At 44.4% G+C, this 121,896-nt stretch overlaps 2 protein-coding genes across 5 annotated transcripts; one reads left to right on the top strand and one right to left on the bottom strand.

The window, feature by feature from the left end:
- Positions 1 to 280: 280 nt before the first annotated feature.
- Positions 281 to 18,329, top strand: Prkar1a (protein kinase cAMP-dependent type I regulatory subunit alpha). 2 transcript variants are annotated; one of them, XM_041635798.1, is made up of 11 exons: positions 281 to 420; positions 3,511 to 3,693; positions 8,368 to 8,538; positions 9,253 to 9,344; positions 9,524 to 9,585; positions 10,512 to 10,558; positions 11,352 to 11,510; positions 13,265 to 13,325; positions 14,397 to 14,518; positions 15,287 to 15,368; positions 16,101 to 18,329. In XM_041635798.1, the coding sequence occupies exons 2-11, from the start codon at positions 3,517 to 3,519 to the stop codon at positions 16,271 to 16,273; spliced, it is 1,146 nt and encodes a 381-aa protein (XP_041491732.1). In that variant the 5' UTR covers positions 281 to 420; positions 3,511 to 3,516; the 3' UTR covers positions 16,274 to 18,329. The 2 variants fall into 2 exon arrangements, with proteins under 2 accessions (XP_041491732.1, XP_041491731.1); XM_041635797.1 differs by lacking the exon at positions 281 to 420 and adding an exon at positions 671 to 829.
- A 3,386-nt stretch (positions 18,330 to 21,715) lies between these two features.
- Positions 21,716 to 73,754, bottom strand: Fam20a (FAM20A golgi associated secretory pathway pseudokinase). Of its 3 annotated transcripts, none has more exons than XM_041635972.1 (11): positions 72,858 to 73,754; positions 32,349 to 32,533; positions 31,631 to 31,681; positions 30,086 to 30,164; positions 27,513 to 27,605; positions 26,580 to 26,695; positions 25,957 to 26,137; positions 24,846 to 24,955; positions 24,101 to 24,182; positions 23,639 to 23,698; positions 21,716 to 22,355 (listed from the first exon to the last, which is right to left on the bottom strand). In XM_041635972.1, the coding sequence occupies exons 1-11, from the start codon at positions 73,259 to 73,261 to the stop codon at positions 22,091 to 22,093; spliced, it is 1,626 nt and encodes a 541-aa protein (XP_041491906.1). In that variant the 5' UTR covers positions 73,262 to 73,754; the 3' UTR covers positions 21,716 to 22,090. The 3 variants fall into 3 exon arrangements, with proteins under 3 accessions (XP_041491906.1, XP_041491907.1, XP_041491908.1); XM_041635974.1 differs by lacking the exon at positions 21,716 to 22,355 and adding an exon at positions 23,271 to 23,324; XM_041635973.1 differs by lacking the exon at positions 23,639 to 23,698.
- Between the last annotated feature and the right edge of the window lie 48,142 nt (positions 73,755 to 121,896).

Raw genomic sequence — 121,896 nt, 5'->3', positions numbered from 1 at the left:
GACGCTTGACAAGGGCTCAGATTTCTTGGACCGGATGACAGGCCGAGTCCGGAGCCCCGGCTATCTTCGGGGCCTACTCAGGATGCGCAGTCTGTCCACCACGAGCATCCCAGCATCCGCTTGCGCTCAGCTGTGGCAGATCCGCCAGGGCCTCCGCCTTCTCTAGGGCCTGGAAAACAGCAGGAATCTCCCCCCCTGCCCGGCGTCCAGAACACCCCCTCCCCCTCCCCGCAGGACCCAGGGCGGAGTCGCCCACCTGTCACCAGAACGTCCCACGTGGGTCAGCTGGAGGAGGGGTTGAAGGGAGGGAGAAAAGGCAGAGGCGTGGAGGGAGGCAAACGTGAGAGGAACGGAGGAGAGAGGCTGAGAGCTCCGAACAGCAGAAGAATCTAGAGGACCCCCTAAGACACCTAGAGACAGGTAAGGATGGGGCAGGTGAAAGAAAGGAGACAGAAACTAGGCTTGCGGGAAGAGGAGGAAAAGATGGGAGCGAGGAAGGGGTTGTGCACACGCGACGAGATAAGATGGATAGATGCGTTGCAAGTGAACGATTCTAGCCAGAAGACAACGGGCTAAGGGTGGGGGAAGGAGGAACCCAGGCGTCTGCCCCTTTAAGGTTGCCAAGGCAACCGCTCTGGCCAGAGCGAGGCGCATTGACGTCAGTAGCCGAGCTCTGATTGGCCGCGGTCGGCTCGTTTCCGGTGGAGCCGTCGCCGAGCCGCTATCGCAGAGTGGAGTGAGGCTGCGAGCTGAACCCTGAGGACGCCCGGTACCCCGGCAGCCTCGCCCCGTGCAAGTCTCGCCCTCGCCGCCGCCCGCCCGTCCGCAGGTGAGTGCGGGCCCGCGGGCTGCCCCGGGAGCCAGCGGCCGCGATGCCCCGCCGCGCGTTCCTGGAGGCGCGGGAGCGAGCCAAGATGGCGCCCCGGGGAGCGCGCTGCGGGGGGACGGCCGCACCCCCTGCGCCTCCGAGGCGGCCGCAGGCCTCGCATTCCCGGGTCGCATCTGCACCCCCTCCTCCTCACGGGGCCCTAGGCCACCCGTGTCCCCCACTGTCCCGCCCCCGGCCTTCGCGTCTCCGTCTCCCCAGCCCTGCGCGGCCTTCGGGCCTCCCTCGGCTCCCCGGCCGCCTCCGCCCCCGCGCGCCAGCGGCCTCCGCGCTCGTCCTCCCTCCCCCACTTCCTGAAGGACAACAGCTCGATTTTTAACCGGAATCCGCCACGGTTCTTCGTTCTGGTCTTGCTACTCGGCTGTAGTCTTCATCTCCGCCCGGTCATTTCTGCGCCTGGTTCCCCTCCCCTTCGCGGGCTCGTCCCCCCTCCACTCCTCCACTCGGTGATTTCAGGCTCGCTCCCTTTCCCTTTGTCCCCCCCCCCCCTCTTCACTTCTCCTTTCCCGAGTTCCACCCCCGCTCCCCCCACCGCCTACCCCAGCTTTCCCAGGCCTCCTGCTTGGCGTCCGAGGCCTCCGGCCTGATGAGGGATGAGGGGTCGCCCTTCTGCGTTCAGTGCCCATGACCGTGGCCTAAGTGAAGTGAAGGGCACTCTCCTGCCCTCCCTCTCGAAAATACGCGGCGTCTGTTAACCCCTGCAGCTCAGTCCGGGTGCGGGGACAGCCGGTGACTCGAGGGAGCCACAGTGGTTAGGCTTCTTGAGCAGAGAAAAGAAAGCTGGAACCAGATGGTGACCCCCAAGGCCGTGTTAGTGTTCCTTGGCTTCTTTCAGGGGCCAAGCAACAGGCTCTCAAAGCGTTTTAAATATGTCTTCCAATGTAGCCCTTCTGAGAGCGAGAGTTTCGTTAGAACCGAATTTTCTCCAGTCTGCCCACACAGTAGACAGTGTGGTGATGGCTTTGAAGTGTTTGTTTTGGAGGGTAGCTAAGTTGTTGGGCTTTGAAAAAATAAACACAAGTGTGGAATTAGGACATACCCGATTAAAAATATTCAGGCCATGAAATTAGATTACTTGGGGTTGGACATGGTGACTGCAGTAATTTGGGGGGAGTGTTTGTATGTCTTTACCAGCGCCACCTTTTTGGTCTTGGTAATGCATAAACCATTTTCCACTCATTAGGCTCACTTGAGCCATCTTTACCGACCAGAGTTCAGATCGGAGAACGATTCCTCTGAACAGTTAAATATACATGTACTGGCCTTCTCGAAATAAGACTAGTTGCTTTGAACCATAAAAGGTCAGTGTTCTGCACGTTCCTGGTGGCCTTCGGCGTTTGAAATGGAGAAAATTCCACTGGAGTAGATTCTACCTTGCATATGGTTGTCGGACCTGGAAGCAGGGCGAGAACAAATGCTATCTTACAGTGAAAGTCTTCCCTTTAGAGTTATTCTGAAATACCAGTGGGCCTGCCTCTGTGGTTTCTAATTTGTGAGCCTGTCCTGGAGCCACAAACTTTCCCCTGGTCTGTTACTTGCTTGTTACTGACTTTATCTTGAAAGTTGTCAAAACAAAATGATAACAAAATAGCACTTTGAAGTAGTTCTTTATCCTGCAGTTTCTTTTAATTTCATAGGTTTACTTTGCTGGTCTGTGAGCATTTAATCTGAAAAGCCATTTGCAGAGTGGAGAGGGAGTCAATCATCTTTTAATCTCAGGTGCTTAGTAATTAAGAGGAAAACTGAATGACAGCAAAGTACCAAGCTTTTAATTCTGTGACAGTTTGGCTGCCCATTATTGTGTTTCTGTTTCACATTAATGTAGTTTGGAATGCAGGCAGTTTTATCTATTGGGCCATCCTGCAAGCTTCAATGTATTTTAGCATATTCCTGTCCAGATGAAGGAAATCTTAGTTTGCTTGATAGAGTTTATTTTCTTGTAGTACAACCTTTTCAACTCTTTCCACTGGTAATTGTATTACCATCTAGGGCTGGAATTCAGTGAAAGATAATGGAGTGAAAGATTGCTGAGAAAAGGCACCCGAAGCTTCTTTTGTGTTTCAGAAAATTTGATTCCGCTAATATTCGGCTAATCTGCTCTTTTGCCCTGGTGGTTTGCTGTGTGACATTAGCTGTGCTCAAGGGATGGGAGGTGTGCACAGGGGAGTGTCAGATGTTCCTCACTGTGCTCTGTGCTTTCACTTAGAGCCGACCTGTGCGCCCTTGTAATTCTCCGTCCTGTTTACCGTTTACACATTTCCCACGTCATCATCATGATGTCTTTTGCAAGACTATTACTGAATGAAATTCCCTTAAGGCCTGAGTGCTCAGCACTGCCTTGCTTGCTCAGCAGGGCATACTGGCTCATGCTTCCTCCCAGGAGCTAAGGGTCTTCTCTGACTGTGCTTACTGACCTCAGATTAGGAACTAAATGAAATGCTTATTTTGAAGAATTCAAATTCTGTACATACTTTATATCCCAGTCCCCACCTCCTTTTAAAAACTCTATTGAGTAGGGAAAAGACTGATGTGAATCTGTTGTCTTAGTGAATTTAATAAGTCACAGGCCAAATTCGCGCCTGTACTTTATAGCTTACCCAGCACACCCGTGCTTTTTCTCCTAGAGAACCATGGCGTCTGGCAGTTCTACCACCAGTGAGGAAGAGCGGAGTCTCCGGGAATGTGAGATCTATGTCCAGAAGCACAATATCCAGGCCCTGCTAAAGGATTCGATTGTGCAGTTGTGCACGGCTCGACCCGAGAGACCCATGGCATTCCTTCGGGAATACTTTGAGAGGCTGGAGAAGGTAAAAATAAATGAGGGGAGATACGTGATGACCATGGCAGTTGTTGTTAGGGTTAATGCTTCTGGGTGTTGCTGATTGTGCCTTTTGGGAGAAGAGGAATTCTGACCAACAGTCTAACAGAAATTCTAATTAGCATACAGTGAAGGATCTCTTAGTAATTTTAATCAGAATCTATCACAAATTGAATCAATATTGTTTGGCTACTAAAGGGTTTCCAAACAGTTGGTTTTTGACTATTTTAAATAATACTTAAAATTGACTTTACCAGATAGAGTCAATCAAATGTGGTATGACAGGTATATGAATTGAGAAATAGTTAAAAGCAGTTAGTGCTCTTCAAGAAAGTGGCCAGCTTTTAGTTTCTCCCATCCTTAAAACTACAGTCACACATCTACATCTAGCTTGGGGTGGTGTTATCAAAATAATTTCTGAACTCCTGTTTATTGTTAGATAAGACGAATCAGCTGTATGCTGGGAAGGTAGAGATTGGTAACTGTCAGTTTTACCATAGTTATAATTTTGGTTAGGACTTGTCTCCCAGAAAGTATGCAATTTGATTTTTTTATTCTGTGTTGTTGCATCTGTCATTGTGACCCACAGACACACAGGTTGTACATTTTTTTCTTTTAAAAAAATATTTACTTACTTTTATGTGTATGACTATTTTGCCTAAAGGAATGAATGTGTGTGCTTTACGTGCTTGCTGTTGCCCACCACGGTCAGAAGAGGGAGTCAGATCCCCTGCAGCTAGAACTGTGGATGGCTCTGAGCCCGAGTCCTCTGCAGAGAGCGGCAAGTGCTCCTAACTACCGAGCCTTCTCTTCAGCTTCCAGGAAGTGCATTCCTAAGCAGAATTGCAGTTTTGCACCTTGGATCTTCTACGCCCTTTCCTCAAGAGATGATGTGTATAAAAGTTTGGTTCACCCAGTGTGATCAGTAGTTGGTTTGATTTGCTTCTGTAAATCGTTGGAGGTGAATGTGCCACTTTGCTATGCATATTCAAGTTTTGAAGAGGTTCAGTATACTGGGACTCATTTCTGTGATAGCATATTTAATATCTGACTGTATAGTAGAAATATCTGCAATATTCACATTGGTTTGGGCAGTTTCTTACTGTTGAAGTTTCTATGTAAAAGAATATGCATCTGAAGAAGTATTTGAGTAGCCAGTAAGCAGGTATTTTACACTATTTCCTTGGAAACCTTTAAAATGCTATTGTTCAGAATGATTAGACTGAGGGGAAGAAAGGAAAACTGCTAAGAAGTTCCTCTGAATACAGTCTTGCCACCTTGGGTTTGTAGTAGAAATACTGGCTTTCTCTTACTTAAGCAATCACTAAATAATAGACGTACTTGCCAGGAGTGTGCTCTATTTTGAAATCAAGCGTGTTCCTGGAGATCTGGTTCTGAAATGGGTCACGGTAAGGCGATCCCTCTTCTTTGGACATCAGTAGAATCAAATGAGAGGATTAAGTCGGTGAGACATTAAGTGCCTATCTTTTTATAGGAAGTGTTGAGTGTGTGACACTAATTTCAAAGCCTGAATTAACCACAGGAGTGTTTAAGGACCAACCAAGGTGGAAAGCCACAATGGTTATTGTAGTTTTTCCTTGGATGGGATTTTAGAATTAATGTGCATGGACCTTCCTCCCTCAGTAACTTAGATTATAAAACACCTTTCTTCTATGTTGAGGTTCTCTGTCGACTTGCCAGGGTTGAATATGTATATAATATTCCACTTTGTTTCTTAATTAACTAGATTTTTGACCTTTTAACAAAGTTGTTATTTCATATATCATGTGTTAATTTTTATTTCTTGAAAATGAACTCACATTCTTATCTCCTTCCCTATTAACTAGGGGTTATGTTTCCGGAACCTGCGATGGCTTCAGGAGAAATACACAAAAAGAATAGAGTTAGTCAATGGAGACAGCTGCGTTTTAGTTCAGACCGTTGTGCCTGGAACCTGAGTCCTCTTATGTCTGTATTTACTAGGACTTTGCCTTTCTGCTGGATAAGAGACGTTGTATCTACTACTGTTGAATGTCTCTTGTTTACTAAATACCGTGTGAAGTTCCACAAACAGACACACACATACACATATGAGAGACACAGAGAGAGTCTGTCTCTTTCCCATTAGTTTAGATGTGTAAGCTGGTATTGATACCATTTTGCTGAGGCAGCAATTGAATCTAAGAAGAGTTAAATCATAGCTGTGATCCTAGGAGTTAAGTATTACAGCCACAACATGTAACCCTGGAATTTCAGTATATTTCTTGGTCATGTGCCTATCTTGTCTTTACTTTGTGTATCTCGTTCTCTGTCTGAGTAGAAAGAACAGCCATTATCTAGGGCTTGTTGATCTCCAGGCAGAGAAAGAATAGAAATCCAAGGCCTCTAGAGGCAAACCACAATAGCGTACGTGGTGTGACATGTCCACTTCCAGACTAGCAAATCATGTGCCCAAGTCTCAAGTCTTAGGGTGGGAAGCTTGTCCACAAAGAAAGAAGAGAAGGGCAAGGAAAAACAGATACTTAGGAAAACGTATTTAAAGAGTTGTGGAAACAAATTTGAACCTAAGAGTTTGGAGTTTTAAGCTCAGTTTAGTGCAGAGCATATGCAGAAGAGTTAGGAAAATTACTAACCAGTAAATAGATTCAGAGCTATGAGAGAGACTCACAGCTGACTGACAGTAGCGGAGTGAGGCTGTAAAATGTGTCGTTGTACATACTAGGAATTGATGATCTCAGGAATGTCTGAGTCATCAAGATTAGGTTATATTCAGATTGCTGTTTTATAGACTCACTGGAATCCACAAGACTTAAAGTCAGAATGTGTTTTTTATTTTAGAATTATCTTTAAAATTTGGTTAACTAGAATACAGTCCCAAATGATAGCTCATTTGTGAGGCATGTATGTGTAGTATATAACGTTTGTGCATGTAGTGTATGTTAGTGGGTGCACGTGTGTGTATGCATGCATGTAGAGGCCAGAGATTGATGTCAAGTACTCTCTATCTTTCGAAGCAGGATTCCTCACTGAATTTGGAGTTCACTGATTGGCTAGCTGGCTAGACTGGCTGATTCAAATGCTAAAGGGATCTGCTTGTCTGCTAAGATGTGTGTACACACACTTAAGTCTTGGGGATCTGAACACAGGTCCTCATGCCCTCATGTCAGGCCTTTTACCACCTCAGCCATCTCCCTAGCCCCTCATTTGTGAATTTTTAAATGAAGATTTTCTGCAATGACAATGGCTAGTTTGAGGGGTAGATCTTTTTTCATTGCTTTTATACTTGGAACTTAGGTGAGTGTTTTAGTTCTATGCTAATGTGGGATAGGAAGGTCTTGTTAGTTACTAGGATGACCTGAATGAAATGAGAGTCAAATGAGTCACAGACCGGAATCGTGCCAGTATAGAAGGGTTCACAATGACAGGTCTTCCCCGCCCGTTATTGCCTCTGTGTGTAGCCAGTGTTCTGGAGGTAATCTCTGGGCGTTTAAAGAGGCATTCATTTCTAAGAGTGGTTAACTTTCTCTTTGTGTATGTGTGTTTGTATGTGTCATATAGGTAAGTGTGTGGAGGACGGAAGACAGCCTTTGGGTCCATTCCTTAGTAGCCATCTGTCTTGTATTTTTGAGACAGGTCTCACCTTGGCCTGGATCTTCAGTGAGCTGGCACTGTCTCCTCCCCAGTGATGGGGTTACACATTTGTGCCACGTCTCTTTTTCAAGGAGGTTTGGAGGATGTAACTCAGGACCTCATGCATGCTCAAGCACCTGACTGCCTGAGCTAACTCACCAGCTAACACAAGGGCGACACCCAGTTGTATGAGTACAGTGGAACCATTGCCACTGATCTTCATTTTGTTTTTTTTTCCAATGTTTTATTTTGAAAAACAAAAACAAAAAAAACCAATCAGAAGAATTGTTTCTGTATAGATGTCATTTCACACATAAGCTTGTTTAAGACTTCCAGAAACAGAATTACTAGAATACTAAGTTAAGAAGTAAATGTACTTACAGTAAAATACACTCATGGATGTATTTTTGTTTTTCATTGTGTTTTTTTCTGGTTTGATAATTCTTCACTAGAGCCCAGGCTCTGCTAGTACCTCGGTAGTCACAGTTCTTGCCTTTTGAGATGTATGGAGTCCCTGAATTGATCTGTTTGCCAGAGGCAGGGTAGGAATATAGGAGACAAGAAATGACTATCTTAAGGTGTGGTGGTCTTCTTCTTTTTTGTGTATGTCACTTTTATTCTAAATTATTTGCTTACTGCTAAGTTGATTTGAATTTGAAAGATGTTTTGAAGAGTCAAAGAATGGGTGAAATGAGTAAAGAAATAGAAGATAACACTCTTATTTTATTCCCTTAAGGCCCAAGAACTTTTTTAGTAAGAGGCTGAGTAGATAAGAAGTCCTTGTCACTTTTCATGTGACTTGGCTCAAGAAGCACCAATGGCGTTGCCACTAATAAAGTGTGTTGTGGCACTGAGTAACCGCGCTGGAGTGATTTTTCTCGGATTTTACTTTGTTGTGTGCTTCACCCCACCCCCATTTGGAACTGACTTGTTTGTTCTTTTGTTGGTATTGGAGTAGGTTTGAAGTGAGCTGGGCTGTCACTGGGATTTGAGAGTACCAGCTTTCAGATTCTGAAAAACAACTTTCTTTCAGGAGGAGGCAAAACAGATTCAGTGTCTGCAGAAGAGTGGCACACGCACCGACTCCAGGGAGGATGAAATCTCTCCTCCTCCTCCCAACCCAGTGGTGAAGGGCCGGCGGCGCCGTGGTGCCATCAGTGCTGAGGTTTACACAGAGGAAGATGCTGCATCCTATGTTAGAAAGGTAGTTTGATATCTACATGCTGGAAGCTGTTTCTGAGGCCCACCTTGTTGTCAGCTCTGTTCCTTTGATGAGTACATATTCTATTTCAAAGAAAGACAAAGACATAGTTGTTAGCGCTCGGGAACAGACGTAATAGCTCCTCAAGAGAGAGTGGTGATTATAAACCAGTGAGTAATTGCATCTAGGCATTGCTGATTCCCATTCTTGCAGCAGAAGTGGGCAATACTCCTTTTTCTCTTAGTTCATGCTGTCAGCCTGGTTAGGGAAAGGGTATGACACCGTGTGATTCATGTTTTGGCTTTTAACCTTTATCCTACAGGTTACATTCATCCTGCTCCGCTCTTCCTCATAGTTTGCCAACATTGAGTTAGGTTTTGTGAAGCCAGCAATACTGTATGATCACAGTTCACAAAATGATTGTTGTAAAATAGTTTTGCCTCAGAATAATGATCTTGGTCTAGGTATTTTTGGTTTAACTTGGAATTTTGTTAACTTGGAATCAAGTACTGACCTTTAAATATAAGCCTGGCTCTAGGCAAGGGGATTAATCAGTATTTATTGAGTACTTTGTGAATCATACAGGTGAAAATATTTAACTCAAAATAGCCTGGTTTAGATACGATTATGTGGCATGGTGTTTAATTGAAATGCAAGATGCACACATGAAATGTCTTTGGTTTCTAGGTTGTCATTTGGCCTTTAATATTTTTCTAGGTTATACCAAAAGACTATAAGACAATGGCTGCTTTAGCCAAGGCCATTGAAAAGAACGTGCTGTTTTCACACCTTGATGATAATGAGAGAAGGTAGGTGCGGGTACTGGTTACACTTTTCACAGTGGTGTGGTGGTACCAAACTTTTGTCATTGTTGCAAGTTCTAGGCCCAACTGACAAAACTGAGACTCTGAGATCTTTAATGCTAAAGTTGTTTGAAATCTGTAGATGAGACCTGCGAAGTCTAACCCAGGCCTCTTCTGTCCTGCAGTGACATTTTTGATGCCATGTTTCCAGTCTCCTTTATTGCTGGAGAGACGGTTATTCAGCAAGGTAAGGGCTGCTGTGCATTGTGATTATAGAAAAGGAGGTGAGATGAGGCATGCTCTTTTTGTTTTATTGGAGTCTGTTTACCTCATTGGCCTTTGCATTTTCTTCTTTATTAAACAATTCTCTAAGTTAAAAGTAATGCTTTCTCTGTGGGATCAGCATTTCTGATAACTTCACTATTAAAGGGAATGCCTATCTTGTCATTGTATTTTGTACAGAATTTCAGAACAGTAAGTCACATGTTCTTTTTATTGGTTTTAAGATTAAATAAATAAGCAAAACCACTCACAGTCTGCATCATATAGCCCATCTGTTATATGGTTCTGTGCCTCCTACAGAATCTTAACCATTTTTGCTCATGTAGACTAACATGAATCTTATTTGTTGAATATTTTCTTGTTTTCTTATTCTTAACATTTTCATGAATCTTCATAAGCCAAATCTTTCCCCATTTTGTGGCAGCCTAGCCTTTTATTACTGTTGAGTTGTTTGTTGTATTTGTACATTGTATAGCAGTTAACTTTTATGTGTAAGTGGCTTATTGTTTTTAAAATGACGTTTTATTGATTTATGTTGTCTATATGTATGTGCACATGTGCATGTGTGTGCTACAGCATTGGGTTGTGGAGCTCAGAAGACACCTTGAAGGAATTGGTTTCTCCTTCCTGCATGTGGGTCCCAGACATCAAACTCTGCTTGTTATGTGTGGCAGTAGGTGCCTTTAAACACAGAGCTGTCTCATGGCTCCCATAAGTGACTTTATTAAAAGTACAGTTTTAAAAGATATTGGGAGATGACCAGAAGGAGTGATTAATTTCATGTCGGTCTTTTGAAAAAACCTTGCTTGTTTTTCCCTTAAGTTCAGTCACTTAGCTTTCACCCACACGTTGACTGTTTTGTTAATGATCTGACTTTTTACTCTCTTCCAGGTGATGAAGGGGATAACTTCTATGTGATTGATCAAGGAGAAATGGATGTAAGATTTAATAATAGCAAAAATATGTTGCTACTTTGGATTTTTAACTTTTAATTGTTAAGCAATAAGCATAATGTTTGCAAGGGTAGATTATTATGGCCTTGATAAGTCAATACCCTCAACACTTGTCAAGTATTTTTATGACACAAGCTTTTTATAGATGGCTTGTCTGTCCATACATATTGTTCACTACTTTCACTGGGGTAGCAGTTGAAAATGCATGTATGCTGTGGTGTAAGGAGAGCGTAGGGCTCCACTATGGGATAGTACAGCTTTTAACATTTCTGTTTTTTTTTTTTTTTTTTGTCAGTGAAATGAGGATAAAAATCACCTCATTCTCGTAGATTATTAGGAAATTCAGTGACCTAATACACATAAAGCCCCAGCACAGCTTTCTGTAAATGTATGTCATTTGATACTGATGGTGTCTGAAGATTCTCTTGGCATCGGCTAGGGTGCCTGTATCAGATCATTTGACTTGGGAACTGGTAGTGGTTTTGCTCTGCTCTGCCCTGCAGATGTATATATAGTATGTATATATATAGATATATAGATATAGATACATATATATATAGATATATAGTATATATAGTATATATAGATGTATGTATAGTATGTATATATAGTATATATATATATAGATATATAGATATATAGATATATAGTATATATAGATGTATGTATAGTATGTATGCTCTTGTTTAAAACAGGGTCAGAATTCTTCCTTCTGGAAAGTCTGAGAACATTTGTATATGTAGATAGAAACACTTTTTTGCTGTCATTTTTATTTTAGGTCTATGTCAATAATGAATGGGCAACCAGTGTTGGGGAAGGAGGGAGCTTTGGAGAACTGGCTTTGATTTATGGAACACCTAGAGCAGCCACTGTCAAAGCAAAGACAAATGTGAAACTGTGGGGCATTGACCGAGACAGCTATCGCAGAATCCTCATGGTAAGAGGCTGAGTTTTTAGAATGTGATTTAGAATTCTGATGCTTTTTATCACCAAGTTAAAATAATGCTTTCCCTACCTTTAATGGTTGAATAGTTTTGTGTTTAGGTTAATATATCACTTGAGACAAGGTTAGTAAAACAAAAGTTAGGTCAGGAGTAACCAGAGAAACTTCTGTGTGTGTGTGTAACGATCATTTCCTCTTAGCAATCTGCTAGTGGGTGAATCTTACTTAAAATCACCCCCCTTAGATTGCCCACTGGATTGGTTTTAAGTGCATGTGGTCATTTAAAGGCATTCAGAAAGTCATCTTTTCTCAACTGAGACGAGGTTATCAGTAATAAACGCGTGCTGCCTTCTTAGAGGAACTCTCAAAGCAGTAAGGCCATGGAGGCATTCTGCTCACAGTGAGACTTCTTGAGAAATTTGTGATAATCTTACAGAAGAACTCTAGATGTTTTAATTCCCAGTGAACGATCCTGATGTTTTTTTAAGTTCCTGATGCTCATATGGCTGTTTGAAGATACAGTCTGGGGGTTTCATATACCAGGCAGCTCACACACACCTATAACTCCAGCTCCAGGGGATCTGATACCCTCTTCTCGACTGCATGGGCATTGCACTCGTGTGTACAAACCCATACTCAGACATACACATAATTTAAAAAAATATGCCATCTTTTGTGTTTTGAAATCTTTGTGTATTTCTTTTTGTTTAAAATGTTTTTCCTTATTCGTTGACAGTTTTATAGTCCTGTACCTGAGAGAGAGGGAGTCTTGTCCCTCTCCCACCTCTGCATATATTTTCCACCAAGTTTCGTTAGTGCTGCTGGAATTCACAGTGGTGCATGGGCAGCTTTGCAGCAGCCACACCCCTGCAGAAAGCTGACTCTTCTTCCCCTGGCTCCTGTCCGTTTTCATTAGCTCCTTAGCTGCAGGCCCCCCCTCCCCCCCCCCAGTTTTCTATTCTATGTGCATTAAAACCCATGAACGAATGTTCAAGTCCCTTATCTAAAATGACAACATTATTTGCACATAATCCGTGTACATAGTCTGTATATGCTAAACCATCCAAGCTTAGCTGAGATGTTTAAAGCACAGTAAACATTGTTTAATATATTATCAATACACTCTGTAGGAAACAGGAAGAAAGTCTGCCTGTTGAGCAAGTGTGTCACCCCTCCCCCCATAAAACTTTCTGTCTGCAGTTGACTGCAGATGTGGAACCTGTGGCTATGGCGGGCAGGTGGTGTGTGTCATATGCACATGTGTACCTTACACAGGTATATGTAGTAGTACTGGGGTCATTTATCTTGTGTGCAAAGTTTGTCTTGAGCACATACAGTATTCTTGTTTTCTTCCAAGTATACCCAGTAAACTTTGTCTTAGATGAGATCTTAAGTTAGGACTGTCTTCCTCACTGCAGGTGGCAGTAGTGTCCTTCCTGCCTGCAGCCTGTGGGGAAGGAGATAGTCAGCTACACTGTTGCCATGCATTGGCTGCTTAGTTGGCTTTTTGGAGAGCTGCTTGGCACTTCACCTTGATAGAACTGTTCCCTCCCTTGGGCTGCACACCTGCTGCTGCTTTAGATCCTAACAGCTTTGTGCAGAGCTGCACAGGAGCTCACTCTTCAGAACAGAAGTAGCAAGCTTTGGGTTTACTTTTTCTTATTTGTGCAAAATGAAAATTAGATTATTTTGCAGTGTTATGTGATAATTGCATCTCTTTTGGACATGCCTTTTTTTTTTTTAAACAGGGAAGCACTCTGAGAAAGAGGAAGATGTATGAAGAATTCCTTAGTAAAGTGTCTATTTTAGGTGAGTTTGGAAAATTATATGAAGAATTGATAAATTGGAGAATTTGTGATACTTGGCACAGCTTTTTACATAAGTCTTCAAGCTCATTCATGTGTTTTCATACATGTTTTTGTTTGCTTTTGCTAAACATGAACATGTAATTTTGTCAGTGCTGAAAGTTTGTCTAAGCTAACAGTAATTTTAACGTGTATTCATTTAATTTGCTAATAGATGCCAAACCCTGTAATTAGACCTGGGAAAAGCTTTCTGGTGGTATAGATGCTGTTTGTTCCTTTTACAGGAGCAGGAAGCTCTCAGTGTCCTTTGTGCTCTGGACATTTACAGTTATTCCTGCTTCAGCTTCTGTCCTGCTCCCAGGAATGGGTTTTGTCTGAAAAAAGTTAGATATCTTTGTTGGTCTCTTTTGATAAGATTCAGACCTGTTGAAATTTGAAAATGAGCAGATTAATTGGATATACCTCTTGAGATTTCCTTACATAGACTGGGAGATGTTAAAACCTGTCCTGTGTAGGGTGTGGGTGATCATTTTTCCCAGATGACAATCTGATGTTGTTTTGTTACAGTGATTTATTTGACTTTCTTGCCTTATTTGTCCTTTATTTTAGTGTTTTGAACATTAGTTGGGTCTTTGGGAACAAAAGTTACTTTCTCGCTCCTTATTGCTCACAAGGTAAACTGAGTTGAGGGGTTAAATGGATAAGTTACTTCTTTGAACCTTTGGAGTGGTGTGTGGGGAAGGTATTACTTTGGTTACTTACTTGTAGATTTGCTGTACTTGATGCTAATGTTCAGAATTGCATTTTCTTAGCCATTTGCCATGGGATGCCATTGATATAAGCTAACTAGAGTTAAAGGAAGACTCTGAGGCTATCTGTAGTTAGAGGAAAGTAGTCCTGCTGAGACAGCAGTGACTGAAGACACGTGCTGTTGCCAAGCACCTAGAACAGTCCTATTGGGATGTTGAGTGGGGATGTTATTTGGTTGTATCTCTGTAGAGTTTGCTTTTGCTTAAATTTTATTATTTTTAAGAATTCCAAATACATGGAGAAAATCTGGATTCTTGTCTTTCAGAGTCTCTGGACAAGTGGGAGCGTCTCACAGTGGCTGATGCATTGGAGCCTGTTCAGTTTGAAGATGGACAGAAGATTGTGGTGCAGGGAGAACCAGGGGATGAGTTCTTCATTATTTTAGAGGTACAGAGCTTGCATTTGACTCCTGATAGTATTGTTCACCTAGAGGGAGTACAGCTGATCTGATTCATAGTTTAGTTTTAGGGCTACCTGACAGTTTTATTTCATAATTATCTTTTACTTCAGAATATAACTTTGTGTTTAGGCTGCTACAGTTTTAAAAGAATAGAGCCAGAATTCTGGAAGGGCTTTAGACACAATAGGTGATATTATTCTTTACCATGCTAAAAACCCCCTCAACCGTAGTATGATTCTGAACCATTGTTTAAAACACAAGTGTGTAGGCTATTGGGTAATGATTTACAATTCTAAAGTTAGTGTTATCTGAAATAGATCTACCTATAATCCTGCTTGCTAAGCAGGTCCAAATAGCATCTTCAGAGAGAGAACTCTTGTCACACTGCAAATGCAGCCATAGAAGCATGAACCTTGAGTGTGATAGTCTTACATTTTATTTTTTAAAGACACAAGCAAGCTTGGGCTTGGACCTTTACATAAAATTTACTAACCCAACTCCTTTTTAAGTGCTTGAGCTTGATAAGAACCTTGATAGCGGGGTCCTGGTTAAACGGAAATCACAGGGTTGGAAGTGTGGGAGAGGGGAGGGTGACGTGATGACCCCTCTTTGATCTTTGACCATTAGTCCACAGACAAGTTGAAATAACTGCTGAGTCCTCCCTGCCCTTTGCAGAGTAGCTGAGATTGCACAGGTTCTTTCCATTTCCCTCGGTTAGGAAGCATCTATTTAGCTTCCTGCTGATGTTATTACAGGGCACAGCGGCTGTGCTGCAGCGTCGGTCAGAAAACGAAGAGTTTGTTGAAGTGGGACGACTGGGGCCTTCTGATTATTTCGGTATGTTAAACTTCTTGACAACAAATACATGGATTAAGTATCTCTTAGTTTTCCATAATTGGTTTTTGAATTTCTTTTTTACTTATTTACTTATTTTTGAAGCAGAATCTTTCCTGGAACTCACCCTGTGAGTTGTCTCCAGGTTGCCCCCCAAACTCACAGAGATCCACCTGTCTCTATTTCTAGAGTGATGGGATTACATGTATACACCTCCATGCCCTGCCTTTGTTTTTGAGATAGGGCCTCAGATAACAGTGCAGGCTGCCCCTCTTTAGATCTACTGCCTTAGCCTCCTAAGTGTTGGGATGATAGTCATGGTGCCTGCTGGATTTCTTAACCTATACTCTTTTTTGTTCTCAGAGAAATACTGTAAGATTTAACTTTACTCAGTTAATAAATGGACATGGGGACACATAAACTCACACCTGTGTCTTATGTAGCCTAGATGCCTGGGATTCACTGTACAGTGAGGCTGGCTTCCAACTACTAGTCGTCTTCCCGTCTGTCTCTACCCTTTGAGTGTTGGGGCATGAACTGTTGGCATGACTGACTGACTGTAAGGACTTTATTACCTACCTGGTAGTTGGCAGTATTTTTAACAAGCAGTTCTTGTGGGCCTCTTAAGTTAGTAGAAAAGTAAATTTTTGTTCTCATTCTCAGAAGTGGACCCTTTAAGGAAATGGCTTCCATAGCTGCTGGTTTGGTCTTAGCCATGGCTCTTCTCTTTTCCAGGTGAAATTGCCCTGCTGATGAATCGTCCCCGGGCTGCCACAGTGGTTGCGCGTGGCCCTTTGAAGTGTGTTAAGCTGGACCGGCCTCGGTTTGAGCGTGTCCTTGGCCCATGCTCAGATATCCTCAAGCGAAACATCCAGCAGTACAACAGCTTTGTGTCTCTGTCCGTCTGAGATCCGCCTCTGTGCCTCTCTCCCCGTCCATGCTTCACTCCTGCAGACTGCTTTCTCTCTCTCCGCAGCGCCAAGTGGCCACTGGCTTCACAGCTTCTGTCTCTTTATACTACAAGTTGCTTTATTGCACCATTTTTTCATTTGGAGCATTAACTGAGTGCTCATTCACAAATAAATAGAGAGTTCTGTGGACTTGGCTCTTACCGCTTCTCTCTGTGCAGTGCTAGTGTTCCACCTGGGCAGCGAGTGCCATGCTTTTTGGTGAGGGCGGTCCTGCACCAGTGAGTTACCATAATGTAATAACAGTGCAGGTTTTAAGTGACACAAATTTCCATTTCCATATGACACAAGTGACATACGTAGACTGTGGCCATGTTTGCTGTATTTCTTTATAGAATAAATGATTTTTAACCTTTAAAGAATGGTTTTAAAAAAAAAAATCCTAGTACAGTAGAAAGATATCTGCCTGTAATTCAACTAGTTGAAGTGTGGGAAATGCCCATGTTTTGCTAATTGCCAGACAGAAACTAGTGCAGCCCCATCAGCCTGGTTTTGTTTGTATATTGCTAGTGTTTTCTTCTCCAACCCTGAAATATTTGCTGTGACTGACTGTACCTGCCTTTTACGTTTGAAATCAAGTTGTAGATGGCAACTGCTGGGTTGTGACTTAACTCAAAGATTCTGATGATAGCTACTCATCCAGCTGGTGCCAAATACTGATGATGATGTGCAGAGTTGTGAGTGAGAATTTGAGGGCTGCACCTGTTAACTGTGCTAACTGGTGTGAGCGTTCGCAGTTACTGATCCTAGGAGATTGGGTTTAGGGAGACTAGACAGAGACAGGACAAGCCCCAGATAAAGAAATGGAGGCAGTGTTGCTGAAGGTGGGTGGGGTCAGGTGTCCAGAGACAGGAAACTTTGTTCTTGAGGTAGTCTCTCTCCCCGGTTTATGTTAATGAGGGTGGGTAGGATGGCTCAGACCATCCTGTTGAGGGTCCTGCCTTTTCCTGTCTAACCTTGAATTTCTCTGGTGAACTTTATTGATTTTTGTTTGTATGTGTCTTTGTGCATTTTTTTAAAAAGTAAACTTGTGTTTGAGTCTTCACTGTATTTCAGTATTTTCCAGCCTTATGTGTTATATTATTCCAATGATAACCCAACAGTTTATTTTTATTACTGTTATTTTTTAAACAAAATTTCACAGTTCATTACTAGGCACGTTGTGATTTATGTGCAATGTCGGGTTCTGTATGGGAGTGACTACAAGCATTTTCCGTGTGCGTGCAAGTGCTTCTGTTCAGTAAGCCCCTCCTACCCGTTCCCAGTTAACTTAATTGGTTCATTTCTTTTTTTCTTGATAGCGTGAAAGGCTTTTAGGTTGTCACTGACTTGGGAAAAAAGTTTGATTTAGGTTTTAGTGTGGGGTAAAAAGCTACCTTGTTGCTGTTTCTAAAATTTCCATAACCTATATTAAATGAGGGTTTTCTGTACTTTTGTGTTTGGCTATCTTTTTTATATTTAAAAATAAAAATTACTATGTTATTAGATTAAAGCTTAATTTGATATTTGTTTAAATGCCAAAATGTACTTAAATGAATGATGTAGAATGCCATAAAATGCATTTTCATGTGTATATATCCCCTTTGTTCTTGTATACAGAGATACACACCTGCTTTCTAGAGAGTTCTACTCAAATGCTAGCTTGCCGGTTACTCCCTTTGTAGTTTTCACTCTTAGACTTTTCAAGATAAGTCTAAATTTAAAAATTACCACATTTAAAGCTTTATCTTTGTGCAATTTAAATATCAGTCAGCAGTCACGGTTGGCAGACTGTGTCTTTGTGGACTGTAGGCACCATTATCTCTGGATGGTTGAGTGACTTTGGATCTGCTGAGAAAGCGGAGATAGCCAAAGGGACAGTGGCTCTTTTTTTTTTTTTTTTTGGATACTAGTCTGATATACTGTGTGCTAATCTAATATACGCTGTTCTTTTGTTACAGACTGTCTCAATGGTAGGTAACGGAATAAAAAAGATTAAATAATTTAAATTCTTAAATGAATCAGTTTTTCTTTTTTCCCTTATTTTCTCTCTGCTCCTCTTGAGAAGCTCAGTGGGCAAGAATGAACATGAATTTTGGGATTAGTGGTTTGGTAAAAGTATTTATTTTTTAAAATACATTCCAATTCAGTTTGTCAAAGGGTGGATCTCAAAACCTTGCTGGGTTCATGGGTACATGACAGATTCACCAGCAAGCTGTGAAAGGAAGATTCTGTCCAAAGTCACAGTTTCCTTTTTCCAGGACAGACCTGTGTGCCTTGTGAATTACAGACTTGCTGAGAAACTTGGTTTCTACAGCAGCAGACCTTTGGTTAGTGAGATCTGCCCTTTAGCTACTTAGAGATATGTTTGTCTTGTACATAGCAAGCCTGGTTTCTAATGTTTACTCCTCAGGTTTGAGGAGTGAGCTAATGAGTTAGTTACTCAGGGTATTGGTACCTGGGATCTGCACGTGCCGGGAAGCCAGCGTCAGTGCCCGAGTTCTGCTTTGTAAGGTGTACCTTGTACTTCAGAATTCCCTTCCACCAGCCGAATGGTCCTCAGCATCATCTAATCCTTCTGTATAGCCATTGCCTGGACATTTTAAAACTGAAGTAGCACAGCGTCAGTGGGATTCTGTTCTGTTGACTTGTATCACTTTATCTCCAGCCACAAGTGGTTGGACCCTAAGCCCTGGTAGTGTTAGGAACACTGGCTGACTGTTTTATAATTGGCCCTCCAGCATGTATGTCGTGGTGAACCCCAAGTATCTTCATTTTGGGGTATTTTCATAGGAATCACCATTTTTGTATACATACACAGCTAAAATTGGTTTTTTGGCATAACCAGAGCTGTGACTTCATTGTGACTCCCTGTAACTAAAACCATCCGTGGGTTCATTTTCTTTGTGTAAGAACTAGATCGACTAGCTTTGTGATTTTAAAAAGTCGCCACTAGATGGAGAGCTTTTTCTTTATTCTTCGTTAATCCCAATGAGTTGCAACCGGTTCTTGGTCTGCGGCTTCCGTGTTTGCAGGTTTGCCTGCTTGGTACAGTTTAATGTGAGCCTGAGATCACTACACCAGCAGCAGCATTCTTGGAGGACTTGAGATTTAAGTGTGACCTGGGCACTATACCGCCTGCAGCGTGAGCTGAGCAGTGAAAACAGGCTTCTCGAGTGCACGCTTTCCTACCCAGCCCTAAAGGATCTGCAACCTCATTTTAGCAGTCCATCGTGAATGTGTCACTTTTGGTGTGTTTTCACGCTTACCACTATCCCTAAGGATAGTGCTCATGCGTTGGCTCATGTTCCCGAGTGTGAGAAACTGTAGCTTCCTGTGAAAGTGTAGAGTAGGCAGATGCAGTGTTAAAAGGACCGACAGTGTAAACCGATGCATCTTGACCACACAAGGTGAGATTCTGTAGTTCTGAGCTGGCGAATTTGACTAGAGAGTCCTCTGAGCGGAACTTGGCTTTTCTCCTAGGGACAGTAATAATCTGCCAGTTCAGCGGCCGGGGGTTTCATAGGACTGAACTGCTGCATACGAGAGTTGGCTTGAGGTCTAAATTATCTGGTTTTTGAGAATGCTGTGGCATATCCCTCCAAACTGGTTTCTCCCAGTTCATACAACATATGGCCTTCGTCTGTTTCATTTGCTTGTCAGTGGTAGCATGGAAAGTTTTCACACAGACTCAGAATACTTTTTCGTGGGAAGTTGAGCAATGATTGGGCATGAGCAAGCCTTAAGAACTTGATACCTCTGAGAATGGAATGCTTTTGTTTTCTGGCGTTTTTGAAAAATGCTAGTCTTAAGGGTTTTTTTGTTGTTAGAAAGATTGAATTTTAAAAGTAAAAGTCTATGTAGTTATTCAGCATTATTTAACAGATTATGATCAAATTCAGTTACTTGGGTTTTGAAAAGTAGAGCAGAAATTTTCTAGAATGTTCAGAAACTAGTCTGTGTCAAGGGATGGTGTGTTGGAGACGGACTGCAGCTCACCTGAGACTGGTGGAAAGTCTCAGCCCTTTCTTCTTTGAACATAAGGACTCCACACACACACACACCCATTCTTCAGTGACTCCCTAGTGCTTCCCCCGTGGGGAGAGCAGAAACGCTGATGATAGGAAGCCGTGCCTCTCATGAAAGGGCCTCCCTGGATGGGAGAGTCTTCAGCACCATGCTTCCTCTGTTAAAGAGCTGAGTTTTGCCTTTTTTTCTTTCCGTAGCCCAGACCAGCTTTCTCAACTTTACACTTTTGTCTCAGTCCCTCAAGGGCTAGGATTTGCTCGCATGAGTCACAATGCCCAGCGTAATTTTTCTTTACAGCTAACAAATTTAACTTCACAAACTTTCCAAAACCATAAAATGATATGATTTTAATCTTTTGGGAGCCTTAGTTCTCTTCCTTGCACATTGGAGGCAGGGAGTTGTGCACATTCAGGAGGGTTGCGAACCTGTGTGTCAATTTTCAGGCTGGTAAAGTGTCTGGGGCATGGCAGGACTTCAAGGCGAACAGAAGCAAGGTTATTGAGCAAACTGGATTTAGGGATTGTGCACCCGTAATGTGGGGTGCTAGGATGAGTCAGAACCATCCACTGCAAGACAATCACGATGACTCATGCCTGTCACCCAGGCACTTGGGAGGTAGAGGGGAAGATCACAAGCCCTCAAGTCAGAAGACCAAAACAGTGCCACCCTTGTCTGTCTTTGGGCATATGTAGAGGTCTGACCATTTCTAGTTCTTGACTTTGCTGCTCTTTGGGCTGCCTCTTCCTTCTTCCCTCATTCTTTTTGATCCTCTGGCCTTTATCAGAAGATAAAGTGACCCGCTGAAGCCATTTATTTTTACTCGGCTCTTCACCCGTGCTATCAGAACTTGCTGCCAGTTTCCCCTGGGTGTCGACCGTCAGTTTTGACTTAACCATGTTATTTTCTCACTCAGCCTAGGCTAGCCTTGAACTCACTGTGTAGCTGAGGATGTCTGAATTTCTGGTCCTCCTGAGTGCTGGCCTTGTGAGCATTGCCAGCCTGCTTGGTTTTATGAGGTGCTGGGGGAATGGGAGGGTCCAACCAAGGGCTCTGCATCTGCTAAGCAAGCACTCGGCCGGTTGTGAGCCACACAGCTCCTGTTGCTGGTACTCTTCAGACTGAAGTGCCCCTTTTCTGAGCAAACTTACCTTTGGTTAGTATTGCCAAGAAGTTACTGGAGAGTGACTTGGTGGGGATTATTGTATTTAAATAGTGTTAGGGACTGGAATGTCAGTGGAAAGGGTGATTTTTTATTTTTGCGGCAACTTGAGATTTATAGGTTTTAGGTCTGTTTGGGAGATGAGTTTTTTAAAATGTGGAACAGGGAGTATACTGTACCTGCATATACAGTAAGGACTTGGAGGAAGCCACTTGTCCACTTGATGTCCCTTTATTTGACATGGTAGAGTAAAAACTTCCCGGGAACAGGGCCTCCACACCTTCCAAGCCTGGCCCAGCTCCGGGTTTCACAGTGTGCTCAGAAGACAGTCCACAGCCTTGACGGAGCCAGAGCTTGCTAGGAAGACAGAGCCCCAGCCAGTGCACTGTAAAAGCAGTGACCTCCATCCAAGGGTAAAGATAAGGCTTGGTGGATCCCATTTGCTCTTTCAAAGCATCCCTGCCTCCTCCCTGAGCTCATGACTTGGCCTGCAGCACCCCAGGGTGGAATGGGGCAGCAGGGGCCCACACACCATCACCCGTCGCTGGCTCCAATTGTGTGTCCTGAGGTTTTACCCTTATAGCTAGCCGTTAGCTTGTCAGATTAGCCTGGCCAGAGTCTGGGGCTGACTGCTGTGTTCGGCCATCAGCTACGACCCTCTGTTCCCCGTGGGCCTCTATGCAGTCCTCTACTGTCTTCAGGATGATTTGGAGTCTGCGGTCCAGGGCCAGGAGGTGGGGTTCTGTGAGGACAGGGGCAAGCTGGTCTTGTAGGAGTGACTCCCGCATCACGTCACTGAGTCTGTAGTCAGCCTGAGCCAGTAGCTGAAGGTGCAGAAGGGTTTTCTTTTTTATCCTGGTGAGACAAAGCCAGTGGGACCAGGTCAGCAAATTAGGGAGAGGAGCTTGGTCTGCACTTGCCCAGTCCCCACCAACAGCTCTTGCAGCTTGTATTCTTGGAGATATTATTTCTAGGCAAACACAGTTCAGTGAAAGCCACGTAGAAAAAGAACTAGCAGTAGGGCAGCAGCCGCCGTCCAACCGTCTTTAGTCAGGAGTTGCCAAGCTGTTAGCACTCTGTCACATCTTTGTGTGTGTACGCGCACGCATGTGTGCGCGTGCGTGTAAGTCAGAGGGCAACTTCGACTTGGTTCTTTCTACCATGTGGGTCCTGCAGATCAACTCTGGTCCCTTTACCCACTGAACCGAGGACTCTAGTAATTGTAATGCCATCCATGGTGATGCTAAGCCATATGCAATTAGTCTGATGGTGATAACAGAGTCAAATGAAGTGGCACTTGAGTTTGTTTATTTTTATTTTTACTTTTTTTAAGATTTAAAGCTGATGGAAGAAGCTTCCAGTAGGTGAAATTGTTGTCTAAAAATCTAACCTCCACTTGGCAACTTCAGAATGTGTCTCCTGCGTCAGATTCTAATACCGTAGGAATGACAAGCCACTAGGTCCATTTTGACTTTAGAGTTTTGATTTCCTTTAGACTCAGGCAAGCAGCATAACTGGCTGATTTTGGATACAAACAACCGCTCATCTTTTCCAGGGGGAGAGATGCTTAGATTAACCCAAGGTGTTGATTTGGATCACGCATGTGCCAAGGGGAACCAATGGGATGGTTTTGTTAGGTCGGAGTCACACCTTTATAATTAGCTCTAGCCAAGAGGGACCTATTGTCACCACCCTTGCTAAAATGCCACAGATACAGAAGTAGGTGTCCTTTGGAGAAGGGGATGGAGTTGCAGTCTGACCCAGCTTACCAGACTTCGGTCAGGGTTTTGCTTAGATGGTGATGAAATAGCAATATTTCAGAGCCTACATGAGGACCAGGAAAAGTGAAGGGCTGATTATTAATATCAAAGAGCAAAAGTGGATCCTTATCAGAGTGGGCCAAAGATTAAAGTTGGCGACTTTAAAAGATCAGACCTAAACTCGGTTTCTGCTAAAGCAGATTTTGCTGGGGAAAGTCGCTCTGAAGGAGGTCGCACTGGGGAAGCTGACAAGCTGACATCATTCTGCCCATAATGTCCTTGACCAGGGAAAACCGATGGCTTCCACGCTAGGCTCCCAGCAGGACGAAATGTCTGAATTGCCGCCTGCCCTTGGTATGTCATAGAATAGACACTTACATGCAACACTGAGAGAGAGGGGCGAGGATGGAGACTTCGTCCTGGGAATGTCGTCCAAACCTAGGAGAAGAAACGGGCTTCAGCAAGCCTGGAGTCTTTCACTCTCTGGATGCTCTCTTCCCTCACACTTTATTGAATTAATTGGGGTAAGGTGCCAGATATCATGGCAGCTGTCTCAACAGCTCCCTCCTCAGGTCACAAAAGCCTCTGAAGTTACAAACAAGCTCCTCCTGTCTCTGCAGGCCAGCGGCTGAAGCTGTCTGCTTATAGGAAAGTAAAGGCTAGTGAAAAGATACGGGGACGCTCAGCCTGGTTCCCTGGTGGGCTCCAGAGTGCTCTTACACTGGAGGCTCAGTGGTACTTAGCAAAGCGCAGGCTCTCCTCAGGGCCTCCAGTGTCCAAGCGGCCGCAGGAAGCATGGCTGGAGACGGGGAGTGCTGGGACGTGGGCACGGGCGCTTACCCTCTGGCATTATCAAGATGAATAAGGTACCCGTCATCCCCAAACTTGGTGAACATCTCATAATGGTGGCGGTCCATGTTTCCTGCAACGGAGGGGAGAGATCAGAGCAAGGGTTTGAAGGCCAGAGGATCCTGACCTGCCTTCTGGGAGTGGAACACAGGAGCCTGAGTATTGAGCACAATCAGCGGTTCCGGGCTTTTTACTTTACCCCTCCTCCAGCCTCAGCCTGGCAGCCTAGTGAGCAGCATTGTGCCACTGTGCCTCTTGTACATATCAATGTTGGGTTTTCTCAGCCCAGACATCCTCAAACATGCATCATCTTTGCCTGGCCATAGCGGGACTAGATGGTAGAATTACTGGTTTGTGGAGCCGAGGCTTCACTTTGGCCCTCCCAATGCTATATACTTATTTCTCACCTTCATGCTGGCTTCCTCTCCCGAGTGAAGAGAACATCTAGCCTCTGGTCTGATGCCCATTCGGGTCTTATGGCAGGATGGTGCATCTGTCTCACCAGTGGCAACCCCCTCAATAAATACCTGTGCCACCCCAACCCTCTTCCAAGAAACCAGGGCATGTTAACTTTGTTTACCTTGGACTTCACGCCCCCCCCCCCCCCCGAGTATATGGGAGATGCAGGGCTCTTCGCCCCTCCTCATCCAGGCTGTGACTTTGCTCAGGTCTCCCAGAATCCTCGGCAAAGCACAGACAGTGCAGTTCTGCCAGGTGCCCTGCGTGGGGTACCTACCAATCAGGAAGTCAAAGATGGCCATGTCGATGATGCCGAGGAGCCTGTTGCTGCTATTGTACGGGTAGATCTGCTTTACTGTGTCGCAGTAGAGGGGGTTGAGCTCCCACCTGAAGGGGAGAAGAAGTCCTGGGGCTGGAAAAGCCAAGATGCCAGGGTGTTGGGGGCCCTCTCCACACGGTCCCCACGTTCCCGAATCCCTGCTCCCCCAAGCTTGCCCTGGGCTAGTGACCTCAGGATGCTAGGCGGTAGCTGGCTCTCTTCGGGAGAACTCTGGGGGAAGGGAGGTTGCAGATTCCAGGTGATGGGAAGGCAGGCATCACACTGGGTTGCTCTTTGTCTTGGTTCTCTAGAACTCCTACACCACCCACGAACCCCCACAGACTGGCCTCTGCTACATGCCCTGCCTTCACACAGCCTCACAAAGTCCTGTCTGTCAGAAATTCTGTCATCTTTTCTTCCCATCAGAGCTGCGGTGATTTGCCAATGGACCTGTTTGTTGAGCCTGCTCCTTTGGTGTGTCTGCTGTGCAGATATGTTAGGCCCTGGGCATACAGCCAGTGGGTTTTGCTCGGGGTTTCACTCGCTCAGCTCTGTGTGCTTCTTTATTGAGGTGCATGTGGTATGCATGTGTATATGTACACATGTTCACGTGTGTATGTGCACATGTGTGTGGGGCCTGAAGTTGATGTCCAGTGTCTTCCTCCATCCCTCCCTACTTTATTTATTGAAGTGATGTCGTTGCTGAACCCAGAACTTGCCACTTCTCTCTATCTAGCCACTTTGTGGTGGGGAGCCAGCGTCTCTGTCTCTCGTATGCTCAGATGACAGGTAGCTGCCATCCCTGCCTGGCTTTAAGTGGGAATCTGAACTCTGGTCTCCATGCTTGCACGACAAGCACTACCCACTGAACATCTCCCCAGCCCCCTATGCGGTTCTTTGCTATAGAAAAAGCACTTTACAGCCCAATACATGAACTGCAGGAAGTGACCATCTAATCTGTAGGCCCTAGGATCAATAAGTGGATCGGGGCAGCTGTTAGTGGTAGTTGGGGCCACTCTGAAGAGCAGGACTGCAGGGCCCTGGTGCTGTGGTCAAGAAGCCAACTCACTCCTCTTTTCCCGACAGTGAGTAGGAGCGTATCCAGGGGTTGGGCACAGACAGCCTGGGGGCCAGGTTGAGGGACGGCAGGAAGGCAGAGAGGGAGCCCTCCAGCAAGTGTGGGTTGCCGCAGACCGCGTACTCAGTCTTGCACATGTACGGACACTTGGCGAAGAAGCACACGTTGTTAGCTGGAAGCGGAGGGAGGAGAGAGAAGTAAAGTGGGGGCTTAGAGCTATGTCATCTTCTGCCCTAAGAAACCCCTTAGGAGTAGGATGGGGTTTTTGAACTCCCAGCTCGGGAAAAGGCTGTTGGGCCTAGAAGATGCTACTAAACAGAACATTTTGGGTACCAAGTTTCAAATGTCTCACAGCATTCTGTAATGAGGTGAACATTCTTTGGTAGGCTGGACGGATAATCTCTGGCTCCCGGGAGGCCAGCATTGTGGGGATGGGTCAGCATCTCACACACCTTTTTACTGTCCACAGTTTATCTGGTGCTATGTTTAGGCAGGCCTGGGTGGAAGTGTTGGGCGGCAGCACCCTCCCACCCCAACAATGCTTGTGTTACTAGCAGAGCTCAAACCACCACTGAACCTAACGGCGGACGTGAAGCCTCTGGCTGATACTGCACCTGGAGAGACAAAGAAAACACTCTGCAGGATTTCATTCTTGGTGACCTCTAGGATTTCCTTGGTGACATTCACTAGCCTCCCCACTGTTGGCGGCACCCGTCGGAAGTCTAGAATCCTGGAAGAGAAGGAGCCTTGTTCAGATTTGAGGGCCAGTCAGGGGCTGGGGAAGAGCCCCGTACCTGTGCCAAAGCTTGTTAGGATCTGGCTTGTGTGTCTCAAAATAGCAGCGGTGTAGCAGCTCAGGATGTTTCTGCTGCATGGACCCGATCAAGTCCAGGGCAGATCCCACCCCGAATGTTATGCAGGAAGGGTCCTTCTTCCATTGAGCTCCCAGGTGAACGCTCCCAGCATCCACTTTGTGTCCTGGTCAGTATTTCTCAGACTTGAATGTGCATGGTAGTCACTTGAGGATCTGGACCAAATATGTGTTCTGATTTTATGGTAAATAGGATTGCATTTCTCATCTCCAGATCAGGAAGTAGGACAGAAGGCAATCTCATCGCTACCATGGCAATGTGACTGTCTTCTAAATTGTTTCATTTTTCCAGGCATAGCGGTGTATATCTGTAATCCCAACATTTGGGAAGCAGAGACTGGAGAATCAGGAGTTCATATCTAGTCTCAGCTATGGAGTGAAGTAGAGGCCAAGCTGGGCTACATAACAGTCCATCTCAGCAAAACAAACAAAAAGATTAATAAAAAATATAAAGATAAAATAAAAACATGCATAAACTGTTCATTATATTTAAAGGCCTTGTGTGTTTAACCTAATGGGGTTGGAAGGAGAAATTGAAGGCGCTACACTTGAGGCAGAAGAGATGAAAAGCCAGAAGGAACAAGTATTGTTGAGTTCTTCCCAGAGGTCTGGGTAGCACCCCTCCCCGGGGGGACTGGCCCTTGCAGTCTGTGTCATCTCCAGGGGCCACACCTACCTGTCCAGGTGGAAAGCTGCGACCTCAGCGTTGTGTCTCTGAAAGTCTATGAAATAGAAGAAGTTCTCGGGCGTCTCCTCATCTCGTTGCTGTCTGGAAGGAAGGAAGGAATCATGCCCTGGACTCAGCCTTCCGTAGGAAGCCCGAGGAGAGAGCCTGTCTGATGCTTTTCATGTGGGTGTAGATGGTGGACCCACAAATTAGGACGGGGCCTCTCCCTTCCTGAGTGGGGAGGAGACATGTAACGTAGGAAAAGGCAGGCTTTTTATAGGCATCAGCATTGCGAAGTTTCTTGCTTAAGAAGCTTTGGGAGATAGCGGCTGATTTTGCCCAAAAAAACGAGGGAAGAAAACCAAACATTCTCATGCAGGTGTTAGCGGGAGAACGCAGGTTATCAGAAGTGGTCGTGGGGGATCTAGATGCCCAAGTTTGAGAAAAGGTGAGGTGTGAGCCAGAAACTGGCAATAGAAAGTGCTAGAGAAGGAATTTAGTCTGATTGTGAACCGGGACTGGAAAGATATGGATCTGAGGGAGAAATACAGGTGACAGAACTCTTAGAAACTCAGGTGAGGCTTGAGAATGGGCCCAGCAAGAGGACTGAGGGATGCTGACGTAGATGAAATTGATCTGGTTCCGTTTCCAAGTCACTAGTGAATTCCTGAAGAGCGCCACCTTGAGGAGTGTGCCGGAAGGTGTGGTTAGGAGATGTTAGGAAGCGCTTCTGGCATCAGGGGCCAACCTGCGGCCTCCATGCTGACTTCACTTTCACACTAATAAATGATAAAGGGTGACCGTCTTCGAATAATTTTATAGTACAGAGTGTCAACCTGCTCCAAGGACTGGGAAAGCAAAGGTAAGCATAAACAGGTGTCGAGCCACAAACAACCATGCAAACAGCCAGCTTCCCCAAGCCAAATAAATAGTAAGGCACGCTGCCAGAAGAGAGCCCAAGTCAATGCTGAAACCCCGCAGTGAGGCTGCTGGAAGTGGATCCTAGAGATGCAGCCAGGTCTAGCATAGCCCTCACATCCAGGCTGAGGGCCTTGCAGGATGCTATGTTCTCCTGTAAGAATATAAAATTTCTCAGATTTTACATGTGGAATATGATGGATTTAAAATTGGAAGGTGGCTGGGTGGTGGGAGGTCACACCTTAGCCTGGTCTACAGAGTGAGTTCCAGGACAGCCAGGGGTACACAGAGAAATGCCCCCCTCTTTCTCTCTTGCACATTCTCTCTCTCTCTCTCTCTCTCTCTCTCTCTCTCTCTCTCTCTCACACACACACACACACACACACACACACCCCACGTTATTTTTACTTGACATCTAAGGCTCTTCTATTGTGAGCACTAAGGAATGTGCGTCTCATGTCCAATACGTTGCACATTTTACTTTTTAGAGGAGCACCTTGGAGTCAGTGAGATGACCCAGTTGGTAAGGGCGCTTGCCACCTAGCCTGATGACCTGAGTCCTCTCCTGGGTACCACATAGTGCAAGCCCACTGGACTCTGAGGGAGTGGGACTGAGACATTGCAGCGGTTCAAAGTTCCAAAGGGAATCCAACTCGCAGCTCACTGACTGCAACCCTGTACTTAAAGAGGTGCTTTTGTCCCCTAAGTCAGAAGGCTGAGACACATTCAGAGCGCAGGTCTCTCTGCTCCACCACCACAGTCCGTGACTGGGCTGTTCAGTAGGCTTCTCCCCGGTCAGTGGATTGCAAAATGCAGATCTAAGTTAACATGAATAAACAGCACGAGAAGGCAGAAGACTCTGGAGGAACACACTACTCGAGCAACGGAACCCTTTATGGGGACATTCTTTCCTATTTAAGTCATCCACAAGAGAACATTCTACCGAACCAAGGCATTACACTCTACTCCAGGAAACCCAGGCCTCTGGCCCGCAGACCCCCTGGGGGCTGGTAGTGTACACATGCACACAGACCCAAACAGACAGACAGACACCCACCTACCCACACATGCTCACACACACCCACACACATGAATGCATGCACATACCAAAGTCTGCCATCATTTCACTCATGGACATGTACTATAAAGTCTGAAGACATGGAAAGTGTTATGCATAAAATACGGATTAGCGTATACATGGACAGGACTTCATAGCAACCTTCCTCATTGTTTTCAGTCAAAGCAAGTATTGTGTGAAGTAAACTTTGCCATGTCAAAGAGAGGGTGATTGCTGGTCCTGGGCAAGGCCGAGGATACATTATTGGAGCGAGTCAGCTCAGCAGCCTAGCTGCTTGGCTGTAATTCTTGGGCCTGCGATGTGCAGTGTGGAGTCTGGGAGAAGCTGGCTTCTCACGGGCTTGGTATGTTCACCTTGGGGTGGACATTATAGTAACACTTGGGTCACGAGGTTCATGAGACTGTTGATGTTCAAACCCACAATTCATGTGGACTGTGAAGTGTCGATGCTACCGAGGACCCAACTCAACAATAAGAGTGGCTATTATAGTTCTACATGTGGGGCAGACATAGATGAGGATACTGGGTTACCTTTACTATCTCCAGAGTTGCCACCAGGGGCATTATGGTGAGGAAGGTTCACTTACCTCATGGGTTTGAACATGGCTTTCCCGAAGTCCGAGAACCTCAGAACCAGCTTCAGGTGGACCCCACTGGGTTTCACAACTATGAAGGGTAAATAAAGGGTGATGTTTAAGTTCATGACTGAGGCACCACTCATAAACCCAGTCCTTTTTTGTTACTGAAGAAGACCCCAAAGGCAACATGCTTTGTGAAGCTTGAGGGGCAAACCCCACCCTGTCTGGCCGTGTTCAGAAGACTCAGTACAGTTATTCTGTCAGTTTGGGAAGAGGACAGATATTTGGGGAACAGGATTGCCCAAGTATATGCACTGAAACTCCCCATAGGTTGTTTTCCAAAAAGGACCAGGCTTCTCTTTCCATTCCAGTTGTGATCTTAAGATTCTCTGCTATGATGTCTTTGAATTAGATGTCCGTGTCCATAATGGCTTCCATTTAAGATTCTTTAAGACTGTAAAATTCTTGTTTTTATCAAATTTGGTTTGCAATGCTTGGATCAAACCCAGGAGCTTTTGCTTCCTGTTTTAAGAGTATTTTTGAGAATGTCATGTATGGACCTGAGAATTCATGACTTTGAAGATTTATCATGACACTCATGTCTCTCGTTAACCTGTCATTCTTCCCTTTCCTTTCCTTTCCTTGCCTCTCCTCCCTTCTCCTTCCTACTCTTCTTGCCTTTTCATCTCTCTTCTGTGCCCTCCTTTCTTCAATTCCTTCCTTTCCTTTCCCTCTCCCCTCTTGTCCCCTCCTCGCCCTCCCTTCTCCACCTCTCCTCTCTTTTCTTCTCCCTCCTTCACCTTGAGATAGGGTCAGCTGTGTATAGCATAGGCTGGCCTTGAACTTTTTATGTAGCACAGTTTGACCCTGGTCTCAAGATTCTCCCACTTAAGCTTGTCAAGTTCCAGGTTTGTGTCATCTCAAGGCGTGTGTCATCTCATGCATATGTGGAGATGTGTGTTCAGCACACATAATGGAGCCCCCTCAGGGCTGGGGGCAGCTTGCAGGCTTCACTGTTCAGATCTACCTGAGATGGGTTTGCAGCACCCTCAGGGCAGCCCCGATACCTTTTTCTTTTGGCTTTACCATTCTGTCTGACATTTTCCCCAGTAAGTTTCAACCTTGGATGCATGAGAATCAGCTGGGATATTTTAAAAAATGTTGCCATGGGCCTCCCTCTCTGCAGCTGAGCCCAGACGTCTGGAGGCAGAGCCAGATGATAGCTCGTTCTAAAGCCCTCAGGGGTAAGAGGCAGCACCAGGAACCACTGTCCTGTATAAGTGCCTCTTGGATCTGAAATCCTATTCCAATCCCCAGCTATTCTGTCAACAATCAGATTCTGATGGAGAGAGTTGGAGCAGAGATTCTGTGTTTCTGACAAGCTCCCTAATGATGCTGTTGGTACTCTGGCCTGCATCACATTTGACCATTTTGATGCTCCCCAGAGTTTCTAAGATGCCTTTTACTATGGGCAGCTGGTGGGAGTGTTGAGTTCTCAGAGACTGGGCAGGACGAACCCTCGTTGGAAGCTGAAGGTTGGGTCAGGTCACTTACTCTGTGAGCAGTCACAGGCCCCCAGCAAGGCCTTTTCATCCTGGCTGTAATCTGTGAAGGAGAAGAAGGGCAATGAGCGATTCCTGCAGTGTTCCCAACAAAGAAAGGCTCTTAGCTTGGACCCCACCCCACAGGAGGAGGGACTGATGTAAGCTTGGGGATCTTAGGCATGAGGACCCAGAAGGCTACAGTGTCTTCCTGCTCCTGCCCAGACTCCATTCTTTCTAGCCCTTCCCTGTATACTCCAGCCATTCTTTGTCTCTTTTAGTCTCTGCTAATAACTTCCCATGTCACTTGTCCTGTCATAAGTGCTTGAAAGCCCAAACTTGGGGTCAGTAGGCCTCTGTTTGAATCCTAGCTCCGGCACTGGCTTTGCCCAGCTTGCCTAACCCCATTTATAAATGGTAGTGATGTTTATGCCAGATGGGTATAAGAAAGAACGCATCACCTGGTACAAAGGATGCACTCAGTAAACAATGACATCACTTTCCATGAAGAGAGCAGAGCATCTAAGTCTCTGTTGTGTCTTAGGTTTCTCTCTGTGATGAGATTAATGCTGTAAGATCTCCTTCAAATGGAATGCAATTTGCTTCTTATTATTCTTGTATAATCATATAGGGGTGCAACCCTTGACTAGTTCCCGGAGCCTGGGCTGAGATGGCTCAGTTCAGCCTCTGGGAGAAAGAGAGTTCCTCCTGGCTAACCCCGTGAACCTCACCAGCGCTGATGGTAGGGAAGTATCTCATGTCATGGAGGAGCTTGCTGACGACAGGGCTGGACCTAGAGTATAGGCCATGGCTGTTGATCCCCAAGTGGAACTGCACCCAGCTGGCCTCTGGCCGGAACTGCAGCGGGGGATCCAAGGAGGTGAGGTTGAATTGCTCTTTGTATATCTTGTGCCGCCTGGAAGAGCCAGAAGAGTGATTGGGTGGTTAAATTGGTGGAATAAGAATGCAAAGAACCAGGGAACACTTTGTCTGGACACTCCGTTTATGCTTTCACGTATTCAACAAGCAGTTGAGCATCTACTCCTGGCTAGGGCTTAGGCTGATTTTAGGATATCACAGGGATCAAACCATCCCTGTTTCCTCCTTGCGCTCAGAAAGCTTCCAGTCTTAACAAGAAGCAGCCAAGTTACACGGTTATGCATAGACACAAATACTGGATTATGAACCGTCACGAATCCTAGGAAAGAAAAGGCAGACGGCTAGGAGTAGAAGTAGGCCTGTCCTATACTTTGGGACTCTTTCTGCACTTTGCCAATAAAAGTCTATTTTTTCTATTTCACAATATTTTATATCCCAAAGCACAGGGAGGTGGTGGAGAGAAGGCAACTGGTGAGGAGAAAGGGGAGCAAAGGGTGTGGGTCCTGACATCGAGGAAAAGGACGAACAGCTGTTCACTGACTGACCTTACAATAGATTTTCCTGTAGGGATAAAAGCAGAAACTTACAAGGCATTGACAGTTTCAGAGAGTCCCACTTGGGAGGCAAGCAGTATGCTTAGGAAGTAATTAGGGAAATAGAGAAAAACTCACCTTCAAACTCCAGTACCTTAGGGGCTACTACTCCTACTTATGAACGAATTCTGAGTGTGCAAATAGTCAACACATGGCAATGTGCACTCTTCCTCTCCACCTCTGGCCATCTATGGTGAACACCAGCTCACAAGGGTGGATGGACTTAGCACTTCATGATTTCTGTTAGTTTAGAGAACATGGGCTGAGGACATTTCCTCTCCTTAGAAAGGTCATTTTATCTGCAGACAGTGAGCTACTTTTGATCAGGTAACAGAGCTTGAAATCATTTTTTTAAATTCAAACATTTTATTTATTTATTTTTTGCTTTATAAATAAATTTCTTTTTTTAGAATTTCATACATGAGTACAAAGTATTTTCATCATATCCACCTCTCCTTCCCCCATTCCAAGTCCTCCAGTATCCCCCAACACCACACTTGCAAATTCATGGCATTTTCCTCTATATTAGTCTCTCTCTCTCTCTCTCTCTCTCTCTCTCTCTCTCTCTCTCTCTCACACACACACACACACACACACACACACACCCTACTGAGTATATTTAGTCTGTGCCTATGTACTTTGCTGTGGGACTGACCATGTGGGCACGGTCAACCTGCAATCTGGAGGTTTGTTCCAAAATAAAACTTGTTACCCCTTCCTCAGAAGCCATCCACCGATGTGAGGGTGTGGTCTTGCAGTGTAGGAGGTTCTTCTGGTCATGTGTTGCTTTCATTGGTTAATGAATAAAGAAACTGGTTTGGGCCTGATAGGGCAGAACTTAGGTAGGTGGATAAAGACAGAACCGAATGTTGGGAAGAAGTCAGAAGAAGGGAAACCATGGATCCTCTGCTGGAGATGGATACCAGTTAGAATCTCCAGTAAGCCACTGCTACATGGCTATGCACAGATTAATGGAGATGGGTTAAACCAATATGTAAGAGTTAGCCAATAAGAAGTTAGAGCTAATGGCCAAGCAGTGTTTTAATTAATATGGTTTCTGTGTGGTTATTTTGGGTGTAATCTAGCTGGGTGGCTGGGACAAACAAGCGGCCGGCTCCCACCAACAGCCTTGAGAGCCCTTCCCTCATCCATGATGCCCATGTTAATTGGTATGATCTTGTGTGGGTCTTGTTTGGATCACTGTATTGTTGAGAGTTCATGGTTGCAGCATCCTTCTCATATACAGAAGACACTGTTTCACATTAGTATGTTTGGTCCTCTGGCTCTTATGATTTCTCTGCTCTTTCTTCCTCAGTGTTCTCAGGGACCTCGCCCTTTCTTGAAGTACATGTTAGAATACATCTTCGGCTAAGTGCGAAAACAAAGCTCAATGATGTGAGAAGAGTGGGTGAATTCCTGAGGAAATCTGTATTGTTGACGTGGGTATGGTCATGCCAACAACCCCAGTGCCTCAACCCCATGAGAGTGGCCAACCCTTCCTCAGGGGAGTCCCAAAGAAATGAGAAACCCTTCCTCTGGTCCAAGTTTGAAAGTTTATGAATGATTGATCAGTGTGTGCAAAAGCTCTCCCTCTCAGCTTTCTCCTTCATGAGGACCACAACCTGAACTTGAGACTGCTCCTGAACCTGAGACTGCTCTCCTACTGAGCTACCCGGCCTTGCTAACCAAATGTGCTGAATTTCCCGGTTGCATAGTAGAACCCTCCATCAGTGTGAGTGCAGCCTGCCAGATCCAGCTTTCTCTGTGTGTATTTCTTTACTATCAGTTGTTTCTTCATTCCCACGTTGCCCCTGCCTGGTTATTTTATTATTATTAATTATTATATTTTATGTTCATGAAAGTGATTTCCCTTCGTGTTGAAGAAGCCCCGAGGAGGCAATGACAAATTCAGTTTCTATCAGGCTTTTAAGATGTTATGACCCTGGGAATCTGGGACATGATCAGGCTGTTCATCCGGGCATGCTGTCACCTGGGAACCAGCCTTTCAGCATCTGACCTTGGTTCTTTCCAAAGCCAACGATGAGTGACATGGTTTCCAACTTGCTGTTGGATGAAGACTTCCTTAGTCTTTGGGGAAGTTCTTAACATTTGGCATTGAATAGCCACTCTGACCCCTTTGGGCCTCTGCCACCTTTTGTTCTTGACATTTGAATTCACTGTTTGTTTGGTCTTTTGAGAGCTGCTTTCCCATCTAGGGCTAAATCAGGCTGCCTGCTTAGCTAGGTTCTGAGTCTGGAAGTAATGCTATCTTATCAAGACCACGTTTGTAAATTTCACTGAGCTTCCTACCACAAGTCTGTTGGATCAATCTTGTTCCTTGTGTTTTGTTTTCGCTGGCATTTATGATCCTGTGCTGTCTCCAGACAAAGCCTGATAGACCTCTGTCTTGCCTATACTTTATCCTTCTTATCCTTGGTTTTAGCTCTCTTTTCCGGAGTCTCACCCCAATGGTCACCCCTCAAAGCTCTGCTGGCTGGATACTTGTGCCTGTGAATAATCTACCATTTTTTTCTTTCTATCTTCATTCCATATTTTCTGTTTTATCAAACTTGATTGTGAAAACAGGTAACTGGAGAAGAGGATGTGGTGAAGCTGATCTTAGACTGTAACATTTCCCATCAGGATGGAGAACAAGTAGAAAATACTGGAGGATTTGGACCAAAGAAACAGCTGAAAAAGAAGTAGTAATGTCATCGTCAAACAATGACCTCATGGTTGGAAAGAACTCAAGGGAATGCTGGAGATGTAGCTCTCAGTTCATGGAGTGTTTGCCTAGCATGCGTGAAGGCCTGGGTTTGGTCTTTAGCACAACATAAATTGGGTGTGAAACCTGGGCTCGAAATTCCAGAACTCAGCAGGAAGGGGCAGGAGGATCAGAAGTTCAAGGTCATACTCAGCTGCATAATAAGTTCAAAGTCAGCTTGAGTCACGCCATTTGTTTTTTCTTTCTTTCTTTTTTATTTATTTATTTTATTATTATTATTATTATTATTATTATTATTATTATTATTTTTGGTTTTTCGAGACAGGGTTTCTCTGTGGCTTTGGAGCCTGTCCCGGAACTAGCTCTGTAGACCAGGCTGATCTCGAACTCACAGAGATCCGCCTGCCTCTGCCTCCCAAGTGCTGGGATTAAAGGCGTGCGCCACCACCGCCGGGCTATTGTTTTTTCTTTTTTAAAGGAAGGATAAAATGTGTCTGTGTGGGTGCTTGGGAGATCTTTCAGTGGTTAAAACACTTGCTGAACAAGCAAGATGGCCAGAGTTTGGATCCCCAGAACCTGTATAAACACTGGGTGGGTATGGTGGCTGTTCCATAATTCAGACCTTGGAAGGAAGAGACAGGGGATCCCTGAGGAGCAAGCCAGCCAGATAGACTAACTATGTAAGTGAGCTCTGGGTTTAATTGAGAGCTTCTGTCTCGAGGAATAGGTAGAGAGTGATCAAGGAAGATGCCCGAAATCAACCATGGGCCCCTACCTGTGCATATAAAAACAAAGAAGAAGGAGAAAGAGTGGGGGTAAAGGTGAAGGGGAGGGGGAGAGGAGGATGAAGGGAACAGAAGAAGACACAGAAAAGAAGGAGAAGGAGGAGGAACCTAGAGGCCCACCTAACCCAACTCCCCTTCCTCTTGTCATTCTTATTAAATTGTTACCTCTTTAGTCTGGAGCAGTGCCAAGGAGAGCATCATGCCACAAGCAGAGGAACTCAAACAATCTGTTCACCTCCCTTAGTACGGAGCCAAAAATCTTCTTATTCCTTCCCTAATGAGTTTTATTTTAGGCTCCTGGAGTTAGGCAAAGAAGTGAAGTATCACTGCACATTCCTTTCTTACATTATAGCCTTTAAAATATTAAAAAATAGTTATTGTGCGATTTTGACATTATCCCATGTCCATGTTTAGTTTTCCTTTCTCCCCCATGACTCTTCCAAGCCAGAGGTTGCGTCCATCTGTGATCTTAATTATTATGGTGGACAAAATGTTTCTGCACCCCCCTCCAGTTCATACGCTGAAATCCTGGCCTCCTAAGTGATGCTATTAGAAGGAGGAACCTGTGTAAATGTTTGGACCCAGAAAGCAGAGACCTCCTAAATCAGATCATTGTCCCGTGAAGATCCACAGAGACACAGTCTTGCCTCTTTTGAGGTGCAAAATGATAACAAGAAGCTAACTGACTACGAACCAGGAATAGGGACATATTAGATGTTGCGTGGACTGGCATGCTGATTTTGGAAGTTACAGGCTTCAGAATGGTGGGAAGTACATTTCTCTTATTTATGAGCCACCCAGTGTGTGGTGTTTTGTTACAGTGGTTTAAATGGATCGAGACAGTTGTGTTTACACATTCTTTCTTATTCCTGACCTCCAGAATGAAATTTGAGACCTCAGCTCTAGGTTGCCCAAGGAAGGGGAGAACAAGGACCAGGCACTCCCCTCATTATAGGAATGCCCCTTAGATTACTGTACCTAAAGGCAGAACACATTTTGAAAAAGCACATCTCACAGTGCTAAGAAAATATGAGCATGTTTTCATAGATAGAATTCTGAAGTTGGCCTCACACATTCCATGATCTCATTCCCAGACCTGGTCTGAGATCCCTGCTCGTCATCATGGTCATGCTAGTGTTCTGTGATACAGCTGAATGGAACGAGATTATTAAGATCTGTCTGACCCCTCCTCGCCATCGTGACCACGCTAGTGTTCCACGGTACAGTTGGATGGAACAGGATCACTGAGCTCTCTCTGCTATGACCTTTAGAAGCAGAGGTCTTCTCTGACCGGTAGCAAACATGCTGGTAGCATAGAAAAGGCAGGTAGAACACAAAGCATTAGGAAGAGCCCAACCGTGCTGGTCGGCTCTGGAGGTGGAGTGGGCAAGTCTAAGGACCACCAGGTTGTCACTAAGGGCTGAGACTGCTTCCTGGCTGAGGGCCAGGTGGGGAACTCAGCCTATCAACATTTGGAAGGGGCTCCAAAGGGGGCCCCTTAGCTCCAGATAGACAGTCCACACCTTGGTTTTAATCTTATATGAGAACAAGTCGACGTGCGTGTCCTCGTAAGACTTCTGACCTTCAGAACAAACTGGGTACTGTTTTGGTCTCTAAGTTGAAGGGAGTTTATATAAAGGAGTAGAAGATGGTACATACTCTGTTCACAAAGCAGAAAGGCCACACACTAGTGATTTAAGCCTATGTTTTTATCTAGTTTTAAAATATATCCTATAATCCCAGCACCAGCAGGCAGCTTTCGGTGAGTTCAGGGCCAGCCTGGTCTACGCAGTGAGTTACAAGACAACTAGGACTACATATTGAGATCCTGTCTCAAAAACCAAAACCAAACCAAACCAAAAATATGCCCAAAATTCCTTTCTCTTTTCTCCCTTGCATCCTCCCACTCTTTCTCTCCCTCCCTTTCTCCCTATCATGTATATATGTATGTATCATTTATTGTGTATCTATGTATCTATCTATGTATATGTGTGTATGTATGTATCTACTATCTATTCGTCTATCTATCCATCCATCTACTATCTATTCGTCTATCTATCCATCCATCTACTATCTATTCGTCTATCTATCTATCTATCTACCATCTATTCATCTATCTATCTATCTCTCTATCTATCTATCTATCTATCTATCTATCTACCATCTATTCATCTATCTATCTATCTATCTATCTCTCTCTCTCTATCTATCTATCTACCATCTATTCATCCATTTACTATCTATTCATCTCTCTATCTCTCTATCTATCTACCATCTATTCATCCATCTATCTACCATGTCAAGGCTGGCCCTGCATTTGAAGTTCTGCTTCAGCCTCTGGAGCGCTGAGATTGTGAGATTATAGGTATGCACCACCATACCTGGTCTAATATTTTTCTTAAATTAGACAACTTAGTTCATGTTTCAGACTATTACTTTGTCCCTTGAGTGGTTAACCAGTTTTTGGATGGATTTTTTTTTCTTTGAGTTCTCTGGGGTCACTGGGCAGGAGACATATAAACTTTGTAACAGTCACAGAGAGAGGGCCGACTGATTCAAATGCCTGAAGCAACTGTCTACTCAGGAGCAAAGAGTTCTCAGGCTGGGCAGGCAGCTTAGCCGAGCAAAGAATGCAGGCTGAAGGCAGCAAGGAGGAGTTTGTCAAATGCGAGAGCAGACTTGCAGGTAAAGGAAACGGCCGCTTTCGCTTTTTGCTCACTGTTGTTTGAACTGACACCACTCATTCATCAAATGTCTGCTGAGAGCTAGATATTGATCTATATTTTAGAACTAGAGCTGTATACAAAAGAAAGTGGTTTTCGTTGTCTCACAAAGCATTTTCCGGGCGAATAATTTATTCTGAGTTTTCAAAAGGAAGCTGGAAATCCAGATTGTTATTCAAATTAAGCATCTCCTTTTATAAAGAATAAAAAAATGTCAGTTCAAATTAAACATTATCTCATGCGAGGCCAAACGAGTTCACGGTTGTTGTGAGTTTGCTGCCGTACTGGAGAAGCATTATCAATGTTAAAGCCCCACTCACTGCCCTCCTGATACGACACCCTGAGCAAAGTATACAAATGATTAGACAAGACAATGACATACTCTTATTATTTAAGACATTAGATCCAGGAACAGAAAAAAAACCAGTGGCTGAATCTTCTTTTCCACAAGAGTAAGCCCCTTTGGCCTTGATCTTGAGGTGGAGGGAGGGAACCCAGGATGGGGAGGGCTCTGAAGTTTGGAGTCAAGCCTTTGAGTCACTCCTCTTCCCCCTACCCAACAAAGGATCAACGCGTACTATTTTTATAATTACTGAAAACGACCAACATTACATTTTTCTAGACGTAGCATTTTATAAAAATCAAGGGAAAGGGCAAATGGTTGATCAGGTCTCTAGCCAACTTCTCCCTTATTAACATTTTATTTTTAGGGGAAAATAAAGAAAACAAAAACAAAGCCCCAAATCTGGCAGGCTCAAGTTCCCAGGGCTCTTTGGAGGCTACAGCTATGTGATTGCTAGACTCTCTTGGGAGTCTTCTGGAAGGAGTAGGAAGTCTCGGGCCAAGTCAGTCACCCTGAACCAGAACAACACAGAACACGGAGAAGGAGAAACAGTTTTTTTCTGGCCCAGCTGGGTTTGGGGATGAGGTGACATTTTCTCAAGCGATGTCAAATGGATTGCAGCTGCAGCCATGGCTGGGGAATGCAGCATCCAAACTGAAACACCCGTGAGTGGCAAACCGAGTAAACGTCAGTACTGTCCTTGGCACAGTTTCCTCTCAGGTGGGGGCACATGCATCTCTGATTGGTTCTGCTGGCCTTACCAGAGCCAGAGTCCCACTCTTCCTGGGACAGTGGTGTGGAGGAGGATGAAAGGGTGGCGTTGTGAAAGTCCCTCCTCTGTGTGTCTTTTTAGTGGTCGAAGAAAAACTGCAAAGACTGATTTATTTCTTGCGGTGACTTAACTGGAGCACTCCGAGTAGACAGCAGGGGGTGTGGTGGGATGGGAGGTGAGGTAGGGTGGGGTGGCGGAAGGTGGGATGCTGGGGTTGGAGCTAGCTATGAACGCAACCACAGCTGGAGCATTTACACCATGGCCATTGGCAAATGCTGCAGCTTAGAGCCTTTTTACCCTCAGAAAAGCTGGCTGCTCAGATCTAGCCCAGCTGATGGTGGCTGTGTGTTTACAAAATAAACATGTTTAAACACTCAGAGAGTCCTTTTGCTTCCCCCATCCTGCCTGTCAGGCTTGAGGGAGACATCAGGTTTCCAACAGAGAGTCTCAATGGATTGTAGCTGGGGGTGAGGTCGTCAAGGTCACCAGATAAGACAGAGGACAGGACTTGGGAAAAATGACAAAGCTGGCCTTGGCAGTTCTGATGGACACCCGTGAAACCTTCCCGAGGAATACACTCAAGGCAAGGCTATCCTTGAACTTATTCGTGTATCTAATTCATGTAGTTGCAACAGACTAAACTGTGGATAAGGATGGCTTCTAAAAAGAGCCTCCACCTAGTCTAAAAAGGGACCATCACAGAGCACCTTCAGACAAGGAGCTATCCATGAGGTAGCTGTGGACGATGCTGAGGTAGCTGTGGATATGGAGTGTCAAGTAACTGTGTCTCTTGATGGTCAGAATATCCCTGTATGACTCAACATCCTTGAAGCTGCAGTTAGCTTGATCCCGCTTTATCAGAAACTAAGGCACCAGGGCTTCCTCCTACACTTGCGTAGTAGTGAGGTCTGCATCCTCAGAGATATGATGACAATATAATGCCCTTGCTTTGTGGTTTTGCACAGGAAGAAATATCCTAAAAGGGAGATCTGGTCCATCATGATTTGGGGAAAAAACCATGTCATTTAAGCAGGCATGAGGTTAGACACACAGCAGAGAAGCAGCCACATGGTGAGAGGGGGTGCTTTGGAGGAAGGGTAAGGAAGCTGGAAGTATCAGAAGAAGCAGACGTAGGTTCCGATTAGCCTTTGAAAGAACATCACTATATTTTAAATGGATATATGAAAATCGGTTTATATAATGTGAAATTCTGTGTGACAGGGTGAACTATCACGACAGTACCCCAGTTTTAAAACTAACTTTAGTTCAAAGGAAAAGAAAAAGCACACAGCATGAAATTGAAGCACTAAGTATTAAACGCTCTATACATGGCTGTTGCTCCCATCAATAAAATACCTTATTTTCAAATCATGTGACCTTGAGTTGTAAAAGCCACTCTCCACTTCTTTCCCCAGGCAGAGAAGAAGTTCCTTCGGTAAATGTTCCCTAAAAACCATGGCATCTCTTTTGGGTAAAAAGCACCATAAAATGTTGAATGTTGGATTCTTTTTTTAACTTATTTAGTTTTGAATAGAAACCATGTTTAAATAACTCAAAACTTTAAATTTCTGGCATCTTCTTGTTCCCTGGAGGCAAAGGATGTTGCCAGTTATTTATTTTTTTCATTCTTTGTTTTCACCTTTAATTCTAAATATGTGGTGCAGTAAGATTTTCATGAAGCTTTGTTGCTTCTCATCAAAAAATATTGGGAAGTTTTCAATTCAGTATATAGAATTCTGTCTTGTTTTTTTTTTTTAGATAAGGTCTTGCTATAATAGTCAAGATGGGTCTGAAACTCCCAGTTTTCCTGCCCAGACCTCCTGAATGCTATAATTACAGGCATGTACCATGGTGCCCGACTTCTCTATTTAGAATGCATTTTTAAAGACCATGTTATAGTCTGGTGTGTGGAAATCATGTAATTAGCTATGGTATGATGGTTAGTGTTAAATGTCAACTCGCCACAGCCTAGCATTACCTGGGAAGAGAGTCCCTGTTGAGGAATGATCTAGGTCAGGTTGGCCCATGGCCATGTCTATGGTGGTTGCCTTGCTTGTTAATTGAGGTGGGAGGATCCGCCCTCACTGTGGGCATGACCATTTCATTGGGTTGGAGCCTGCATTGTCCAAGAGTAGAGAAAGCAGGCTAAGCGCTAAGCAAGCAAGCAAGCAAGCAAGCCAGCAAGCAGCTAAGCAAGTAGGCAACATGAATTCCTTCACTTCTCTCTGCTCTCGGCTGTGGACGTGGTGTGGCCAGCTATCTCAAGCTTCCACTGCTGTGGCTTCCTCTCCATCATGCACTGTAACCTGGAATTTTGATGAATCCTTTTCTCCCCTACGATGTTTCCGATCAGTGTTTTTTATAACAGCAACAGAAAGGAAACTGTCACATGCGATGTGGGTGTTCATGCCCCCTCTAAATGCATACGTTGAGTCCTGTTCTCCAAGGTGATAGTATCAGGAGTTGGGGATCTCACAAGGTGATCAGGCTTTTGTGGTGGAGCTCTCAGGACTGGGGTTAATACTCTTTTAAATACGATCCCAGAGAGCTGGCCTGGCCCCACCACCACGTGACTCACTTGACCCCGGGTTTCCCAAACATTCTGAATTGTGGGGAATAAATTTTGTTTATAAGCCACCTGTTCCATTGTGCTTTATCATAATAACCCCAATGCATAATACAACTCCCTAAAATTCTGAGTTGTTGACAAGCAGCATTCCTATATGTGACGGTGTGTCTGTGTGATAAATTCCTAGGAAGGTAACATAATGAATAAAGGTAAGTAGGTCCTTGTTAGAGCTCCTCAGATTGTCCATCCCTGTTATGGATGGTGCAGGAACATCTTCACCACGGTATTGTTATGCCTCTTTGGTCTTTGTCAACTTGGTAGGTGAACAGTGGTATCTTGGCGTGTTCTGAGTTTGCATGTCTATATTGTTATAAGTGAGGCTGTCTCTTTACATGTGCTCAAGAGGCATTGGTATTTCTTTTGATTCTTTTGTAGTGGGTTGTTAATCTTTTCCCCATTGTTTTGATGTGATTGAAGTGACTCTTGCTAAGATTTACAGATAATATAGGCTGGACTGTATGATATCCTATCATGGGAGGAAGGAGGAAGAGACTAAAAAATGAGAAGCTCTTGGCAGCCAGCAAACCCTCCCAATTGTTGTCATCACTGGGAGAAAGGTAAGCCGAGAACAAGATATCACCAGATGGCCCAGTGACATCTTTTGTGTATCTGCAGACAGCTGCTTGGACTTCATGCTTATCCCAATGAAACGCCTTCCCCCACAGGCTTGGGTGGGATTTCTTTCTGCTGCCCTTTCAAAGAGTCACGTCTTCCTGCTGTGCCACAGAACAAACAGAGACAATGTCAGCTTCTCTTCTACACAGTCCAGACCACAGAGGGAGAGAGCCAGCCATGTTCTCTACCTTATAGTGTCCAAGTAAGGGTCATCTGCCAAGTCCACAATTATAAAGGACTTCCCCTCACCCCCTGCTTCTTTCTACGTAGTTTTGTCAAGACACAGTCTTGCCATGTAACCCAGCCTAAGTGCTGGGATCACAGGTATAGCCACCATGCCTAACTTTGCCTTTTTTTCCCTGAAGGAAAACCACTTCCTTACTCTCCTCTCTGTGAAAATGAACATGGGAGGTGCCTTTCTCCTCTGTCACGACACCACTGGTGCGTAGTTAACCCTTTGTTACATCTCTAAATTAAATTATAGTCATTGCTGTCTTTCTCCCCGACAACCCCTTCCTTGGGAAAAACCTACATCCAGTTCATCTTAACATCAGTCTTTACCTAGATAGCTCCTTCAAGGACCATTCCAAAAACCCACATCAACCTATCTTTGACATTCTGGATAAAGAATAAACAGCACAAAGCAAAATACAAGGTCTATTTTTATCAGCAACGATGACAATGGCATGTTTGGAGCCCCGTTGGAATGATGAGAGCGTGATGTCAAAGATGCACAGCAAGCTGAATGAGACCTAATCAGGAGTGCTTTCACAGTAAAGGACACAGCCTGTGCCCCGGGGAGATGTCACAGTGGATGAGGGGCTTGTTTATATAAGTCGGAGGACTGAGGCCAAGTCCCCAGCACCCATGCACAATGTGGCTGCATCCATACCTGTTACGCAAGCACTGGAAACCCTAGCATCGAGGCAGAGACAGGAGGGTTGCTGGGGTTTGCTGGCTGCTGGCCTAGCACTAGGTTCAGCGAGAGACCCTGCCTCAAGGGAGTAAAGCAGAGACTGTAGAACCGGAGTCTCCATTCCTCCTCTGGCCTCTATTGGTGCTAGCGCACAAGCACACGCACATAGCGCCTCCCCACAACCTGTGACCTTGAGGGTGGAGCAAATGCTGAGTTTGTACAACAACTTCTCAGAGGAGCCTCCCACCCCTGGGCAAGATGCCCACTCTTACCCACAGTTTGCAGATAAAACAATTGAGAACAAGACGTGATCTTAGGATCAGGTTACTGTCTCTGAGCTTCAACTAACCTACTGTGGACAGTGGAGGTCCTGATTGCCACCTCCTTGTATACCACAAAGATTAAATGCATCAACAGGCAACCAAAAGATAAGTGTTCAAAGTGGACTGTTTTGTTTTATTCAAGCCCAAGGTTGGCCTTGAACTCATTTGTCTCTGAGAATGCCCTCAACTGTCCTGCTTCTACTTCCCCAGTTCTGGGATTGTAGGCAACAGTGTGCTTGGTTTGTGTGGTGCCAGGCATGCAACCCAAGCTTTGGCCATGTTAGGCAAGCCCTCTGCTATTTGAAGTACATTCCTAACCTTTGAGTGCTATTTCTAATTGTTATTATTATTATTATTATTATTATTATTACCAGTTATAAAGATGAGAAACCAGGAAGGGGAGTTTCAGAACCACAATTCTACTGAGTAACTAGAAACAACCCGTTTTGCAAGCTAGAGAGAAATCCCTGGAACACACCACAAGTAAGGGGACAGTGTCTATGTCACAGGGTTTTCCCCCACCATTGCACACCTTGGCATGTCTTCAAGAGCATCCAAATGACCTCAGAGACTCGCCGGAGCTTGTTTGTGGTGTCTCAGTGTGCAGGAATAAGTTTTAGTCAAGCAAGAACAAGGGAACCCAGGCAGGTCTGTGCTTGGGATGCAGACAGGGACATCTGTTAGTGTGGGACCCACAGGTGGTCAGCCTGGAGGTGAGACTCAGGTGGGTTACACAAGTCCTTGAGCTTCATTAGCTCTGTGTGATTCAAGGAGCTGAGGGTGCCAGCTAGCACTCTGTTTCCTTCCAGAATGTGGAGGGCAGAGCCACTGGGGTGTGGTACCAACTAGACAGGGGATGTGAGACTCTGAGGGAAGACGGCTGTGACTCAGAGGATTCCAGAAGGATCTAGAAGGTTTTCACAGGCTGGGACAGGCTCCTCACACACCTAGCCGCCGGCCACATAGCTTCAGTTCTAGAAGCAACCTCCTTCATTTTGGTCTTGAGGAAATAGAAAGGCTCGGATTGACACTTCCAATCCACACTTCATTTTAGGGCACACGTATTGCTTTCATTATATACGTAGTTCCTTATGTGCCAGGTCAGGCCCTTTTGGAATAATTTTGGCACCAGACCAGACAGATATAAACACCAAAGTATTTTCTGGTGGCTGTTATAGAAGAGATATGGGGACAGAGTTGGAAGGGAAAGTAGAGAACACCCCTCTCTCATATGTGAGTGAGTGTGTGTGTGTGTGTGTGTGTGTGTGTTTTCTTCTGACAGTGTGGAGCCAGCTCTCTGTTCCTCAGACCTCCCAGCTTCACAGGCATCTTTGACCCCCTTTCCTTCCACATTCTATACTTCTGCACCCACAGTCTCTTAATTTTGCATGTCTTCCTGCAGCCTGTGTTGTAACGCAGTTCTCTTGCTTGGATAATGGAATCATCCCGTAACAGGCCTAGCATAAATGAAGCTATGCTAAAAAGGGACACCTGTGTCTCTCAGTGTGACTACCAGACTAATGAAACAATGGACCCCAAAGAAATGGGAATGTCCCCCCAGGAATCTCATCCTGGGAGAAGGAAAATCACTAGCTAGAGGGGTAACTTTGTCTCCCTAAAAGAGATTTCAAACAATTCTAAGGACCTTTACAGGTGAGATTGAGCCCAAATGATGGGTCAGTGGTGGGCGGGACCACACCTTTATCAGGACTGCTAAGATGTGCATATCCTTGACTCTATTTAAATTTTGATCTCTGGGCTAGAGAGGTGGGCTCAGTGGTTAAAAGCACGGGCTGCTCACCCTGGGAACTTGGGTTTGAGTCTCAGAACACATTTGGTGGATCCCTTTCCATCTCTAACTCTAATTTCAGGGCATCTGACACTCTCTTCTGTCCCCATGACACTGCATGCTCATGATATACAAACATACATGGAGGCAAAACACCCATATACACATAAAATAATCAATAAATCTAAAAATCTTAAACTTTAATCTCATTTTAGAGCACTGAAGACGGACACAAGGGACCCACTGGCTCTCCTTGTCTTTCTTCTGAATGTGGCCATACTGAACACATGTCATTTTTTCTGCTTTTCATTTTTAATTTGGCTCTTTTAATTGGCTTATCAAGGATGGGTGGCTCAACCTGACTCAGGGCACAGATTGTGACCTCCACGTTTGATAACAGCCTCTTGTTTGCTTGAGACAGAGTCAGATATATCTCACACTGGCTTCAAACTTGCCCTGTAACCAAGGACGAACCACTACGTCCAGGTTTATGTGATGCTGGGAATTGAACTCAGGACCTCACGCCTTCCAGGCAAGCACCGTGCCAGCTGAGCTGCATCCCTCCCCAGCACCTGAATAGCCTCTTAAATAATTTTTATGATATCTGTCTTTCTTCTTGTTGTTCTTCTTGTTCTTCTTGTTTTTCTTCCTCAAGTTCTTCTTCTTGTTGTTCTTGTTCTCCTCCTCCTCCTCCTCCTCCTCCTCCTCCTCCTCCTCCTCTTCCTCCTTATGAAGTCGCTGTCCCACTGACCCAGACTGCCCCTATGGCTTCAGGTGAATTTGCTCTATAGACTAGGCTGGCCTTGAACTCAGAGATCTGTCTGCTCTTGCTTCCCAAGTGCTGAGATTAAAGGCCATTCCAGGTAGCTTGTTGGCTTTTTGAGACAAGGTTTTCAAGTAGCTCATACTGGTCTCAAACACTGCATTCCCCTGCCTCAGCCTCAGCCTCAGCCTCAGCCTCAGCCTCAGGGGCCCTAGGACTATATACCGATCACATCTTGCCTTGCTTCCTTATTTTCTTAAAGTCAGTGAACATTCCTCCACCCACACAGTTGAGTTTATGATTTTGCTGCTATCCTGGTGAATCTTAACAGAATTCTCTTTGTGGGTGTGTCCTGGCAAGAGAAGGAGGTCCACAATTGTCGGTTTATCTTATTTAACCTGAAATCTTTAACATCTGCATTTGAGGAAGGAAGAAGAGCAGAACTTTAAAAAGATGATCAGGGCTGAGTACAAGAAGAGATTCCTGTTACTGACTGATCAGATGGAGCAGCACGTTCTGAGAATGGCAGCCTGCAGATTTGACCCGGATTTGAAAGAAGCTCATCAGAACCAACTGAGGAAGTTTAGTACTGAGCTCAGTCACAAGTCCCAGGAAACGCTCCAGAAACTTAGCCACCTGGGAGAGAGAACATGATCAAAGAGAAGACCAGTGAAGTCTGAGTTCGGAAGCACCAATACAGCCTCCGGAAGACCGTTCACCAAGCTGGAGAAGAAGCATGGGGAATCTGCCAAAGTGAAGCATTGCTCCGGAATGCAGAGTGTGATTTAGAAAGAAGTGAGTTTCTATTGCTTCACAACCCAAACCCGGCTCGGACCGCAGGTCCGCGTTCCTCCCTGATAATAAGAATGAACAAAATGCTATGAAGTCTCCCAAGACATGTCACTCCGGACCCAGACACTGCTCATTCTTCCCTTGTCTTAGCTGAGGACCTGAGAAGCACGGGGTTTGGAGACATGCCACAGAGTGTGCCAGACACTCCAGGGAGACTGGACTCCGGGGCCGCCCTGAGTGGATGCTCTCTGCACCCAACACGGGAACACCGAAGAGGCAGGCAGATCTCTGAGCTTGAGTCCAGCCTGGTCTACAAGAGTGAGTTCCGGGACAGGCTCCAGAGCTATACTGCCTGCACCCACAGCTGTGTCCTCAGTTGCTGCTTCTACGCAGAGGACTCACAGATTGATACTCCAGCCCTCTGAGGTTCTTATTAAAGTCCAAGATAGCAAATATTTCAGTCTTTGGGGGGACGAATGGTCTGTGCCAACTGCTCAGTTCTGCTGCGGCAGTGTTGAAAGCAGATGTAGCCAATTAGTAAGTAAGTGAGAGGAGTCTGATTATAGAATCCAGGTTCTAAAGTAGGTGGTCATGGACAGGGTTGATTGGCAGGTCGCAGCTTTCTAACATCTGTTTGAGGAGCGCCAGAACTCACCATGTTGAAAGCCAAATCCATGACCATCCCTCTAAATTTGGGCCTCAGATATGATTTTGTTTTTTTGCCAAGCACAGGCCACATATCTTGGTCATAGACATTTCTAAAAGTCAGCCTGGGGGATGGCTTGACTTACAGTTGATGAATAAATCCAAGAAGAAACTGGTAAAGAAGGAAGGAAGCAGGACAGCTTGAGGAGGCAGACAGTGGATGTTGTGATCTCGGGCTTAGCTTTATTTTCTGCGAGCTCCTGAATTGCTATCCTGAAAGCTGATCTTGTCCCAAGTCTGAGTATCTGGGATTTTGGGTTCCCTTTGGTCTGGCACAGGCTGTCATCCTTCTGAGGTAAAATGACAGAGCAGGGAGTGTTTATGTCCTGTGGTTTCCATGACAAATCACCACCATTTCGATGTCTTAAAACCACAGGAACGTCTTATCTCATTTCAGTGGTCCAGAAATCCCAAATGAAGGAGTCAGCAGGATGGCATGCTCTCTGAAGACCTGGGGGTAGAATCTATCCGTTAATTCTTTTTTGTTTTGTTTTGAGACAGGATCTCACTCTGTAGCCCTGGCTGGCTTAGAACTTGTTATATAGTGTAGACTGGTCTTGAATTGTTGCAATCATCCTGTCTCTGAGACCTTCAAAGTGTTGGGGTTACAGGTATACTGCATCACACCCAGTTCCGTTCATCAGTTTTTTCCAACTTCTGGCGCTCTTGGCATTCCTGGGCTTGTGGCTACATCACGCTAGTCTTTGCCCGTGTGATCATCTTGATTTTTCTCTCTTATAAGGATATGTACTTAAGGCAGCAATTAGAATTTACCCAGTCTAGGATTATCTTGGCCATTTCAAGATCTTTGACTTAATCTCACCTGCAAAGACCCTTTTCCCAAACAAGGAAATCCCAACATTCAGAGGTATTATGAGCAGGGTAGTGACACATGCCTTTAATCACAGCACTCAGGTGGCAGAGTCAGGCAGTAACTCTGTGAGTTTGAGGCCAGCCTGGTCTACACAGTGAGTTCCAGGACAGTCAGGGCTACATAGTGAGACTCTGTCTCAACAAAACAAAACAAACAAAACACAGTGTTATGGTTTGAATATGGAATAGCCCTCCTAGGCTCATGTGTTTGAATGCTTGGTCCCTTAGATACTGGCATTGTTTGGGAAAGCTAAGGTCAGTTGTTTTCAACCTGTGGGTCATGACCGCTTGGAGTCAAACAATCTTTTCACAGGGGTTGCCTAAGACCATAGGAAAACACAGATATTTATTGCAGAATATTTGTTTATACTCTGTGAAGATGTGTCACCATGATTGGTTTAATAAAGAGCCGATTGACCAATAGCTAGGCAGGAGAGAATAGGTGGGACTTCCTGGCAGAGAGAGGAACTCGGGGTGAATCTAGGCATGCAGGAGACCAGCCAGACACTGAAGACATCAGACATATAGTACAGAAAAGAGGTAACCAAGCCATGTGGGACTTCCTGGCAGAGAGAGGAACTCGGGGTGGATCTAGGCATGCAGGAGACCAGCCAGACACTGAAGACATCAGACATATAGTACAGAAAAGAGGTAACCAAGCCATGTGGGACTTCCTGGCAGAGAGAGGAACTCGGGGTGGATCTAGGCATGCAGGAGACCAGCCAGACACTGAAGACATCAGACATATAGTACAGAAAAGAGGTAACCAAGCCATGTGGGACTTCCTGGCAGAGAGAGGAACTCGGGGTGGATCTAGGCATGCAGGAGACCAGCCAGACACTGAAGACATCAGACATATAGTACAGAAAAGAGGTAACCAAGCCATGTGGGACTTCCTGGCAGAGAGAGGAACTCGGGGTGGATCTAGGCATGCAGGAGACCAGCCAGACACTGAAGACATCAGACATATAGTACAGAAAAGAGGTAACCAAGCCATGTGGGACTTCCTGGCAGAGAGAGGAACTCGGGGTGGATCTAGGCATGCAGGAGACCAGCCAGACACTGAAGACATCAGACATATAGTACAGAAAAGAGGTAACCAAGCCATGTGGGACTTCCTGGCAGAGAGAGGAACTCGGGGTGGATCTAGGCATGCAGGAGACCAGCCAGACACTGAAGACATCAGACATATAGTACAGAAAAGAGGTAACCAAGCCATGTGGTAGAATATTGATGAATAAAGACGGGTTAACTTAAGTTTTATGAGCTAGGTGAGAAAAAGTCTAAGATAAGGCTAAGCTTTCATAGTTCTGACTACAGATATTTACATTCTGATTCACAACAGTAGCAAAATTACAGTTATGGGGTAGTAGCAAAAATAATTTTGTGGTTGAGGAATCACCATGACATGAGGAACTGTATTCAATGGTCTCAGCATTAGGAAGGTTGAGAACCACTGCTCTAGGAAGTGCGACCTTGTTGGAGGAAACAAGAGACTGATCTTTCTCTGCTTCCTGACTGCTGACCAGACTCACACCCCAGCTTTCCTGCCTTCCCAGCCTTGATGAACTGTGTCCCCTGGAGACTACAAACCAGCAAAAAGCTCTATCCGTTAAGCTGCTTTTATTAGGGTGTGTTATAACAGCAACAGAAACTAAATCAATACAAAAGCCTTCAGGTACTTCTTTCCTAGAGCCACTTTCCTCTTAAGTGTATAAAGTAGAGCTCTCAGATACATCTAGATCTTTCTAAGGGTTAGGTCAGTGTCTTAGCCACTTGGCAACACAGCGTACAGAAACTGGAGGGTGAGTGTAGAGCTTGGAACAGACCATGTCACTATCCATCTGGTTGAGCTAGAATCCCAGAAGTATCCTAAATTCCCTCCTCCCACAGTGTCCTCCACAGCACCAAATCATGCAGTTGTTACATCTTCACTAGTTTTTGGCTCTCTCTTCTCCTCTACTCTCTGCCATCATCACCAGAGTCTAAGTCAACGGGACACCTTCAATAGCGCCCCATGTGGTTCTACCCACTCACATGCTCCTTAATCTGTTCTTAGTGTAGCTGGAAGGATTGCTTTGTCCAAACCACAGTTCGTGTCCTGCCACCCTCCTGCTCAGATGTGTTCAGTGTCTCTGCATTGCTGTTAACAGACAAACTTCTTTCACAGCAGATTCGGAGCCTGTACTGGGAACATGTGATTATTTACATTTGAACACATTACGATTTAAGCACAATAAAACTGAGTTTGGTTCAGCAACAGGGCAGCCACCTTTCAACTTGGTAGTGATCACTTGTGATTAGAAGAGAACATCTCTACCACGTGCAGAGTTCCCTGGGTCAGGTGGTGGAGCCCCATGTTCTTCTCCTCTGGCTAGGGACCAATGACGCACCCATCAGGAGGACTTGATACATGCTATTTCCTCAGCCTCGTTCTTCCCTTTGTCTCTCTTATTCCCCTCTCTGTTCTTGCTGTGTGGCTAAGGCCAGTCTGAAACTCCTTATGTAGGAGTAATTTGTGATGTTTCTGCTTCAGGCTCCCAAACCCTGAGATTACAAGTGCAACATCAGGCCTGGATCCTTACTTTCTTCCCCATCAGCTAGAATCTCAGTTCTTGGGCAACCATATTGTCCCCCAGACAGGCCCCACATCCTCCTTCTGTGTTCCATTGCACAATCCCTCACTCTTTCATATATTTTTACACTCTCCATTTCTCCTTTGTTTGTGATTTTCCACCCCACGCACTATGGGGAAAATCTATTCCTATTTTTTGCTAAACACTGGGTTCTTAGAATTTGACGTGTAAGTAGGGATTGCGTGAAGGAGTGTGTTCTGCATCCGACTCATGGTGATGTGCAATTCTATGAGAATTCTTCCCTGTCTCTTTCTGGAAGGCCAGCACTGAGATCCACAGACTTATTCAAGGCCTCCGTAGATGAGGACCAGACTTTCATGTCTCTAGCGTTCATACGCTTGCTTTATTGGCATTGTACGTTTATCTTATGGATATCGTATGCTTGCTGTACTAAAACGTCCAGAAATCTCTCCCTTACCTTCTCTTCCTTCTGTGGTGTCATCTCCTAAACTTTCAAGTCCTGATTCAGGAAGGACTAAACGGAGCACGGCAAGGTCTTCTGTCATTTCTGCTGAGCTCACTACTCTCCTGCTGGCATTTTGCCACAGCCTCACTTCCAGGAGCAAGGATGCGGAATCCCCTCAAGCATAGTTCTTTATATTGCATGCCAGGGAAGCAAGGTTTTGTTAAAGTCACTGTTAGCAGAGCAGACATTGACCATGAGGGTCCTCAGGGAGGAACTGGGTGATAATACTTTAATTATTTTCTAATCGCTTGGACCACAGCTCATTTCCTAGAGCCATGCAGCCTTGAGTAATTCCAGGAGGTGCCGTTGGCTGGTGGAGCGCTAAGATGCGTATCCCTCTTCCCCATCCTCTGGACTGAGATTTGTGGACCTTATCACTGGTACCCGGGATCCTGAACAGAAAGGCAGGAAGGGGGGGGTGGTGTCTCTGAGTTTTTTTTTTTCTAAACTTAGTGTTATCAGAAGGAAAAAAAAAATCGGAGCCAGAGTGAAAGGCTTCCAGCCATGTGTCATTTTCTTGACCAAGTTCTAAAGCTCTTGAGGACATGACTCTGTTGGATTTCTTTCACACCCTCTTCAGTGTTTGGTAAAGTGCAACACACAGTAAATTACCCTATAAGTTACTAGTTATTTCCTGATGTATAAACACTCTCCAGTTCCAAACGTTGGGGGAAAGAATCTCTAGGGACGGAATCCCGTCTCTGTTAGAACAGAGTTCTCTTACTCATTTGTTAGCTTTCTGATGCATTATGGCAAGCATCTACAGTGCTCAGCCTTTAGTAAGGTCTTGCATCTGTTTGAGAGTATCATAAAAGACATCAGTTAGGAACCAAGATCAAGGTGCCTATCTTAACTGATACAGGATTCTTAGATCAAATTAGGAATCCCAGGTCCTTAGGAGTCTAGGCATGACTTCTTTTTCTTGGTTTAACAATATGGCCAGACTTGTTACCTAGATGATTTTGGATGACCTCACAGATTTGGGTCTAAATGGCTCCCAGATGGAAGGAGATGACTATGGCAAGCTAGAAGAGACATTCCTGGAGCTGGTGTTAAGATTTCCCTCGGCTGCAACATTGTGATGGATCGCTGGAGCTGTGGGTATCTATACACTCTGGAGGAAATCAGAAAAAGGACCCTCTAGTCTAAGAGATTCCCAGAGTCACAACAGGGGACTGACAGATCCCTTCTAGCCAAGCAGTTTCCTAGACTTCAGTCCTGGGTGTGGAACTAAGAACCAAAATGGTTAATAAGCATCACTGGTCCCAGACAAATGATTATGCAAAGAGAAGCTGAACTGTGACCTTGTGGCCAAAGGGCAGTACACAGAAGACAGGTCAAGGTTTGGAGAATTCCTGACATGAAGCCTGTTGTTTAGAGAGCACCTCCTCCCAGAGCTCCGGGATCCTGTGCTGTATGCACATTCAATGCACAATCAGGAATGTTAGCTGTGACTACTAGTCCGAAGAACTTCTGGCCTCACTGTGACGGTGCTGAACTGAGCAGGGATCTTGTGGCCACAGACTTTTCACATAACTGTTGCTTCCTTTGCACAGGCCTGTGGGTCTCAGCAAAGACTGATTTCACTCCCCAAGCAACATCTGACAAAGTCTGGAGACCCCCGTAGTGGCCATAACCAGTGGACAGAGTACTGTGGGGGAGAGAGAGAGAGAGAGAGAGAGAGAGAGAGAGAGAGAGAGAGAGAGAGAGACTGGGAGAGTCCAATGATGCAATTAATGAAGTCTCACCACAGGAGATTATCTGGCCCCAGAGGTCAGTAACACTGGGGTTAGACACCCTGGATTAGAGCCACAGAATCATGAGGAAATAAAGCGCTTAATCCTCTGATGACAGCCTGAAAACTGCAATGATGGATTTTGGACTCCGAGCAATTTAATATTTTCCATAGACAGCATAAAAACCTTCCTTAGGGCCCCATACGCTGTATTGCTTCTGCACAGCAAAAATTAAAAATGTTACTTAATTTGTTTGATGTAAATATGTGTCAGCGAAGATTTGGCTGTCAGACTCATCCGAGCCTAACGAGCATATTGACAAGTCACTGAAACATATTGGTTCCATAAGATTCAGTGTTGGTGTCCTTAAATGCCAAATTGTATTTCATCCTTTAACTGTGCAACCCTAAAAATAAATAACTATATGTTGAACACCCATACACACATAGGCTTACATATACACACACTCATATACACATGCATACATACACATACACACATGTATATACATACATACAAATACACATACACATAAGCACACACACGCACACATATGTGTTGCAGGAGCCCATTTGTTGGTTCCAGGAGGCTTAGCCCCGAAATAATTACACAGAAACCGTATTATTTGCAATAGTGTTTGACCAATAGCTTAAGCATATTTCTGGCTAACTTTTATATCCTAAACTAGCCCATCTCTATTAAACTGTGCATCAGCACAAGGTTGTGGCCTACCAGCAAAGTTTCAGCACATCTGTCTCAGGCAGCGGCTCCATGGCTTCTCTCTGACTCTGCCTCCTTTCTCCCAGCATTCAGTTTAGTTTTCCCTGCCTAGCTCTGTTCCCCTAAAGCTCTGCTCGAGGCCCAAAGCAGTTCCTTTATTAACCAATGATATTCATAGCATATGGAGGGGAATCCCATATCACATATGCATATGTATATACAATGCACACACATACATACATGTATACCTGTACACACATTCATACAAATATCCATACACATAAGCATATACATAACACACATATATGCATACACACATACTCATATACACATATGCATATATAGATACATATACACATGCAGATCTTCACACGCACACATACACACACACTCCATTGATTTGGTGGGTATGAGTCCTTTCTTTCCTCTAATCATTTTTCCGAGCATAGAAAGCAGAAATGTGGCCTAAAGATGATACTTTGAGCAGACCAAGAAAACTCAGGAGGTTTAAAAATACACATCCTGGAATCTAAAATAGTCAAGAGTTTGCTAGATTATATTTGTTTTTCAACAACAGTTTGAACTTTGCCCCGTTGCCCATGTCACAGGCATGAGTTATTGGGAGAGAATGGTATCTGAAGAACGGAGGGGCTTGCAACAGGCTTATGTTTTCTGTGGCTTGTAGGCAAATTTCCTTGTGATCCACCCAGATTAAATTTTTTCCAGTCGCTGGCCTATGAACCAGGGCTGATTTGCATGCTATTATTTTCCACTTGATTTACAAATGGATCGTAATTGTGGATTTGGCCTCTTTCCCTCCTCAGCATGAGCAGTCAACCGTGTGGCTGGAAAATTTGTTGAGAAATTCATGCTGTTTTTTTGTCTTCTGGAACTTCCTACACGTCTGTTACAAGAAGGTAGCTGGGCCCTTCATGCTTCCTTCTCTAAAAGGGCAATTATGATTCAGGACCAAGTAAAAGGGGAGACAGCAGACTGGTGTTCTTTTTCCTCCTTCCCTGCTTTATTTATTTATTTTTTTTTAAAGTGTAGATTTGGAGAGGGAACATGCTATGCATACTGATGGGGTAGGACGTGGATAAAAGTTGGGAGAAGCATGAAGTTTTTCCCATGGGAGGAGAGGAAAATTGCTGCGTGGTCTGGTGAGGCTCGCCTGGGCGGTACCAAGGAAACTCGTTTTAGGCATCGGGATGGGAATCCAGCCTCAGCCAATCAGCTTGTGCTGGAAACTGACACAGAGCAACGGTACCACCCACATGTGTGTGGCGATGCAGCAGGGATGTGTCTTCTTCAGATATCGCAGTGCCTGGACCCTGAGGACCTGGGCCATAAAGGTTTGCTCGAAGGGGTTCTGTGATGACTGAGATGGAGTTTCCAGCCATCTTACTACTAAAAAGGGTCTTAGATTACCATTTGACTTGATTTCTGAAAACTAAGTCAGTGTTTCATTTCTTTCATGATTGAGTTGGTGGGGCACAATTCATCTACTCATTGACTTCCTGTGTTTGGTTCTGTTACAGTGACATTTTAATTGCCAACCCTCAGGGACTTACCACAACCAAGATGGATTTCTCAGTTCTACTGTGTGCCTAACCGAAGTCGTTAGGGCTTCTGCTCCATAGAATGACCAGTGTGATAGCTATCGAGGATCCCAATAACATGGACTTTGGTTCCTCAAGGCAAGGAGAGGAGCCGTAGGGTTCAGCACTAGAATCTCAGCACTTCCTCAAGAAGTGATTGGCAACTGCTACTGAGTTCCCATTAGCTAGAGCTGGTCACATGACCCACCTAATTGCAAGGGATCTGTCACACACAAGACAATATGTCAATTTTACTGAATAGTAACGCCTCTACTAAATGATTTCCTTGAACTTAACACCATTAATAATGTACATTTGTGTAAGGCTTATTGAAGGCAGAGATTTGGGTCGTTTGGACATATTATCTTACCATAGTACTCTCAAGTCCTGAACATTAAGAAGACCAAGGTCCACAAGAGGAAGTAGTAACAGTTAAGTGGAAAAGGATTTGAAACTGGTTTTGACCAGAGCCTCTCCCATTCTTCCCCAGTGGCTTGAGAGAAGCCAATACCTTGTTAAGAATTTAATTTGATGGACAAGCAAATTAGTAAAGTCACTATGGAAATCAGTATGGCAGGTCCTCAGAAAACTAGAAATAGATCTACCACACAACCCAGTTATGACACTCAGGTACATTTCCAGGTTAGCACACAAACAGAGACAGGTGTGCACCAGTGTTTACTGCTCTGCTAGTCCCAAGAGACAAGATAGGAAACCAATCTAGAGGCTCATCCACCGAGGGATGGATAAAGAAAGTGGGGTGTGTATCTACACATATGCATACACACGTACAACGGCGTTAAATAAAAATTAACATGTCATTTGCAAGAAAACAGATTGGAAACAGACAGCATCATGTTAAGACAGATCAATCAGATGAGAAGGATGAATGCCACATGTGTTTTTCATATGCAGAATCTAGATTTTATAGTGACTGAAAAGTAGAAAGGGTACTATTCAGGGGGCGTGGCGGGAGGGGGGATAATGGTGATAGGGAAAAGAACAAATTGTCTGTTTTCTCTGATATGTGGAATTAAGGTTTATCTATTATATATGGAAGGGACAAAAGAAGTTAATGAGTGACTATGAACGATCTACATATATGAAGGGCACATAATGAAACATATTATTTTTGTACGTTAAAAAATTAATGAGGAAGCTAATTTGACTTTTTGATGTCACTATCTTGAAAACTGTGATCGTGGTGTGTGGGGAAGCACAGGAGTTTGTCATCTGTTTGCTGTTACGAAAGCAATGACTGGACTGATATTTTAGAGAGATTTTACCGATAGAACCCATTTCCTGACACGTTAGTCCTCCCTCTGTGATAAGGACACATTGCTTCCTCTTCTCGGAGCTGGATTCTGGCTGTGTTGCAATGAGACTCTGCAATGCCTGGGTGCCGACCTTGTCCTGACCCTGTATGTCCACAGCCCTGGCTCAGCTATTGTGTAATACCTATCCAGAGGATGGCGTGGCTTCTGGAGAGGCACCCAAAGGAGAATGCACCCAAAGGCATGGTTGGAGACCATGGAGAGGTCTGTCCCAATGAGGAAAACAAGCAAATCATATTCCAGAGCAACCAGTGACCCCAAATGGGTCTGAATGAAGACAACAGGTAAACTCTACACAGCACCGATCTTGTTCCAATTTATCCTGTTCTGTCCTCACAGATGGTCCTCACGCTATCAGCATTTTAAAGATTCAGAAGCCAGGAACTTGTGCCAATGACTGTGGTACTCTCAGCAGCTGGCCTTATGTCAAAACTCAAGAAGACACCAGAATTTGATCAGGAGACCCTATCAGTAACAATCCCCCATCAGTCATAGGAAGTCCAACACTTTGGGTGTAAAACAGCAGCAGCAGCAGCAACAGCAACAACAACACAACTATGTCTAAAGATCGATGAGTGGCTCTGTCTTTACAGCTTTCATGGTTTACACTTCCATGGAAGTCTCCCTGATGTCTGAGCCGCCACAAGAACTGAAGCCCTGAGACCCCTGGGCCGAAAACCTCCTGGGCTTGTGTTCACCTCGTCCTTGTTTCTAGGACCTGTCTGAAAGCATGAGTTGAAGTTAAACTCAGTGTTGAATTTCACTTCTAGAGTTGAAAAGACCTGACTTGAAATCCAGTGTGTGTGTGTGTGTGTGTGTGTGTGTGTGTGTGTGTGTGGTGTATAGGAGGAGCATGTGAGTATGTTTTTGGGAGCCAGAGGACATCCTCAGCTCTGGTTCTTCAGGTATTTTTCACCTTGTTTGCTTCTGAGTCAGGGTTCCTCACTGAACTGAGGCTGGTTGTTTTAGGAGCCCAGGAATCTTCTTTTGCCACCTCCCCAGTGCTGACATCAGTTGTGCACCACCACCCCACCCCACCCCACTTTTTTTTTTAATGTCAATGCTATGTGAATTACAACACAAGGAAGGATCTGAGTTGCTTGTGCTGGAAGCATCTCCTTGACTCCGAAGTCCAGTTTCTTGTGTAACCTAGCCTGGATGAGCCTTTCCCTAGCCCAAAAACATGGCTAGTAATGGTCCCTACATATGGAGTTCTGAGGGTTAAATGACACTAGATATTAACACTATCCTGAACAGTGCTGTCATGTGTCAGGAGCTTCTGTGTGGCAAGGTCCATAGAGGTATGGCTTGATGGGAAAAGTCTCCCACAAGCTGAGATCAGCCTGTTTAATACAGTTTTATGAGAGGCAAAGAAAAGGGGCTTCCTAGAATCTGGAGAGAGAGAGAGAGAGAGAGAGAGAGAGAGAGAGAGAGAGAGAGAGATTCTGAAACAGGTGAGCACACTGCAGATACAGACCACATTGTTTTCTCCCCACCTCCAAGGTCTAGTGTTTGACATCTCGGTGTTGAGGGAGAGAGATCATTTCGTAGTTTCTTTGTGGAAGAGCCAGCTCTGGCTACGTCAAACAAGGGCAATGACCAGCCTGCAAGTGAGGGTACTTTTTCCTGGCATGGGAGACCACAGACATTGTTTCTTCACCATCAGCCCAACCACCAAACATAAACGGAGAAGGCAGGATTTTGCTGGGAACCAAATAACTCAAGTGGAATGTTAGTGGAAACCAACTAGTGTCTTTCACGACTGGGGATTCAGTGTGGAAGGCACCAGGCACCCTTGGGATGCATATCATACCCTCTTTCACAGACCAGGAAACTCAGGCTGGAGGAAATCAGGGCACATAGGAGGTGGCCATGACAGAATTCAGAGTTGCCTGCGGAGCTCCTTAAACTGTCTAGGCTTTCACCCACCCACTCATTCATTCACTGACTCATTCATTCATTCATTCATTCACCCACTTACCCACCCACCCACTCATTCATTCATTCATTCATTCACTCACTCACCAGGTATTTTATGAGCACCTACACCATACAAGTGGCATTTTAGGTAAGGGAACAAACATCCTTTCATCTTTTTATGAATGTCCTCTGGCTGTGGCATCTAGCCATCGCAAATTTGGTGGCTTAAAATAACGTATTCTCTCACAGCTTGAACCTAAGAGTCTGAAAGACAAGTTGCCAGGAGGGCCAAGCTCCTTTCGGGACTCTGGGTGAGGATCCATTCTTTGCTTTTTTCCATAGCAAAATTGTCACAATGGATGCCTCATTCCAGCCTCTGCAGGCTTGGCCACCTCCTCTGTCTGTGTCTAATCTTCTTCTTATAAGGACACTTGACAATGGATTTGGGGACCATTTTGATAATCTCCCAATGAGCCTTCCTATCATCTTAACTAAATCAACCAAAAGTTATTCTTGATTTAATTACTTAAAAAGAGTTACTCTCCAGAGCAAGATGCTGGCTCTAAGACCTGGAGGTTAGAACATGGAGTCCTTATTTAATCCCAAACAACGCTTAAAGAGCTTAGAATCCAGTGAGGTTATTGATAAATCAATAAGAGGACCATAGCAAGTTGTGATATGGGAGAGTAAAACAGGGCTCGGGGAAAAGAAGCACTCAAAGATCCCCTCTGGTTGGCAGGAGAGAAAACTTTCCTGTTGTGAGGAAGGCCAGGAGAACAGGAAGAGCCAGCTGGCTGTGTCCAGAGGAATTCAGCTCTTCCGGTGTACTGCTTATTAAATTATACTTTTGTCGGTAGAGGATACTTCCAATGAATGGAGCCACAGCACTCCTTACCAGGAGATTAGGGAAGATACACTTTTCATGGATGTAGGTGACATGGTTTTGCTATCATAAAGCATACGTTATTTTACTAGACCGTAGACTCCAGGGCTGCCAAAGAAAGGGATCATAATTATATAAATTGAAGCTTATAGGTTTTGGCTGGCTTTCCTATCTTTTAATGGGTTTATAGCTAATAAGGGAACAGATGTTACCCATTGTAGGTAACTGGGTGTTTGCTTTCTAATGAGTCTAACCTGGAGAGGCCACGTGCATTAGGCATTCAACGATGGTTTTATCGATGGTTTTCATTTGGTTAAGAATGATTTAAATTTTTTCCTAGCTCCTAATTTTGCAGCCACATCCATGGCATATTGATTGATTAATTACTCATTGGCTCATCACAGCAGAACTGAAAGTATAGTCTGGGGAGAATCTAGCTAACCTGGGGACCTCTGGTTTCCCTTTGGATGGAGGTCAGTGACTTGGAGTCCACCTACCTAGCCTGTTTGACTGTATGGCCTGCACAAAGAACCTTTTGTTCCCACTTCCAACTTCATCTAATTGCCAGTTCTGTTTCTTTGCACTGAACGACAGCCTTGAAAATCTGCAGTCCAGGTTCTGCTGGAGTTTTATCTTAATGAACTGTCACTCAGGTGCCAATCAGGAACTCTGTCAAAAAGGTAAGGCTCATGGAGGGTGGTCCAAAGGATGTTGGGTGCCCACTGCACCGGATCCTCAAGACTTTACCTTCTTTCCAAAAGCGAGACAGAGGCTTGAGTACCAGGACCCTGGTGTGGGTCTGAGTGAGCATAATTACATGGTCCTTTGCTGAGGGATATCTGGGGGAGGCTCTCCTAAGGATGTGGAGGAGGATGCCAGTCCTTACGCAACGCTATGACTTGTGGTGGTGGTGGCAGTGATATGGGGACCTTGGAGAAGACATTCCTCGGCTGAGTCACCTCCAGGGGCCACTGGGCTTTTCCAGGCCTCTGCTTATAGACATGGTGGTTTCTAAGTAGAGCTGACTCTGGCAGGTTTTCTCAGCAAAGGTAAGGAACTCCATACAAACCAGCTCCACTCATCTTGAGTCTCTTTTCTCTTTGACCTATTTTTCAGCTATGTTTTATTTTATGTTGAAACAGATCATGATTATTTTATGATATATCTGGAAGCTTATCTAACAGATAATCTTGGATTCTCTTTTATCTAAAAGGTTTCAAAAACATTTGAAAAGATAACTACATAGAGTTTAAATTTGTAATGAAATATAACTGTCCCTGGATGATTGGTTTTCCAAATAATACTTTCCTGGCCTATTACCCCGAGCTTGTAAATAGGTCTTCATTTGGCAAAAGACTCTGTGGATGTAACTGAGTTAAGGCTCTTGAGATGAGATTGGATTATGTAGATAGGTCATGAATTTAATGGCAAATGTCTTGGAGGGGAAAGATAGACGGGGAGGAGACATGTCCAGACAGATAGAAGGGGGGGGGGGGGCAGACAGACAGGAGAGGAGAGGTCTACACACAGACAGGAGAGGAGAGATGGACATATGGACAGAGGAGACAGGTACACACAGACAGGAGACATGTACATGCAGACAGACAGGAGACAGGTATACACAGACAGACAGGGGACATGTACACACAGACAGGAGACATGTACATGCAGACAGACAGGAGACAGGTGTACACAGACAGACAGGGGACATGTACACACAGACAGGAGACATGTACATGCAGATAGACAGGAGACAGGTATAAACACAGACAGACAGGAGATATGTACGCATGGATAGAAGAGACATGTCCACACAGGCAGGAGAGAAGACAGGTACACATAGGGATAGAAGAGGCAGGGACGTGGCCCTGAGACCCACTGTAGTGATGGCCAGAGGGCATGGGATGTCATCGGCCCCCAGAAGTCAGATGAGGCAAAGACTAAAGTCTCTCTGGAGCTGCTGGAGGGGGTGCTCCTGGCTGGCACCCAGGCTGCGTCACTCCAGTGCTGCAGGGTGGCAAACTGCTGCTGTTTGAAGGCACCATCATCGACAGAGACAATGGCAGCCTTCATGTCAGTACCACACCTCATTTCCTGTTGTTTGGGAGCTGCAGGGTGATCCTGTAGTAGCTTCCAACAGGCTAGAAGTGTGACGTCTCAGGCACGCAGCTGGAACTGGGTGGACCAAGAAGAGTTCTCCGTAGGGGCTCCAGGTTAGGGAGGCAGAAACATTTGTAGTAGGAACTCAGGCATTTTTGTTTTCTCATAGTAGACTGAACTAGGGGATCTCCCTTCCTTGATTCTCACCACTATACAAAATAATATTATATATCAAAATAATGCTGTGGTTATAACTATAAAAACAGAGCATGCATTTTTCTCCATATTGCTTTGGTGCCATGGAGTTGCAGTGAAGCTATTTGTTTACTTTTAAATATTTATTTATTTATTGTGGTTTTTCAAGACAGGTTTTTCTCTCAGTTCTGGCTGTCCTGGAACTAGCTCTGTAGACCAGGTTGGCCTCGAACTCACAGAGACTTGCCTTTGCCTCCTGAGTGCTGTATTTATTTTTTTGAGTGGTGTGATGGTTAATATTGATAGGACTTAAGCTCACCTGAGAAACACACATCTGCACAAGTCAGTGAGGTTGTTTTTAGATTAGGTGAGCTGAGGTGGGAAGACCCACCTTAAATGTGGGTGACAGGATTTCAAGGGCTGGGGAGTCTCTACCTGAATACAAGGGAAAAAGCCGGGTGAATACCAGCATTCGTTTCTCTCTACCTCCAGGCTGCACTTGTAATATGAACAGTTGCTTCAAGCTCCGGCTGCCATGACTGCTTTGACATAAAGGATAGCACCCTCCAACTGTGAGCCAAGATAAGTCCTTTCTCTCTTCAATCGCTGTGCTCCCAGCAGTATTTGAAGCAGGTATGCAAATAGTGGCTTCTCCCAGAGGTTCTTGGTTTCTGCAGTGTCCTAGCATGAGGCCAGCACCTTTGATTCTTATTGGATATTTTTGCCAGGGTTTCTATGCAGAGACACCTGAAGCCATAGGGGGAGTCTGGGTCAGTGGGACAGTGACTTCATAAGAAAGGGAAGGAGGAGGAGGAGAAGGAGAAGGAGAAGCGGAAGGGGAAGGGGAAGGGGAAGGGGAAGAAGAAGAAGAAGAAGAGGAAGAGGAAGAGGAAGAGGAAGAAGAAGAAGCAGCAGCAGCAGCAGCATCAGCAGCAGCAAGGGGCCTCTGGCTCCTGCTGGAATGTGATTCTCAGGAATAGGTAAATACAGGTGAGCTTCAGAGAGGGAGAGCAGGGACAGGAAGGGCTGGACAGGGAGGGGAGCAGTGGTGAGCAGGAATGGGGACAGGTCAAAAATTGCTTCTGCTGCATGTGGCTAGCCCTCTCTTTCTCCTAGGTTTGGCTTCCCGAACCTTACTTTTGTTCCCAGCCCTGCTTGAGCTGCCTTGAGTTGGGTTTCTAATTCATTAAGCCAATGTATCCTGAAGAACGCCAGGAGTACTTTGCAAGTCTAATGAACTGTTTCCTAGGAGGCCGAACATATGCTCAGAATGCAAATTTTACATAATTTAAGGGAAATGTGGATGCTACCTGAACTCAGTTGGATACAGTGACCCCAGTTTAAATCCCCCCACAATGAAACTTTGGTTAATATAGGAGGCTGGATTTGATTATAGAATTGGGGTCACTCAGTCTGACCTTTTCTTTCCTGAGTGCTCAGGGAGCACAGGGTGTAGGAATAAGAAGCATTACTGGGGATGCATAATTCTTATCAGAGTAATAAAGAGTACGAGCTGAGCTGTGAGAATAGATATGCACTTTCCCTTCAGGATCTGGGAGTTTTCTGCCGTTAAAGAAAAATGAACCAGAAATAGACATATGCCCATCTCAACTGCTGAAACTCAGCCCCTCTGGGACATGTGACTGGGCCAGGAGAGATGATGATCTGTCCCTTTGTGTAGATTTTATCTCGGTTAGCACCATCGAATGTTGGCAGTTGAAGCAGGTTTGCGGTCTGCAAGCCGCGCTTAGCTGAGCAGATGAATTTTCCTCCGTGTGTGTCTTGGGCTCAGTGGTGGAGCAGTGGCAGGGGCTCTAGCTTGGGCTTGACATCCATTGTGGGAAAATAAATAAAGGCCACCATGCTTCTTATGATCCAGTTTCTCAGTCACATTCTCCTGTGCCATTGTGTGTGTGTGTGGTGTGTGTACGCGTGCATGTGTTCATGTGCAAGAAAGACAAATACAAAGACAGAGAGACACACACATATAGAAACACAGAGTGAGAAAAAGAGACAGAGAGGGAGAGAGGAAAGGGGGAGGGAAGGAGGGAGGGAGAGAGAGAGAGAGAGAGAGAGAGAGAATGCGTATGATCACAGAGGCCAGAAGTTGACATCAGGTCTCTTCCTCAGTTGCTCTCCATCTTATCTATCTATCTATCTATCTATCTATCTATCTATCTATCTATCTATCTATCATCTATCTATCTATCAATCATCTTTTCACCTATCTATTATCTATCTATCTATCTATCTATCTATCTATCATCTTTTCACCTATCTATTATCTATCTATCTATCTATCTATCTATCTATCTATCTATCTATTATCTATCTATCTATCATCTATCTATTATCTATCCATCTATCTATCTATCTATCTATCTATCTATCTATCTATCCATCTATCTTCTATCTGTCTGTCTATCTATCTATCTATCTATCTATCTATCTATCTTCTATCTATCATCTATTATCTATCTAACTATTATCATCTATCTATCTATCTATCTATCTATCTATCTATCTATCTATCTATCTATCTATGAGAGAGGGTCTCTCACTGAACCTGGAGCTCACCCGCTTGTTAAGACTGGCTGGCCAACAAGTCCCAGGAATCCCCTGTCATTGCCTCCCCAGTGTTAGAATTACAGTGTGAACCCGACTGCCTCATGCCTGTGTCGCAAAGCACTTTACCCACCGAGCTGTCTCCCCAGCCCTTCTGCCAGCCTTTGTTTGGCTGAGTTTATTACAGGCACTGGACTTCTTAGTACCCAGAGTCCCTTACCGTGCTCTGCTTCCTGTAGCTCCGCAGATTTATTATCTGGCTTATTACTAACGAATCCAATAAAACAGGTCCTTTCTGGGACTTCACTTTGTCTCATATGCTCCAGCCAAATTCTCCTGGCTGCCCCCAGGGCTTGGCCCCTAAAGCCAAGCTCCATGGCTGGAAAGTCTTGAACACTGGCCTCTCCCTAGAGCCCTCAAACTCAGTTGTGTCCTAATTTCCCACTTCAGTCATAGGACGTCGTGCCAAGGGGCAGGGCACAGAGAGAGTTAAGGGTTTTTTTTTTTTCTTCCGTACTTTGGTTTTCATTAGGCTTATACATGAGTGCCTGCCTATAATAACAGGTAGTCATACATGCCCAGTAACTTCTGTTCCGCTGAAGCCACAGCTGTTTAGAACACTATCCCCACTGGGCTTCGAGCCATCCGCAGGCATACTTCAGCGAAACCCGCAGCTTCTCATCAGCTTCCAGCTTAATGAATAATCACGAGAAAAGTATAGGTGGGTACCTGCCAAGGGGCAGGGCAGGGACCATTTTGGCAAAGTCAAGGCCTCTGTGTTTCCCATTTTTATTTCATGCAAGGCTTCTTGGCTGCTCTTCTTAAGGGAGCAAAAAATGCTAAAGAAATTCCTTCATCTTAGCAAATGGCACCTTCTCAACTTTCCTTCTTGCTCCTGTCTCAGGCCCGAACTTGATTTTCGTCAGGCACCTACCATAGGGAGTGAACCCAGACTCAGATCTCACATTGGCTCCTCAGGGTGGTTTGGCTTTTGACTTTTATAGGAGAGGAGTCAGGAAGTCATAGGTGGGGTGGCTTTACAGTCGAGATCAGTTTTATCCAAGACCTTTCCTGTAGGAGACGGTCAGCTACTGATAGCCCCCAATCCCGGCGTCATTCTTCACAATTGCGCACTCCACAGACCTTTACTAGGGATCTACACCGTGGCAGAGCATGGAACCGATGTACGGGGTGATTGTGCACAGCTGGGGCCTGCAATGCAAAGACCAAGTAGCCATTCATCTTCAGGCCTTACTCCAGGCTCCCTGGAGTGGTAGCCGGGCACAGCAGATGGGCATGCGAAACTTTGTGGCATATGCGGAGAGCATGCATACAGCCCAGCAGAACCAGGGTGGGGACTATTGCCAGAAGAGGCTTTCCCCAAGCCGGGGTGTGGCTGGGGAGTGGCTAGTTACAGACACGATTCTGGAGCTACCCTTTCTGAGTCCAAAGCCTGGTATGGTTTGCTTTCTGCGTGACTTTGGGCAACTTGTATGACAGTCTCATCGGTCTCCTCCACACAGCAGACTACATAGCAGCAGGGTGTTTACTTCCCATTGCTGTGCTGTGAATTATTCCAAAGCTTATAGCTTAGGCACCTTCCCTCCCTACACCGCCCTCCCCAGGTTTGGAGGTTCAAGGCCTGGTTCTGGGTGGATCTGCAACCTGTGTGGAGGTCACACAAGGTTGAAGTTGAGGTCCTGACTGAGTTGGATTCTCGTTTAGAGGCTCTGGGGAGTGTGGAGTGAGGTATAGCCTGTACCTCCCTGTTTCCAGGTTCATTCCTACAGACAGCAGAATTCATTTCCTAATTCTATTTTTTGCCGTGTGTCAGCAAGTGTCAATCTGGAGCCTGAAAGGTCATTTATGTCTCCTTTCCCTTGAAGTCAGCAAGCAACAGTCAAACTTTCTGGTTTGCTCCTTGCCTACAGACTCAAGGGATCTTGATTTAGGGATCTGTGATCAGATCAGATATACCAGACAGTTACCATGTTCTGAGGCATCTCACAAAATATATTTACAGCAGACACACAATGCAATTGGTCTGGGTTACTAGAATAGGGGTGTGTGTGTGGTGTGTGTGTGTGTGTGTGTGTGTGTGTGTGTGCATATACCAGGGCTGGAAATCTTAAGAGGCCATCCTGGACGTCTTCTGATCCCATCTACCTACTTCTACAGAGGCCCACGTGAACAAGAGTGTGTGCAGGAACTGGCGTGAAACAAGCATGCTTCAGGTAGGAGGATCTACACATGAAAGATTAGTCTCTTGAGTTTCCGGAATTGACGAGAAAATGGTTGAGGAGAAAGATGGTTCGGGACTGGAAACAGTGGCAGGGCTTGTGGCTCTTCACTGAGGGTCTTCCTTTTGGTCCGTTTGGAAACAGATGTGACAGCTTCCTTGGATGGCCATCAGCGGTACTCCCATGCTTTAGTTCTTTGTTGAAGCGAAGGCAGTGAGAACCAGTGTACAACGAGAAAGGAGCCTGGCCTGGCCTTCTGGACTAACTCACTCAGAAACCATCTGCCTGTGGCTTCTGATTCTGAGCAGTCTGAGGTCCCTGAAACCACCAAAATAATAGTTTTTCCCAAATCAGCCCAGCCAGGCTCTAATTAAGACGGATGGAAATGAATACCCATGCCAGTTGCCCACCACATGGAGGCTGTGGCTGGGGAGCGTTCCCAAATCCTGGGAGGCCATTTCTCTCCCATCCTGGCATTGCCGAAAGAATGCTCAGATAAAGACCAAAGTCCTACTGACTCTGGGAGGAAGGCGAATGGCCACCGTCTGGGACAGTGTGCCTGGACTCTGGGCACCCTGAAGGCTGAACTGCTCGTGAGAAATGGATGTGGTGGATGGTCTGGAGTAGCCACGGGGTAAGCCAGAGAGCTCTACAAGGGCACTGAGGAGGGGAAGGAAAGGAGAAGAGGTGTCCTTGCTCCTTGCACACTGCCGTGGGAGGAGGGAGTTAATCCTTTGAGAATCCTTGGCTAGACAGTTCTTATTTCCAGCAGAGTCCTTTTTTCCTTCCACTCCTGGCCTTTTCTCCCTGTTTTCCTCTGTCAGCCCTGTTTCTGGATCTTCTCAGAGCTTCCCCCAGAAAAACTTTGGCCAACTTGCTCCTCTTGAACAACTGTCACTTTTGAAAAACTGCCCAGTCTCTTTGCTGTGACTTCTAAAGAGAGACTTTGGGCCAGGGTTCCTTTCCGTGACAACGAGGATGTTGGAGAGGGGAATGGTAGAGAAACTTGGGATAGGCGCGCGCGCACGCGCGCGCGCGCACACACACACACACACACACACCCTTCTGAGAGATGCTGAATCTGTCATCACCAGTCAGTATAACTTTCCCGACATCAGAGGAAGACATCAGAGAAAAGCGGAGAGCAGAGAACTCATACTTGCGTTCCAGCTGCTCAGCTGCTGCAGTTTCTACACAAGGGAGGCCTGACCCTATTTGACCTTGACCACCAAGACCAGAGGATTATAGAAGAAGAACTGACCAAAGATATGTGGGCAAAAGGCCAGGCCAAACTTTCCAGTTGTGACATGTCTGTCTCAGGACAGATATTCTCTGGCTGGGGAAGCTGTGGACCACAGAAGAAACTCCAAGATCAGTCACTAAGAGTGTCAGGGTAGCCACGGATGTGAACCCTTACCTCCGATAAAGGTAAGCCTCATGGCCACCATTGCTGACTAAGGACGAGCAATAAAAGTGGGATGGTTCTGAGTCGTTAGTTTACGGCCTGAGATAGTGAAGCCGACGTCTCCCTGCTCCTTGTCCGCCTGCCTTTTTGATATTCCAGACAGGTGCCAGAGGTGTCATCAAGGCTGACGGAGCCTGGCATTGGCTTGCTCGCTGTGATCAGCAGCTGACACCCTGACAGGAACTCTTTCCCTGATTACATTTTAAACTTGGACCGTGCCACACTCGGTTGCATTTTGAATAAGAGAGAGGCAGGCAGGAGGGCGAGGAAAACCTGTCGAGGAAGGAGGCTGGCCCAGTCTTCTGGGTCAGAGGACACACAGCCAGCCCACCCAACACACAGCGTCACTTCCACACTTTGACCTAACTAAAATACTGACCTTCAATAAATTGCCATTGGGTGAGAATTGAAACATTCAAGACAGTGCACAAACTCCATCTGGTACTGTGTGAAATCGAAGAGGAATGTCCAGGGGTGGGGAGTGGAAGAAGGCATATGTACCCCCTACTGGAAACTAGCTCCAGTTGCTTGACAAAAGGCATTTTTTTTTTCCTGACCGAATACCATCATTTCTTCGTGTGGTAGTAAAACGATAGAACTCACTCAGATTAAAAAAGCTCTCCTCTAGGCAAGACACGAAGAATGCTGGCTTGGCTATTTTATTGCCTCCACCTCGCCTACTGTGGTAGATAGTTTGCTTATAGGTTTGGTTTTGGATAGCAATTAATGTTAGGTAATTATTGGCAGGGAGGTACCACTTATCACTAGTTTTTAAATGCTAGCAGAGTCGTGGCTACAAACAAGGACTTGTCTGTGCAAGACACAACAATTGGCCAGGTCATTCATTATTTCTCCCTACGTTGCCCATTCTAAATGGCAGCTTGGGGAATCGGGATGCTGTACCAAGGTCCTCGGGGGTCCACAAACACATCCACGTATCCTTATAGTTATCAGGATCTAAGCCTCAGTAAGGGTTGGTGTGATTACAATAGAACTTTTGATATGATTCAAATCCAATGAGCCTTTTAGGTTCCATGCATGTGGAGACAGGGTCTCAGGTAGCCCAGGCCTGTCTCAATCTCAATGAATAGCTGAGGATGACCTTGAATTTCTGCTCCTCCTTCTAGCTCCTGAGGGTCAGGATTACAAAGCTGCACCAGTACATATATATATTCTGAGAGTTGAACTCGGGGCTTCATGAATGCCAGGCAAGCCCTCTACCAACTGAACCATCCCCCACCCCAGTGGGTTCCAGTTTTGATGCCGGCATGATTCTAGCACATTTGTTTATCAATACCCTCCTATTGCTGTTTACAGAACTCCTTCAGGTGGAGGGAATACGATTTCCGTCTCTAAGGTCAAAGTTCAACACAATTAGGAGCAGCTGAACCTTTCACATCATCATCCAAGGACCATGCTGGGGCAACTGTTACTTTCAGTGACACCCTGAAGACAGTAAGGCCACCAGCCCCTACTGTTCTCTTATTGAACGCCCAACATTTCTGGGCAGTCAGTTGTGTATCGCACTGTGTTATTGTTCAAAAGCAAGCTTGAAAATCAATTGCTCAACTTGGCGAGGCTGACTTTTGCTCCCCCCCCCCCCCAAAAAAAAACATTTCCACGGAATTTCCTGCAAGGCCTAAGTAACATAGCGGAATCTAGGGTGACAGAAACGAGACTAGGCAGACATGCATCTACATTTACAGTAGCAAGCAACTTTGCCCATAGCCTGTAATTCTTAAATCTTCTTTCGGTGTGTGGATAATTTTTCAAAGGGCAAGATTTCCTAGTTCACTGATTCAAGATGCTCCCACATTATTGATGAAATTAAGGTAATATTGAAAGTGACGGCTCTTGCGAAGCAATCTTAAACTGCCTTTTTATTGCATGCAATTAGCAGTAGAACTGAGCACCACTTTCTAATATAAAATCACCAACCACAGAGGCTGCACACGGAATTCACTGTCGTGATCTCAGCCAGTAAGTTTCAACTTCTCCTCATTTGCTGAAGTTCTCCCCCACCCCCGCTCCAGTTTTAGCCCCGCAGAATAATGAGAAAACAGTTAAATTGGGCTAGCAGCGAGTTTCAACGGAGATTTATGGTGTTCTCATCTTCCCGAGGGACTATAAAACCATCCCTGACATCTCATTCTGAAAGCTCTTGTATTAGCAGACGGGTGTGGCATGCAAAGGGGACTCTGGATTCAAGTGACAGACAAGTCCTGTACTTTGAAAAAGAGCCCTTAATTCATAAGAAAGCTTCCTGCCATTAGCAGTGGGACCCCATCCCCACCCTCAGTCCCTAAGTCCCTACCACGCCACCTCCAACCCACTCCTGCAGAAACACTCTTAAATTTACCATAAATATTTTAATATTTCTCTCTAAATTTTGCTTTCAGTTTACAAAATTCGCCTCTCTCTCTCTCTCTCTCTCTCTCTCTCTCTCTCTCTCTCTCTCTCTCTCTCTCCAGAAGCCTCTGCCCAAATCAACAGGATAATAAAAGATAACAAACTGCCTTCAATTCAGAACACTGGCCAAAAACTGACAAGCCAAGTTTAATGAGCAACAGGGATTGCCCATGTCAGAGAGCTGAGAGTCTAACTCTCTCTCCAGCTGACCTCCTTGGTCTCCAACCCTGGGCAGAGAGAGAGAAATACGACGGGGTGGGGGTGGAGGAGGACAACGACGACAAGGTCTTTGGGGATTTGGCATAGCTTTGTGCAAAGCGCTCAGGTTTGACCAAAGAGCAGAGGTGCGTGCTGAATTCGAGCCAGCTCTGCTCTGTTTGGAAACCTCATTCTGGAAAGCAAAGGCCTGAGGGCAGCTGTCCACATCAGGACGGAGAGAAACGCGCTTGAGAAGGCTCTGGAATCAGGAAAGAGACTGGCTAGAGAACCCGAGAACTCAAGGGGAGTGGCTGGGAGCCTGCCTTCGCTGTTGCAAAGAAATTATTCGCACACTGAGATCTTACTCCAGGGCTAACGTCTGAAGTCTGCAACAACTGGTGGGGGTCCAGATGGGGAAAGAAGCCCAGTGCCAGGCTGTGAGGGCCGGGTGAAGTCCCCGCAGCCCAGGAAGGGAGTGGGCGTGGGTAGCCAGTGCAAGGGACTCAGACAAGGGAGCCCGGCGCCTGGGGTTCTCCGGCAGGGTCCTCACCTGTTCCAGCGGGCCACCTTCCTCCGGTAATACCGTAGCGCCTCCTGGCTGGCCAGGAGCCAGTCTTCGGGCCCCAGGAGAGGTGGCTCCTCCGGGATTTGGTAAAGCGAGTGGGCGAAGAGGGCCTGCAGCTTGGAGCGCGGGCTAGGGTGACCGCGGCTGGGATGCTCAGCCCCGGGCCGGGCTTGGGAAAAGTTGTGCGCCGCGGTGCCAGGATCCCGGGAGGCTGCGGCCGAGTGCAGAGACGCGGAGGGGGCGCGGCCGGAGCACGGGCACCCCGCGGGGTTCTCGCGGGGCCGTAGCTGGCGCTGCACTCGCGGCCAGAGGTGGAAGTAGAGGTCGGCGGAGAAGAGCGTGCCCAGGAGCAGCAGGGCCAGCAGGCGGTCCCTGCGCAGCCCGGGCATGGCCCAAGCAGAGACCCGGGAAACACTTAGGGTGCAGACGGAAGAAGCTCCAGGAGTCCCGAAGGAGCTGGAATGTTCACTGCCGGGGATTAGCTCCTTCTGGAAAGGTGTCGCCCCTGAAGTTGGGGACCGCGTGCAGGAAGCTCACAATGTTGACAACGTCACCTTTTCTCACCCAGTGGAAACCGGGGGGTTGGGGTTGAATACCCGCTTCTCGAGCCTTCTTTGCTCTGTGTTCCCCTCGCCTGGGACCCGCGCAGGTGGAGGTCCCCGAGACACGGGTGGTGGCTCTGGTGGCCGGTGGCCGGGTAGGGGTGATCACTAGAAGGAGTGCAGGGGAGCTCTCTCCCCTAGGAGGAGGCTGGAGGCTACGTAGTAGCCCCGGGTGTCTCTCCCAAGGATGCTGTCGCTCCTCATGCAGCGGCTCCTCCTGCAGGCGACAGGGACTCCCCTGGTCCGGGCTGGCAGGAGGGGAGGGAATGGAGAGTTGACGAAGAAGGGGCGCCCCGGAGCGAGCTTGTCTCTGCGCCTGAACTCCTAGAGGCAGAGGTAACGCCTGGCCACCCCCCTGCCTGGCCTGGCGCCGGTACCTCCGCCCACTCTCAGCTGGCACCTGCCTTTGGCGTAGCTCTCCAGCCAAACTCCCAATCCCTCTGCCGCCGGCTCTGCCCTTCCACCTTGTCATCAACCCTCTTCTCCTCCCCCTTTCCTCCTCTTTGCTCCAGGCCTCCCACTTTCCCTGGTCAGGGCTCTTCATATTTATTCTGGTAGACTCAAGTGAGGTGGGCTGGAGCCTTTTATTTCCGTTTTTAGTTTTTAGGAGGGGGGGGGAAGGACAATGCAAACCCTTAAAAGCCTTTCTCCTGCAAGCTTTGCCAGCTGTGTGTATGGGGTTTGGACTTCATCTCTGAGCATGCTCCCTGCAGGGCATAAACATAACAACCACGTGCCCAGAACATAGTAGGCATTTGAACTTGTCCTTTAAAAAATAAGGAGCTTTTTTTTTTTTTTTTTAAATCTAGAACCTGGGTGATTTCCTGTTTGGATGGAGTTTGACTCCAAATCTGCCAGTACTTTGAAAAGAGGAAACGGTAGGGAGGGAGGGGCCCCTTTGAAGGGGCCCCAAATGACCCCACTCCGAACTCTTGAATGTAGCTTGGTGTGAAAGTAGTCCACCCAGATGAATCATTGGAAAGCCCGCTTTCTTAGGTTTTTCTCCCGATATTCTGTGAGGTCATTTACACCTCTCCACCCATGTTCCTTCCTTCTGAGGAGCCCGGTGGGGATGGCAGGGCGTGGGGGTGGCCCTGAAATCCTGGCTCTCTCTGTTTTATAATTTGGAAGTATAGCAAAATGCGAGTCTGCCTGGGGAGATTGCCCCACCCTGGAGAATGTTCAGGAAAAGGCATTTTTTTTTCTTTCTGCCAGCTGTTGCCTGTCTGGGCAGCAAAGTGCCTATGTATGCTAATTTTATGGGTTAAGGATCTCCAGTCTCTTGCTGGAGTCTCCAGCCTGAGACACCCTATGTGGCTTGTGGGTTCACAATGATGCTTTCCCTGCCCTTTGTCAAATATTTCTTGTGTTATCTGCTGTCCTCTTGTAATAATAAGGGTGCGGGGTTGCGTCCCCAGCACCCCGGCTGCCTGCTCGGCTAGCTTATGCCCCGAAATAACAACACACAAACTGTATTCATTTAAACACTGCTTGGCCCATTCTCTTCTAGGCTAATTCTCACATATTAATTTAGCCCATTTCTAATCATCTGTGTGTAGCACCCCAAGGTGCGCTTACCGGGGAGATTCTAGCCTAGTCCATCCTGGGTAGGAGCTTCATCCCAGGAGCGGGGCATGGCATCTCTCTCTGAGGCGTCTGCTCCAGGGAGGAGAGCTGTCAAGACTCTGAGCTCACTTCTCTTCCTCCCAGCGTTCTGTTCTGTTTACTCCTCCCGCCTATCCTCTAACCAATAAAATGGGCCAAGGCAGTTCCTTTATTAGCCAATGACCTTCCTCCATCATTCTTATCTTTAGATGAATGTGTGTGTGTGTGTGTGTGTGTGTGTGTGTGTAAATGTATGTGTGTGTATCTGTGTGCACCCGTGTGGAGGTCAGAGGTCAATCTTAAGTGTTATTCATCAAAAGCCATTCACACTGCTGTTTTTAAGGCAGGGTCTTCCACTGGGACCAGGTGTTCATGGATTAGACTAGATTAGATTGTCTGGTCAGTCAACCGAGAGATCATCCAATCTCTACCTCCCCAGTGCTGGGATTATAAACCCATGCCACCACAATTAGCTTGGATTTTATGTGGGTGTTGGAGACTGAACACAGGTCCTAGTGTTCGCGTGGCAAGGAGTTTACTGACTGAGTTATTGCCTCAGCATCTTGTAAATGAAAATTTGCCTTGTGAGGCCATCCTGAGGCTTACGCTGAGTTCAAGCATTTCGACTTCTCAGGTTATTCCCTAACCCGTGCTAGATAACTAGGAGATAAGCCAGCTGTTACAATTACTTCTTGCTTCTTGTAATGCACTAGGTTAGGGTTGGAGACTCTTTACAGCTTGGTAAAGAACAAAACAAAACAAAACAAAACAAAAAGCCCCAGAAAAATATGGAAATGCAAAACACCAGAAAAGGACAAGATTCCTTAAAGCTAAGTTCAAATCAGAAACCTCAAGATCCACCGTCCCCAGCCAATTCACATGAACTGGATATGGTTGTAAGCCTCGGAGAGGCCTGTGGGACTTTGACTTTTTATCTATAGTTAAATTTTAAGTGGTGGTCAGTTTCTGAGAAAATTCACAACTTTTGTTGTGTCTAGTTAGGTACCACGGCAAGGAGATTAAAAAGCCAGGTAATGGATGATGATATGGTACCTATGATTATAAGCTAGCTGCCTGTTTCTGGGTTGGCAAAGATGCCATAAGCCTGTGACTTTGATTCTCATAGCCAATGGGGCCTGTGTCCTCAACAGACATTTTCATCTGGACCCAGGATAGGAAGTGCTGTTTCTAACCTGCTTCAAGATTATCTAAAACTCAGGACCGCGAGGGGTGCACCTATGCACTGATACAATGGGGATGTTCTGTTTTTTTTTTTCACTGTTCGTTGTAGTAACAGATTTTTTTTGATATTTCATTTGTATTTTATTTTTTTTAATTAATTAATTTATTATTAAAGATTTCTGCCTCCTCCCCGCCACCGCCTCCCATTTCCCTCCCCCTCCCCCGATCAAGTCCCCCTCCCTCATCTGCTCGAAGAGCAATCAGGGTTCCCTGCCCTGTGGGAAGTCCAAGGACCACCCACCTTCATCCAGGTCTAGTAAGTTGAGCACCCAAACTGCCTAGGCTCCCCCAAAGCCAGTACGTGCAGTAGGATCAAAAACCCATTGCCATTGTTCTTGAGTTCTCAGTAGTCCTCATTGTCCGCTATGTTCAGCAAGTCCGGTTTTATCCCATGCTTTTTCAGACCCAGGCCATCTGGCCTTAGTGGGTTCCTGATAGCATATCCCCATTGTCTCAGTGTGTGGGTGCACCCCTCGCGGTCCTGAGTTCCCTGCTCGTGCTCTTTCTCCTCTGCTCCTGATTTGGACCTTGAGATTTCAGTCCGGTGCTCCAATGTGGGTCTCTGTCTCTGTCTCCTTTCATCGCCTGATGAAGGTTAATAATATTCAGGAGGATGCGTATATGTTTGTCTTTGGATTCACCTTCTTATTTAGCTTCTCAGGATCACGAATTATAGGCCCAATGTCCTTTATTTATAGCTAGAAACCAAATATGAGTGAGTACATCCCATGTTCCTCTTTTTGGGTCTGACTTACCTCACTCAGGAAATGGGGATGTTCTATCGGGAACTCACAAAGGCCAGCTGGCCTGGGTCTGAAAAAGCCTGGGATAAAACCGGACTCGCTGAACATAGCGGACAATGAGGACTACTGAGAACTCAAGAACAATGGCAATGGGTTTTTGATCCTACTGCATGTACTGGCTTTGTGGGAGCCTAGGCAGTTTAGATGCTCACCTTACTAGACCTGGATGGAGGTGGGTGGTCCTTGGACTTCCCACAGGGCAGGGAACCCTGATTGCTCTTTGGGCTGATGAGGGAGGGGGACTTGATCGGGGGAGGGGGAGGGAAATGGGAGGCGGTGGCGGGGAAGAGACAGAAATCTTTAATAAATAAATAAATAAATAAAAATACCAAGAAAAACAATAAAAATCAATTTTAAAATAAAAAAAAAGATTATCTAAAACAACGGTCAAGGGCAACACTATGTATAGAGGTCAGACAGGAAGTGAGTGCAAAGCTAAGTCAGAAGGGTGGGTACTCGGCATGTAGGACCTGCCGTCCAGAAGCTATTTTCAAGGTATGCCCCAAATGCCTTTCTTTATCAGGCATGAGCTCTCCTCCTTTGCTTCTTTGTGTCTGGGCTCCCAGGTTTCCTGACCAGCCTCAGCTATGCATTCCCAGCTTGGGCTGAAGCTACTGTACATGGTTTTCCAAGACCTGCCATTCTCTTCGGCTTCCCAGTGGAAGCTCATCTCCCCCTTTCCCTCTCTGCTGCTCTTGGAAGCATCTCGAGCTTCATAAAGTCGTAGACTTGCAAACAAACAAGTCTTGCATCTTGGCTTTCAGTATGGCTCCGTTTCAGCGCTCAGCCACACTCACCAGAATGGGATTCTATCATGCAGATACACACAACCAGGGTGTTACCCGTCTTAGCTTTTCATGCGTGGAGATCAGGCCAGTCACTGTGACGTGGCCCTCCATGTTCTGACTTCTAACTTCCTTCCCAGCCTCATTTCTGAATAACTCCCATCCCGGGTCTTCACACCATAATGTCTTCCGCAATCCTGCGAGTGCTTCAGGCTCCTCTTCAATCAAACGTTCTTTCTCTTTTCCCCACTTGAAGAACATCCATTTATCCACTGGCGTTTTGGCCATGTGTCCCTTCCCCCCTAATGCATTCCCTTGTGCCTATTTAACTCAGTGCCATTACCTTTCATGTGCCACCCATCCCCTGGCTCCTTGCATAGTTCTCTACTTTCATAGTGCCCATGTCATGCTTCATTGCTTATGTGGCTTTGGAGTTGAAGTATGCCCCCTTCTCAAATTTGTGTGCTGATACCCTAACTTCCCATACCTCACAGTGTGACCATATTTGGAAATCAGGTCAGTGCAGGTACAGTCAAGTCAACCTGGAGTAGAGTGCATCCTTAAGGGGACCTTTGGATGGGGAGATGTGCAAATCTGGGCAGAATTAGGTAAAGATGGAGATAGAAATTGGGACAATGCAACTACAAGACAAAGCCTTGCTCAAACTGCCAGCAGCCACCCGGTGCGGGACAATTGTCTATATTCTGTCAATTATATTTTAAATAAATGCTGATTGGCTAACAGGCAGGAAATATAGTCGGGAAAAGCAGACAGGAAGTAGAGGTGGGGCAGTGAGAACAGGAGTATCCTGGGAAGAAGGAAGCTCTCTTGGGATTCCTGCCCAGATTACCGAATAAGTAGGATGTGACCTGCCCCGCTGAGAAAGGTACTGAGCCATGTGGCTAACATAGATAAGAACAATGGGTTAATATAAGCTACAAGAGCTAATAAGAAGACTGAGCTAATGGGCCAATCAGTTTATAATTAATACAGACTCTCTGTGTGATTTTCTCTGGGACTAAACGGCTGGGAGACTGGGTGGGACAGAAGCCTCAACAAGCGGGCTCTTATGTTACAGTAGTAGGCAAAGGGTGTAGAACAGAAATCTCAGAAAAGACCAACACAGCCCACCTCTTGAGCCTGGACTTATAGCCCCTGAAAAGTATGATCTAATGCATTTCTGTTGCTGGAGCGACTTGCTTTGTGATGCTTTGTTATAGCTGCCCTTACAGGCCAATACGGTGTGCATGTCCATCCATCCTCCTCCTCCCCCACGGAGCACCACCTCTGAGCGCAGAGAAAGCCGAGCACTTATTAACCGACACAGATCTCCACACTTCCATTTGAGGGAATGCTTGCTGAGTGAGAGACAGGCACACACTGGCAGTCTCTGCCATTACAGCATTTCACACAGGGCCGAGAACACCATAGGGGATTGGTGATTGGCGTTGATAAAATGACATAATTTTGAACCCTGTAGGAGACGCAGAAGAAATATGACACAGTTACTTCCTGCCTTCGAGCATCTCTTATGATCGTTAGAGAGACAGATCTATCTGTACCTACAAGCCAATTAGGAAAAAGAAGGAGGCAACGCACGAAGCAGATAAGGGAATCTGTGCCACTGCGTCCCTCACCAGGAGCAAATGCAAAGGGCATCCATGTTCCCCTTCGGTCTTGTGAGAAATTGCCCGCAGTCTCCTTCCAGGAATGAAATCGTAAAGATAACAGAGGTAATATTGAAAGACAGATGCTCTTCATCCGTGAAGTGTGAGCTCTATTTTTACCACACACAGTTCACATACTGCTTAAAACAGGACTTATTATTTCTTATTTGTATGGTTGGGTTTCTATGTTAAGCCATAACTCATGAGGACATGTGGTTTTTGTTCTTTCCCACCTTCCTGGTCTTCACAGGATATCATAGACAGTAAGGCCTATGGATGAAAACTAATAGTCTTTTTGGGTAGAACAAATGATGTGTGTGTGTGTGTGTGTGTGTGTGTGTGTGTGTGTGTGTGTGTGACTGTGTACTCACACGGGGAGGTGGGTGGTAAAGAGTGACATGGATTTTCATTTATTGGGGGTCTGGAGACATGACTGAGTAGTTAAGGGGAGTAGTTGCTCTTGTAGAGGATCTGGGTTTGGTTTCCAGCACCCATCTCAGCTGGCCTACCACTGCCTGTAACTCCAGCTCCAGGAGGTCTGATGTCTTCTCCTGGTGTCTGTGGGCATGGCGTGTGTGCAGTGCCAATACGTACATGCAGGCCAAACACTTACTATAAAATAAACAGATCTTAAAAATAATTTGTAGCTCTGAAACCCAGCCCCAGGTTTCAAGCAGTGTATAATCTTAGTGGCCCTATCTAAGGAGGAGGAGATGAGAGCTTCAGGGAAACAAGCATCCATGTCCCCAAGGCTTTTTTTCCAGAATAGGTCTATGTGAGGGCATTGCTGCCATAGTGGCCAGGCCTCTCAGCTGTCAGTGAGAGGAGGGAAGCCTTTGAAATGACCTCGAATGGTAAACCCAGGATAGAGTGACACCAAGCTTGTGTTTGCCAGATCCAGACAGTCGAGAATCCCTTCTCCTTGTTCTGTGTGGTGCTAGGTAGTGAGCCTACATTTTAAACATGCTAAGCCAGCACTCTAACACTGACTTACATTTCTGGTCCCCATTTCATTCAAGTGCCTTCTAAGTTACTCAGGCTGGACCTGAACTCACTGTGGAGGTGGGTGGGGGCTGGGGAGATGGCTCAGTGATTAAAGCCCTTGTGTGGGCTTTAATTTGGTTTGCATTTGGGTCCTCAGAACCCACAGAAAACTGCATGCTATGGGGCTATGGGAGGTAGGAAATGGTGCACGCAGGGAGTATGGGAGACAGGAAATGGAGACTGGAGGGTCTCCAGAAGCTCACACTCCACTAGACTGGGGTCTGCATCAGGAGCAGTGAGGGACCCTGTCTCAAGGTGCAAGGTGAGGACCAGTACCTGAGGTTGCCCTCTGAACTCTATATGCGTGCAATAGACCATGCATATCTGCACTTACACAAGCATTCAGGCATGTACAAATACACAGACACACACAGAGAGACAGAGACAGACAGACATACAGATAGACAGACACATGCACACACAGAGGCAGAGAGAGAGAGAGAGAGAGAGAGAGAGAGAGAGAGAGAGAGAGAGAGAGAAAGAGAGGAGATACACACACATGCTTGGAAGAGGGGAGGAGCTTGGAATGGGAATGTGTATTTTCAATAAGCCTATTTTCACCTTAAACGATTTATTTATTTTATGTGTATGGGAGTTTTGTCTGCATGTATGTCTGCACACCCCGTATGTGCTTGGTGCTCTAAGTCTTTGGGACTGGAGTAAGAGAAGATGGCTGTGAACCACCATGTGAGTGTTGAGACTCAAGCCCGAGTCCTCTGGAAGAACAGCCAGTGCTCTTTAACCACTGAGTAAAACAAGGCCCCCACACCTAGCCTATTTTTAGAAGCCTGTAAAAAACCAGACACACAGTGAAGTCTGGGAATCGCTGGCTGGGACGACAGTGCTAATGACTGTGGAGGCGAACGTTTGATCCCAGATATCCAGCAAGGCTGTGCAGCCTAGTGCTGCTCATGGCAGTCGTAATGAGGAAGTCCTAAGGGGGCTAAGGAAAGTGTGTCGGCTCAGCACAGGCAGTCGCTACGGCTCGGGAACACAAACGACAAAGCAGCTGTAGCGTGCTCTTTACAAATGGTGGGTGTGTAGTATGATTTTGCCATTAGAAAGTCACGGATCTAATTAATATAATTTCTTTAGGGAGCTGCGGTGCCTTCTCTGGGCCTTATTTTCTACACTTTAAAAATATGGAATATCGAAGCTCATGATCTCTAGAGCTCCCTTCGGTTCTAAAAAAGGATAATTTTACATTGTCCCTAATAAACAAGAGTCTATTATTGCATAAATGTATTCCCAGTACAAACCAAATAATTGAAATAACAAGTGAGGACATTATATATAGAGGAGGAGCACTGGCTTGGGAGTGAGGGAGTTAGCCCGTCACCCTGGCTCAGCCGTTAACGATCATGATTGCGCGGGTTACGTTATTTAATGCCTCTGGGCTTTGCTTCAGATGCAAATGAATATTTTGAGCTAGACAATTTCAAAGTCCCCTTCCAGCATTAATTTCTTTCAAGGATGAAGATGAAATAAGGACATTCTCGGATCATAAAAAAAAAGAGAGAAGAGAATTTAGCCCTTGCAAATGTTAAAGGGAATTTTCTGAAGATAAATGCTTCCAGAAGGAAGCCTGGACCATCAAGGATGAAGGAAGAGCAGAGAAATGGCAAATATCTGAGTAAAGTTAATAGATTATTCTTTTCTTAAGCTCTTTAAAACATAGGATGTGATGATTGGTTTTAATTGTCAGCTTGATGCAGCCCAGAATCATCTAGAGGAGAGTCTTTAAGGAGGGATCATCTATATACTGGGTTGGATTGTGGGCATGTCTGTGGGGGATTGCTTGAATTATGTAAATTAATTAAAAATAATTCTAAAAGGAAGGTCAGGTATCATGACTCCTGCTTGTAATCCAGTAGAAGGAGACAGGAAGATCCATGAAATTCAGTGGCCAGTGACTCCTGGCCAATGAGAGATCCAGTCTTAAAGGAGGTAGATGGTAGATATCCTTGGTGATGTCGCTGGAGGCTGTCCTCTGGCTTCCATATGTACGCTCATGAACATGCCCACTTGCATACATGTGTACTCAAACACACATATACACTCTCCCTCCCTCCCTCCCTCCCTCCCTCCCTCCCTCCCTCCCTTCCTTCCTTCCTTTTTCCCTCCCTCCCTCACTCCCTCCCTCCCTCCCTCCCCCCCTCTCACACCCACACACACACACACACACACACACATACACACACAAGCATTAAATATTTAAACGAAACTCTCTGTGCAGAGCAGTACATACTACAATCCTACACTCTGAAGGCAAAGGCAGGAGGGCAGCCTGGTATCTGCAACGAGAACCCACACGATAGCATATGACTTAGTAAGATGAAAGGCCATCACACTGAGACACACGGTAGCCGGATAGATCTGAAAGGCATTGTGCTGAGTGAGAGAATCCAGCCTCAAAAGACTGTATGCTGTTTGATGACTACAGTTACATGACGTCCAAGAAATAGAAACAAAAGAACTATGGCATTGCCATTGTTAGATTATAGCACTGGTTGCCGATGTTGGTGCCCTTCTTTATACGTGTTGCTTCTACTGGTTGATGAATAAAGATGTTTCAGCCAATGATTTAGTAGAGCAAAGCCAGGCAGGAAATCTAAACAGAGATAGATATAGAGTAGGAGGAGTCAGAGAGATGCCATGTAGTTGCTAAAAGAGACAGATGCTCAGAACCTTTACTGGGAAGCCACAGCCTTGTTGTGATACACAGATTAATAGAAATGGGTTAAGTTAAGATGTAAGAGGTACCTCGGCATACACCTAAGCTATCAACCAAGTGGTGTTGTAAGTAATGTAGTTTTTGTGTGATTATTTGGGTCTGAGCAGTTTGGAAACAAGGGAGCATTCTCTGCCTACAGTTGTAAAACAATGGTGTGATGAAGGCTGGGCTATAAAAGAGTGGTGTTAGGTAACTGGGTGATGGAAGTGTTCTACATTCTAGTGACCATAGGAATCCATGTTTAAAAACACCAGGCACACACATTAAAAAAGTAAAGCCAACGTTATTGTTCATTTTTCCAGTTAATGTCATCAACTCGACAGAGCCTAGAATCACTTGAAAAGAGTCTCAGTTGAGAAACTGTCTTGATAAGGTTGGCCTGTGGGCATCCACGTGAGGGATTGTCTTCATTGTTAATTGATGTAGGAAGGTCCAGTCCACTGTGGGTGGCACCATTCCCTGGGCTGTGTAAGCAAATGAGGGGTAAACTCTGATCTTTCATCCTCTTAAACATGAACCAGACAACAAACCAGTAAGCACTGCTTCTCCAGGGTTCTTTTTTTTTTATTGAGAAAAGGAAAAAAAAAGTTTCTGCCTCCTCCCAGCCTTCCATTTCCCTCCCCCTCCTCCCACCCTTCTCCCCTCCCCCACTCCTCTCCCCCTCCCTCTCCAGTCCAAAGAGCTGTCAGGGTTCCCTACCCTGTGGAAAGTCCAAGGTCCTCCCCCCTCCGTCCATATCTAGGAAGGTGAACATCCAAACTGGCTAGGCTCCCACAAAGCCAGCACATTAAGTAGGATCAAAACCCCGTGCCATTGTCCTTGGTGTCTCATCAGCCCTCATTGTTCGCCATGTTCAGAGAGTCCGGTTTTATCCCATGCTTTTCCAGTCACAGTCCAGCTGGCCTTGGTGAGCTCCCAATAGATCAGCCCCACTGTCTCAGTGGGTGGGTGCACCCCTCGTGGTCCTGACTTCCTTGCTCATCTTCTCCCTCCTTCCGCTCCTCATTGGGACCTTGGGAGCTCAGTCCAGTGCTCCAGTGTGGGTCTCTATCTCTATCTCCATCCATCGCCAGATGAAGGTTCTATGGTGATATGCAAGATATTCATCAGTATTGCTATAGGGATCTTGGGGGTGGGGTGGGATGGGGGTAAGGGGAGATGGGGAGAGAAAAGTGAGAAGGGGAGGATGGGGGGAACTTGGGGAAACAGGATGATTGGGATAAAGGAAGGTTGGATAGGGGAGCACGGAAGCACAATTCTTAGTTAAGGGAGCCACCTTAGGGTTGGTAAGAGACTTGAACCTAGAGTAGCTCCCAGGAGCCCAAGGATATGTCCCCAGTTAGTTCCTTGGGCAGCTGAGGATAGGGAACCTGAAATGACCCTATTCTCCAGGGTTCTTGTTCCTGGGCTTTTGCCTTGAATCCCTGCTCTGACTTTCGTCAGTGATGTACCGTGGCCTGGAAGTGTAAGCCAAACAAGCCTTTCATCCTTCAGTCACTTTTAGTCAAAATGCTTTTCATCACAATAATGGAATTAAACCAGTACAGTTATATTAATCAAATAGCTATAGGTTAAGACCAAAATGGAATTTTAAAAAAGGCTGCACGTGTTTCATCCAAAAGAATTTTTCATGTTGTCTGGCTTATAGTAGCAAAGAATTGAAATAAAAATTAAGTATTCATCTATAGAAGTGTAAGTTAATAAGCTGCGACATGGCAATGCAGTGGGAAATAGCAGTTAGGGTGGGGAAGTATACTATATATTTTTGATGTTGATACATCCTCAGATTGCATGAAGATAAAATGATTCATGATATGTGTGTGTGAGTGGAGCAGAGAGTGACTGTTTTAAAATTGGAAACATAATTCTTGATATTAATAAATAAATACATATACAGTAAAATAATAAAAAGTAAGGATGAGAATGATGACTACCGTCTTAGTCTGGGTGAGTTTAACAAATATGTCACCGGCTGGGTGACTAAACAGTGGAAGTTTCTCAGAAGTCCAAGATGAAGGTGCTGGCAGGTCCAGTGTTTGGTGAGGAATGTTCTTGATCTACAGCCTGACATCTTAATGTACCTGTATGCAGTAGAGGGGGTCAACTCTGACCTCTCATTCTCCTATAGCTCACTATTCATACCCATCAGAGCTCCATCCCATGCCTCCACTCTCTGCCAAGTACCTTATCTTCAATCACCCTGTCTTTGGGGGTTTGGGCCTTGACTTATGGGTACCTGGGCTAAAGCTCCAGAACTGCATAAAGCTGAACATGGTGGTACAGGCATGTAACCCTAGTGCTCCTAAGGCAGAGGCAGAAGGATCAGAAGTTCAAAGTCGTCTTTGGCTATGTAGCAAGCTGGAGGCCAACTTGGACCACCTGAGACCCTGACTCAAAAAAACTTAAAAAAGTTTGACATGATATATTTCATGGCATTATATCCTGGACTATTTTAGTTTTTTAAACTTCATGTTAATTTTCTTTTTGAGGTAGGGTCTCACTCTGTAATCCTGATGGGTCTTGATCTTGAACTTACTATGTGGACCAGGCTGGTTTCAAACTCACCACCTCCTCCTGCCTCCTGAGTGCTGAGAGTAAAGGTGCACACCATCATGCAGAACTAAATTAATTTTTAATGAGTACATAAAGCCACAAAGTGTACATTTTATGGGATGCCATGTGATTTTTGGATGCATATAGACATTGTGTAACATTTAAATCAGGTCAGACACCTCTGCCTTTTCAAATATTTACCCTATTTTAGTTGATGAAATGGACATCTCCAACAGTGTTGGGTTTTAACGGCAAGGTGAAACAAGGTTAATTAAAGTCAAACATTTACCCCATTTCCTGAGGAGATATACAGCAGAGGGAAGAAAACAGCAAGCTGGAGCACCTTTGACCTAAAGTAACTGAATGAGAAGAAATCCACAGACCCTTGCAGAGCAGGCTGCTTCCAGACCTGCTGATTCTGAGCCGCACCCATGCACATGGGTGAGCCACAACTGTGTCTCCCTGTCATGCTTAAACAGCACATTCAACCTCTGTTACAGGAATTCAAAGTTCAGTACAGAGCGCCAACACAGCTAAAATAAACAGACCCTACCCCAAAGAACTTTGTCGGTTAACATTGGCTCTCGTAAAATAACTTCAGAGGGGGCGGAGAAGTGAGAATTACGTTACTGAGGTATGCAACACATCTTTATAAGTTTTAATTAATTACATTTATTAATTAATTTGCCATAGTGCTTGTGTGTATGTGCGTGTGTGGGGGGCATCTTGTAGGAGTTAGTTCTATCACCATGTGAGTCCAGAGGATGAATTCAGGTTGTCAGGCTTGACGGCAAGTGCTTTTAACCACTGAGGCCTGATGCCAGTCCTGCAGCAAGGTGTTTCTAAATAGCCTTAGTCAGTCTCTTTCTTTGCAAAATCTTCCTGGTCTCCTTTCCCTCCTTTCCTCCTTGGGATCCTTTTTATTCTCCCACCATGCTGCTTCCTCCTTGGGATCCCGTAAATTCTCTCATCATGCTCCTTTCTCCTTGGGATCCCGTAATTCTCCCACAATGCTGCTTTCTCCTCCAGGCCTGTCCCAGTCACAGGAAGGGTGATCCTCTCTGCCCCCATCCCTTGTCATTTTCATTTCCACTCCCCACACAGTCAGCTCAACAGTATCCTATTAGTTGGCTGTGTAATTAAAGGATTCTTCTTTCCCATAAGAACTTCATATATGTAGAATGTGATAGTCTACCGTTTATTATCACAAATTGTGCAACTGGCTGTATTAAGTTAATTGGATTCTGTCAAATCATGATTCAGAAGATTATTAAGAGTAACTGGGATGAAGGTGATGACATCATTTTAACTCACAGTTATTTCTTTTTGATTTTTGAGTCAGGGTCCTACTAGGTAGCTCACAGAATAGACCAGGATGCACTTAAATTTTCAGAAATCCACCTACATCTACTTTCCAAATGCTGGGATTAATGGCATGCACCACCACTCCCAGCTAACTCTCATGCTTTAAAATACATTAAAAAAACCAACCTATCTTCCCAACTCTCTTGATGGTGGTTTTATGTAGTTGTTTTATTTTACCCTTTGGCTCTTTGTGGGGCCCACCACTCAGCTCCCAAATAATTACACAGAGACTTATTCTTTCTTATGAAAGCGTGGCTTATTTCTACCTACCTTTTCTTAACTGATTATCCATCTACCTTTTGCCTCTGGGTTTTTATCTTTTCTATTTCTGTATTTTTTCCTTCTTATCCCGTGTCTGACTTTGTGACTGGGTGGTTGCCCCCCCCGGCATCCTCCTCTCCTCCTTTTCTCACTCCTTTTTTTCTTCTTTTTCTCCTTCTATTTATTCTCTCTATCTGGCGGACCTGCCTATCCCTCTCCTGCCTACCTATTGATCACTCAGTTCTTTATTAGACGAATCAGATGTTTTGGACAGGGAAAGTAGCACAGCTTCACAGAGTTAAACAAATATAACATAAAATAATGCAACCCAACTTTGCATCACTAAACAAATATTCTACAGCATAAACAAATGTAGCTCATCCTAACAGTTTCATTTTCAATTTGGGAGGAAGGATGAAGAGTTAAGAGATTGCTTGTCAGTTCAGGAGCAAATGAATGTCTGTAACCCTAGTCTGTGCTGAAGGATCTGCGCCTCTTCCTCTCTGAGTTAGACTGAGTCCCCATCTGCAAATGGACCCAATGACTCTTACACTTTCCCTCTACCCTTCCCCAGGCATAGGTAACCACACCATGAACAAAAATCTATACTGGAGCTTTAGCTCAATAAAATCTTTCATTGAGACACATTGCTAAAAACAAACAAACACATAACAACAAACAACAAACCCACAACCCTCATCTGAGAAAACTCTAGAAGATGCATAGACTCAGCCCTCATTGCCCTTTGGGGTCCTAGAGGGATGAGACTCAGAACACCACTGGAGCCTGTGGTCCCTCTTTCTGGATATGCCAATTCCAAAGACAATTAGCCCTGCCGGGAAAGGTGACTTCGTCTCTTGGGTTGCTGTGCCTAAATACCAGAAACTGAGTATGTCATAAAAAAGAAACTTATTGTAGTTCACAGCTCGTCTACTGTCAGTGAACACACGCTGGAAGGAAAGAGAAGTGGTCACGGGGTAAGTGTGGAATAGGAGGGAAACTAAGGCTTCTGAACTCACACTGCACAATTTGCTCTTCCTGTGACAAATTCAGTAATGTGAGTTCTAACCCAGTTGGGAAGAAGTAACCCAGTTTCTCAAGGAGGATATTGATCCATTCATGGTGTAGGATCCCCATGGCTCCAGAAGCCTCTTCAGGGTCCCACCTCCTCAGTAGAACTCTGGCAAGTTGTCTACATGTGCGCTAGGGTGATGCCTGCACTCACACCCCAGCAGAAGGCAACAGCTCCGACGACATCAGCAGTGAGGGGCGAGAGCAGCAGGAGTAGTTCATTTTCACGACATTGTTATCGTTTATTCTACAAATAATACCTGAATATTTTCTCCCTGTAGGATATTCGAGTGACAGACATGATTTTATAATAACAATTGGGCCTCTCCCTTGCCCCCTCTGTCTCTTACATTGTTGTGAAATAATATTTTTGTACACTGTGAAGATGTATTGTTCTGATTGGTTTAATAAAGAACTGAACGACTAATAGCTAGGCAGGATTTGGGGGGCAGAGAGGATGCTGGGAAGAAGAAGGCCAAGACATCAGGAGATGCAGAACTTGCAGGGTGGGCACTATGGAGATGAGGTAATAAAGTCACAAAGCAGAAAATTAACAGAAATGGGTTAATTAAACTTGCCAGAACTAGTTAGAAACAAGCTATTAGCTGAACTTTTATACTTATTAATAAGTCTCCGTGTCTTTATTGGGGAGCTGACAGTCCCAATAAAAATGCCCAACTATATTATATCGTATCTTCTTTCCTAGAAGTAGCATAAATTTATAACAACATTTCACGGGTTACTTTGGGTGGTAGGATTTGTGAACAATCAATGTTTTATTTTTTTCTGGTTTTGAGTTATCAGTATTTTTTATGACTTTTATCCAAAGATCTCTGTGTTACTTTTTGAAGTGAAGAGAAAGTAAAAGGAGTCAGTATTTGACACACAAACATGAAAAACCATTTGTGAAAAATGACCCTGTAGTTTTCAGGACTGAAGTAACAGGAGAAAGTAGAGGGAAGTTAAGAGGTTCAGGGAGAAGGACAAAGTCACACAGAAACTGTATTCATTTACATGCTACGATGAATACAGGAGAGCTGATGCAGGAAGCTCATAGTCAGAAGTCTGCGCTTAGCCTTGTGGGTATCTTTGGCTCCGCACTTAGCCTCACGGGTATCTTTGGCTCCTAGCACTCTGAAGCTCTGCGCACTTGCCATATACAGCAGAAGATCAATTTGGTTCTCCCTGCATCACTTTTGCTTAATGTAGAATTCCCTCGTTTGCTATGATTCATTGATAAATTCTTAGAAGATTGGTCATACTATTAAAAATAGGACGATCTGTGACGTCAAGAGATCCGAGGCTGAGAGGCATTTGAAAGGCTGTCATCTTGTTTTTAGAGACAGGGTTTTCTAAAAGGGAAGAACGGAATATGTAATCACTTTCCAAGTTAGAAACTAATTACTTTACAAAATTTCTTTTAAAGTTATAGCTGTTTGATTTCCAGTTTTTGACAACGAATCTTTTTTATTGTTGCTGTTATCCTAAAGCTTGAACATGTAGTCTAAATCAGACTAACCGTACCAATTGTTGGACTCAAGATGTTAAATGCTATTTGGAAGAAGATAATTAAAAACATATATGATTAAAAAATAATCATTTAAAAAAGCAGGAGAGCATGCGTTGCGATCTTCTACAAACATTGGTTTCAGATTGATGTTTATATATGATGGCACTGACATGTTAAAATGCTAATGAAATAAACTTAAGATATATGAATTATAAGAGAAAGTCATGGGTTTTAAACTAGAGCAGAAGTTAACAAATGTTTTTCTCTTCAGGGTTGGAAAGTAAACACTTGGGGCTTTGTAAGCCAGATGGTTTTTGTGCAGTGACTCATGTCTGCATCGTAGTACTAAGTGGCTACAGATAGGATGTAAACTAATGGAAATGGCTGTCTTCCAATAAAACTTTATTTATAAAAGTAGAAAAGAGGCCAGAGTTAGTCTGTGGATGCTGCGTGCTGACCCCTGAGAGAGAACATCAAGGAGAGGAAACCAATGAGAGTGGATTTCTGGAGCTGAGAAGGCTGATTTCTATCTGCTTTGTGGTTTCCTTGTAAGGAAGCAGTGCTAACAGATTTTCAGGTATACGTGGTTTTTCTCGGGAGGTTAATTTGAGCTCAGCGATGATTGACATGAAAGGAAGAAATAAAATGAGCCTCTTTGTGAATTAAACAGCTGGGTTCTCAGAAGGAAGAGTGGTTTCCATGTATTCTAGCGACAATACTTCTGGCCATTGTGTTCTCAGAATGTGTTTAATACCTACGTGTAAGTTGATCTTCATAGACAAAGCTTTCAGAAATATGGAGTTACATGCTGAATGACTTCGGTTCACGCTACAGTAGCTGTATAATAATCAGTGATGGTACACATGGGGTTTGTATGACTGTCTCTATACTTTCTGTGCTAGCAATTCATCTTTACTCATTTTTTTTTCTATGTAGTATTCAGTTACATGATAAAACTCAGAGGGAAAATGAGATCCTAGAAATGAAGGTTATTTCTGAAGGGCTGGGTATATGATGGCTTTATGGGGTTAACCGAGTTAAAACAATAATAAAGGAAAGGGGGCTTTGCTTTGGGTAGAAATACCTGTTTTGGTAGATCGAGGTGGTTGAGGAAATCACTAATCTTTCTCCTTTTACTTTGAAATTAAAGGGCTTAATGCTTACTTAATCAAATCATGTAACAGATAGGAACTTCTCCGGGTCACGCGAGTTCCCTGTCAAACAGATACCGAATTGATTAGGAGCACAAAAGACTTGCTGGGCAGGAGGGGCAGCTGTCTGTGGAACAGATCTGAGAATCTCTCTTCTTGCAATGTGGAGCAAAGAGCACCTCAGAGAAGAGTCCTGTGCTGCATAGAAACTCTGAAATGTGCTTAGTCAAACCACCGGAAGGACTGAAGTAAGAAGAGCTTTTGAGCAGAAAGCCAGAAAGGGGTGTAACTGAATGTTTTCTGAGTCAGAGGCTGAATATGAATTCTAAATGCTCGTTCAATAGCTCAGACTTGTTATTAGTTACTCTTTCACTTAAATTAACCCATAATTCATATCTACGTTTAGCCACGTGGCTTGGTACCTTTTCTCAATATGACATTCACATCTTGTTTCTCTGTGTTTGCTGGCCACTCTCAGACTCTTCCCTTCCTCTTCCCAGAATTCTCCTAGTCTGACTCTTGTGCTTAATTTCTTCCTTCCCAGCTATTGGCTAATCAGCTTTTTATTAGCAAATGAGAGTAATACATATTCGTAGTGAAGAAAATCATAATCTGGTTATATTGTCCTATGACTTAAAGTCTTCCACTATGTCCACTTGATAGGGAGAATCCTTCAGGAAGCCCAGTTTCATGGTGTGATCATCACTCTCATTTTGTCTTCATCATTGGCCACTTCTTGCTATGGACATTGTGTCTCATACATGATTGGTCCCTACATGCCACTGGGCAGCATCTAGTCTACGAGGCAGGGCTGAGCCACATGGAAGCATAATCTTCAAATCTATTTCACCTGTTTGCACAGTCTTCCTCATTTAAACATTTGGAAATTAGGATCTCAGCGGGGTCAGTATATTCAACCCAACACATTCTGTGAAAATGAATGATTTGAAGAGTTTTAGAAGAAACCTCCAAGATAGCTGGCTGAGATAATTGGCATGCTGTTATCCGGGTATCTGAGTAATTGCCGCAAAGCTTGGCCATTCTCTGGATGTTGGAGCACAATGTTGCCTTCTGTGTTCTCGGTCATCCCTTAAGACAGCGAGATGACACGTCTTGGTATTCCATCTTCTTAGATAACAACCTCACAGAGAGAAAGAAAGGGTGGAGAAGAAACGAGTTTCTCCTTGTGTGCTTCTTTTATAGATAGTAAATGTGTCTTAGTAGCTTTTGGGAGACTGGAAAGCTATCTCAGTTGGAAACATGCTTGACTGTCAACTATGAGGATTTGACTCTTATCTCCAGAACCTGTATAAGAAAGTCTGAATGTGGTGTGGTTCTTGCTTGTATTTCTAGCACTGGGGAGCCAGATCCACACCTGTACATCCCTGAGACTCCTTGACCAGTCAGCCTAGCCTGCACAGTGATCTCCAGTCCAATGAGTGACCCTGTCTCAAACAGTAAGATGAAAGATACTTGAAGACTGACACATGATATTAATCTTTGGCACACACACACACACACACACATGCATGCACTCACTCACACATGCACTCATGCACGCACACACACACACACACGCATGCAATCACTCACACATGCACTCATGCACGCACACACACACACACACACCTGTGCATGCATAGCTGCACCTCCTCCTCCACACACACACACAAAGAACACCTTGTATGTCTATCTTGATCATTGATGGGGCATGGATAATATTCTTTCCAGGTATGGCTTGGGTATTCCTTGTTTCCTCCTAACACTGTTGGGGAAATCTGTCTTTGCGGCAGTGTTGGAAGGGGGTAGGTTGGCTATAAAGGGTGACTATGTCCTTCAACACAGTCTTCATATGGAAGTGGGTCCGTTTTTATGAGACTGGCTTGTAAGTTGAGTCTGGTCCCTTCTGTTTGTCTTCCTCTCCATAGTGAAGGGCAGGGAGCAAGAGAGGGAGGTAGCTAGAGGAGAGCTTCAAGAGAAGTGAGAAAGAAGAGGCTCAAGCAAGGAGGGCTTTGTCAGAGGAAAGCAGGAAGGGGTCAGTGACAAGACCTAAGAGGATGAAGAAAAGGAGCTCTGGGAGCTCAGGATGATGGAGCTTTTTAGACAAGGTAAACAATGAAAAGAAAATCTACAGATGTTTTGAGATGAGGATCAAAAAATGGAAAGTCCACAATGGCTTCCAGGAAGGCAGATATATTAACATATGGAATCATTGTGAAAGAAAAGTGAGAGGAAAGACATGGGCCAGATATGGAGGATTAAACTGAGAAATCTGGAACATGAAGAATAGGAAAAAGTTTTTTTTTTTTAAATTTAGAGTGGTAACTGAAAGAATACCCCCAAACAAAATACAACTGGGAAATTAAATCCGATGACCAAATGGAAATAAAACCAAATTGCATGAGAGGAAAAAGAAATTGATATAAAAACTTTTTTTTGAGATTTTCCAACCTCCTATTGTCTGAGAAATAACAAAGGATGCTTCTCAAAGTCCATGTTTCCCTTTCCTTGGTTGAGAGACGCCATGTGGCTGTTACACTATCCATAACATAAGGCTTTGTTTGCTTAATCATCCTCAGGATGAACAAAAGGAAAATTGGTTACTGAGACAGATTTCAAGTCAGCTCTATCAGGACGCTTTCAGGACACATGCAGTGTGTTTGTCATGTTGAGCTTTTGACATGACCCAAAAACCAAATCACTGAGCCTGCCTTCAATGGACAGAACTGTGAAAGAGAATAGCCAAACAGACATAGATTACAAAGTACTTTGAACTGTGAAATTGAGAGGTGTGATGTGTATGAACTTTCCCACTAGGCATTATTGGGATAGTTGGTGAAACTGAATGGGGATCTGACTATTAGGTAATAATGATGTAGTCAAGGTTAAGCTGGTTTCCTGTCTCACATGCTGGGATTGTAGTTATGTCTTTGTTTGTTGGAAACAAGTTCAGTGATCAGTGATTGAAGCAGTTAAGACATCAGGTAACGAACTTACCTCAAAACCAAACAAGGAAACAACTAAAGTCTTTCTACTGCTCTGGCGAAGTTTCTGTAGGTTTGAAGTTATTTCAACATTTAAAAGTTCTATAGGTGCAATTTTTTCCAACCCAGCACCACCACTTCTAGATATAATTAGAGGAAAGAACCCTACTGGTATCATGGACATAAAGAAGGGTGTACAAAGATGGACATAAAGAAGGGTGCACAAAGATGGACATAAAGAAGGGTGCACAAAGATGGACATAAAGAAGGGTGCACAAAGATGGACATAAAGAAGGGTGTACAAAGATGGACATAAAGAAGGGTGTACAAAGATGGACATAAAGAAGGGTGCACAAAGATGGACATAAAGAAGGGTGTACAAAGATGGACATAAAGAAGGGTGCACAAAGATGGACATAAAGAAGGGTGCACAAAGATGGACATAAAGAAGGGTGCACAAAGATGGACATAAAGAAGGGTGTACAAAGATGGACATAAAGAAGGGTGCACAAAGATGGACATAAAGAAGGGTGCACAAAGATGGACATAAAGAAGGGTGCACAAAGATGGACATAAAGAAGGGTGCACAAAGATGGACATAAAGAAGGGTGCACAAAGATGGACATAAAGAAGGGTGCACAAAGATGGACATAAAGAAGGGTGCACAAAGATGGACATAAAGAAGGGTGCACAAAGATGGACATAAAGAAGGGTGCACAAAGATGGACATAAAGAAGGGTGCACAAAGATGGACATAGAGAAGGGTGCACAAAGATGGACATAAAGAAGGGTGCACAAAGATGTGTGTTGCCGCTGAGCTGACAGCAGCAAAGATGAACGCAGGTGGAACCATGATCAGCAGAGAGGAAGGGCGAAGTGGGAGAGAATCTATATACCATAACACAGCTGGTAGAAAAGAATTGAGAATGTCTGCATGTTAACATGAGACACAGTATGAAATACAGAACGTTTCGAAGAAATATTCTTCCTTTTGTGTGTGTGTGTGTGTATTTGTGTTTGCAGCCATAAGAGTTCTCTAGACATTCACATGGGGGAAACTGATTATGTAGGACGAAGGGTAAGAGTTAAGGGGAGGGACAGTTTCCTGTTAGTGTGAAATCCTCTCTGCCTATTTTTCTGTCTTTAATCATGACCATGTATTTTTCTTCCAACGATTAAAAAGTTCTTAATCAGTGTCTCCAAAAGAAAAAAAACAACCATTTCCTTTGTTATTCACAGAGTTTTGTATTATATATAGGCTGTGACTCAGATCTGGTTGACAACTTGTGTGAAATCCCTCAGATCAAACCAACAGCGCTCACCCAAAAATGAAGACTCCCTTTGCAGGGATAAACTCTCCTAGAAGACTTTGGGATGGGCGAGAACAGGCCATGGATGGTCTGCTGAGAATATGGGTTTCCCGCGTGTGGTTACCTCTTCTAAGGAAGAAGATGCTGGGAAGGGTGAGCTCAGATTTTTTAGCCAAACTCTTGAATTAGAGAAGTCCCCCGGGTCATGGAAGAAGATAGAAAGCCTTGAAGCATCTGTGTAATAAATGATCTACCTATGGGTTAGTAATTAAATCCCTTTGCACCAAACAAAGCACTGGGTTAGGTAGACACGGGACCCAGTGGAATATAAAGATAAGCTACAGAGGAACAGAAGATCAAAGGACTTTATAATCTGGCACCAGAGTGAAGAAACAACGGCATAGGAGTGGAAATACATACAAATTTAACAGGCACAAGTGGTGTTCAGCATGGGTAAGAGAAATGGAAGAGCTTGAAGTCATCAGGGGCCAGTGAATGGAACCTTCACAGCTGTTGCTAAGGAGGTCAGGCTCTTTATTGGGTAGTTGACAGGAAGCTAGAGGATTCCGAGTACGAAGAATGAACAACTAGGTCTCCTTTTCTTTTCTCATTTCTGTGGCATGCCATGGAGAGGGTGGGACTTTGGACAGGGCTGGATCTTTATTCTGTGTTATACAATCTCTTCTGTAGTTGATGTTTCCCCTGAGCCCAGACTTTCAGAACTCTAGTGTGACTTCTATCTGTGTGTTTTTCTTCCATGTGAAGTCTGGAGGGCCTGGAAGGTTGGGCGGTGTGAAGACATGGCTTCCTTTTCTTCTCGTGTCCTTTATCACTTCTTTAGTCCTTTCCTCAATTTTACATCTTTAAGATTTTCATCTCTGTGTGTCTATTTATATGTCATGAAGCTGCTTCTGGCTTGTGCTAGTTACAAAAAAAAAGGAGAAAGGTCTGATGCATAAGCAGGTGGTGTGAGTGTGTGTGTGCATGTGTGTGTGTGTTTTATATGTACTAGTAGCAGGCAGTTCAGTTTGCTATTCAGGGAAATAGGCTGAACTAGACTGGCTATCCCAGAAGAAATGTTAGGATCAGAACAAAGGCAGGTAGCTCTGGAGATGAGCACAGGGCAGTAACCCCCAAACCTCCAGGGTTCACAGCATCCTTAGTGTCTTGACCATTCTTTCACAGTAAAACAAGGCAAGAGAAATCTGTAAGAGTTCTCTTTAGTAAGTCACTAGAGTCTCCAAATTTTGTCAATATTCACATTTTAGCAACTTAATATCTATTTCAAAAAAGATACAGTTACAGGGCTAGGGAGATGGCTCAGTGGTTAAGAGTACTGCCTGCTCTTCTAGAGAACCTAGATTTGGTTTCCAGTACCCACATGATGTTTTACAAGCAGATGTAACTCCAGTTATAGGGATCTACTGATTTTGTTTGACCTCCTTGGTAAGTTAGCTTCCACATGATATACAGACATACATGCAGGCCAAGCGCTCATATATGTAAAAATATCTAACAAACAAACAGCAACAACAAACACAGTTACTTTAGTTGCTGCAGATAGAGCTTGAAGTTAGACTAGATATGGCCACTCTCATTTTCTTTTCTGCACTTGATTTTCATGTGGTACTTTAAAAAAAATTTACTTTATTCAAACCAAACTTTGCAAAACTGGGATGTGATCAAATGGAATGCAGTGACCAAGTGATCAAACTGAAGTACCTTCAATTACTGATTTCCACTGTTCTTGGCAGATGTCAGCTATCACTGAGCTTTTATTTTCTGAAAAAATTCTCATACCCCAGAACACTCTGCATAAGTTCAGTCCAGTGACCCAGACACTTCCACATATTAAGGCATGGGGGCTGAGGAAGGCCTTTGTAGTGAAAAGATGTTTAATGTTTGAATGAAGGCTTCAAGGATGAGATTAAAAGTCCAGGCAACAAGGGCACTTGTGCAAGCTCTGAAAGTGATGATGATATTCTATTATTAATTTCTATGATTTATTTATCTATCATCTTTAGTCAAAGTCTGCTCTTTTGTTCCTGACTGCTCGGACCCGAATAGTCACACAGAAACTATATTAATTACAACACTGCTTGGCCAATAGCTTAGATGTCTTTCTATCTAGCTCTAATATCTAAAATTTACCCATTTCTATTATTCTGTGAATCACCACGAGGTTGTGGCCTACTGGTAAGGTTATGGCTGGCAGCTGGCGTCTTTCTCCTTGGGCAGCTATATGTCATCTCTCTGACTCTGCCTACTTTCTCTCTATATCTCTATTCCAATTTCCTGCCGACTTTACTCTAAGTCATTGGCTGAAACAGCTTTTTAAATAACCAATGGCAATAAAACATATTCATAGCACAAGAGCGGAATTCCACATCAATCATCTATTATTTTATTTATATATCAACAATCTATTTTCTATCTACATGCATACTGTACATCTATCTATCTATCTATCTATCTATCTATCTATCTATCTATCATCTACCTATATCTATCTATGTATCTATGTATTTTTCTATGTATCTATGTTGTATTTTTCTATGTATCTATGTGTTTTTCTATCTGTCTACGTATCTATGTATTTTTCTATCTATGTATCTATCATCTACCTACCTAACTATCTACCTGCCATCTTTCTATCTATTTTCTTTTTGGTTTTTTGAGACAGGGTTTTTCTATAGCTTTGGTGCCTGTCCTGGAACTAGCTCTTGTAGACCAGGCAGGCCTCGAACTCCCAGAGATCCACCTGCCTCTGCCTCCCGAGTGTCTTATGATCATTGATTATCTATGAGTTAGTCATCTATCTATTCATCCAACCAACCTTCCTTCTCTTCCTCCTTCCTCCCTTAAGGTCTCATATATGCCCAAGATACCACCCAGTGTCTTAGACCGCTTCTTGTTACTTGCAAGCCAGGATGTGGGACACCTGGCTACTTCTCTAGCACCATGTCTGCCTGCACACCACTGTGATAAAAATGGACCAAATCTCTGAAAAATGTAAGCCACCCCAATTAAATGTTTTTTCTTTGTAAGAGTTGCCATGGTCCTGGTGTCTCTTCACAGCAATAGAAACCCTTACTGAGACAGAAGCTCAGTTACAATTGTTGGTCAATAGAGAGCTGCAGCTGCCAGCCTAGCAAATTGGAAGAGTTGAAAACCGCCTACACGATCATCATGGAAATGGATTCTTCTTCAGTCACATCTGAAAGTAACACTGGTTCCATGGATCTTCTCCACAGAAGCATAGGCATGACTCTGAGGCAGATATGAAGCCTGGATCCCTCACCCACAAGCACCTGAAACAACTAGCAATGCTTTACGAGGTTGTCGTGGAACCGTTTGCTATGCAGCAGAAGATGACACATATGCACGCATCATGGAGGCTAATGGGCTGTCCCTTGTAAGGCACTATTGTCTTATTTTCTCTGGACAGGAAACACTGCTGCCATATGATCTCTCAGAAGGTGGCTAGCACAGTTGGTTGTAGGAGGTAGCCTGCTTTTAGGGAAGCTAAATGTGTTTCTATCATACTTTGTGTGGTCTGAATAATTTTCTTAGCATGTAGTCATTATACAAAGTAATGAGTTCCATTTTCGTTTCAAAGACATTTTCATGACTTTGACATACTCCGCCTATTACGCTTTCCCCACTTTCTGGCTCTCTTCCCTTTATTCAAGTAGCCATTTCTACTATTCTCTATTAACAGAGTTATGCATTTTAGAAGATTTAGTTTACTTTATTTATGTGCATGTGTGTGTTGCTGCCCATAGAATCCAGAAGAGGGTGCTTATCCCCTGGAACTGGAGTTGGAGGTGGTTGGGAACCACCTGAACTATGTGCTGGGAAGAGCAGCAAATGCTCTTAACTTTTGAGCCACCTCTCCAGTCTCGTTAATGGTTTATTAAATGATCTCTATCTTCTCTCCATTGCAGGTAGTCAGCAATCCGTATCTTGGTGTGACTCCCAGGACCGTGACTGCCTGTGGACAGTCTTCACTTATGTTAGATACACATTTGTCAAACCTTCCTCCAAGAAGGGAGGGCACCCATCGTGTCCTTTTTTACTAGTAAAATCTATCTTTCTTTACTTTTTGATTCTTTTAAAATGTCAAACCTTTGGGAATTATTTCTTCAAAGACTTGGCGTATCTTTATGTCATTTTCTATAATTTGATAAAAAGATAAAACTTTAATTTGCCTGAAGCACACATGGGCTTTTGATTTCTAGTTTTATTAGAAATCCGGTGACAGATCTTTTCTTCAGGGCTGAATAAATCTTTCTTCAGATAAGAAAATAGTTCCTAATCTGACATGAATGAGGTAGGGGTTCTTTTTAAAATATTTATTATTCTTACTTATAATGATTTATTCATATCTCACTCTTGGTAGATAGCTCAGTCTGTAAAGTTCTTGGTTGGCAAGCAGGAGGACCTGAATTCAGTCTGCAGAAACCACACATAAAGCCTGGCATGGTGGCACACACTGATTCCAGTGCTGAAATGGGACAGCTTGCCAGCCTAGCCTACTCAGTGAGTCCCAGTCCCGATGTCTCCAAAGAGAGAGGTAGATAGCATCCTGAGAAAACCACCCGAGGTTGACCTCTGATCTCCACAAAGATGTGCACATGGGCACACACATAACTGCACACACAGGTGTATGCACACACAGCAAAAAGAAGAAAAAGACAAAACCCAACATATGTAAGATGTATGACCAGCTCTGACCTCTTCAACCTATTCCCAAGTAGCTGTGTTTATCACATTGGTGTGTTAACTCCTATAGCTCTTTTGCATTTGCGTATACATCAGGCATATGAAGATCACATATCCAGTGGGTTTATCTTAATATGAGTGTGATCATATGAGTGTGATTCTATATGTAGAAACACATATATAAACACACACATACATATATATGTATATACATACATTCACACACATTTATATCCACACACACACAGATACTCTGTAGCCACAGGCTTTGCAGCTGTAGATTCAATCAACTGCCGATAGACTACAATTTGAAAAAGCACCCATATTGAATGTGTATAGATCCTTGTCACTATATCCTAGACTATACAGCGTAAGAGCTATTTGCACAGCATTTACATTAAGTCAGTTATGGTAAGTTATCCAAAGATGATTTATAAAGAAGAATGGTCTGTGCCGATGTGCCATTTAATCACTATTGTTATTTTAAATTTTGTATGCATCTGTGTGTGAGCATGTGCATGTTCATGTGTGTGAGTGCAGGTATGCATGTGTCGTGACGCACGTGGAGAAGTCACAGGACAGCCTTAGATGGTGGCCCCACCCCCCACGTGTTGTTTTCTGACGAATACTCCAGGCTAGCTAGTCTTTGAACTCCCCAGAATTCTCCCTCTGACCCCATCTCTCTGGAGGGAGCAACAGATTCACAGATGAGTGTCACCAGGTCTGGCTGTCCATGGGTCCTGGAGTCCCAAATCAGGTCCCCATGTTTGAGCAGTGAGTGCTTCACACACGAGCCATTTCCTCATCTCCCTAAACATCATCTTTTAAGAAGGATTTTGACCATCTTTGAGGGGTCTTGGAGCTAATTCCCTTCCAATGTCAAGGAATCACTATATTCTTCAAATGGCCTTTTCTAGTCAATAAAACAGCAAAGAGGTTTCTCATGTGAATTTCCCAAAATGGATGCTTCCGGTTTTATCAAGCTGCTTCTGGTTGATGGATACTTAGATGACTTTATTACTGAGGTGTTGATGCAATGAGCAGCTCTTTCTGAGACAGATAATAGCAGCCAATTTGCCAGTACAGACAGATGAGTTGATATTTTTCTTTATTTTGATAAATTTTGGTCAACTTCTTTCTTTTCTGTTATTACCCCCTTAAGAAATATATTTAACTTAGATTATTGAGTTAATTGCTTAAATCAATTAAAGTTAAATTAAATTTCTCCCTCATGGGAGACATGCAAGATGAGACTTGTGTTTTGGTTTGTGTATCTTACAGAAATGTAAGATAGTTTTGCTTCCAAGAGCCATTATTTGTTGCTCCCAGGCAAAGTTGCCCTATTGAGAATGCAGGGTTTAGGAAAGCATAGTTGGAAACTTTTTTTGTGGGGTGACCCTGTGGAATAGACACATCTTTCTTTAGAGAAGTTCATTCTATACCACATTGGCTCTGGTGGCATTCCAGCACCTAGCCCTTGAGGTTGGTATGGGTGGAGTTGAATGCAGATGAGGTAACCTTCTGGGATGTTCCCATGGCCACCAGGAAGCACAGGAGACAGTGTGAATTTCTTCTTCTTCGTTGTATACTAATTATGCTGTCACAAATCACCAGAGGGGCTGGAAAGATAGCTCTGTGGTTAGGAGTGCTTGAGATCTACGTTCAGATCCCAGCACCCATATATCAAGGACAGCATGATCTCACACAGGTCCGTAACCTCAGTACTTTGAGGGTGCTGAGACATGAGGATCACCAAGGCTTGCTTGTTTCCAGCCCAGCTGGAAAATTCAAGCTCTAGAGTCATAGAGAGATTGTTCCTTGAAGGAATCAGGCAGAGTGATAGAGGAGGACACTAATGTGCTTTTCTATCTGATGTGTGCACACTGCATACACATGTATGTATAAAGTAATACACATACGTCACACTGTCATCATGACGCTATGTACAGATCTCTAAAATACCATCATCTATAATACACAAAGAGGGGAGACATAGGAAGGAAAAAGCAGTGGACTGGAGGCTGACACTAGAATTTGCCCATTTCCATGTTTTCCAAGCAGCTTTCTACAGTGAAAAAGATGGAAGATCATTCTCTGAAAGATGCTTCGTGACAGGCAGGAGAGGCCGAGAAAATTCCCCAACATAGAAAGACTGCAAAAAGAAAGCCATGATGGTCAGGAATAATTATTTGTAGTTCTGTTCCATGAATTCATCAATTACATTAGATACGAAAGAAAATTATCATCAAACAATGAGAATACAAAAGTTCCCAAGCAGGGAGGGTAGGAATAGGGACATTGAGGTGGGATTCCTCTCTGTGTGCTGTGAATATCATAGGTTAATAAAGGAACTGCTTTGGGCCTATAGCAGAACTATAGGGGAACAGAGCTAGGTGGGGAAAACTAAATGGAATGCTGGGAAAAAGAAGAACGGAGTCAGAAAGAAGCCATGGAGCTACTGCCAGAGACAGATGCTGGGAACTTTACCTGGTAAGCCACTGCCATATGGCACTACACAGATTAATGGAAATGGGTTAAATTAAGTTATAAGAGTTAGCCAATAAGAAGTTAGAGCTAATGGGCCAAACAGTGATTTAAATAATATGGTTTCTGTGTGATTATTTCAGTTTTAGGCTGTAGGAGGAAGGGGGCCACTAGTTAGCTCCCAGCCACCCAGCTAGCTTAGACCTAAAATAATCACACAGAAACTGTATTAATTAAGTCACTGCTTGGCCCATTAGCTCTAGCTTTTTATTGGTTAACTCTTACATCTTAATTTAACCCATTTCTATTAATCTGTATTTTGCTATGTGGCTGTGGCTTACCAGGTTAAGTTCCCAGCACCTGTCTCTGGTGGCTCCATGGCTTCTCTCTGACTGTGCCCTTCTTTTCCCCAACATACAGCTTAGCTTTCCCAGCCTAATTCTGTTCTTCCCTGCCATAGGCTTAAAGCAGTTCTTTATTCATTAACCAATAAAAACAACACATAGACAGAAGAACCTCTCACACCACTGGGTGGCTGGGACAAACAAGCAGCCCCTTACAACAAACTGGTGAGCTAATGTGGTTGTATAAATCCATGTAAAACCTGAAAAAGCTTAAAAAGAATTCCTAGACACAAAAGAACAAAGTTAAGTGTTGTTTGGTAGCAGCATTTTCTTGGGTGGGCTCTGTTTGCTAGAAGCAAGCAGAGGCATGGTTCCTTTAAGAGAGGTTTTCCTGATTCAGCAGTAGCAGGAAAAAAGCTGTGTTGTTTTGAAATGCTGGCTTTCTGAAAGATGCTGCCAGCACAATCTCTGGCTCTTTTAGGAGGCCAAGTATTTAAGTTTATAAGTAGCGTGTTACAAACTGCTTAATGGTTTGACATAGACCCACTGCATACTGGGAACTAGGGTGGTGTGCATGGCTCATAGGCACTGAATGAAACAGCTCAGCCATGCTGGGCTGGGCGGGGCAAGCAGGAAGTGTTTTCCCTAGCAATGGCACAGCTTAAAGTTTTTAAGAAGTACTTAGCATTTTAAGAAGTGCTCCTGGATAGTAAAGAATAATAGATACACAATAGGCAGATTCAGACATAAAAGACCTCTAAATGGGTCACAGTGTTGGTTAAATGTATGTAGGCTTGGGAGAGAGAAGAAAAAGAGTACAGAAAATTATAAAAAGAAATAAATGTTTTTTTAAAAAAATAAAACAAAGTTTTTAAAGAGACAGAGTACAGACAGTCATAGATTAAAGGAGTAAAGATAATAAAATAAATATTAAAAAGTAATAGAGTATAAATAAATAAGCCATATAAAGATGGAATATGCACAGAGAGTCTGAATTATGTATATTATTGAGTCTTCTTTGAATTTTTTGACTGTGAAGGAGCTAAGTACAGAGAGACATTTCATTGTATAAACTGCTAAGCCAAACCAGCATGTATATTATAAAGGTATCATGACTTCAGAATTTGAGTTTAAGGATATGTTGCTTTGAAAAACAGGTTCTTCTTTTGTTTCCACAGAGGATGAGAACCTGTGGAATTCTTACAGACTGATGTGGTTTTATGGGCCAAGATCCCCTGAAAGGTTGCCTTGAACGCTGCTTAAAAAATTACTTTACCCAATAAACAGCAGGAAGAAGTTTGAATAGAACTCTGCCCATATTCCTAAATACTGTCTATGTTTGTTTACATTTAAAGGGGATATGTTATACAGATTTGCATTAGTATGGATCTTAGTTTATTGATACAAATTTAAGGCCAATTCTGTTATATGTATATTTCTGCTCTTGATTAAGGTATTGTGTTTGTCCAGCTCATTTAAAAATGTTATGTATAATTAAGAAATATAGATTAATAGATAATCATCTATAATAGTCAAGCTTGAAGTCATGTTAGTTAGATTTTTTTAGATGGACAGATATGTATTTCAGATGGATAGCCATTCTTCAAACCTTTCAAAGAATATGGAATATGGCATTTAAAATGTTTTAAGAGCTTAAGACTATTCATGACAATGAGACACATCTGCTCCTGGCAGCACCAATTACTTCAAGAGGAAAACAGGCATTGAAGAGGCTCCTCATGGAGTCTATTAGCCATTGGGGCAAGAAACTGCTCTTTCCTGGACTGCTTGATGAACTGGACATGCAGGAACCTCAGAGAAAATGACTGCTGAACTTGCCTAAAGGTGAGACAATTCTTCAGGGTTCCTGCTTTTTGAGAGTCTGCCAGACAGTCTACAGGACACAGAAGAAAGTGACTGACTGCCAATATAGGCAGAACTGTCTTTGAAATTTCTTGCTTTTGTGAAAAAGTCTGCTTATACTATAGGCCTGTAGGCTGAAGTTGCATACTCCACCATTACAGAAGAACTTTGGGTGACTGTTCAGGCAATGAGACATCTCTGTCAATTCTAGAGTTTTGGAAGTTGCTTACAATGCATCTCCTGTTTACTTAGGTAATATTATATCCTTCTGGAGTTTTTGATAGAGTTGAGGAATTTATGGTTATAGTTTTCCTTAGTTATGATAAAAGATAAAGTAGATATAAATATTTTAAGTGTAATTATTGCTTAATACTTGTTTTGTTATATGTAATTTTACTATGTTAAAGTTAAAACCTTCCTTTTTATTTAAACAGAAAAGGGGAGGTGATGTGGAATTCCCCTCTGTATGCTGTGGATATTATCAGTTAATAAAGAAACTGCTTTGGGCTTATAGCAAAGCTGTAGGGGAACAGGGTGAGGCAGGGAAAACTAAATGGAATACTGGGAGAAAGAAGGGCAGAGTTAGAGAGAAGCCATGGAGCCACCACCAGAGACAGATGCTGGAAACTTTACCAGGTAAGCTACTGCCATGTGGTGATACATAGATTAATGGAAATGGGTTAAATTAAGATGTAAGAGTTAGCCAATAAGAAGTTAGAGCTGATGGGCCAAGCAGTGATTTAAATAATGTGGTTTCTGTGTGATTATTTTGATTCTGGGCGGCTGGGACAAACAAGCAGCCCCTGCAACAGGATATGTATGGCATGGCTGCTGCTTCCATGTCCTTAGGGACAGCAAAGGTGCTTTGATCTGGGTCTCATCTCCTGCCTTCCCAGCACTAGCTGTGTTACTTTGGGCAAGTCACTTGGTAGTTCTGGTCCTCAGTTCAGCAGAATGGGCCTGAAGCAAAAGCTTTGCACAGAGATTTGGTGTCAAGGCAGTTCTAAGTGCAGCTGGAAGCTAAGAACATACTAACATAGGAAGCAAGAGATGGCCTGGAGCTCTCACAACCTCTTCACACACACACACACACACACACACACACACACACACACACACGTGAGCATATTTATCCTCACAGTTATGGCTTTACTTCAATACGCAGAACAATGGCAATGGGTTTCTGATCCTACTGCACGTACTGGCTTTGTAGGAGCCTAGGCAGTTTGGATGCTCACCTTACTAGAACTGGGTGGAGGTGGGGGTTCCTTGGACTTTCCACAGGGCAGGGAACCCTGATTGCTCTTTGGGCTGAGGAGGGAGGGGGACTTGATCGGGGGAGGGGGAGGGAAATGGGAGGCGGTGGCGGGGAAGAGACAGAAATCTTTAATAAATAAATAAATTAAAAAAATACACAATAGGAAGAAATATAACCCAGTGCACTGAGCTTCTGATTTTAGAGATGTGATTTATGGCTTTAGGATGTGACTTCGAATCACCTGGTAAGAGAATCTCCATGAGGGGCTGTCTACACCGGGGTGACTTGTGGGTGTGACTGTGGGATACTGTCATAATTAAGGTAATGGATGCGAGAAAACCCAGGCCAGCATGGGTGGCTCCATTCCCTAGGCAGGGGTCCTGAAGTGTTATGAGTGGAGAAGTTGAGCTGAGCACAAGCAAGGGAGCATGCCCACATACACCTCTCTTCGTTCTTGACTACAGATGTGGTGTGACCAGATGTCTCAAGCTCCCACGGCTGTGGCTTCCCTGCAGTCATAGACTGTAACCTGGAATTGGGAGCTGACATAAGCCATTTCTCCTTCAGATTGCCCTTTGTCTGGGTATTTCATGACAGTAACAGAAATGAAGCTAGCACAGGCTCCCACACACAACGTTTGTTACAAGGGTCCAAGCATTGCTCTTTCTGCTGAGCCGTGGGTTTGGAAAGAAAAGGTCAAGAGCCTCTTATGAATGCAGGATGCTCTTCTCTTGCCCTCCTCTCCTCTCCCTGTCTCCAAGGCATTCATTGGGCTCCCATGTGTACGAAGCTACATCCCAACCTATAGCAAAGAAACAGGACACTTGGCATTCAAAGGGGACTCAGTGTGGACACAGCCATTCACCTCTGCCTTTTCTCATTTGTTGGCTAAGAGCAAAATGAACAATGGTATCCAGTCCCAGGGGTGCAAAAGCACGGTCTTCCTTTTCAGGGAAACAAACCTCCAAACCTGTTTGAAGAGAAGCCTTGGTCTGAGGGTTGTGCCTTTGGCTGTAAATTGCCTTTGAACTTTATGTAACCTCTTGGACCCTTCTCTCGGAAGTGTTTCGAAATTGTTGGTGTCATTGTTGGGGGTTGTCTGTAAAGAGACAAACCGCTCTTTCATCTGAGCTGACTTGGCATCAAAGCGTGCTCTGCCTGTCCCTTTTGCCGTCCAGAGCTCTCCCAGGCTTGGCGTTTGTAACCTCTTCCTTGCTAGCCTGTCCTAGAGGCCCCTTGAGACAGAACTCTGCTGTTGGAGCCCTGTTGACCTGCACTCAATGGTCCGTATTGCCACCCATGTGAATCTCACTCAGCCCAGGAGCTTGAGAAGTGTACTAGGAAAACAACTCATGGAGTTTTGAAATTCAGTCTAAGTCCTGTTTCATGAAGGTAGAAAAGTTTAATCTCAGATAATACGAAGACTCTTCCGGTGCTAGGATCGCATTTAAATTTTAGGCACATAATTCCGCTATATGGGCATGGGATAAGACATCTGCCTCTCCCATTGGATTCTCCTCTGTTGGTCTAAACATGACACCACAGACTTCCTTGTTCCTCTTGGTGTGGTCTTACTCTTTCTCCTTAAAGGTGTTTCCCAAGAAATATTTCGTCTAGGTTGTGAACTCTTTCCTGGCTTCTGACATCATCAGCTTTGAGCCAGGAGAAGTAATAATTTCTCTGCTTTCTTCTTTACCTTTGCTCTGCCCTTCTCTGATGAACCAGTAAACACAGCTTTGATGTTATGAAAGTGGAGGTGGAGACTCGGCAGAGTCAGTAAAGTGTTTGCCACACAAGCGTGAGGATCTGCATTTGAACCCAGAACCCACCTCAAAATCTAGCTGTGATAGCATATATCACCACAATGCTGTGGGGAGACTGAGAATCCCTGAGGTTTTCTATGCTGGCTTGAATCTATGACCTCCAGGTTCAATGAGAGATCCTGTTTCAAGGAATAAGGTAGGGAGAGGATGAGGAAGGCACCTGACATTGACCTCTGGGCTCTATACATATGCATACAAATATGCACACGCAAACACACACACACACACACACACACACACACACACACACACACACACACTGAAATAAGGGTCCAGAAGGTCAATATGTGAAATCTATCACTTAGAAGGAAGAGCTGGTATGAGACAAACCGTCATACAACGTGTGTAGACTCATGCGTCTCAACGCTTTTTACTCTGTGTGAGTTTAGACAAATGCTTACCCACTGAGCTATAAAACACCAGCCCTTGACTTCAGCCATGTTTAATTGTTACTGTCATATTCTTAGAAGAAGTTCCTCATAGTTGTCCCCTTTGCAGACTGGCTCAGAAGTCAGTAAGACTTCTACAGCAAAGACGAGAAAGCTCCCATGCTGGAAGAGAAGGCGGGACAAGGCAACACATTTGACAACGTGGCTGGATCGGTTTTGAAAACAGGGTTTTTTTTTTGATTTTCTCACCCTTGGTGAGTTTATAGTGAGAAGAGATAGACTAGGGCTAATTAATTCAATTAATGAGATAGGACAAGCGGTAAACTCATTTTAGTATGTGCTGTCGTGTGACGGTCAAAGACATAACAAGCTTTGGAATCAGAGGCCAGTTTTGATTATTGACCCCAGCATTTCCTGTATAGTTGACCTATACAGGGGCAAGCTATTGAACCTTTCCAAATTTTCAAATGGAGACAATAGGAGCACCTGGCAAGACTGTTACAATGTCTGAATAAGATAATAGAATGCAGTTATAGAAGAGGAAAATGAACATTCAACTCAAATCCAGAATAAATATTAACTTATAATAATACAGTTGATGCTTTGAAAGCTTCCCCATTTGAAGAATGCCCAGTGAAGCTCTGCTCCTCATTTGTGAAGAAGGAAGAGTCCCAGGAGAGGCAAAGACCTTCATGGAACTGACATTAAGGCCTGAAGGCAGCCCAAGCTGTGAGCAGGAGACTCCATAGTTTCTTCACCACAAGAAATATGGCTTCAATAGATCTTTGAGTGTGTCGATTTAGCAAGCCCAAAATCCTCATTTTAATATACAAGGCCCAAGTAGAACCTCTGTGAGATATCTCCATAGGCTTGTGGGAACAGTAGGTTAGGTGGTACCTGTCACTATCACTCCCGAATCATGTCGTTAATAAGACCCAAGATGTAGAGCTGGCAAAGGCAAGGGCATTTCCACCCTGAGTATGTGGCTTATTTGCATTAATTGAGGCTAGATATTCACAGGTTGCAAAGCTCTAGACAGGTTTTCCCAAGCTCACGAACAGGATGACAGTGTTTACAGTACTCTAAGATAACTCTTACTGCTGGAGAATTCATAAATATGGAGAACTCTCACCAGCACTTACCAGCATGATTTCTGGGCCCCTGCTCTTATTTTCTGCTCTCCTTTAAGACAGCAACTTGGCCGGGAATGCCAAATATTTACCAACTTCTGAATTCCCGCGGAGGTCAGGGTTACATTTCCCAGATCACCCTCTTAGGTCTCTGGATGTCTTCCAAGATTTCCTATTGCCATCTACAGACTCTCCTTCACCCTTTCCTTCAGCAACGCAACAAAACAAACACCACAGAAATGAAACAGCATCCTCTTCTATGTCAGTATTTATATATTATGAGGAACAGCTGTCTGATTTCGGTGCTTTCTTCTCTTAGAAGTCTAGAGTTTAGAATTTCATCCAGCCTCTACTTACTTTCTCAGAAGATTAGCATCCCTTTTCATGCATGCTGTACAGGATAACATAAGAAATAAAAGAAACAGACAATTGTGTTTCTTGTACTAATATGCAAACAAGTAGAAATTTATATTGATTACATAATAGTAACAATATATATTTTGAACTTAAATATAAATAAAAACAACGAAAACATGAAGAGTTGGGGGTAAATAGAGTTAAAGCGTTCCAAGGTCTTTGCAGTTTCTAGAAATAAAGACCTCATTTGTGTTCTGCTTTGGTAATTTAAGAGTACATGTCTACACTAAAAGTTTGGGATGTGCAAGGCGTCACATTAATAGAGAAAAGATTGGACAATAAAAATCCATCCCTACCCTCAAAGTCAAAAGGAAACAAAGAGGGAGCGAAAGCTATGTGGAACAAACACACAGTGAGCGGTTAGAAGATTTATGACTACCGTGGGCCGAATTGTGCACCCTAGTTCAATTGTTCAGGTTGTATCTCTCAACAATGGAGAACCTGCCTCCGAGGAGAGTCAGGCAAGTAAGGCTAAATGTGATCATTAGGGCGGGCTTTTCATCTAACAATTGTTTTTCTTCAAAGGGAAGGTGTAAGATCACAGACTCAGAAGAGAGACCCTATGAAGAAGAAGGAAGGTAATAGCCATCGCTAAGTCAGGACAAGATGCCACAGAAGAGCCCACTCCTTGCTCTCAGACACGTGGACTGTACAACTGCCAGGAAGCATGGTTTGAGCCAGATAACTGGTTTGTGGAAGCTCTTAGATTTGTCAGTATTTACGTCAAATGTACTCAGACTGTATGCTCCGTTTGGAAGACACAAACAGGAAGTAGCTAGTTACTTTGATGACTTTGCTATGATTGCCCCAGTGGGCATAGCTTGGCAGGCAGTTCAGTATGGCAGCATTTGGACTCTGTCATCGTTGTGACCTTTCTCCTTCAACAGTCTGCATGACACCTTCTGGCACTATGGCTGCTAATCACGGGAAGAAGCTTCTAGTTCAGTTTCTACTTTTTTTTTTCTTTCAGTTTTTGAGTCCTTATATCCAGAGTGTGTGGTGTCTTTACCAATGGCTTTACTATTCAGTTTCTTTGGGTAACCAAGAGCAACAACATTAGCCTATATTGCTAAGGCAGCCTTTGGGGCTTTCTTGCCAACAACTCCTGGGGAGGTATCTTGCACCTGGCACTGGGATTTTTCTTTGAAAGCCCATGACTTCTGGAAGCAGCCTTAAGCACCCATGGGAAGTACTTCCAATCAAGCTAACCCCTTTAAAATCACATTTTAGAGTTTATAAAACAGTAGATTTCTTTTTAAAAATAATTTTATTTTGGAGAGTATAATTACATAATTTCTCCCTTCCCTTTCCTCCCTCCAAACCCCCTCTCATGTGTCCCTTTTGCTCTCTAACTTTCTTTAAAATTTATGGCTTCCTTTTTTTAATTGTTGAGAAACACACATGTATACACGTACACACACACACACACACACACACTGATCAGTTCATATCATATTGCATACATATATACATAAAACATTTATGTACATACACATTTACACACATATATACATACAACATACACATGTGTGTACATATACTATGAGTATGTGTGTTCATGGCTGATGATTAAATGTTGGATAGCCAATTGGTGTGCTCTTCCCTTGGGAAAACTGTTTCCCCTACTTGCAGTATTTCTTCGTTGTCTGTAGTTCTTTGTCTAAGGTTGAGGCCGTCATGGAGTTTTCCCTCATCCATACTGACATGTCCATTAGTGTCACCCTTGTGGAGGTCATGTTTAGGCAACCATAGTAGCGAGTCTTCATGGTTGTAGGTTCAGACATTTCTAGGAGATACAATCTTATAGCAAACTTCTTGTTGTCTGGCAGTTAGACTATTTCTGTCCCTTTTTTTTTTTTGTAATGATCCCTGAGCCTTGAGTGTCAGAGTAGTTTTGTAGATGTATCAGTTGGGACTGGAGTGCACAACTTCTTTGGATCGGCTGTGGTTTTCTGTAATGGTCTCTGCTTCTGCCGCAGAGACACATCAAGGAAATGTTTCCTTGATGAGGAGTGAGGTCTGCATTTTGTTGTGGGTTTAGGGACAAATATTCAGAATGTAGTTAAAGATCATGCTGGTTTAGTAAAGTGGTGGTTGTAGGTTCTCCTCCAAGGTTCATGACTCCACCAGCTCTTGGTTGTTGGCTAGGTTTCCAGTACAAGGCATGATTTTCCTCTTGTTGATTGGGTCTTAAGTCCAATTAGAGAAGTGGGGGTTACTGCCAAGGTAGGCATTCCACCACTAAACCCTTAGGGTTTTCATGGCATGCTGGTTGTTGTTGTGGTAAACAGTAGGTTTCTAGGTGTGTTTTCTCCCATCCATTCCAACTGATTTCCAATTGGATCTGAAGCCTGATCATCAGGAGGAATACATGCATGGCATTGTAGAACTGCTCAGAAATTTGTGACTAGGGAGGCCACAGGCTCCACTGGGGAATGACAATTTACATGCAGTTAAACCTCTTGCAAATATTTATGTTTATACTCATAGGCAAGTGCAGCTCTTGGCTTTGGTCAAAGCATGCAAGGGTCCAAGTGGGGACTCAAAGTGCTGAGAAGTGACTGCGTGGTGCTTGACCCTAGATGGGACCTCTCCCCATGTCACCCCTTTTGAGGCCCAGGGAACATCGCAGAAGAGGAAGTAAAAGTACTATGGAACTAGAGAACGGGGAAGTGTGAGGTGGGTGCTGATGGGGAAACTCTATCAACCAATCACATCTTGTTAGGGTGTGGCTACCTGGGGCCCAGGTAGAAAAGCTGGGAGGACCCAGGTTTGTGCTCTCTCTGCATGGTGCCTGCCCGACAGATAGGACATGGTACCTCCCACTCTTGTAGTGTGAGTTTCCCCTTTTTAACCATTAAAATATAGCTCTTATTCTTGAGCTGGCCCTGTTATTTATCGTACCGATCTAGTTCGCAACAGGGTGCCATCTTCTGGTTACACGACAGCTGTAGCAGCCAGGAACAAGTGTGGCTGTGAGTTCAGGTCATGGAGAAGACAAGACAAGGCATGAGAGGAAGAGGAGGGCCAGATGGAAAGAAGGGAATTTGCAGAAACTGGAGGGCATGCGAGAAGTAGGGGTGGAATGCAAGAACAGTGCATTATCTACAAGTTTAACATTGACCCCTAAATTAAGGAGACCCTGATGTTTATCAATATCAGTTCATCCACTCTCTAACCACCCACCACTCTTCTATCTCCCCAGAGCAGAAGCAGTTTGGTTGAATGATAATGGCTAGATTCTGGATGAATGATAGAGCCCCTCTCCACTGTAGTCTTTCTCTCTCCAAGCCAGCACTTTCTTCATTAAGGATTAGATATGGGGTTGTATTTTGTTGATCTTATCTACTTCTAAGAACTGTAGTCACTGCTGGCCTTGGGTCAGCAGACATTCCCCCCTCATGTCTCTCTTACCTTGCACTTGTGAACAAAGATCATCTATGCTCTTATTCTCATTGAGTTTTAGACTCAGTGTGACACATACAACTTAGGGTAAATAGAGATGAGATGGGCCTTCAACCTTCCTAGATTCCAAATTCGATTGTTTGGAATCCCGCGAGCCTCTCTTCTCAACTACTGAAAGCTACCTAAATTTTGCTTAACCTTAATGGTAACAGTGAGCTTTGGAAACAATTTATCTTCTAATAAATTTATTTCAGAATAGCATACTACTGGAATATCAATTCCACAGTCTGCTTTTAATGAGGAAAGTGTTGGCTTGCAAAAGACTGTGATCCAGTAGGGGGCTCAACAGTCAGCTCCCCATGAGTGGTTACTTCTGAAAAGCCGATTTTTATCATAGAGGCTTAGTGAATAATGGTCGACTAAAGAGAATGTAGAAGCTTCAATGTCTAAGCTGTGCTCTGATGACTCACATGGTACCAGCTTAGACACACTTGACCTCATGAGCTCAGTGGAAGGGTCCCAGGCTTCTGAGTAAGAAGACTGGGGAAGAGAACCATTTGGTGTTGGATAAGTCACTTAACATCATTGTTATTTCATGTCGTTTCTTCATTGAGAAATGGTGTAAAAGTATATATCAGTATTATTTAAACTTCTTTTTAAGTATTAGACTGTCATTTAAGCAAATTTTAGCAAAACAAAGATTGATTTATTTCTAGGTTGCTGGAGTGCCATATATAACCCAAGAATAGCAGGAATTTGGACTAGAAAAGCCATGAAGGACCAGGAACAATGAGGTCTTTCTTTCTTTTTTTTTATTAGTCTTTGGAGAATCCCACTATCCTCTTCTCAAGACTGGCCCCTTGGCTACTAATAATGGGCACTGGACAGTAGGGAGGATAGTATTGAGCGATGTACCAGGAAATGCCTGTATTTTAAAATATTTGTTTGGGGTTTTCTCATGCTAGAGACCCAGGGCTTATTCAGAACTTGTTCTCATCTTGGTTGCAATGTCATGGGTCACATAGCCTCTGCAGTCTGCTAGTTACTAGAGAACTCTTGCCTTTAAGTGTTCATGGAAAAATCACAAGATGATCTCTGTGGCACCCAACTGAGCTGCTGGAGAGATTTGTCCATCTCTTCAGCACACGGTTTTGTCCAGCTGGAAGATTATTTCATGGCTTAGAAACAGCTGGTTGAGAATGGGAGCTGTGGATAGCATGCAGCTGCTTTAAAAAGTGCTCCAGAACAGGGGCAAGTTGTGAGTTCATCTACCCTTTGTTTATGTATGTGGCTGCAAAAAGATTGGAGGAGAGGGCAGGGGGAAGGAAGGGAAGGGAAAAGAAGGAAGAAAGTACAGGAGGGAAGGTAGTGGAGAAGAAAGAGAGGGAAGAGCCATAAATAATTTAATAGGTCAGTTTCAATCTTTCCAGACTTATTACTCTTGTCTATTGAGTTCAGACAGGAGTCAGTGACATTTAAACAACAGACAAACAAACAAATAAAAAGCTATTTTAATAGTTGTGAAGAAGAAAGTTACTATGTCATCTCAGGATTAATATTTACAGCTCCAGTCAATGGCGCAGCTGATGTTTTCAAAGTTCCTGGAGGAGATATTCTGATTGTGTTCTTGGGACCTTGGCTTGGCTTCCTTTAGCTTCCCAGCGCTATGATTTTTTGCAGAAAGAACTCGAATGAGAAGCACAGAAGGTAGGTTAAAGACAGGAAGGGTTTATTACAGAATCATATGAGAACTCAAGGGTGGAAGGAGGCAATGATTGACTGTCAATGTGGAAATGGCTCTCCCCTCAAAGGGAGTAAGAGAGTTTGTTCTGGAGCTAAGCAAGAGTTGATTATAGCCCATGGACACAAATGCAGGCTATTCCAGACACCGCAATCCATATGGGAGCAGTTTTAGGAAGATTTATAGTTAACAAAACAAAAAAAGTCATAAGTCAAAGTACTTTTAAGCATAAGTAGTCAGTAAAATTATAATCAGAGGGGACAGTGGAATGATAAGTGTCATGGAAGAACATAGGAAGTGCTACATGCTAGAGGTTTACGTGGCGACGATATAAAGATGATAGAGAAGGTAAGATGGGTAGGAATGGGTTAACAAAAAGTCAGGGTGAGCAAAGAAGCATTACAGAAATCCACTAGTCTGTAAGCTATTTACAAAAACACAATATAGGGCTGGAGAAATAGCTCAGCAGCCAAGAACACTTGCTACTCTCTGAGAGAACCTAGGTTGCTTTCTAGCATGGACGTCAAGTAGCTTTCAACCTCCTAAAACTCCAGTGTTAGAGGAGTCAATGCCCTATTCTGCCCCCTTGCATTCACATGGTACACACACACACACACACACACACACACACAGGCAGGACAGGTCAACACACACACACACACACACACACATACACACACACACACACACAGAGAGAGAGAGAGAGAGAGAGAGAGAGAGAGAGAGAGAGAGAGAGAGAACCATCTACTTTCCCAGGAGATGACCTTCCCTTAATGAGCTTCAACAAAATCCTGCTTTTTCTACCTTCTTCCTCTTTGTCTAATCCACAACTACACTTTCAGATAATATTTTAAATCATAAGGAGAAGCAACCGCAATTATCTTTCACTTCGTCTGCACATTACTCCAAATTCTAAGAAGAGGCGGTTGTAATTCTCTCCTCATTTATCACTTATCACTATTTTCACTTGCTACATTAGTGTGTTACCAGGGATGTGACAGGTGAGACTTGCAACTGATTATGAGGTGATGGCAGGGGGTAGGGTGGCTTCCGTCCTCATTGACCTCTAATTCTGACTAAGCTGTAGTTAATTTTAACTAGCCACCTAATGGCTAGACTACCTTAAACGACCCTTCAAGCAATCATCGGAGACCAGGTGTTGAGATCACATCACATAAAATGGCTGTAAGGTGTCCACAACTCTGGTCAAGGGACAAAAGGGAAGTCACTGGATGCTGAACCTGTAGTCCAAAATGCAATCACTCCTACCTCAGAACCAAGTCTGAGGTAAAAGTAGGGCAAAGGTTTGTTTACTTTTTCCAACTTCTAACTCTACTCTGAACTCCTTCTAGCCTCTGCTGATAGGCAAATGGCAGGGATTTGGCAAAATGGTTCTTTCCAAGAGTCAGAAGCAATTGTTTCTTGAGGAAAGCTATTGGCTATCATTGCCATATTTGTCTTCATTTTACTGTAAGAAATAGCTAGACTTGATAAACCCCAAGTAGACATAGAGTGAATGATCAACCCGGTAGGTTAGTTCATTGGGCCTCATGGTAGTCCTGCAGAAGGATAGATGTTATCCTCATTTTAAAAGCATGTTATTTAGAGCCCAAAGAGATGGAGTGATTAGCTCAAGCTGACTTGAGTCACGAACATGATGGAACTTAAATTTTTGAAAATTCAGACTAAAATCATTTTCACTGAATAGGAAGGGTCCTTTCAGGAATGCATCTTCTTACAATTAGCTGAAGCAATGTAACAGGACTTGCTGCTCAAACCAGGCCTGGGAACGTCCATTCATTTCATGAGGACTGTTGGTTATGGGATGGGCACAAGGCATGCGTACCTTTAGGGAGCTTGCGGAGTGACAGCAGAACTAGTTCTAAAATGGATAAGTTCAAGGTTGTTTGATTATCTTTATCCTCAGTTCTCTGGAGAAAATTGTAAGCAGAGACTGTTCTTTTGTTCCTAGCCACTCAGACCCAAATATTCACACAGAAACTATAATAATTACAACACTGTTTGGTCAATGATTCAGGTGTATTTCTAACTAGCTCTTTCTTAAATTAACCCATTTCTATTAATCTATGTATCATCATGAGGCTGAGGCCCACCAGTAAGTTTCTAGCATTTGTCTCCTTTGGCAGTTACATGACATCTCTTTTACTCTGCCTACTTTCCATATCTTTTCCAGCCTGGCTCTATTCTGCCTTGCTATAGGCCAGAGTAGCTTCTTTTAACCAAAGGTAATAAAACATATTCACAGCATACGGAGGGGAATCCCACATCAGAAAATGTACAGGGGTATTTTGGACTACAACAGATAAAAAAGGGAACGTGTAATAGCATCATTCCCTGGACCAATGTCCATGGGCTACCCCCATGACTCGTGTTCCTTCTGGAGGATGTGGGAAGGCTTTGTTCCTGTCAGAGACACCAGGAGTCTCACTGACTGTCCTGGAGAACCCAGCATGCTCTCTTCCCCCATCCCACCTCTATGATGTGGACAAAACCCGAGACCTTGGGTATGCTGGGGAAGGACTCTGAGCTGTAGCCCCAGCCCCAGGATAGTCTTCTGACTAGGAGCCCAGAGTTTATGACTGGAAGTCAATGTCCATCCCTTGTCCCCTAAGTGCAATTCTGGGCTTTGACCTTTCAAAACAAGACAAGACCAAACAAAACAAAACTAAAATCAAAAACAAAACAAACAATGAAAAACTCAGGAATTTCTCTCTCTGCTGCGCTGGTTTGGGCAATTCTCAAAACTAAAGAATTAAATAGAAATTTAATTTGCATTATGAGGCAGAGAGTAAGGTGAGGTCTAGGAAAACCTTGGGCAAAGGCTCAAAATTAGCATTTGAAAGAAACTAGTTGGCAGAGAGAAGGTTGGATGCTTCCCCTGGGGTCACTAAATCTGGCTACCCACACAGGCTCAGAAGCCCTCCACGGTGTCAGAAGGTGACCTCGCTGAATATAACACTAAAATGTACAGTCTGGGGTGAAGAGCTTGGATTCCAAGGGGACACGTAGTAAAAGCTGTTGTATGTAGAACTACATGTCACAGAACACATGTGAGAAAGTTTTCACTATGCAAATAAACTCAAAAGCCTGCATTATGTGGCTCACCCCCCTCCAACTCTTTGCAGATCCTTGGTACAGATTGCTGGTTAACTAAATTTTTTCTTTGCTCTAGCCTGCTTCCTTCCTCTGTCTCCTAATTCACTATCTTTGCTTCTGCTACTATCCATGTGTCTTTGTTCAATTTCTTGTTCTGGGGCACAGAAACCTTGAATCATTCTTGGGAGGTGCCCATGGAATCCCGGTACCTTCAGATCAATTGTGAGGTATTTTTTATGTGTACGAGCATGTCATATGTGTGTGGGCAGATGTGTGTGCATATATGTGGAGGCTAGGTGTCAACCTCAGATGTCATTCCTTGGGCACCATCCAATTTCGTGTGTATGTGTAAACTAGGGTCTCTGCCTTAGTAACTCCTGCCGTGATAAAAATCATACACTAATAAAAGCACCTTGTGGAAAGGTTTATTCTAGTCTCTTGTTCTAGTACAGTCCATCACGGCAGGGCAGTGAAGCCAGGAGGAGCTTGAGGCAACTGGTCCAGTTGCATTCACAATTAGAAAGCAGAGAACAATGAATGCGTGTGTTCCCAGCTCTCCTCTTTGTACAGTCCAGGTTTCCTGTCTAGGGAATAGCGCCGCCCATAGTGGGGGTCTTCACACCACAATGAACATGATAAAGCTAACTCCCTATAAGTATGCCTAGAGACTGGTTTCCCGGGTGGTTCTAGATCTCATCAAGTAGACAACTGAGATTAATCGTCCCAATTGCCCCCCTCCCCAACAACTCAATTAGGCCAATCAGGCTAACCAGTGAGTTCCAGGGATCTGCCTGACTCTGCCTCCCCAACACTAGGATTACAAGTATACGCGCCTGGCTCCTTTAATGTGGGTTCTGAGGATTGAACTCATGCCGTGTGCTTTAACAACTGAGATATCTTCATAGGCTCCAATGTCACTATACTAAGAAGTGGGAGCAGGTGAGACCTTCAGGAAGAAATTAGGTGATGTCATCTCTTGAATTCATTAACCTATTTATAGATAGTGAATCAGTGAGTTATTTCTCAAATTAATTTATTCTCTGTGTGACGTACATTTGTTGAGGTGATGTTGAGTGTCCTTCTCTATCACTCCCCACCTTATTCTCCTGAGACAGGATCTCTCAGGAACCCGAAGCTTACCTGTTTGGGCTAGTCTTGCTGGCCAGTGGATTTCTGAGATCAGCCTATCTCTGCTTATCAGTTCTGGGGTTACAGCCTTGTGTGGTCATGCCCAGGTTCTGTGTGGTGCTAGGGATATGAACTAGGTCTCCATGTTTACATTGTTTACCTCTGCCTCTTATTGGGGCCTTTCTCATCATGTAGTTTGCTGCATTCCCTTGGGTCTTTTACGGATTCCCCAGCAGTAAGAAAGGCTTCACCGTGCAGCCTCTTGACCAGAGGCTTCCAAGCCTCCAAAGCCATGAGTGGAATAAACCTTTGTTCTTCATCAATTTCCCAGTCTCATGTGTTCTCTTACAGTACCGGAGGGTAAGTTGAGAAATGTCTCAAATCTTATTTCTTAGAAAGCACTTGGTTCTTTCACTTGTGGCTAATTGAACAAAGGCCATTTGGAGTGAAGAAATGATTAACCTTGATTTAAAAGTTGATTTAACACATTCTCTACTGAATGTTGTATTGAACACTCATAAGCTACAGAAGTAAGACACAGTCTGGAATGAACATCCAGCCTAAGGAGCAGAAAAAGAGAAGAGAAGCTAACACATCCACATAAAATTTTACTGCTACTAGATTTTTTTAAAAAAGAGTGACTGAGATCATGTCGAGAAGATCAGAAAAAACTTGCCTGTTTAAATGAGGTAGTGAAGCATTAATTTAATTATTCTTTATAATTAAAAATTCAGGAGCCAAATAACAGGGTAAGAACCTGAAAGATTAGACAAGCAGGGAACAGCTGTCACTCGCCTCCTTCCTCTTCCATCCCTTCATCCAAAAGGCCCGAGATCCTCTCTCCACCTTGCCTTACCACTTCCTGTCTCCTCTCTGTCTACAGTCCTCCAAACCTCTATGGTTAACTTAGGTCAGCTAGTGGCTAACTGTCCTCTGACTCCAAGCAAGCTTTGTTTGTCAGAACACAATCAAGATATCACACAGCAAGGCAGGGCTGGAGATAGGGCTCCGCAGTGCATACTGCTTGTGCAGAGGGTCAGAATTCAGCTCCCAGCTCTCACGCTGGGAGGCTCACAACTGCCTGTAACTCCAATTCCAGAGGATCTGGTACCGTCTTCTGGTCTCCCTTGGCACCTACTCTCATGTGAACAACCCTTCTTCCAGTACACAGATACACATGATTAAAAAAAATCATATAATGAATGAACGGATGGATGGATAAATAAAGTAATAAACGCACCTGGAGCACCCATCGTTCATCAAATTAAAAAGAGGTGGATTTGGTGTAGTTTTTAAACACTGGCGAGAGTCTGTCAGGTGGAGATCATCCACAGAGGCAGGAGGAAACCAGCAGATGAAAAATGACACAAGTTTCATTTTGTCAGACTGTGAATACGGAACTAAAAATACAGCATGTAAGTGCATTGATGGGGTGTAGCTATTTATCCTCTCCTCCCGTGAGAATGAAACGGAGAGGATGTGGACCTGGGGGCGGGGGGAGGGGCGGTGGTGGGATACTGGGAGGAGTGGAGGGAGGGGAAACTGTAGTCAGGATGTGCTATATGAGGGAAGAATACATGTTCAATAAAAAGAAAAGAAAATGTAATTTATAATGTAACTCCCAAACTGGTGGGTTGGCGGCACAGCAAACCGAATATCACTGCCTCTTTTATGGAAAAGAAAAATAAATCCCTCTCAATATCCACAATGTTACTGTTTGGTCTGAAAACCGATCTACTGTTTCTAGGTGTTGGAAGCTTTGGCGTGGTAATTATGTGCTGATATCTGAATAGCTCCTATCATTGCAATTTAAAATATCTTATATGCTTTGTAACAATATCATCTAAATTTTTACTGTGTGCTGGTGTTGAGTCTGGCGGAGAAAAGTGTACCTAAAACCCCACAATTGTGGAATGAAACTAGATGCAGCAAAATGCTCTAGGGGAGATCGGATAGTGCTGGTGACGAACTGTAATGGCTTTTTAGAAGACCAGGTAGGGAAGAAAATTAGGGGAAATGGGAGTTAAAAAATCAAACAATACTTCACAGGAATGACTTGGATTTAATTTTTAAAAATTAGACAACAAAATAAAAGCAAAGATGGGAAAATAGATAGCAATATATCCATAAGAACAATTTTGCTTACAGTCTTCTGTGTTCAGAGTTTATATGGTAAACATTCTGTCTGTTCATGCAGCATAATGGGTCGTAAGGTGCGTGAGGCAAAGGAATGGGTTGCTCGTAGAGAATATGGCTGGGAAGTCACTCTCTCGGGAGGAGAAGACGAAGAAAGATTAGTGAGAGAAGAAGGGAGAGGACACCGATACTGGGGGCTGCTCTGGAGACTTTCAACACCTGGTAAGACCTAGCACTGACTTGGTTTCAGCACAGAGAGGCTACCGACAGTCGCTATGAGGGTGGTTGTCAAATTCATCTTCTTCTGCTGTCACTGGATACCTGCATCCATCCACACTTGCTCAGCATCTGCTGAGGGCTTTCCTGATGTGTCCTGC

The sequence above is a fragment of the Microtus oregoni genome, unplaced genomic scaffold, assembly GCF_018167655.1.
Source record: "Microtus oregoni isolate MIOR12 unplaced genomic scaffold, Mior012 000048F_ref0000485, whole genome shotgun sequence".
NCBI classification, from domain to species: Eukaryota; Metazoa; Chordata; class Mammalia; order Rodentia; family Cricetidae; genus Microtus; species Microtus oregoni.
Note: the sequence above shows the minus strand (reverse complement) of the source record. Positions and strands in the feature narration are given on the sequence as shown.

Bases quoted from the DNA above. Each gene is read 5' to 3' on its own strand.
- Prkar1a (XM_041635798.1), top strand. From the start codon at position 3,517: ATGGCGTCTGGCAGTTCTACCACCAGTGAGGAAGAGCGGAGTCTCCGG. The intron at 9,345-9,523 runs GTAGGTGCGGGT...TCTGTCCTGCAG, and splicing joins CTTGATGATAATGAGAGAAG to TGACATTTTTGATGCCATGT. The intron at 15,369-16,100 runs GTATGTTAAACT...TCTCTTTTCCAG, and splicing joins GGGGCCTTCTGATTATTTCG to GTGAAATTGCCCTGCTGATG.
- Fam20a (XM_041635972.1), bottom strand. From the start codon at position 73,261: ATGCCCGGGCTGCGCAGGGACCGCCTGCTGGCCCTGCTGCTCCTGGGC. The intron at 26,696-27,512 runs GTAGGTGTGGCC...CTTCTCTTCCAG, and splicing joins GCAGCTTTCCACCTGGACAG to GATTCTAGACTTCCGACGGG. The intron at 26,138-26,579 runs GTGCAGTATCAG...CTCCGCTTCCAG, and splicing joins TGTTTTCTTTGTCTCTCCAG to CTAACAACGTGTGCTTCTTC.